Raw genomic sequence first — 133,850 nt, 5'->3', positions numbered from 1 at the left:
CTCCTTCATATGGTCGATGGATCCGCAAAATATAAGCTGCCCGGGCTGCGTAAGGGAGGTAGGGCGCGAAAGGGGATCTGCCGACTGAGTCATCAGATAATCCGGAGGCTTGGAATCCCCTATGACGTGTTTGAAGGGAGGAGGGAGCGGTGGAGGCGACGGCGGAGGATCTCGAACCCCTCCTCTGCCACCTCTTCTCCTCTGCTGCCCCTTGCCGCTCGAACCGTAGCCTCTTTTGAAATCTTCTGACTCCAACAAGTCGCCGGATCGGGCAGACTTTAGCGGATATTCCTCCCTAGAGCCGGGCCTCAGAGGAAGCGTGTCGGCCGAATGTTGGAGGGAAGAGCGACCTCCGGATTTGCAAAAGTCCTCTCGGGACGAGTAGGCGGATCTCAGTACCGGAGTACGCAGGTCGCTGTCGGTCGTGGAAGAGGAATCCAAGTGGCTGGTGCTGATGAGGTTAATGTGGGAAGTGGAGGTCGCCTGGTCACGTTTGGGTTCTGACAGACCCAAAAGTTGGAGTTTGTGGTGCTGTTGCCTCGGTTTCAAACATCGTCGCCTGCAAAGGAATAACAGAGAATGAGGAATACAATAGATGTGAGCTGAAAAAGAGGAGATGGGAGAAGTGGAGCAAGGAAGGAGCAAGGGAGAAACAAGCGGTACCTGCAGTAATAGATGAGGAGGCAGAGCAGGATGAGCACCAGCAGAGCCAAAGCTCCCAGAATAGAGAGCAGGAAGATTGTGTGATACCCAGCAATGTCCATGCCGCTCATTAGGGACAGCAGACCTAGGAGGGAACATGGTGCACAGTGAGATACAACATCAGGGAGCAGGTTTTTGGGGTGAACTGCAGTGGGTGTGAAGACACCTGTCTCAAAGATCAGCACCCCAAAACTTTGCTCAAGAGGATAGAAAGACGGCACTCCGGCTCTGATAAGCCTATGATTAAGGGAGTTGCTCCCCAAACGCATCGAGTGATGTTGATTTGTGACCTGTTGCAATAAAACACTTTTTTTTTTTAACCAGAGTGTCACCTTTCTATCCTCGAGCAGATCTGACTATGGTGGGAACGCTGGTGGCAGAGCACCCGGTATATTAAAATGGAGCTGCACTAAGGAGAACACGCAGGGGGTGAATCTAGAGCAGCCCAAACCCTTTTTCTACCCCAAAACTTTATCTTATCGTGCAGAGGATCGGAGCACCGTCCAACAGAGCGAAGTCTCACCTCGCCCTGAAGAGGGAATTGCCGCTGCCCAGTATCCGAGTTTGGGGGACACAAAGGACCAGTAAAGTTGCTGGCCGTCTCTTCTCACCAAACCCATCCCGCTCCGGATCCACAGACCTACAGAATGGAAACGTTATAAATCAGACCAGAAGTAGATGTTTCTTACTATATCCAGATTTCCGCATCTATTTCGCGTTCCTAATTCTGAGAACGTACCGGCTTTCGGCTCGTATCTCCAGGCAGGGACACTGCTCGACGTAGTCAACCCAGACTCGGGGGGGACAGGGAGAGACAACTGGACGGGACCGGAGACATGAACTTCAGATCCGTTGCCGCTGAACAGATGGATGCTGACAGCCGCCACCGGGAGAAGCTCCACCCAACTTGTGTTACCTGGAAAAAGGGGATTAAAGAGAATTGAAAGAGCAGATGTAGACATGTCCAATCTGTGATCAAGTTCTAGTAACCCTCAGCAACCAATCAGTAGGTAGCATTTAGCTAACATGCCCCTTTTGCCCACGCCTCCCCACATTAGCAATTGCCCTTTCCCAAAGCTGGTTCTGGGCCCCCATTCTGCCTGAGTGCACCCAACTTTATCTCATTTGGATCTGAGATTGGAATCAAAGCAGGTTCTTCTGGCTCAATATCTCAGCCGCTTCCTTCACATCACTGAGAACTCTCAGCAGAGCGACACAGACATCTGGCCTGTTGATTTCAGGCTTTATTAGTTTCTGCTGATTCAAATCTGATGCTTCATCCGGCACTGTACGAGTCCCCCGGGGGCCACACCCTGCCATGCGCTGGGAGAGCATTTGAGGCCACGTAACTATCTGCAGCCACGTGAATATGGCGTCATCCGGAGAGAACTTCCCTCCGCTCGTCCCTCGGCAGCTTCACTGGGAGAAGGTGGGAATGATCCGTGCGGCCGCTCTCTCTCGGCTAAATGATAGAGCCAGTCCGTTTTCTATAGTCGTCCCTCCTGTCAGTGCAGACGTTAGGGTTTTGTCTTGATTCACCACTGGAGGCAGGACAGAAAGATCAATGACTCAAGGCCCCTCACTATATCTGCTGGCTCCACCCAGAGCTTTCAAATGTAGCGTCCAGGGAAGTTACCAGCAAGGTAAGGGAGATGAGCACTTCTTTTCCGCATGTCTGAAGGGGACAGCAGAGGAACATCAGCTCAGAAATACAGAACATGGAAACATTCCCTCAAAAGGACCAAAAAAAATGACTGTTCTGATTGCAAACCTACTAAGACCACCGATCCACAAGAGCCACCAGTCTTATCCCCCCAACAGTCAGAGGAGGAACCTTTAATTCCAAATAGTCCCGCTACGGGAGATTATACCAGGGACTCTATTACACCTACAATGGGTACCCCATATACGTCAGGCACCCCATATACATCACAGGCACCGCCAGTAGCCGCGCAGGGTGTAGCACCCAAGCCAAGGAATCGGAACCCAGGGCCACAACCACAACAATCTGGAGAATTTCTCCAATGGATTATGAATTTAGTGCAGCCACCACAACCAACCACGGCTAGCGGCCACACAAAAAAAACGCAAAACACCAGCCATTCTCTCAGACTCTTCTGAATCAGAGGAGGGGGTTCATTTCAGAGTCAGAGGAGGAAACACCCTGAACTGACGTCTGATAGATCTGACCATTCAGAGGCCACAACAGACAGTGATTCTAATGTCTAAGAAGCTACTAAGGCAAATGTTACAGACTATAGAGATTAGGGGTGAGACATTTCCCCTTTCCAAAGCAGACTAACTATTAGGGGGCCATAGACCAACTTTTCCAGTATTCAGGTCAGTTAAACAGGCAGTTGAGGCCGAGTGGAACCAAACAAACAGGCTCATTGAACTCACCCAGAGACTTTTTTAAGACCTTTCCAGTACCACAAGAATACAAAAAGAAATGGGATAGGTCCCCCAAGGTTGATTGGGCAGTAGCTCGTCTCTCCAAACACACAGCGATACCAGCGGAAGAGGCCGCTTTTACGGACCCACTAGATAACCACGTGGAGTCAACAGGAGAGCATACGTTTGATAACCAGAGCATATTCTCAGGCAAAAGAGGATGAAGCCAACAAACCAGACCTTTTTGTCCCTTTCGCTCCAACTCCAGGGCATCCCACAATGAACAAGGTAACAAACGTGTCAGACCTGCCTGGAACCAACAGAACCGGAACACAAAGAAACTGGCAACAGCCAAGCCCGGCTCTGTCTGACTCCAGGCGGAAGGGACAGGCAGTGGGGGGAAGACTACACAGATATTTGGGTCAATGGGAGACACCTGGGTTCTCACCAAAATTCAACAAGGCTACAAGATTCCCTTTTCCTCCCACTCACAAGTTCATACTTACTACGGCAGCACCACAGAGAATACAATCACAACTTACTCGGCACAGAGGTGATAGTAGAGGTCCTATTTCACCACAGGTTCAAGGGCTTTTACTGAAACCTCTTCCTAGTAAGGAAGGAAGAAAGAAGGAACTTTCAGGCCTGTTCTCAATCTAAAACCATTGAACCACATGGTGTCCAACAAAAGGTTCAAAGTGCTAAGAGTACGGCAACCTCCAATATACCATAGAATAGAAATACACTGGCACTCAAGGCTGGTCAATGCAGGGTTACCCCTTGCTGGTTTATTTGCTACGAACGTGCAACGTTTCGGGGCGAACCCCTTTATCAAGCATGATAAAGAGGTTCACCTGAAACTTTGCACGTTCACACCAAATAAACCAGCAAGGGGTAACCCTGCATTTAAGTTGCCTTGAGTGCCAGTGTATTTCTATTCTAAGGTAAAACAAAGCGACACAACAGTAATCCTTATTGCGCCAAACTGGCCCAACAGAGTGTGGTACTCAGATCTTGTACAATTGTCAGCAGTAAGACCATGACGACTACCAATGCACCCAGACTTACTAACACAGGGGCCTATCAATCACCCCAATATCGCTATGCTCCTTTCAATAATCTGGCTGTTGAGACCCGGTGGTGGACACAGCATGGGTTCTCACTGAATGCAATCAACATACTCCTCAGGCACAAAGACCGTCTACCACAAGGGTCTACCACCGAGTATGGAGACTCTTCATAGGTTGGTGCAATCAACGCCATATCCATTGGATCCTACACAAGCCCTGATAGAATTTCTCACAGACGGGTTCCAGAAGGGACTAGGCTTCTGGACACTTAAAACACAGGTGTCTGCACTCGCACACAAACACTGGGCAGAGGACAACGAGGGAATTCTGCTGCGTGTTTGGATAAATAAACTTGTCCAGGGAAGAGGAAAGGCTTGTGATGTCCTGCAGGTTAGCCAGGGGCTGAGTCACTAGAAGCAGGAGACTCCCCAGCAGAGATTCGTTAGAGGGAAGGAAATGTCCTGTGCTGCTTTCTGTAGGGGCAGTGGAGGCAGAGGACTGCTCCCCAGCAGCTGTACAGGCCACACAAATGGGCTCGTCCTGTCCCTTAGACAGTTCAGCCTTACAAGAGGCACATGTGAAGTAAGTGACCGAGGCCGGGGGTTTGGTCTTCCCATCCCTGGGGGACATTTTTCCCGTTATTCTGTAACCCTTTAGGTTGCACACAATGGGCTCCACCCCCATACCCGCTGCAGTTGTGAGGAGTGAGCCTGCTGCCCTGTTATCTACTTCCCAGTTGGAGAACAAGCCGTTAATCCTGTTGGGTGCAGATGCCGCAGGAGAACATGGTCCTAAAGAGTCCAGGAGATGAGCGCAGAAAATGGCCAATCAGGCGGTGGAAGAGGAGGGCTGACGTCACTGCTGCACGCGACCAAAGAGATGCGCAACTCTGAGAAACCGAGTCCCTCACACATACCCTAGGACGTAGGCTCCTCCTGTATCGGGGCTCAGCTGGGTAAGTGGCCAGGGCTAGTAGATACCTAGGGCCTCAGCTTCAAAGTCAGGTAGTGACAGAGACCAGACTCAGTACCTCGGTGTCTGCTCCCGCCTCTCGCACTTACCGCAGTGCACCCCCTTTATACCTGCTCTGAAAGACTCCACCCACCTGTCCTTGAGCCCTCTATAAAGTACCTCTGCATGGCCCCTCTGTGTTCCGCCCTATCACCAGGGGGGGGGGAATCCTACAGGCCCGGGTGGTCCACTTGTCAGCAAGTCGTATGACCTGTACAGAGGTGGGGGGGGGGCTAACTCCTAGAGCTCAGGTCTGTCCTAGACTCCTGTCTCAGCCACTGACTGAAGCAATCCTTGTGTTGGGTCTCCCTAGAGACCAACTTCCTACCTCTAATTCGAGGACACTGAAAATACCGAGCAAGGGTTAAGCACAGGGGATTTATGGAAGGGGAGGAGGAGCCTTTTTAATTGTCAGTGTCCTGCCTCCTGGTTGGAGGAGCTTAACCCAGTGGTCCCTGTGTCCCCCCAAAGGACGTTCGATTAAGTAGCAATACCAATACGTTTGTAGCCTAAGGGTCGGGGCACACAGGCAGATTTGGGGAGATTAGTTTCCCTGAACAGCCTTCCTGCTGGCTAAATGTAAGTCGCCCGAAGTTGCCTGACAAGGAAACTTCGGAAAACGAATGGCTGAGTGCCATCCCGCCGGCCATTTACATTCTACAGTCTGCGGGGAGGCAGTTCAGGGAGATTAGTCGCCTGGAAGAAGAGGAGATTTGTACTGAGCGACTAATCTCCCTGAATCTGCCTGTGAGCCCTGACCCTTACAGAGCATTTGTTTTTGTTAGATGGGGTCAGTGACCCCCAAGCTCAGACTGACAAATCTGTGAGTTGTGGCAAATGCTAGAGGGGCTGCCAAGATGCCACAGACAGTCACTATTTAGTGGGCTGGTGGGGGCTGTCTGGGCCTCTGTTTACTGGAAATGCCAGGGCCTATTTTGAATCCCAGCCCAGAACCAGTGAGCCCCATTTGAAAGCTGGAAAGTCGGAAGGCAAACAATTAAAATTTTATTAAAAATAAATAATGAAGGCCAGTTGCTTAGAATTAGCCAGTTTATAACATACTAAAAGTTAACTTGGAGAAGAACCACCCCTTTAATATTATTAAGACGGGAAATCGCCCTGGTTTGTGTTGTCTCAGCCGGGTCACTTACCTCCATTGGTGCTCTCCAGCTCTGTCCCAATGAATGCTGGGAATCCTCTCATGTGGTGCAGGTTGCTGGCGGTTGTGAGGGAAGAGGTCAGCTGGTTGTAGGTGGAGGATCGGGGCAGGCGGGCGGATTTTCTCTGGAACTGGACCGAGGGCTGACTGCGCACACCTGAGGGCACAAACATGGCTCGGGGGGTCAGTTACTGGCGCCAAACAGAAAGGGCCCAGGGCTAAACAACAAGTACCAGGGCTTACGGGCAACATCCACTGACCATTCATCATCTTCATCATCATCATCACATTCCCACTCTGTTTAACTCAACTGCCACTTAAAGGGGTTAATCGCCTTCCAAACGCTTTTTTCAGATTGTTCCCCAGAAAGAAAGACTTTTTTTAAGTTACTTCCCATTGTTTATTTCCTACTGTGTTTCCAAAATCCAATGACCCTGTGACCCTTTCTCTGGTGAGTCTGGCGGCTCAGTAATTCTACTTCTAGTGATGTTGTCCCATTAGGATCTACATCCATAAAAGTATTGTTGGCTTTCTGTTCCATGGAAAATACGACTTAAATATTATACGGATTTGAGAGAATTGATATAACAAACAACTATTTCTATGTAATGTAACAGAATAAATATCTGAATGAGAAGAATGAAACAGGAGGGTGATACAGACAAGCTGACAGTGTCTTGAGATCTACTGGTCACCAACTAAAGGTCAACTGGTGGATCCCCATTTACCTTTTGGGCCCCCCTGCTCTAAACTGTTACAATTAGTTGCTACAATTAGTTGATCCATTTCTCATCTCTGGAGTATCAGTAACTATTGTATCAAGTCTAACAACTGCCTGTAATGTAACTCGCAGGGACAAAGATAAGAAATGTATCAACTAAATGTATCAATTTAGATCAGTTAAAGAGTCGCCGACCCCAGAGCTGCTTTAGGGCAGAGGCACACGGTCAAATTCGGGGAGATAAATCTCGACAATCGGCCACAAATCTCCTCTTCTTCGGAGTGACTAATCTCCCCAAACTGCTTTCCCGTCGGCTAGAATGAAAATCACCGGCGGGATGGCACTCACAAAGAAACTTCGGGCGACTTCGAAAAAGGAAGCGCTCCAAGTGCCATCCCCCGGTGATTTACATTCTAGTCGGCGGGAAGGCAGTTTGGGAGATTAGTTGCCCCAAAGAAGAGATTTGTCGCCGTGCGACTAATCTCCCTGAATCTGCCCGTGTGTCTCTGCCCTTAGAAAGATAAAAATGACACTTTACATTTCAATATTAGAAAAACTGTCACACATAGAAAATAAAAAGTAATTGGAAAAGGTTGTTTTTTCTGGTGAACTGTCTAAAACCAACTAGTTGTTTGAAGGTGAACCACCCCCTTTAACTTGTCAACAACACGTGACTGCACAGAGGCTCCGGCATGGGGTGTGTGGCCACTTACCTGGGGAGCCCAGTATTGGGGTGTGTGGCCACTTACCTGGGGAGCTCAGTATTGGGGTGTGTGGCCACTTACCTGGGGAGCCCAGTATTGGGGTATGTGGCCACTTACCTGGGGAGCCCAGTATTGGGGTGTGTGGCCACTTACCTGGGGAGCCCAGTATTGGGGTGTGTGGCCACTTACCTGGGGAGCCCGGTATAGGGGTGTGTGGCCACTTACCTGGGGAGCCCAGTATTGGGGTGTGTGGCCACCTACCTGGGGAGCCCAGTATAGGGGTGTGTGGCCACCTACCTGGGGAGCCCAGTATAGGGGTGTGTGGCCACTTACCTGGGGAGCCCAGTATTGGGGTGTGTGGCCACTTACCTGGGGAGCCCAGTATAGGGGTTTGGCCACATACATGGGGAGCCCAGTATAGGGGTTTGGCCACATACATGGGGAGCCCAGTATAGGGGTTTGGCCACATACATGGGGAGCATAGTATGGGGGTGTGTGGTCACTTACCTGGGGAGCCCAGCAAGATCTGCACAATATCTTCATATAAAATGAGAGTGGCGGGTCGCTCAGGTAACAGGTAGAGACTGACCGAGGCATAAACTGCAACACAATTAGAGTTAAAACTGAATAGAGGGGTTGGTTTTATTAGAGAGAAGAGCCAGGGAAGGTTGGGAGGGAATAAAAAACAATTCGGGTGCAGAGTCAGCAGGAGAAGTTCTGGGATAATTAGAACTGAAGGAAACAGAAGGGAAGATGTGGGGAGGATTAATCCCATTATGAACAGAAAGTCAGGAGGAAACCAGACACATCCGCTGGGAAATCAGAGACAAAATAAAGGGAACGGAAAAGGGCAGGGAAACAACTGCAGAAAATGTACAGGGAGATAACGGGGTCTTATCCTCCATAAACAGGGGCAGCCCCGCTCACTTATTGGAAATAATAATGATAATATAGTGAATAAAGTATAATAAGGATATTAGAAGTCACTGAGGAGTTCCTTGATCATATAAAAACACCAGGCCCAATATACAGATCATGGAACTCCGAGGTGACTTCTAATATCCTCATATTTTACAAAAGGGGAACTTTATTTATTATAATACACAAGTGTCTGAGTCATGTGACAGAGATGACATCACTAAGCTCCAATGATAATCAATGACATCACTACTGACCGATTATAACTGATGACATCACTAGTCACGGTTTATAAGGGTATCATTTACAGGATATGCATGACTTTTGTGTATTATAAAGATAATAATGATAATAATAAAGATAATAATGACAGGACGGTTATTTTCAGGGAATGTACATTACAAGCTGCTATATCTGTACATTAATAGTCTCAGCAGGAGGCTATACAGTCATGCTGGGATTTGCAGTTCAACAATCACTAGAAGAACATGGGATAGACCTGACAGTTTACACAGAGGAGTCGGGTGCTGCCGTTTTCTATGGAGTCCCATTGCAGCCAATTACAATGAGGGGGTCACCGTTTGCAGCCAATTACAATGAGGGGGCGGTTCTATGAAGGTTAAAGCCCACATGCCCAGGGGGTGTCGGAGCTTACGTGGGAGTCTGTCCACGCGCCAGGGAACAGAGTTGGTGATGAAGCCTCTCTTGGTGGCCGTAACAAGGACCCAGGTTCCCAGTCTGTAGCTGATGCCCAATACGGCCGTTCCATCTGGGTCGCTGACCCCCGAAGCCAGAGCGCTCTGATTGCCGAATATTTCCACGGCTGCTGAGGCCAAAGGCGACAGGTCCGTGCTCTCATAGACTTGCACTTTAATTTGGACTTCTGCAAAACAGAAAGAGGCAAGAAATATGAAATAATTCAGAACAAAAAGGCCAATTGAAAAGTTGCTAAGAATAGGCCATTCTAGAACACCCATTATTTCATCCTATTATGTGCATTTAAATTGTTTAAGATACAGGTATAGGATCCATTATCCAGAATGCTCAAGACCTGGTGGTTTCCAGATATGGGATCTTTAAAGGGGTGGTTCAACTTTAAAGGAGATAAGTTTTATAAGATAAGTGAGTTTTATCAGAAAGGTCTATATAAATACACCAGTAAACCCTCAAAGTAATGCTGCTCTGAGTCCTCTGTCAAAAGAAACAGCACATTTCTTTCCTTCTATTGTGTACTCATGGGCTTCTGTATCAGACTTCCTGTTTTCAGCTTAAACCTCCAGGGCTTGGGCTTGAGCATGCTCAGTTTGCTCCTCTCTCCCTCCCTGCTGTAATCTGAGCCCAGAGCTATGAGTGAGCAGGGAGAGACTCAGGCAGGAAGTGATGTCACACCAAGCTAATATGGCAGCTGCTATCCTAAACAAACAGAGAGAGTTTCTAGAGCTGTTTACTCAGGTATGGTAAAGCTTTATACAGAATAAATATAGTGTTATATCTTGTACTATTGTGGCTAATCTATCTAAACTGCTTTTTGTAGCTTTCTTTCTCCTTTAACTAAATTTTTAGTTTGTTATAGAATGGCTAATCCTAAGCAACGTTTCAGATGGTCTACACTTTTTTTCTTTTATTTTTTTTAAAAGTTTTTTAATTATTTGCCTTCTTCTTCTGACTCTTTCCAGCTTTCAAATGGGGGTCACTGACCCCATCTAAAAAACAAATGCTCTGTAAGGCTACAAATGTATTGTTATTGCTACTTTTTATTCCTCCTCTTTCTATTCAGGCCTCTCCTATTCATATTCCCGTCTCTTATTCAAATCAATGCATGGTCGCTAGGGGAATTTGGAGCCTAGCAACCCTCCCGTAACTCCTCAAACTACTCCATCTACCCTCTAGTAACTCCTCCTACTACTCCATCTACCCTCCAGTAACGCCTCCTACTACTCCATCTACCCTCCAGTAACTCCTCCTACTACTCCATCTACCCTCCAGTAACTCCTCCTACTACTCCATCTACCCTCCAGTAACGCCTCCTACTACTCCATCTACCCTCCAGTAACTCCTCCTACTACTCCATCTACCCTCCAGTAACTCCTCCTACTACTCCATCTACCCTCCAGTAACTCCTCCTACTACTCCATCTACCCTCCAGTAACTCCTCCTACTGCTCTATCCATCCCTCTGTAACTCTTCCTACTGCTCCATCTACCCTCCATGAATGGGTCCATGGGTTACTATGGGAGAAAGGGCTGAAGGTAAGTTAGAGGACTTGGGCCTCTGGGCTGGGCATTCATTGGGCAGCGTGGAATGGCAGAGAGTTCCTGTTGCCATGGTAACAGTCTCATTCATTTCTTCCAAAATCACAGGATTGACATTGCAGGAGAGACGGGAGAATGATGGAGGAATAAGAGAAATAAACAGGAAGGATGAGAATAAAAGAACACGAGAGAAATACAGAGAGAGGGGGGGGGATTGAGGAGACAGAGAGAGAATAAGAAGAGAGGCAGAGACAATGGGTGAGAGAGAGATAGTTAGGGGAGGAGGATTCAGGAGACAGAGAGAGAATAAGAATAGAGACAGAGAATGAGAGATATAGGGGTGGGGGATTCAGGAGACAGAATAAGAAGAGAGAGAGAACAAATGAGAGAGAGTAAAGGGTGGGGGATTCAGGAGACAGAGAGAGAATAAGAAGAGAGAGAGAATGAATGAGAGAGAGAGAGGGTAAAGGGTGGGGGATTCAGGAGACAGAGAGAGAATAAGAAGAGGGAGGTGACACATGGGTGGGAAGTGGGAGAAGCAGCGGAGGAGGAGGAGGAGGAGGAGGGAAGATCGGCAGAACAAAGGGAGAGCTGGGGATGGGGAAGAAGTAGAACAATTGGGTTGGACCGGGCCCGGCATTACAGGCAGGAGACATACAGACCCCAGGAAAACGCTCTAATGAGCAAGGCCCTATCTCCAGTCGGTCTAATTGCTGCACCTTCTATTGTACATCGCTGCGGAACATGTTGGTGCTTTATGTAAGACATAGAATGATACGGATTAGGTGCATTAGGTGCAGGACAAGGCAACGAGACAGACAGGTGCAACTGCCGCGTCTGCTCCTCATTTCCTTCCCAGCGACAGCCAATCAGAGCAGGAGACGGGCGAGGGTGCTGCCATGCGGTGTCTCAAGGTGACAGTTGGGTCTGTGAGATGACAGACGCATGGGAGGCAGTTAGAAACTTTGCTCTGATCAGAGAGGCAATTGTATCAGCAGTTCTGGGAAGCGGATCCACGGCCGCACTACTATTTCTGTCAGGCTGCTTTGTTCTTTGCTTCCCCTTATCCCGACTCATTCTCATTTCCAAGTCTGACCCCCCCAAGCTCTGACAAACACAGTCCCTTCCCCCTCACCCCCGAAACAACCAGCCCCATCCCCACGTCTCCTACTCTGGGAGTCTCAGCCGCACCCGGCACCCTCTCTAGTCTTGGCCTCACATTTCCTTTATCAACTGCCTCCGACTGCACCCCACAAAGCTGCATGGCCCCCCCACAATTCACCAACAGCCCAAGGCTGACGGAGGCTGCTGGGAGTTGCAGTACAAACGGCTTTAGTGTAATCAGTATAATGGAGAGCATGTGCAGACCCCCAAGTGACAGCTGTAAGGAGAATGTAACCACAAACACAGCCCCTTCCAACGCCCTCCCTGCAGAGACAGCTGAGATGAGAGACAGCTGACATGAGAGACAGCTGAGATGAGAGACAGCTGATTCTGGGATATGGGGGGATAATTCGGGGCTCCTGTCTGAGCTATTTCTCAGCATGGACACAGCCCATCAGTGTAAGGAAACTGTATATTATATATCTCGCATATATATATATATATATATATATATATATATAAAATACAGAATCACATATATATATATATATATAAACATATAATAGACAAAAGCCATGATTATCTTGTAAATTATATCCTTATAAACGGTGACTAGTGATGTCATCAGTTATTAACGGTGAGTAGTGATGTCATTTTTGTCACATGACAATTGTGTATTATAATAAATAAAGTTCCAATTGTTGAAAAATATGAGGATATTAGAAGTTACCTCGGGGTTCCGTGACCTGTGACTTATAATATCCTTATAATTTACAATAGGGGGTACTTTATTCACTATATATATATATATATATATAATACAATCACACAGATACATATATATATATAAAATACAGAATGACACAGATCTGGGGTGACACAGATGAAGCCACAGAAAGAGACTTTTCCCTCGGGCTCAGGTTGCCGCCCAGACAAACAAGTAGCCGCTCTCTATTGTCTCGCAGTAAAGCTGCCCATAGACGCAGAGATTTGATTGTATGAATCTCCGTTTCGTATGATTTTCGGACCATGTGTGGAGAGTCCCGACATTTTTCATCCAGCGGAGATGGGTCATTGGTCGATGGAGACTGTCACCAGATTTGATTATCGTAGGATTACTGTCAGGGGCAGAACATCGGCTCATCTGTTCTTTTACTTCTTTATTTGGTCTGACTGGTCAGTGGAGATGGGGACGTCCGATGTAGATCTATATGTCTATGGGCAGCTTTATGGGCAGAGTCTGTAGAAAAACCCAATGTACCCAGGAATGTGAGAAAACTTCTAGTATTTATTAAAGCAGAGAGATCTGAAATATGCTCAGAGACACACGCTCAGATTCGGGGAAATTAATCGCCCAGTGACAAATCTCCTCTTCTTCGGGCGACTAATCTCCCCAAAATGCCTCCCGCCAGCTACAATGTAAATCGCCGGCAGGATGGCACTTGGAGTGATTTGTTTTCCAAAGTCGCCCGAAGTTTCCTCGTGAGTTCGGACTTTGGAAAACAAATCGCTCCCAAGCGCCATCCCGCCGGCGATTTACATTGTAGCTGGCGGGAGGCAGTTCGGGGAGATTAGTCGCCCGAAGAAGAGGAGATTTATCACCGGGCGACTAACCTCCCTGAATTTGAGTGTGAGCCCTGACCCTAAAGTCACACAGCTGTAAGGAGAATGTTTAGCTGATGTATATTAAATACACAGTAAGGGACAGAGCTGGGAGGAGAATATTAGGGTGAATAATAAATATTTATATAGTGAATAAAGTAGCCCCTCTTGTAAAATATAAGGATATTATAAGTCACTGAGGAGTTTCATGACCATATAAAAGTACGAGGCCGAAGGCCGAGTGTTTTTATACAGGTCATGGAACTCCAAGGTAACTTCTAATATCCTCATATTTTGCAACTGGGGGTACTTTATTTATTATAATACACAAGTTTCAGTGAGTCATGTGACAGAAATGACATCACTACTCACTGTTTATAACTGATGACGTCACTACTCACCGTTTATAAGGATATAATTTACAAGATATTCAAGGCTTTTGTGTATTATATATATATGTAATAAACAGACAGTAAGGGGCAGATCTGGGAGGAGAATATGAGGGTGAATAATAAATATAAATAAATATGTAATAAACAGACAGTGTGTGACAAGTGGATGTGATGACTAATGAATTAATAATTAATGAATGAGAAGAGAACGAGCTGCTCACGATTAACCCTGTGATGTCCGAGCAGCGTGAAGTGATGGGAGTGAAAAGGAAGAGATGAGAGAGGGGCCCCCCAGTAACATGTGACGTGATATAACCCCCATGACGTCATCAGTACAATGGAGCCCCCCCCAGTTCTCATGTCAATTGCACCAATGAGAGAAGAGCGGCCCCTCCCCCCCCCCCGCCAAAAGAAGAGAAAGGAGTGAGGACCCCAATGTCCCCCCATTGTCTGTCACTTACCCTGAGGCACCGACACCTCCAGCAGAGATTTGCCCAGGGATTTCCCCCCGCAGCTCAGCAGCAGCAACAGCACAAGGAGCAGCGACAATGAGCCCGGGGGCCCCCCAGCCGACATCCCCGAGTCCAGAGCTCTCCCCATGCCTCCTGTCAGCCCTCCATCCCCCGCACACTCACTGCTCGCTGCACCGCCCCGCCCTCTCTGCCTCTCCCGGACACGCCTCCCCTATTCTCCTTCAATCACCCGCAGCGCCACCCGCTGGACAAAGACTAGAATGCACGTCACGTGACGGCTGCGCTCTCCAGTCACCTACACAGCAGCGCCACCTGCCGGCCAGTCCTGGAATAGCGCGACTAGAGAAAGAGAAAACGCTGCAATAAATACGCCGCGCATTTGTCGCATCTGCAGCATGAAAAGGCCATTCAGTCCTCCCTGTTTTATTTCTATACCATTGTAACTCTCAGCTCCCAGTGACAGCGAGACTAATAATGTCTGGGGCTCCCAATTACCTTCCTACAGAGTCTAACAGAACAGACACATCAAGCAGCATGGCAGCTCTCACACACACACATTATATCATATTATAAATACACATCTTTATTATTATTATTATACCAAATATAAATACATATATATATTATTATTGTACCAAATATAAATACATATATATATATTATTCTTTGTAACACACACACACTCTAAATCAAATGATCCAAGTGACATCATTAAGCAGCTATTAGAACTGATGAGCAAGTATATATATATATATATATTATGGATGCACCAAAAACAGGATTTGGCTTTTTTCAGCAATATTCGAATTCGGCCGAATCCTTCTGCCGGCTGAACCCAATCTGAATTTGCATATGCAAATTAGGGACGGGAAGGGAAATTGCGTGACTTTATGTCACAAAACAAGTAAGTAAAGAATGTTTTCCCCTTCCCACCCCTAATTTGCATATGTGGATTCAGTTCGGCCCAATCTTCACAAAGGATTGTGTGTGTGTGTGTGTGCGTGTAAAGTAAGTATATATATATGTGTGTGTGTATGAAGTATACATACTTATATACTTATATACTTATATATATATATATATATATATATATATATATATATGTAGTTCAAAGTACTTCCACTTACTTAAGGGACACCCCACATCTCCTTAAATGCTTAGACAATATAGTACTACCAGATGATGGCCCTATATTTTTAGCGAGTATGGATGTGGTCAGCCTGTATACCATAATTCCACACACTGAGGGTATCGATTGTGTGAGACGCTCTTTGCGTGAATTTGAAGCATATAATGGCCCTCCCATAGCTTTTGTCCTGGAATTATTGCAATTAACTTTACATCTTAATTATTTTCGATTTGAACAGGATTATTTTTTACAGATTGCAGGGACAGCAATGGGAGCGGCCATGGCACCAGCATATGCAAATTTATACATGCATCAGTTTGAGACTACTAACATTATTCACGATTATGGTGAGAAACTATTGTTCTTTAAGCGCTTTATCGATGATATGCTGATAATATGGCGGGGGTCCCTTGCTGAATTTAATGATATGGTAGAGTGTTTGAATGGTCTACCATCCCCAGTCAAATTTACTTTTAATATACACGAGGAGTATGTTAATTTTCTGGATGTGCAGATTTTTCGTAAAGGGACAAGGTTAGGGTACACCCTATACCGTAAAAAAACGGACAAAAATGTTTTACTTCACTATAATAGTGACCACCCCTGGGCCACTAAGTGTTCCCTACCAATTTCACAGTTTTGTAGGGTATTGAGGAATAATACCGAGGAGGGACGTAGATCTAGTCAGATCAATGATATTTGGGAGCGCTTTAGACAGAAAGGATATCCCGTTAAGGTACTTAAGCGAGCTTTAAAAACTGCTAAGGATAGGACGAGTAATTCAGTTACAACTACTAGGGAGCCTCCAAATTTAATATTTAGTACCACATACAATGGAACCTCTAGAGAGATCTGTAAAAGTATCAAAAAGAATTGGAATATTATTAAATCTGATCACTGCTTGTCTGCAAAAATTCCAAATCCACCAATGGTTGGATACAAGAGAGGAACTAACTTAAAGGATTTGTTAGTTAAAACTGACCCATTGAATTGCTACCAAGGAGCTAGTAATAGTTGGCTCCCAGACAGAAAACATGGATGTTTTAGGTGTCCCACCTGCACATCATGTCGGTTTATGAATCCAGGTAGTAGTTTCACACACCCACATACAGGTGAACGATTTGCTATTAGACATCATATCACTTGTTTAACAACTCATGTCATTTATTTGATCACCTGTCCATGTGGTCTGTCATATGTAGGGAAAACTGATCTAACGCTCAGGTTGAGAATGGATGGACACAGGTCTGCAATAAGTGTGGCGTTTAGAGATGGTAAGACCAATAAGCCTGTATCGAAACATTATTTAGAAATGGGCCACAGACTCCCTACATTTAAATATATTGCGATTGATCATGTCCCCCCCTTAAGCAGAGGAGGAGACAGATCAAAGGTATTACTACAGAGGGAGGTCTTTTGGATTAAAAAAATTAAATACTCTTTCACCACATGGATTGAATGAATATTGTTCCCTCTCCTGTTTCCTTAGCCAGAGATAACTTCTGTAGTTGCAACATTTTAACAACATTGTAATAAAACGATATAGTGTGTGTTTTCTGGATACTTTTGTTGCATAGATGTTTAAAAAGTATACACAGATATAATTAACCTATTGAAGGAAGGAGTTCCTGTGATGTCATGCACCAAAATGAGGCTGTTCACTGATTGGTTAATTTTTTTTGCTTTTAACTATTAAAGTGATTTTAAATAAGATTCTGGGTCTTGATAAAGGTCCAAGCAGGGGACCGAAACGTTGACCTGTTCTTTTTAAAGATGATTTAATAAAGATGAAGATATTTTAAATTCCCAGTGTGCATTCCTGATTCTACGGATTACTATATATATATATATGTGTGTGTGTGTGTGTATAAAGTAAGTATATATGTATGTATATATATATATATATATATATATATATATATATACATATATGTGTGTGTGTGTGTAAAGTAAATATATATATATATGTGTGTGTGTATAAAGCAAGGGGAAGTAGGCAGACACAAGAGTCTCTCAGCTGTATGAGATGAATCAGAGATCCCCTTATAATTGTATCACATTCTGTTTCCTGGAAGGAGGGGAATAGGGGGACATTCTTCATACAAACACCTAAGCCCCACATATTTTTTTCTTATAATAAACTGTGGGTGCCATTAGTCCATACCACTGATGGACACACACTAGGGCTTCCACGGAGAGATCTTTTTACAATTAATTGCCAACGAGTGGAGATCAATCGGCTGATATTCAGCGCAATGGAGGTTTCCCTGGTTTGGCTTTTCCAGTTTGCATTTGGCACATGAAAGGGTTAAACAAGTCAGCTCCCAATTGCTTGTTGTGTTCACTTGTCCAACCAGCCCTTCAGCCAATCAACCAGCGACCCATAAATCTCTCACCCCATAAATCTCTCAGCCCATAACTGTCTCACCCCATAACTGTCTCAGCCCGACGTGGGAAGTGTCAGTCAATATTGGCTGTGAGACTCCAGGATCCGTCACGTTGGACTGGGAGATTTACTAACAGCTACTGTAGAACTGAGCCCAAGAGCTTGTGAATTTCCCAGTTACAGTTCTAGTCCCGTTGGCCCAAACTGTACCGTGCCAGTCCCTTGGCTTGTCTGACCCCCCGCTTGTGTATATTTTAGGGATGCACCAAATCCACTATTTTGGATTCAGCCGAACCTCTAAATCCTTCACTAAAGATTTGGTTGAATTCTGAACCAAATCCTAATAAGGGATGGGAAGGGGAAAACAGTTTTTACTTCCTTGTTTTGTGACAAAAAGTCATGAGATTTCCCTCCCCGCCCCTAATTTGCATATGCAAATTCCAATTCAGCAGAAGGATTCAACCGAAACCAAATCCTGCTGAAAAAGGCTGAATCTTGGCCGAATCCTGGATTTGGTGCATCCCTAATACCTTTGGTGTCCTACTCCTGACTGGGCCATTCACTCGCCTGTTTCTCAGCCCCCCACTAAACCCTGAAAGTCGCCAGGGGCCCCTTGTGACCTGACAAAAGCACTACAGCATATGTCAGCGCTATATAAAGGATATTAATAATACCTTATAATAGGAAGGCGTAAGTCACAACATATAGAACCAATTAGACCAAGTAAATCTCCCTGTGGCCAAATAACGAGTATTTACTCTAATCCATTCCCCCCACAAATACACAGCAGGAATATACATTGAGGGCACCGGCAGGGAAAGGGTGAGTGCCAGTCTCATGCCCCTCTACACCCCCCAAACAATCCATTTCCCCCACAGCCCCACCATGTGCTTCAGACCCTTTTCCTAAGCAGGACCCAATCCCGCATCAGATGCACAAACATTAGTAATATATCAATTTAATAGAATAACCTGGCTCAACCAATCAGCAACGAGCTCTGGCCGCAGGCTAATTGCAGAAAGGTGAACGACCAGAAAATTCAGATAAAATAGAAATTAACTAAATATACAATTTATTAACTTGTAACTGTCCATAACAAAAATAAACATATCTTCCTAAATAAGCAACAATGGCAAAAAAAAAAAAAAAGGGGGGGGTTATACATATGTGACCCCTCCCTCATGCCAGTCCCCCCATATAACATATAGGGCCAATCTTATAGCCACCCGGGCTGTGCAGATATGGCACCTCTGTGCTGGGTGCTGCTCCGGCCATAAGGTGCTGCTCATATCTGGGATATATACAGGTTAAAGGAACAGTTCAGTGGGTAAATAAATAGGATGTGCAAAATAAAAAATGTATCTAATATAGTTAGTTAGTCGAAAATGTATTGTATAAAGGCTGGAGTGAGTGGATGTCTAACATAATAGCCAGAACACTACTTCCTGCTTTTCAGCTCTATAACTCTGAGTTAGTCAGTGACTATAAGGGGGGCCACATGGGACATAACTGTTCAGTGAGTTTGTAATTGATCCTCAGCATTCAGCTCAGATTCAAAAGCAACAGTTATGTCCCATGTGCCCCACCCTCAACTCACTGATTGGTTACTGCCTGGTAACCAATCAGTGGAAAGCAAGAGAGCTGAAAAGCAGGAAGTAGTGTTCTGGCTATTATGTTACACATCCAGTCACTCCAGCCTTTATACATTACATTTTTGCCTAACTAACTATATTAGATACATTTGTTATCTATTTACCCAGTTTTTATTTTTACACTGAACTGTTCCTTTAAAGCACAGAGAACGGAACCAGAAACAGGATAAAAAACGGGTTGGATCATGGGGGGGGAAGAGGAGGGGGGGACAGGGATATGAAAGAGACCACGTACCTGAGTGGGGGAAGCCAATAATGTGCAGGGGGAAAGCAAATGCAATGTCGAAGGGATTAGCCAGACAACAGGACACCGGGGCTGTTAATAGAAGACAGTGGTGTTAGTACAACATGATGATGATGATCCATAAACAGAAACTCCACAAACGCACTAAAGCAGCCAATTCTCTTGCAACAAAGGAAACCCAAACGTGCCGTTATCCTTCTAATAGGCAACTGTCAGCCGGAGGCATCCCTGCAAAGTGCCCCACACATTCCCTGCCAGGCTTCATACCCCCCCAGGCTAAAGCGGGGAGACGGAACAGAATCTTCCTTGTTCTGAAGCTCCAGACATGACATTCCAGCTAATTAAAGTCCGAGTCGGAACAATTCTTGGAACTGGATCCCGATTCATCGCCTTCATCTTTGCGCTGCAGGGGGCAACATAAGGGTTAATAAGGAGAGAGAGAGTTAAACCAGCTCAGTCCCCACAATTGTATTCATATCCACAATTAATGTGAACTGTGTATTAAATTAAAATCATTGGGTACACATAGATATAAATGTAAATATAAAAACGAATGTATTCCCTATAAGGACTGCTTGTAGCATTATATTCATTTGTATCAATTCATGTATCTATTTAATCAGTTTATCTTGTAACTTTTTTATTTATAAAACCATTTATGTAACCATTGCTTTGTGTCTGAGTGTGAGCTCACAGGGACCAGACCCAAGCCCTTCCCTCACCTTGTCTCATTGGGAAGTGATGGATTCTGGGACTCCCTCCTCGTGCCGGAGAATCTGTGCAGCACCCACTATGGAAAGCGGAGGGACTTCAAGTCCCAGAATCCATCGCTTCCCAACGGGACAAGGTTGGGACATCTGTGGAATCAGGTAAGTCTGTAAAAATATATATTTATGTTTGAACATTCACGGGGAGGCCCATTTATCAAAATACGAATTAATCTCGTTTTCTGAAAATTACTCTGACCAAATTTGCGCAGGTTTTTTTCCCTTATTTATCAATAGATTTTCCTGAAAATTTCCTGTCCAGGAAAAACCCCGAAAAAATTGTGTAAAAACTAATTGTTTTAATTTTTCGGTTTTTCCACCCAACAACTCAGTTCTTTTCAGATTTTTGCCCGAAAACCGATAAATCCAAGGGCAGATCAGGATATCTTCGGGACTTCTCCCATTGACTTATATGCAAACTCGGTAGTTCTGTGATGCCGGATTTTCCCAAAAGATTTGAGGTTTTTTTTTTTTTCACTAAAAAAAAATAAATCGAATTTTATAGCGAAAGAAAACACGAATTGTTCAGGTTTTGGAATTCGGACTTTAATAAATAACCCCTATAGCGTTCATGCACCTCTTTCTACATCCAACAGAAAGAGAGATCTTTCTACATTGTCAGAAAGAGAGTTATATTTCCCCTTTAATATCTGGCACCCCTGAGTAATGTTCTGCATCTGCACATCGTTTCTGACTACATGCCGAGAAATATTGACCGCATATAAACAGGACCTATATCATCGGTAATCCAATAAATAGAACTTCTATATTTTATAATAAAGGGCGTCATTACCTTACATCCAAGTAATATGTACTGTCAATCATCTTACATCCCAATTAGTGACGTCTATATCTCTTACATCCCAATAAAAGTTGATTGTCTTATCTTATCTACATCTTCTCAATTATCAATATGACTGTCTAATCATCTTACATCCCAAAATAGTGACTTCTATCACTACATCCCAAAAAATACGTGATGTCAATCATCTACATCCCCATAATAGTGACTGTCTATATATATTACATCCCAATAAATATGACTGTCTATATCTCATCTTTATCTCCATCCCCATAAATATGACTGTCTATATCATCTTAATCCCCATAATAGTATATCCTAGTCATCTTACATCCCCCAATAAATAGTGACTGCATATTCTCTTACATCCCGCCAATAAATAGTGACTGTCTATATCATCTTACATCCCCCAATAACAATACATTTGACTGTCTATATCATCTTACATCCCCCCAATAAATAGTGACTTGTCTATATCATTCTTACAATCCCCCAATAAATAGTGACTGTCTATATCATCTTACATCCCCAATAAATAGTGACTGTCTATATCATCTTTTACATCCCCCCAATAAATAGTGAGCTGTCATATATCATCTTTTACTCCCGTTTGGCCCAATAGAATATGTGTTAGAGTGTCGTAATATCATCTGTTGATAGGTAGAACATGCCCCCCAATAGAGTAAGTGAGCTGTCGGTGAGTAACACTCTAACAATCCCACCCAGATAATATTAGGTGACCCTGTCTTATGTCCTACGGATCTAATACATCCCACCAGAGTGAGAATACCCTGTATGGCAACTGATTCTATATCAGTCTTATATACATCCCCAGATGAGAATAGTAGAGCGTAGTGCTATATCATCTGTACATCTCACTCTCAATAATAGTGACTGTCCTATATGCATCCTTAACCAATGAACCGCGCGCATATAAATAGTGGGTCTAGCTGCTCTATCGCTCTTTTATCACTCCCCACCACATAGAAAAAGAGCGTGAGCTGTCAATATAGTTCACTCTCTCACATCCCCCAATAGATGTGACTGTCAGAAATACTCTCATCATATACATCCCGAAGCCAGGTATTTCACCAAGTTACTGCCACCTGTCAGTATTCATCTCTTAACATCTCTCCCCTCCATAAGCCAGAAGGTAGGGTAGAGCAGTGTCTTTACTTATCTGTGACCATCCAACACCACAGAGAATAAATAGTGAGGGTTCTATATCATATCCTGTCACCATCCCCCGATGGGTAATAGCGTGAGCGTGTCGTATGTGGCATTATCATGCGCCGCCCGAATAACATTGACTTGATACATAATATGCGAGTCGTGGTCAACATACCCCCAAATATAATAATGTGACTCGTTAATCTTTATAATCATCTTAACGAGTCGCGCCCGAAATTATTATAACGCTCGTGTAGTGGTCTATATCATAACTGCCTTCGCCAGTACCTTGCACACATCCCCCACATGAATAGTGAGTTTCAAATCTATAAGTCAACTCTGTGATTATCACTCCCTATACTAACTCAGGTCGAGACTGACTTGAGTGAGTCATCTCTATCATTTTCCCACAAAATTGAGATTGTTGGACTAGTTCTTTAAATTCTCAAGCAGATACTAATCATCTTGAGCAGTATGCGCAACGCCCAATAAATAGTGGGGATGTCATATCTGTTCTATGTCATTCCTTAACATCTCCCAAGTGGACAATAGTGAACATAGTTCTTATATTCATCTTACATCCCAATTCAGCGGTGCGAGAATTGTGTCTCTTTATCATCTCTAGCTACATACCCCCAGTATTAACAATATGTGAGTGCTTCTATATCACTAGCGTGTACATCCCAAACCTTATATAAAAGTGACCTGTCGTTTATAATCATCTTTATCATCCCTCACATATACTCCTGGATCTGTCTAATTTTAATAATATTGCGACTCAGTACATCCTCACATAATTAAAAATATGTGACTCGAGTTCATTAATATGCTTTCTCTTTACTAGTCCACTGCCTCACGATAAATAGTGGTGAACAATTTGCTCCTTAGTGAGTAGCGATCTTGACGAGTCCCAATTAAATTAGAAAGTTGGCCATAGAGGTCTGAGATATAACGAGTGCCTATACATAAATCCCCCAATAAAATAAAGAGAGACTGATCGAGTAATATCATCTTCATCTATATCGCCCCACCCATATGAACTATTGTGACCCTGCTCACCCTAATATATCAATCCTTAACATGCCTCCCAATGAAGAGTAGATTGAGTGACTCTATATCCTCTTCATCCCACCAAGAGTAATATGTATCAATAGTACTATAATTACATATACATTACATCCACACACTTATTAAATATAGCGACGTTACAATAATCATTCACATCTCATCACTCTAAACACCAACGCCCAAGTACATATATATGGTGCTTTTTTATTGTACTACTATTCTTATGCTTGTACACTATACAGCCTCTCCACTAACATATTAGTGTGGATCAATTTGGGGGTGACTAGATATACATATTATCTATACAATCTCCCTCCATAACTGAGGTCGAGCGAATGTCTATGATCATTTCACTCTATATCAGTCCCACAGCAGATATAAATAGTGCCCAAGAGCTGTTTCTCCTTATGTGCACTCCTCTATCAGTTCCGCCTTCCCATCTAAAACTCTAGTGTAGCGTAGATTCGTCTCATCATTCTTATCACCATTTCTCCTCCAAGATTAAATTATGTACTGTGCCTATATCAATTCGTTTCACATCCCCCCTGAGCTAAATAAGTATATCTTGTCTTATATCATGCGTGCCTACGACCCCCATATAAATAGTGAAGTGTCGTGGGAGTGGTGTACAATTCATATCATACGCGCCCAGAGTGAGCAATTAATGTTGTGGCAGTTGGTGCGTTGCATCTTCTGTTACTTTTAATACATAGGGAACAAACAGTATACAAATTCCTCCCCGAGGAAAAATTGAATATGACTGTCCCAGATCATCTTACATCCCCTCTGCAAATTACAAATAAGTAGAACATAGTCAAAATACAGATATTTACTCTATCCGCTCCGCGAGAAGAAAGAAGTAAGCGTGAAGTGTCGAAATAGTCAATCTATTACACTCAACCCGCCACAAACATAAAGTGAGCGAACATGTCTATATCACTTTATGATCCTCCCATGTCCCAAGACTTCTATAAAATGAGTGCAACTTCGTAACTCTCTCTTAGCATTCTCACTCTAATGATGACATATGATTGGATCTGCGGTCAGTCTCACTCTTACATCCCCACAGTAAATGTGACTCAGCAGTTTGACTGTTATATTCATATCTTATAGATCTCGTCCAGCGCCCAATATAAAACTTAGTGTCTCTCTATGTGTTCTATATCATTATCTTACTTTATGATTTGTGCTGCTTCCAGTTTGCTCCTGCGTCTACAATCACGTAACGCCAGTGAATTGAATATGAGATAGTCATATATCAACTCATCATTCTCACCATCTCTCACAGTATCAGCAAATAGTGGAGAACCCGTCGTATTATGCATATACTTCTAGTTCGTTACTATTCCACCGCACGCGCGAGAATAAACTAACTGGTGAGTCAGGACTAGTTCGGGCACTATATCATCCTATATCATAATCGCGGCGCCCATTAATATTAGCTGAGACATGTTCTAGTAATATACAACTTCGTGTCACATCCGACCCTAAGAGTAGAAGCAATGACAAGGACACTCCGAGCCCACTGGTATGCATCTCTTGAACAATAAATCAAAAGCTCACCTCTGCTCTTATGGTGAGCAATATACCCCTGCTAATAGAGCGATATTAGAGGCTGCCATGTGCAACGCTATGTTGTACGATATGTTCAATTAGTGTAATCAGTCATATTACATCCCAGCAAAATAGATAATTCCAATAAGAGGTGGCCAACTTCGTTAATATCATCTTATTTCTAGATCCCAATAAAGAGGACTGTCCTATATTACATCTTACATACAGTTCCTTACGCCAGCATCACCCCTACTGAGCATGAGCTGTACGGAGTTCTTAGTATCTATGCGATACGATGCACCCACATAAAGAGATCACATGGAGGCGATAGTCCTAGGGACTCAGCGAGTGCGTGATATTATCCCCGCAATAAATAGTGCGGCACTTGGTCTGGCTACCAAATACCTACATCCTTAACACCAATTCCGCCCAAAATACCACTGTAAGGTGTACGTGTGTTCGGAGAAATAATCATTTTTTTAATCTTATATCCTCATCCCGCCTGCAGATCAAAATCCACCAATTAGAACTATTCCAATGTTGCGGGCGCCAAACTGAGAGAGACGGCTCGGTATTCTGAGAGGTAGTGTGTGTTCACTTTAAGTGTTTGGCGCCAACCCTACTATGTAAATTCCGGTCCCCTCTGAGACCCCACATTTTTGTGATTCGCCACAGCCGAAACACAATGTTAAGAAAAATTAGTGTCACGATTAACTTACAATCGAATACATGTGTGATCCATTACCTAGACACCGCATTAATGCGATGCGAGAATAAGTCTGGGTCCTATCCCACATACCATCTTACTCCCCCAACTAAAGTAGTCGTAACTGCGATCTATATCATCTTTATCATCTCTCTCCTGCTTTCCTCCTATCATATAATTCCCTGTCTCCTTCGTAATTTCTGCACCTCTTACACCTCCCTCTTATCCTGCAATATTTACTACGTGATCTTCCTTTTTTACTTGATCCTTTCCTCTAATACATCCATATCTTAATAGTGACTATTGATGCAAATCATTTCATTCCTTCTCTTTCATCTAACACTGCTATACACTTCAAGTTCTCGTCTCACACACATCTCTCTCCATAGATCCACCCACCACACAAAACTTACCCGCGTCACTGTGCACCGTGCTCTTATCCTACCGTATTCCATACCGTTTCATCTCGCATTTATCTCATATCCTGTTGTATCTTCCCTCTCATATTCTATTACTTATTAATCCCTCCTCCCCCCTCATCTATTCAGTTCATATACTTATAAGACCTGCTCCTATTAATCACTCTTAACAATATCTCTTCCCTCAGCCTCCTAGTTTTTACTATAGCAGCATATCTGTGTCAGCCTGTCTTATTGTCTCATAGATGTATTCTAGCTCCCTCCCTCTCCCGTGAAATAGTGGAACAGTGGATCATTTCATATTATTCGATTCTTATTTCTAGTCTCCCATAATTAACTGGTACCATATGTTACTTGTTCACTATATCATTTCTTTACGTCCCCAAATATGTATATTGACAGCTGATTCCCCACCTATATATCCCTCATAAAGTATTTCACTACTCCCTCCCAACTATAGATAGTGTATCTTCGAGCCCCTTGGATCATCTTACCCCCCCATATATGATTCTGTGTGTGCCTTCTTCACCTTGCAGCTGCTCTATTCTTACTCTATCTTGCTGTTCTTCTTCTATACATACCCCCCTCCCTATTATTCAATAAGTATGTCCACGCTGTCTATAATACTATATGTCCTCCTCCACTCACTTTTTTCCCCACATTACTAACTATGCTCGACCTAGTTATAACTATTCATCGTGTTTATCAATTTCTCCACCGCAATATCTAAATATGCGCTGCTCCTGCTATCATTCCCTATCTACTTCACTTCCATGTGTCTCCTGTCTCCAATAATTAGTTTCCAACTTGTTCATCACATCTCATTCTCTCTATCATTTCCACCCCACATATAACATTAGTGACGCTGCTCTATTAGTATAACCTATTCTATTACTAATCAACAATGTCTTACCCTCTAAACATATGAAATAGGCTCTGCAGTGTCTTATATTATCACATACATGAACAAAATAAACACCTACAACTCCAACCAATAACAAAATAATGACTTTGTCATATATTCAACTTTACTCTAACATACATATCGTACCTCTCTGTTATTAATACGATAACTTTCATAGAATACACAATATACTATATTAGTGACTTAAGCTATCTCCTCGCGCCTTACGAATCTAACTGAGATACAATAACTGGCGTGTGACTGTCTATAATCTACTTACTGCGGCCGCCAAAATGAATGAAATTACATCAGGTGTCAAGATTGATGCGTATTAGCTTACATAATACATATTAACATCCCCCCAATACAATATGTTGAGTCCTATCACTACTTGTCATCTTTATCATCACCCCACAATAAAGATGTATTAGTGACTGATTCGTATAACCTCATCGTTACATTCCCGCTGCCCTATTTTATTAGAGATAAGTCGAACTGTCTATATCCATTACCCATACAACATTACCTCCGCTATTATCCAATGAGGACTGTCACCCTAACCTCACTTGCGAGATACTTTACCTCACTCGCGCCCATAAAGTGTGACTGTCTATATTATATCATCTTACATCCCCCAATGAATAGTGATGTAGTACCTTATATAATTTTATCTGCCTTCGCTCTGTGATACATCTCACCGCAAGTGAGAGAATAGTGAGCGTAGTGCAAAAAAGTTATATGCTATTCTTCACCTCACCCACGAGAGAGTTGAGCAACATGAGTGATGTCGGAAGGTATATCAAATCGAATTAACATTACCCCACATGAATATGTTGAAATGAGTGTAGATGTCTATATTTGTATTTCTAATAGTGGGCATCACATAGCATTTCCAGCCACTGTTATAATAATATAAGCGCTAGGAAACATGATCCTCAATTCTCACTACTATTCCCACACAAAAACAATGAGTGCGCTCTATTAGTGCATTCAATTACATTCTACGCTCCACAATAGCTAAGAGAATCCTGTGAGCGGTGCTAATACGGTTCATTGCAGTCTGTTAACTCCGTCTCCTCTGAGAAAAATAGATGTGGTGGTGTCTATATCATGCGTTATGGATAGAATCTGCGACTTCTCTCGTATATAAATATAGTGACTCTCGTTCTATACAGCTTAACCTCATCCCTCACTGCTAATTTACATAGTACAGTAGTTGTCGGCACTATGTCATTCTATACAGTCCCGAACACACTCAATAAATCGTTGACACATGATACAAAGAAACTCACTCCCCTCATTGGACTTTGGACTTCCATGCGTATTAAGATGCACAGTCAACAAGTACACTCGCAAATGGGCGCAAAGGTTTTCACTAATGATACATTCTGACCAAATAATACATGCCATTTATCTAATCCCCCCATATCTTAGTCGAAGTGAGGTGACTGTCTATATCATCTTACATCCCCCAATACATATGATAGCAACATGTACGTCGACAGTATTTTATCTCATCTGCTTCTATACCTCAGATCCCCCTGAAGTGACATATAGTGAGTGTGTATGATACAAATTCTTATCATTTCCCACCCTGAGAAGTACACTACAGAATAGAGATGAACGAACATAGTCAGTGGATGGAGTACTCGTCCTAACACATTTAACACTATTGTACCTACCGACCATGTAGACATATGTAAGAGAGAGAAGCTCTAATTATCAATCTTACTATTCAAGCAGCCCATAAGAGGGACATAAAGCTGTGACTAGTGCGTGAGTGAGTGCGAGTCGTGGAGCGAGTGCCGATCGCGCAGATAAATCAGGAATGCAACTTGTACTATTATTTATTTATACCATTCTTACAAGTCACTACCGAAGCTAGAGTGAAAATAGTGAGGTGAGAGTACATATTTTTTATACATTATTTTCACCAACATATCCCTCCCTCATAAGATTCTGCAATTAGTAGGTAGGAGCTGTCCTAGCAGTGAACAAATCTTATCATCCTCCCTTGTCGCCCACACTTGATAGAAGTGGTGACGCTCGTGTGCACCTATTAGTTCTAATACATGCTTTTATCACAGCCGACATCTTTCTATACTCATTTTAATTAAGTCAGACTAATCTCGAGATTGCTTCAATAGTAGTGCAATACATAGTATCACTAACCACTCACAAAAAAAAAAATTTTCCAATTATGTTGACAATGTTGCCCCTATTATCTATATTCACTGTCCATCCCCTCTCCCAATAAATTATAACTAGTGCAGTGCTCTTTTGATAATCGGAGTACTCCACTCACCCATTGTGTCTCCTGCTCCACTCATCTAGTAGTGGTAATGATACGATGCATAATAGTCAATAACTTTTACATCTCCATATAATAAATAAGTGAGATGATACCATTTAATTTCTATTCATACTTACTAATAACCACCCCCACTAATATAAATAGTTGAGCTGTCTATTAGTACAGTACTCTAACTCACCCGCTCTCAAAAAATCACATATAAATATGATATTTTTCTGATTTATATTTGTAAATCAGTTGTTGCGTGATACTATTGGGGTCCTCTCCCAAAAGTATATGAGTGTGTAACATGTCTAATAAGTACTCCTATAACAAGTCCCACCCTAATGAGCATAATATATATATACTGCTGAGGTGAAATAATCATCTTTGTACATCGAGGTCTCCAATATAGCTATATGTGTACATCTATACTGTTATTTGAGTCACTTACCTAGACACTTCCTCCGCCCAATAAATAGTGGACTGTCTAGCTACTCCCTGGCTTACACATCATACCGCCCAATAAAGTTGTGACAACCTGCTCTCGATCATGTCTTCTCTCACATACCCTCAATATTACATATGAGTGTATCACCTTGTTTTATACTTAGTGAGTACATAAGGGGGCCCAGTCTGCCCCCCCGAATAAATAGGTCTGAGTTAGTGGGTGCGAAGATTTAGGTATGCATCTGTAGCGAGTGCCGCCGCTCAATTTAATGTTGTGAGTGTCTATATCATTCTTACATCCCCCATACAACTCATGTGACTGGTCAGTATCACTCTCCCTTCTGGTACATAACCACACCCATAAATAAGAATAGTCGAGAGCGTGTCTATATCATCTTACCTCCCCAATAAATAGTGACTGGTCGTGTAACACCTCACTATTTATCTGTACATTCTCTCCCATAAGATATCTTATAACATCATGTTGTATCATTGATACGTATAAGGTATGGCAGTCTTCCACTCTCAGCTCCGCCAGGTACAGTAAATTTAGGGGTGAGGAATTTTGGGCAGTTCTTATACTTCATCTTACATCCCCCCACATTAAATAGTGACTGGTCTATGATCATCTTACATCCCCCGAATTAAATAGTACTGTCTAATGATTTCGAAGTCTGTGATCTTATATCTCCCTCCTCTACCCTGGGTACCCTGAGTGAAAACAATAGTGAGCATGTCTATCATCAAGTGTGACACCCCAATTACTTATCTCCCCCCAATAAATAGTGACTGTATATATCTGTAACCTTCCCTATTGATTCATCTTACATTCCCTCTATTAATGAAGTGAGGTGCATCTTAAGTCTATGCCATCCAGTTTCGATATGACGATTCAACTCCTCAGAGATGGAGAATAAGTGGACTTTTGAGCTATATCCATCTTTACGATCCTCTCCCAATAGCTTAAATAGTATTTTGTTCTACTCCATGCGAGGCTACCACTGCGTGCCCCCAATATAGCAAGAGTAGTGGATCGTCTTGCTTACCCCTAAATACATTGCTTTTTTCACATCCCCCAATAATATAGATGGATCTGAGTGAATGCTCCTTGTTATATCATTGCATTGAGCTATACGGCCCCCACCCAGTACAGAAAGGTGTCAGTTAAGTGAGGCGTGTCAGATATATTCTTGGTCTTACAGTCCCGTGCGCCGAATGTTTAATAATTAGGTGCTGACCTTGTCTATGGTATCACTCCTTGTGAACACATATTAGGCAGCGCCTGCCTGCATTACCCTCCAAATAATAGGTGTGACTGCTTCTATATTATCAATCCTTGTAACATCCTCCTCGTTACCCAAAGACATTAATAAACTGGGGCCCAGTCTGAAATGTCTCATTCTAGTGAGGTATGCGAGATACTGTTGTGACATCCCCCAATAAAATAGTGAGTAGTCTATTATCATCTTACACCCCCCAATAGAATGTGACTGTCTATATCATCTTGAGTAATTGCATCCTATCTGACCCCCCTAGATAAATAGTGGGACGTCTATATCAGCTTACATCCCCCAATAAATAGTGACTGTCTATATCATCTTACATCCCCCCAATAAATAGTGACTGTCTATATCATCTTACATCCCCAATAAATAGTGACTGTCTATATCATCTTACATCCCCCCAATAAATAGTGACTGTCTATATCATCTTACATCCCCCAATAAATAGTGACTGTCTATATCATCTTACATCCCCCAATAAATAGTGACTGTCTATATCATCTTACATCCCCCAATAAATAGTGACTGTCTATATCATCTTACATCCCCCAATAAATAGTGACTGTCTATATCATCTTACATCCCCCAATAAATAGTGACTGTCTATATCATCTTACATCCCCCAATAAATAGTGACTGTCTATATCATCTTACATCCCCCCAATAAATAGTGACTGTCTATATCATCTTACATCCCCCAATAAATAGTGACTGTCTATATCATCTTACATCCCCCAATAAATAGTGACTGTCTATATCATCTTACATCCCCCAATAAATAGTGACTGTCTATATCATCTTACATCCCCCAATAAATAGTGACTGTCTATATCATCTTACATCCCCCCAATAAATAGTGACTGTCTATATCATCTTACATCCCCCAATAAATAGTGACTGTCTATATCATCTTACATCCCCCAATAAATAGTGACTGTCTATATCATCTTACATCCCCCAATAAATAGTGACTGTCTATATCATCTTACATCCCCCCAATAAATAGTGACTGTCTATATCATCTTACATCCCCCAATAAATAGTGACTGTCTATATCATCTTACATCCCCCAATAAATAGTGACTGTCTATATCATCTTACATCCCCCAATAAATAGTGACTGTCTATATCATCTTACATCCCCCAATAAATAGTGACTGTCTATATCATCTTACATCCCCCAATAAATAGTGACTGTCTATATCATCTTACATCCCCCCAATAAATAGTGACTGTCTATATCATCTTACATCCCCCAATAAATAGTGACTGTCTATATCATCTTACATCCCCCAATAAATAGTGACTGTCTATATCATCTTACATCCCCCAATAAATAGTGACTGTCTATATCATCTTACATCCCCCAATAAATAGTGACTGTCTATATCATCTTACATCCCCCAATAATAGTGACTGTCTATATCATCTTACATCCCCCCAATAAATAGTGATGTCTATATCAATCTTACATCCCCCAATAAATAGTGACTGTCTATATCATCTTACATCCCCATAATAGTGATGTCTATATCATCTTACATCCCCCCAATAAATAGTGACTGTCTATATTCATCTTACATCCCCCAATAAATAGTGATGTCTATATCATCTTACATCCCCCAATAAATAGTGAGGTCATTTCTATATCATCTTACATCCCCCCAATAAATAGTGACTGTCTATATCATCTTACATCCCCCAATAAATAGTGACTGTCTATATCATCTTACATCCCCCAATAAATAGTGACTGTCTATATCATCTTACATCCCCCAATAAATAGTGAGTGTCTATATCATCTTACATCCCCCAATAAATAGTGAGTGTCTATATCATCTTACATCCCCCAATAAATAGTGAGTGTCTATATCATCTTACATCCCCCAATAAATAGTGACTGTCTATATCATCTTACATCCCCCAATAAATAGTGACTGTCTATATCATCTTACATCCCCCAATAAATAGTGAGTGTCTATATCATCTTACATCCCCCCAATAAATAGTGACTGTCTATATCATCTTACATCCCCCAATAAATAGTGACTGTCTATGTCATCTTACATCCCCCCAATAAATAGTGACTGTCTATGTCATCTTACATCCCCCCAATAAATAGTGAGTGTCTATATCATCTTACATCCCCCAATAAATAGTGTGTCTATATCATCTTACATCCCCCAATAAATAGTGAGTGTCTATGTCATCTTACATCCCCCCAATAAATAGTGACTGTCTATATCATCTTACATCCCCCCAATAAATAGTGACTGTCTATATCATCTTACATCCCCCCAATAAATAGTGAGTGTCTATATCATCTTACATCCCCCAATACATAGTGACTGTCTATATCATCTTACATCCCCCCAATAAATAGTGAGTGTCTATATCATCTTACATCCCCCAATAAATAGTGAGTGTCTATGTCATCTTACATCCCCCAATAAATAGTGAGTGTCTATATCATCTTACATCCCCAATAATAGTGACTGTCTATACATCTTACATCCCCCAATAAATAGTGACTGTCTATATCATCTTACATCCCCCAATGAATAGTGAGTGTCTATATCATCTTACATCCCCCCAATAAATAGTGACTGTCTATATCATCTTACATCCCCCAATAAATAGTGTGTCTATATCATCTTACATCCCCCAATAAATAGTGTGTCTATATCATCTTACATCCCCCAATAAATAATGAGTGTCTATATCATCTTACATCCCCCCAATAAATAGTGACTGTCTATATCATCTTACATCCCCCCAATAAATAGTGAGTGTCTATATCATCTTACATCCCCAATACATAGTGACTGTCTATATCATCTTACATCCCCCAATAAATAGTGAGTGTCTATTCATCTTACATCCCCAATAAATAGTGAGTGTCTATATCATCTTACATCCCCCCCAATAAATAGTGAGTGTCTATATAATCTTACATCCCCCCCAATAAATAGTGAGTGTCTATATAATCTTACATCCCCCAATAAATAGTGAGTGTCTTACACAAACCAGTGCCCAGTGCCCATTGACCTCTACGTTACTACCTGCTCTTACTGTGCAGTATCTCTTGTGCCTGGGGAGGGAAACAATACAGACAGCACTTAATGATGCAGATTTCAATCACCAGATCATTAATAATTCACGGGCCAGGCCCAAAGCTGAGTCCATACAGGAAAACATTGCTAATTACTGGGGAAAAAACACAAATGATGGCCTTTAGACAGAGAACAACTCAAAGCAATTTACACCATTGATTTCTGTAGTGGGAATATCCTCATTGTCACATTAACCCATTACCATCCCTTTTTTAGTGAAGACAACCGAGATTCATATTCCCCCAAACTAACCATTGTTTGCCCTTCCTTCCCATTGGCTTCTGTTTTTTTCTCTCTCTCAACCAATCAGACTGCAGGACTTCTTAATTCTTTGGTAGGAAGATCCTTCAGATCAGATGATCTACAGCTAAAACATGTTTCTTTGTATTTTACATTTATTCAAGTGCTAGTGCCTTACATAGATATCTAAAGGCTTGGTGCAGACATTGGAGTAGACTCATAGACATGTGTCACCTCCTCCCCATAGTCTTGGTCCTTTCTCAATTACTCTTGGTTCCCGTTTGGGCAATGGGAGAATGACCTATGCAGCGTGAGAACTACTAATTAATGCAGAACATAGGGATATTGTAGGAGGACCACATATTGAGTATAGTACATATAGGTTCTAATGCCACCTGTGTATGAGCCCATTCAATACATATATTTAGGACCAAGTCATAATAGATGGGTAAACACTTAATTCCTCTAGCAAGATCAGGCAATGGGAGAAACCCAATGCACAGGGAAAGAAAAGAGGCTTTCCTAGATGGGCTTAGTGCCTGGACGGATATAGCAAAGTGGGAGAGTTCTTGTAGATGTAAACAGGCTATTTGGTCGAGAAAGGTGGCGATCATCGAAGGAGAGGTATCAGGTTGGGAGTATTTTGAGCTCAGAGAAGTAAGAGAGGGTTAAGCGGAGAAGTGACCATTTTGATTTGATCCTGGGAACAAGGTAGGACCTGTGAAAACGGAATAATGCAACACTATAAAGGTCTGGCAGCCACAATAATGATGGACTTGAATATGGATCATCTTTAGAGAAGAGGACCAGTTAAGTCTTGGTAGCAGCTGCTTTGAGTTTCAGTAGAACTAAACATACCAAGAGTCACTGGATGTCCATCATCAGCTGGCGACACCGGGCCCCAGACATAACCATGCGGATACTGACCCCCACAGTCCTGAGGTTGCTGCCACATTAACTGGCATCTTCACCTAAAACACTGGGCAGTTGGAGTTGATACGTTTACTGTAGAAAAAAAAAAACAAAAATGGACCAACAGGATTGATAAATAACTCACAGCCATGGCGGCCATATATCTCACTGAATGATATGGTATTTATTACTGTACTGTGTACTTGACAGTGTCGTGTGCTAGTAATAAAAAAAAAATACACCTCTTTATTTGCATCTGGAAGGTGACGGTGCTCCCAGAATCCTCCAGGTTACTGAAGCTGAGCTGCAGGTCTGTGTGGATCTACAGAAAGAAGGAACATTTTCCCAGATTAGGAACAATTGGCTTATCCCCTCTGCACTTTATCCTATTTAGAAGCTCGTTGCTAAGTAATCACAGGCCACGTTTTATGCGTCAGAAAATCTCACGAAACAAGAACACAAGTGGCATTGCAGAAAGGCAACGTGATGGAACATGTAAGCCAGAGAGATAGAGATCTATAGATAAGACTTCTCTAGCAGATACACATGGTATAATATCATTTCCAGAGTGACCCCCCCCAACTGATGACACGTGACAAACCTCAAAAACACTGGTAGTCTAGTGTCAATAAAACAAACAACATGCCTGCCATACCAGAGAGCCATAGAATGAAGACTTCAGGATGTCCATCAGATTCTCCCAACCCTACCCAAGTACAAACCTCGGCTCACTGGGTTCCCCAATTCGCAAACCACAATTTCCGATTCATCTGTTGAGCACAGGATCATCTCCTCCCATCCTAGGACCTCTTAATAAAAGGACTCAGCATCTACAGCTTTGTATTAAAGAAATACTGATACCAGAAATGAAACCTTTAATAACATTGTGTTTGCATGTGATCTATAATTTGGCCATAAAAGTATCTGTAGATGCATTTACATTACACATCTGATCCCCCATGTTCCTCTGTGAGGGGGCTGCCATATTTAAAACTTCAGCAGTCTGTTAGCATTAGAAAATGTAATTGACAGGTTGAGAAGGGACCGTCAGGTTGGCAAAACAGTCAGGTTTAGGAACTTCAAGTAATATTTTGAAGAATAATTTTTTAGTGTCACTTTAAGTGATGTGGCTGACCAGCTCTTGGTTGATGGGTTCTGGAAGACCTGACAAACATAAAGTGACTTTAAACAGAATTGCAATCAAAACATTACCCCAATGGCTGTGTTCCAGGTTCAGACCGTTGTCCCAAGCCATTGGTTGGACTTATAGACTTTCATAGTGTAGCTGCCCAAGGAATCACTTCACTCTCCTGTGGAAGGATAACACAATGAAACAGGTCTGCCATCTGGTGGAGTACAGAGTTCAGAAGGAAGGAGTTATATTAAGTTTGGGGTTGGGCACTGCATGACAAAGGGTTTTACCCCTCAATCAAGCCCACTTGCCATGGATTGTAGTGATCAGCATACTTAGCATGATGGCCGGCTAACTTCTAGAAGGCCATGCTGAGCTGCCCAAGCATAATGCCCTGGGTACTAATAGCAACTCTAGACATGCATGCCTTCACTCTTCATACAATCAGCCAACATTGTCATAAATAAACTCGGGGTAACTGAGCCAAGGTCTGCCCCTGATGAACCAGACATTAAAACTCAAGAACATTGGGGGAGCCACAGTGGTGGGGGCAGTGAAAAATTTGCACTCCATTTGTGATGTTCCTCTGAGACGTCTGTCTTCTTGGAGCACCCACCACAACGCTGATCCTTAAACAAAAATAGAAAATCATCATACTTTTTGCATCGACTATTTCCTAAAGCCATTTTGTCACATTGAGTCTCCAAACCTTCTAACCTAGGTCGAGCACACCCGAACATATTGTACTTACCCTTTGTTGTAGTCCATGGAAAAGCTGAAGTAGTTACTGGGCGGTCCCGACAAGGTTTGGGGAGTCTTATTCAGATTTTGAACGTAGGTGGGTACCAGTGACACCATTGTAAGTAAGAACTAGAGTTGGCCTGCAAGCTGAGCATGGAAGACAATGGGTCTTCCAACATTAAAGGAGAAATAAAGCTTAACTAAAGAAATAGCAAGAAATGTTGTACATGATGTTTTGTGCTTGTGTATCAGCCCAATGCAACCACATCCCTTAAGCAGTAAAGATCTGTGTCTCCAAAAATGCCCCCTACCTTCTTGCTTTTCTCTAATTCTCTGCACTCTGTCCACTGCCTCCCATTAAATTCCTTCCTTTAGGTTTCTCTATGTCATCCTTTCCCATAATCCCCTAGAGCTATAACCACCACCAGGATCCTCAGAGCCTTCTGTAGTCACCACGTATGAATGGGTTCAAAAGACACACAATACACCCGTTCCCACCAATGCACAAAACAAGTTGAAAGGGTCCCACAAATTATCTGCTGGAAAATTATCCTTATGGGTGTATGTATTGAACATAGAGATGCTACACAAATATTGCCCAATACAGAAGGAAATCAGGATCCAATAAAGCTTTTAGACTGAAAGGAGACACAAGGTCCTACTTGAACCTCCCCTTTCCCAACAACAAAGCTGTGAGTCAAGGCCCGGGCTCCTCGCGTGTCACCAAAGGATAACGTTTATCATTAAAGCCCAGGGCTGTGGGTGAAAACTCAGGAAATGGAACGGCAATGGCACCAAACCACAAATCAGTCATTATTAGAATTATACTATATGTATATCTAGATGTAGATAAAGCATGTGGATCGCATTAAAAGCACAATAGTAACACAGCCGGAAAGCCAGATGCTTTGTTTTAAGAGCCTATAACTCCCAGAATCCCTGTTCAACATGTAAGAATAAAATCTGGCGAAAAGCAAAAAAAAAATAGTCCTACTTGTAAATTCTCAGTCAGTTTTGTATTCTGCTTGTTGCGTGATGCTTTCACCAAATTAGGGCTTGAAGTAGGAAGGGGAGCAAGAAAAAGGGGATATAAACCGCAAAATAAGATTTCCAATATACACATGGAACAGTTTCAAACATTATTAGTAAATGTCCTTGCTATTAAAAGCGGTATCTGTCCCCTGCTGCACTGCTGGTTCTGTCTCTAGACCCCCACAACCCCCACCCAGCCAATTTTGGCCTTACATTCAGCGAATAGTGTTATAACAAGGGATGCATTGAATCCACTATTTTGGATTCCGACAAACCACCGAATCCTTTGTGAGTCGACCGAATACCGAACCCTAATTTGCATACGAACATCAGTGAGAAGGGAGAAAGAGCCGTGTGCTGCTAAAAAAATGTTTACTTCCTTGTTTTGTGATGAAAAGTCACACGATTTTAAGGTTTTGGATTGGCCAGGCACAAGGATTCAGCTGAATCCTGCTGAAAACGGCCAATAGCGAGCTGAATCCTGGAATCAATGCATCCCTAGTTCTAAACATGGAACATTTGCAATAAATATATATTGGAAAGTTGCTTAAAATGACATTGACTTTCATTACGGCACAATGTTATTTTAAGTGAGCTACACTGGTCAGAGATCTTGAAAAGATGGTGCAAGTAGAGGCACCCCACTATTTATTGGGGCGCACATAAAAAACAGTTGCAGGGGACAACAAGGATATATTCCATCAAATTATTGTTCAGGAAGGGTTGAGTTGCTGGAAAGATTCAGTGAGACGAGTAGTGGTCCAAGCAGAAAGCCTTGAGGGACCCCAACAGAAAGTTCAGGTGGTGAGGAGATTCCACCCAGGAAAGAGACAAAGTAGCAACAGATAGACAAGAATAACCAGAAGCAGGAGAGTGCTATACTCTGTATGCCAAGGGAGAGTCGGTGAACCAGAGGAAGCCATTGAGTCACAAGCAGTCAAGAGGTTAAGGAGAATGAGGATGGAGAAATGTCCTTTAGATTGAGTATAATCTATGTAAATAGATGTTCTCCTGGATGATGTTACAGTATCCAGGCTGGTTGCATTTCTGTTGCATTACTGAACCACTCACAGACTTGTGTATGGGCCCAAAACAATCACCTTCAACTGAAATGTGATCAGGGTTCCAGGCCAGACAGTAAATCCTGTCCATGGAGGACCACATTGTGTGGCCGACGCAGCCCTCCATTAAGAGGTCAGCAACGTCTCCACCGTGAGATGATTGTCCAGGGTCCAATGTGAGTGTGACACGTGATAGGGTAAACTTTTCCAGTAATGGTAATGAGACAGCACCCTCTGGTGGTCTGGCATCACAACAAAGATCTGTAAGGCAACTTGTCCTAAAACACAGCATGCATTTGAATACCCCACTTTTTATGTACCTTTAAATGTATTCAGTTCCTACCTAACAGTGTGATATAAATGTGATTTTGTTCTTTAAAAGACCCAAGTTGTCCAAACTATTCATTTCTATATGGACAGCAATATCATCATCGTTTTCCTATAAGCCAGTGATCCCCAACCAGTGGCTCAGAAGAAACATGTTGCTTGGATGTTGCTTCAGATAGAGAACCGAGAGGTGGAGACAGATTGATAAAATAATAATAAAATATATGAATTGTTTTCATTTGTTTAATAATAGGAAAAAATTAACACAGAACTAATGGGTGGACTCAGTTTTAGGGTTGGGTTCACCTGCTGGCAAATGTGGGGTCTGTTGACAGACAAGTAATGGCAAGTCCCAACTGAGGTCCTTCTTTCTTGGAAAGCTTAAAGGGATACTGTCATGGGGAAACATGTTTCTTTTCAAAACGCATCAGTTAATAGTGCTGCTTCAGCACAATTCTGCACTGAAATCCAATTCTCAAAAGAGATTTTTTTATATTCAAATTTGAGATCTGACATGGGGCTAGACATATTGTCAGTGTCCCAGCTGCCCCAGTTATGTGACTTGTGCCTGCACTTTAGGAGAGAAATGCTTTCTGGCAGGCTGTTATTTCTTCTTCTTAATGTAACTGAATGTGTCTCAGTGGGACTTGGATTTTACTATTGAGTGTTGTTCTTAGATCTACCAGGCAGCTGTTATCTTGTGTTAGGGAGCTGCTATCTGGTTACCTTCCCATTGTTCTTTTGTTAGGCTGCTGGGGGAAAGGGAGGGGGTGATATCACTCTAACTTGCAGTACAGCAGTAAAGAGTGATTGAAGTTTATCAGAGCACAAGTCACATGACTGGGGGCAGCTGGGAAACTGACAATATGTCTAACCCCAGATTTCAAAATTAAATATAAAAAAGAATCTGTTTGCTCTTTTGAGAAACTGATTTCAGTGCAGAATTCTGCTGGAGCAGCACTATTAACTGATGCGTTTTGATAAAAAACATGTTTTCCCATGACAGTATCCCTTTAAGAATTGTGCCCCCCAATAGTTTAGTAAAATCTGGAGAGCCCCAAGTAACTGGAAAGTCTAGGCAGCGATTACAGATGTGTAGCCTGAGCATTCCAATTTACTGTGCCATTGTACAAACTACCTCTGCATTGGCCTAATACTTTCCTTCGGGAGGGGAGAGGGGGGTTGAACCCTAAACTGTAAATCTAAGATGCTGAAAAGTAAAACTAAAAAACTTTCATAGGGTAACAGATGTCTGTCCATTTAGTCGCTAGTTAAATCCTCCTGGTCATCAGAGGGAGGTCTTGTCCGACGGAAGAACCCAAGCTGAAATAAAGAAGATTAGAATAAAGTACATCAGAAAGACTTAGAACCTTTGCAAAGAGCACTAATGATAAAGCTTCTATAGCGGTTCTGTTGTACTCACCTTCCACATGACAAACACAAAAAGTGCCAGGAGAAGAAGCCCCCCGAGGGCCCCCACAATTATCCACCACAGTGGGATCTCCTTCTGGCCATCTGGACTCACCCACAGGACAGTGGTGTTAGCCTGGGAGAGAGAATAGGGGTGCAGAATGAATATTGGTTCACTTGAGTAGGAGTGGAAGAGTATGGGATGGTGAGAACAATCCAAGAAGAGAGAAGATAATGATGGAGGAGACCCTGGAGCTGATCAGTACAATAAACACAATACAATTATTATACATCAACAGGGGCCCACAATTAGGTATAAACTGGGGGAGACATACAGGGGTGTAATTAAAGAGACGGCAGTCCCCATAAGTTAAAAAGCGCAAACTTGGTCCCGGAGCTTACTGTAGCGTTCCCATATAACAGAACAGCCGGCTGGATCTTGTAAGGAACCGAGGTTACCCAGAAGGAACCTTGAGAAAGGAGGATGAACTGCTGCTGTTGCCTCTGTAGAAGGATATAAAAGGGATAAGAGCAAGTGGACTCCAGGCTGGCGGTTATCATAACCCCCCCCCATAGGTAGATACAGTTACAGTTACATTGCCTCACCTTTAAGAAGCTGGGCACCCAAAGAATGGAGTGAAGTTTCACTGTAGCTCTCCCCCCTCTCTCCAGATTCTGCACTGAACATTGCACCTCCCAACACGGAAAGCTGCTGCAGTTCTGTAATGACGGATGGAAGGACACCTTTACTTTTAGTATGTTATAGAATGGCCAATTCAAAGCAACTTTTCAATTGGTCTTCGTTATTTCTTTTTTACACTTTTTGAATGATTTGCCTTCTTCTTCGGACTCTTTCCAGCTTTCAAATGGGCGTCGCTGACACCATTTTTTTAAAAAAAAAAAAACAACAAAAGCTACAAGGCTATAATGCTACAAATGTATTGCGATTGCTACTTTTTATTCCTTGTCTTTCTATTCAGGCCTCTCCTATTCATATTCCAGTCTCTTATTCACATCAATGCATGGTTGCTAGGGTCATTTGCACCCTAGCAACCAGATGGCTGAAACTGCGTACTGGAGAGCTGATGAATAAAAAGGCTAAATAAGTCAAAAACCGCAAAAATTAAAAAATGAAAACCAATTGCAAATTGGTGCAGAATATCCCTCTCTACATCCTACTAACGGTTTAATCATTAAGGCAGCAGTTTTAAAGAAGAAAAAAAACAAAAAAAAAACAACTGCCTACTCTACTCCCCTTGGGTTTTGGGTCCATTGTAGGCCAGTGAAATGATAGGATATAGTTTGCCCTTAGCAGTCACAGGTATGGCCTTATATAATGCAGTAACTGAATGAACTACTACTCAACTACTCAACGGTTTGGTTAGAGCTTTTCATGACAATCTACTGATACCCCTTGTTGAATTTGTTACCAGCAGCACTGTATGATTGCGAGGAGGCTTTTCATCTTTCTTGGTGATGTTCACCCCATCTTCTTGCATCCCCTCATCAGCACCCCATCTCCTGAGATCCCTTCTTTCCAGCCTGTGGTCCCCGCTTCTGCTGCTGTAGTTGGCGGGTTCTTCAGTAGAGGTGAGAATGTCCAGCTGAGGGACACATTTTTATCATTTAAGGATTGGAGAAAGCAGGAGGCAAACAGTGGGGTAGGTAAGAGGCAAATAAGAAAGAAGGGGTTAGGATTTGAGTAATCAGCATCAGCTTGGGCCTCCCTAGAGGTTATACAGGTTTATGGTGAAAATAAGAAGGGGATTATGGAAATGTTCCTAGATTGCAGCCCACCAGTAGATTCTTATTTATATATTAAATTCTATGGACCTTTAAAGGGTTGAGTGCTGATTGGTTATCGCAGGTCATCCCGTCATCGACCTCCAAACGCAGAGGATACAGGAAGTAGTCACCGTGATACATTTCTGGGCTCTGTAGAAGCAGCTGGACATGGACTGAGCCTGGGCCTGAATTGTGCAGCTTGGGACAAAGAGCAGAAAATGTGACGATGAGACACATCATGGCCATTACATTTATTAGATGCAGTCGGAATGGAGCACGACCCTCTATGAACTAGGCATGCATCAGGATTAGGTTCGGTATACGGCCAAGGATTCTGCCTTTTTCAGCAAGATTCGGCCAAACCGAATCCTTAGGATCACGTGACTTTTCGTCACAAAACAATAAAGTAAAAAAATATTTAGCCGTGCGCTGCACTGTGTGTCTCTTCTTCCTTCCCCCTCCGTGATTTGCATATGGGTACACATTTCGTTTGGCCGAAACTTTCATGAAGGAGTCGGGGGGGGGTTCGGCTGAATATAAAATAGTGGATTCCGTGCATCCCTAGTATGAACAAAGCAAGATATCCTAATATTTTAAGTGAGTGTGGGTGAGATCACCATGTTGTTACCTACCACACATCATGTACTACTTACCACCTCAGCAGCTTGTCAACTTCCAACTAGGGATGCACCGAATCCACTGTTTTGGATTTGGCTGAACCCCCGAATCCTTTGCGAAAGATTCCGCCTAATGCCAAACTGAATCCAAATTTGCATACGCAAATTACGAGTTGTGATTAAAAGTCAAGCCATTTCCATCTCCGTCCCTAATTTGCATATGCAAATTAGTATTTGGTTCGGCCAGGCACAAGGATTCGGGCGAATCCGAATCCTGCTGAAAAAGCCCGAATCCTGGATTCTGTGCATCCCTACTTCCAATATATATGCAATTCACATTGTCTATCCACCTCCTTCCTTTCTATTCCTTATTCTACGCTTTACAATACCTAGATCCTCCCTTTCTGTAACTATATTCCATATTTCCATATAGCCACTGCCATGACCCCTGTCACTCTATGGCTTCAAGCCTTTCCCTTTCTAATGAACTCCATAAGTATCGCTCGTGAGAAATCCTGACTTATGTCTGATCACTAAAGCAGGGGTAGAGGAGATGCCATGTAGAGCAGTTACAATTACTAACAGTTGCAGGTCCTCAGGAGAGACAATGTGGGTCTTTCAAAACTCCCTGCTGAACCGCCAGTCAAATCAATGGTATCAGTATATGGTTTATTGTTGACCTTAGCAGCCAGTACCTCATAGACATGTGTCACCTCCTCCCCATAGTCTTGGGCCTTTCTCCATTCCTCTCTTGGTTCCCAGTTGGGCAATGGGAGAATGACCTCGGCAGGGTGAGAACTCCTGAGTGATAGAGAACAAGAGCAATACGGTGAGTGAACTCATACTGATACAGCCCTCACCTTATAAACTATCCACAAGGTGCCCTAGCAACCAGGCAGAAGCTTGAAGAAGATGACTAAGAGAGGCCTTAACTGAAAGTTAAAGGGATACTGTCATGGGAAAAAAAAAAAAATTCAAAATGAATCAGTTAATAGAGCTGCTCCAGCAGAATTCTGCACTGAAATCCCATTTCTCAAAAGAGCAAACAGATTTTTTTTATATTCAATTTTGAAATCTGACATGGGGCTAGACATTTTGTCAATTTCCCAGCTGCCCCAAGTCATGTAACTTGTGCTCTGATAAACTTCAATCTCTCTTTACTGCTGTACTGGAAGTTGGAGTGATATCACCCCCTCCCTTTTCCCCCCCAGCAGCCAAACAAAAGAACAATGGGAAGGTAACCAGATAGCAGCTCCCTAACACAAGATAACAGCTGCCTGGTAGATCTAAGAACAACACTCAATAGTAAAATCCATGTCCCACTGAGACACATTCAGTTACATTGAGAAGGAAAAACAGCAGCCTGCCAGAAAGCATTTCTCTCCTAAAGTGCAGGCACAAGTCACATGACCAGGGGCAGCTGGGAAATTGACAATATGTCTAGCCCCATGTCAGATTTCAAAATTGAATATAAAAAAAATCTGTTTGCTCTTTTGAGAAATGGATTTCAGTGCAGAATTCTGCTGGAGCAGCACTATTAACTGATGTGTTTTGAAAAAAAATGTTTTTCCCATGACAGTATCCCTTTAATGAATAATGAGTTGTTTTTGGCTGCCAGGGTCAGTGAACCTACTTTAATAGCTGGAAAGAATTAGAATAAGGCGAATAGCTCAAAAAGACCAAATGAAAAGTTACTAAGAATTGGCCATTTTATTACATACAAAAAAAATAAACAAAGGTGAACCACCCCTTTAACAAGAGACAAGAGTCTTTGGTCCCCAACCGTAACAAGATGGTCACTTACCCTCGAAGTTCTAAGGATGCCGTCACCTTCACTGCCATTGTCACCAAAAACAACGAGCTGGCTGAATTAACTGTGTTACGGCTGAGATGTAAAATTATACAATTATTAACATTATTATTAACATGTATTTATATAGCGCCAACATATTGCGTAGCACTGTACAATGTAATGTATATGCAGTTGGATGCCCGATACGAATTATTATTATATTGATGTTTCTGCACTAACAGACAGATCCTTATGGCTCCGTTTTAGTCCCCTGAATTCTTTTGAAAACAGATGGAAATCTTTATCCCCCTGTACTTCTGTCTATAGCCCTCTATGGTCCTGTCTAGTGTAAATGTATCTGTATTTTCACCTCTTTATTTGCATCTGGAAGGTGACGGTGCTCCCAGAATCCTCCAGGTTACTGAAGCTCAGCTGCAGGTCTGCATGGATCTACATTAATTACAAGGTGATAATGAATCAGTAACAATTGGTTTATCCCCCCCCCTCCAAACATGATCCTTTTCACTAATGAGAGTTAACGGCAAAGACGTTAAAGGGGAGATTCACCTTTAGGGTCAGAGCACATAGGCAGATCCAGGGAGATTATTCGCCCGGCAACAAACCTCCTCTTCTTTGGGGCGACTAATCTCCCCAAACTGCCTCCCCATCACAAGGAAACTTTGGGCGACTACGGAAAACGTCCGCCCGCCGGCAATTTACATTTTAGCCGACAGGAAGGGGAATGTAGGGGAAAGTTTGGGGAGATTAGTCACCCCGTAGAAGAAGAGATTTGTCTCCAGGCGACTAATCTCCCCGAATCTGCCCTGACCATTAAGTTAACTCTTAGTTTGTTATAGAATGGCTAATTCTAAGCAACTTTTCAATTGGCCTTCATTTTTTTTTAAATAGTTTTTGAATGGTTTGCCTTCTTCTTCTGACTCTTTACAGCTTTCATTTTGGGGACCCCATCTAAAAAAACAAATGCTCTGTAAAGCTATTGCTGCTTTTTATTACACATCGTTCTATTCAGGCAAATCCGAATCCTGGTGCATCCCTAGTCTTTACTTGCAGCTTACACCAGCACTAGGGAGCCTTTGAGGACCAAAGCAGTAATTCCAGGGTTCCCTCTGCATTAGGGATGCACCGAATCCGTTATTTTAGGAGCTGAATCCTTTGTGAAAGATTTGGCCGAATACCGAAACCTGAACCATAATTTGCACATGAAAAATAGGAAAAGAAGAAGGAAAGAGAACCGCTCATGTAAAAAGTTTTTGACTTCCTTGTTAGTATGCCGAAAAGTCATGTGATTTTTTGAATTCAGATTCAGTTTGGTCAGGCACTTGGATTCGGACCAATCAGAATCTTGTTGAAAAAAGGCTTATTCCCGAACCGAATCCTGGATTCAGAGCATCTCCGCTTTGCATACTAATCCTATAAGCCATTGATCCCCAACCAGTAGCTCGTGAGTAACATGTTGCTCTCCAACCCCTTGGATGTTGCTCTCAGTGGCCTCAAAGCAGGTGCTTATTTTTGAATTCCAGGCTTGGAAGAAAGTTTTAATTGCATAAAAACTAAGTATAGTACCTAGTAGAGTCTCCTGTAGGCTGCCAGTACACATAGGGGCTAACAAATGGCCAATCACAGTCCTTATTTGGCACCCCAAGGGACTTTTTCATGTTTGTGTTGCTCCCCAACTCTTTTTACATTTGAATGTGGCTCACGGGTAAGAAAGGTTGGGGACCCCTGCTATAAGCCATCCAACTTCATTCTGCCGCTGTCACAACTGGCAACGTATTCATGTGGGTGAAACAAGTGTGACGAATCAGATGTACAAAAATGGTACAGTATGTGTGTGCAATGATGCAGAAAAGTTTGGTAAAAATCTTGCATTGTAAATAAAAAAAATAAAATAAAAATGGAGGTGAATGGCACAGATATTTTGCACTTGGCACAAAGCGTCAGTTTAAAAAAGACAAACCATCCCCCACACATACTCCAGCTGCTCCTGATACAAACCTCCGCTCCATTTTTCATTGGGTTCCCCAGCTCACACACCACAATTTCCGATTCGTTGCCTTTTTTGGGGGAACACAGAATCTTCTCCTGGAAAAACCACAAATCCAGAATGTAATCGCAGTAACCAGTTTTGATGAATCACATTGCGCCCCAATTCTCTGCACCTTCTTGCTCCCATTCTCCACTGACCTCATAATGAGCAGCTATTCATTCATAATATCACAAAGGTGATGCATTTACAGGTATAAGCCAATCAATAGGCTGATATTTAATAACAGGTGCTGTGGCTAGTTGGAGTTTGTAAGTCAGTAGAGAAAGTCCCTTACTATAATGCTTGGAAATGGCTCCAGGCAGCAATAGATATAAATCATTTTTATCACGAGCCTTATGTGGGGTATAGTTACCCTTTATCATGCCTTTTCCTCCATGGCATGATAAAGGGTAACTATACCCCACATAAGGCTCGTGATAAAAATGATGGCATCTTACTATATGTCCAGTTTATCCACCCCATACCCTAATACATATGTCCACAAACCTCTGCCTCCCCCAAAACTTGCATGTAATGTGCCCCGTTTGGCAGCCAGACGTAGAGCTCCGCCTCATAGGCTCCTTCTCCCGAATTGGCGGCATTGAACTGGACATGTACCAGGTTATCTATCCCGATGAGCAGAGGATCTGCAGACCTAGGAAGAGAAATCACAGCCAATAAGGGAGGGGACAGCCTACAGTGTCCAATGATTTCCCCCAAAACATTGGCAAAGCAAAGGTGGCGGCATCCATAGAACTTCGAGGGTAAGTGGCCCTCCTGTTATGGTTGGGGACCAAAGACTGTGTCACCAGTTGATCTTAGAGGTGGTTCACCTTTAAGTTAATGTTTTTGTATGTCATAGAATTGGTCTTTTTGAGCTAATCACCTTCTATTCTGACTCACTCCGGCTTTTAAAGGGGGTTCGCTGACCTCATGAAATAAAACACGTAGAGTGATGGCTTACCAGTTGGCAGTTAGATGCAGGTTCGGAATACAGACATTGTCATCACCGCAGTCCAGCAGTATATTAGTCTGAAGCAAGAGGGAAAGTTTTAGAAACACAGTGGACAGATATTTGAAGGGACAATGTAATAACAGGTTTCTAGTAACCCATAGCAACAGCCAGTAACATTTATTGGTCTGTGTTTTGGTGCAAATGTTGGGTTGGTTGCGTTTATGTGTTGCCAGACCTGGAGCAAATGTTGTGCTTTTAATAACATTACCCCCTATGTATTTACATGGAGAGGTTTTTAGATCACTGCTGAGTATCTCACCTGCTCCTGTAGGAAAGTGGTCCCATGCAGGGTGGGCTGGACTGTGTCCATGGACTGTGCTCTCACCAGGCTGAAGTTTACACTCATGGCTATAGGACTCAGTTTATCCTTGAACTCAGATTCTCCCTGCAGTACAGTACAAATTGGTTTAATCCTGCCTATTTCTTTTATGGAAATAACAGTTATCAGTAATCATTATAGAGAAGATGAGCTGCATATTGCTTAGATGAAGAGCTAAAATCTAAATCTAAGCCTTGCTAGATATTGTAGAGAATGGGACGTACTCGCAAGTAGGCTGTGAGGTTCTGGCAGAGCTGAGCTGAGTTGCTTTGAAGTTCCATATCTATGGTTTTACTTGGCTGCGAGGAATCTAGGAAGAAAGTTCTTCGGGCAAATCTGCTCTTCAGACGATCCAGTTGGAGCTCAGCTGAGAGACCTTGGAGGAGTAACAAAGAATGTGCAGCTTGAATGTTGAATGCGAAGGATGAGAGGGAGTAGGAGGGGGATTTAGCAAAGATGTATTGTAAGTAACCCTGAGGAGAATGCATAATAACTTGGAGAAGTTGAGAAAAGAACTCCTTGGTCAAGAAAAGATGAAGAAAATGCAGGGTCTGGGAGGTAAAAAGAAAAACTAAAAGAGGGAGTCAGCATTTCTGTGACACAATGGCCTCCCCATGCTCCTGGCTCAGTGTAGTCCTGCATTGGGTGGGTACCAGCAGAATAGTTGGCCGGGTTTTGGCCAGAAACTTCTGATTACCTGATTGTGCAGATAGTCTGTAGGTAGCCCATCTGGGTACCTGGCTATGTTGCAGGACTAGTCCCTTTTTCCCTCCCTACCCTCTCCTGAGTTTGTAGTAGCAGAATAGGGCCCAGCGCAGGCCTCTAGCTCTGTGCCCTTATTTGACGCACTAGAAGGAATGCATAGCCTAAAACAGTGGTTACCAGAGTGGTTACCTAAGTTAAGCTTGGGGCAGTGATAGGGAGGCTCAGTCTGAAGGCCACTTGGGTGATATTTGGGAAGAATGACCATCTGCTTTTCTAGCTACACCTGAAAGCCCAGCATGGAGGTCAGGTAGGGTGAGATTTCACCCTATTTCTGCATAATTTGTCAGAGTGACTCATATGCCGATAATATTCTATATCTGAGCAAAGAGGGACCTGGCCGAAGGGTGGACATTCAAGAGGTGCCCCAAGCCAAAGGGTGGACATTCAAGTTGGGCTTGAACTGAAAAAGAAACCACTACCCTAAGAGGTTATTTACTATTTCACAGGAAACTTTTAGGTGTAGGGCTGACGTATTCTTACTGATTTTCTTCGGAAGGCTACGGCCTGACGCTTGAGCACAGACGCGGATTGTGAAACTATAGAAGAAAAAAAAAGGCTTATTAATTAATGGACTAATAACATGGACTAATAAGAAATGCAACCATACATGAATATCCAGCTAGAAATTGCTCCAATATCCTTAGATGTTATGTTGTTTCCACTTACACACATCATATGTCCATGTGTATGATTGACATTGCCAGACCTGCACATGGACAACTCGGATACTTACATAACAATGCACCACAACACCACCAGCAAATGCCTAGCGGCACACCCGACCCCCCTTAGGCTACCGACCCCCCTTCTCACCAACTGACAGCAGGGCCACTCTGGGGAAAGTTGCAGAGTTTTTCATCTGGGTTCAGAGCTTCAGGGTTGAAGAACAATGAGGCCTGGAGAACAACAACAGGCTGGGTCCTGGGAGTGGAGAGTTAAGGGTGGATATCAAGGAGGGATAAGAAAAGATGAGATAAAAGTAAGACATTAATGATTGTAAAAGAGGGGGAACCTTTTTTGCCAAGGTCAGTAAATGAGGTTGAAGAGTATGAAGTTTATGGATTATACTCATCTTCTGATTATTAACACTGAAAGCCTATTTAGATGCCCCAAATCCAAAGTCTTGTCCTCCTAATACTGCCTTACATTACTACATCTGCTCTAAACAGCTGCCAATAACTTGATACTGGAACTTGGGCTACCAGGAATCCTAAACATGGATGTTAGTAACTGAGACAGAGGCTCACCTGAATATAAAGACTTTGTCTGCATGAAATGCGCCGACCAGCAGATCTACAAGAGATAAATTGACCTGTGAGAAAGGGACAGAAGGAATCACAAGGGATCTTCTCAGTAAATGTTATGTTGTACCTGGGTACCCATTGTTGTCAATATCCATCCCTCCTCTCAGTGCAAAACCAAATTGGGCTGGGGGAGGTAGAGGGCTCTCCAATATCTGTGAAGGTTGGGGGGACAGACCAGCTGGGGACCCTCGATAAATAAACACACAGCCTCCTCCAGATTCTCCTCCGAATGGAGCACCCACAGCCACATCTGGGATGGAAGGAAACACAAACAGTGTCATTAAGAAATGAGTCTGATCCAGGTAGAACCTGTGGACAGATTATGTGTGAGAGCTACCAGACTGCTTACCCCACAGGGATAAAAGAGAATATCTTCCATAGACCATATTTACTATCATGTAATCCCCCCCCCCACGAGTCTCAGGTTCTTCCGTTTGCTTATTCTTCAGGTTATACTTGAGCCTATGACTAAGGGCCCCATATTGGTGTGAAACGCATCAGGCTTTATTAACACTATTGTTAAATTGTTAATAAAATAATGGACAGAAATGATTGACTGAGGTCCTGTTTGTGCCCCTTTGATGGAAGGCAATCCACCGACCCCCGCCTGAGTTTTGGCAGTTCTATATAGCTCTACAGAGTACAATAAGTTACAACAGTGAGCTGAAAGAGAACTTCTAGAGTCCAAATTACACCTAATTATAGCAGACACCTAAATATGCTCTATGGATTTTTTAGGTGACAACTGACAGTTTAGATCCTTTAAACCTATACTGCCCAGAGCCCCACTGACAATTTGCATCAGCATCAAACAAGGGCTCTTTCCTAAAGTGTAATCCTCACCATTGAACCCATCCTGATCAATGTCCCCCAGAGGAGCAATGGAAGATCCAAAACGGCCATAGACTTGGGACCCAGTAAGGACGGGGTGGTTAAAGCTGAATTTTCGGTTTTCCCTCTGTAGATACACGTAGACCTGTCCAAACTCCTGAAGCTTCCCGCGAGTCCGCCGTTCCATGAAGAGAGGGGCTCCCACCAAAACATCATCCCTCCTGCAAACACAGTCAGTGACCCCGGCAACCAGACAGCGTTACATAGCAATACAGGAAGGCAAAGCAGCAAAACCTCAAAATATAAAACATAAATCGCTAACCGTTTCAGAATGTCGCTGTCTACAATGTATTAATGGTTATTGTGATGGCCAATAGGGATGGGCGAATTTGACCCGTTTCGTTAAAAATTTGCCGCCAGCGAAAAGTCGCAGATGCCCATTAAAGTCTATGGGCACCAAAATATTTCTGACATGCGGCGAGATTCTTTTTATGCGCATCTTTTTTTTTTTGACGCACAACGCCATACATCAGTTAATAGTGTTGCTCCAGCAGAATTCTGCACTGAATCCATTTTTCAAAAGAGCAAACAGATTTTTTTATATTTAATTTCGAAATCTGACATGGGGCTAGACATTTTGTCAATTTCCCAGCTGCCCCTGGTCATGTGACTTGTGCTCTGATAAACTTCAATCACTCTTTACTGCTGTACTGCAAGTTGCACCAATATCACCCCCTCCCTTCCCTCCCCCCAGCAACCAAAAAACAGAACAATGGGAAGGTAACCAGATAGCAGCTCCCTAACACAAGATAACAGCTGCCTGGTAGATCTAAGAACAACACTCAATAGTAAAATCCAGGTCCCACTGAGACACATTCAGTTACATTGAGTAGGAGAAACAATAGCCTGGCAGAAAGCAGTTCCATCCTAAAGTGCTGGCTCTTTCTGAAATCACATGACCAGGCAAAATGAGCCAGATTAATAAAATAAACCAAACTTACCCATCGTTGTTGACATCAGTAACGGCAACAGAGTGACCAAAGTAGGAGGCGACCTAGAGAGCAGAGAATGCAGTTCTGTTAGAGTGCAGTTCTGTTAGAGTGCAAGACTTGAGTCTCTTGTGTTTCTATAGGAAGAGACCAAGTCATTTCCCTGCCCCGTGTGTTCCTCTGTGCACAGACCCCCCTACATTATGAGTATTTACCTGTTTTCCTAGGAAGCTGATAAAAGTTTTCCACGGATTAGAAACAGTATAAATGTCAACCTGTAATAGATTTTGGCCTCTGGTTAAATATATTTATTCCATAACCTGTCGAGTATAATATACACATCAGGATTATTCTGCAGAGTCATTTACTTATTTATAGAAGTTTCCAATGCCCCAACCACCATCTACTCTCTCACTGGTTCAAGAGCCTACCCATGAGGAATAAGTCTGGACTATAACAACTGTAGGGTAGAGGGCCAAGTGTAACTCCTTAAGGGGTAGAGGGCCAAGTGTAACTTCTTAAGGGGTAGAGGACCAAGTGTAACGCTTAAGAGGTTGAGGGCCAAATGTAACTCCTTAAGGGGTAGAGGGCCAAGTTTAACCCTTAAGAGGTTGAGGGCCAAGTGTAACCTTTAAGGGGTAGAAGGCCAAGTGTAACTCCTTAAGGAGTAGAGGGCCAAGTTTAACCCTTAAGAGGTTAAGGGCCAAGTGTAATCTTTAAGGGGTAGAGGGTCAAGTGTAACTCTTAAGGGGTAGAGGGCCAAGTGTAACTCCTTAAATGGAAACTGTCATGGGAAAACATGTTTTTTCAAAACGCATCAGTTAATAGTGCTGCTCCAGCAGAATTCTGGACTGAAATCCGTTTCTCAAAAGAGCAAACAGATTTTTTTATATTCAATTTTGAAATCTGACATGGGGCTAGACATTTTGTCAATTTCCCAGCTGCCCCTGGTCATGTGACTTGTGCCTGTACTTTAGGAGAGAAATGCTTTCTGGCAGGCTGCTGTTTTTCCTTCTCAATGTAACTGAATGTGTCTCAGTGGGACATGGGATTTTACTATTGAGTGTTGTTCTTAGATCTACCAGGCAGCTGTTATCTTGTGTTAGGGAGCTGTTATCTGGTTACCTTCCCATTGTTCTGTTGTTAAGCTGCTGGGGGGGAAAAGGGAGGGGGAGATATCACTCCAACTTGCAGTACAGCAGTAAAGAGTGATTGAAGTTTATCAGAGCACAAGTCACATGACTTGGGGCAGCTGGGAAATTGACAATATGTCTAGCCCCATGTCAGATTTCAAAATTAAATATAAAAAAATCTGTTTGCTCTTTTGAGAAATGGATTTCAGTGCAGAATTCTGGAGCAGCACTATTAACTGATTCATTTTGGAATTTTTTTTTTTTCCCATGACAGTATCCCTTTAAGGAACTTAGTAACTTAGGATAACGGCGCAATTTATATACTCACAAGTCCCCTATCTTGGTATTTTGGGCTGCCGACAACAATCTCTGCAAAAGGTGAAAGACATGAGAAATAGTAATCGCCATGAAACAATAATTGCTTCGCGAGCCAATTTGGGGCAATTTAGTGGTAAATTGGACATACCGATAGTGATTTCAATTGCTGGCAATGGAGAGACATTTTCGGGAGATATGCTGCCCGAAATCTGCCCTTATACTACAGCCATGCTTATTACACTAGAAACACTCCCAATCTCTTGGCACTACTGTAATTCAGGGTCCCATGCGCCCCCTTACCTGGGGTATTATCACCTGTAAACTCTCCATAGGCCACGGAGAAACCTACACAGCAAAAAAGAGAACATTGTTAATAAATGCCACTGGGGATGCACCAAACCCAGGATTCGGCCAAGATTCTGCCTTTTCCAGCAGGATTCAGTCCAATTCCTGCCGGGCTGAATTAAATCTGAAACCAAAAAATCACGTGACTTTTCATCACACAAACAAGGAAATCAAGAATTTCTTTTCTCTTTCCTGAAACTTTCACAAAGGATTCGGCACATCCCTAATTGCCACAAGCAGGACAAGCTCAGAAGAACTTTCCTCTCTGTGTTGGATCAAGCATTCAGACAAAGTTCTGAAACTCAAGTGTCCCTAGGAATCTACCGAATTTCATACAAACGCCCCATGGTTAGATACTCATGGCTGTGTTGAGCTCTTTTGATAGAAACAGATAGAAAAGCAGAAACACGAATCTAATAAAAAAATAGTAATGGCCCCATGGATACCTTTGTATGAGTCAAAGGAGGATCCAATATACGGGGAGATCTGCTGGCCAGGGTACGACTGAAGGAGAGATGATGAAGCGGGTCTTGCTAGAATATTGGGGAGTCCTGCTGTGACGTACAGGCCTAGAGATTTGTAAGGAAGAGAAAGAGAAGAAGCAAAATGATTACAATATTTTCACAAGGTGAGGGTTGTGCTGGGGTAAATATAAATGGAATAGCGTGACCCCTATAGTAGAACTCATTAAAAACAGTGATGAATGTGTGAGTTTGACTATTTTGGACGCATTACTTCCACATGAACATTTTAAGGAGGCATTAACACACGTCCCCTCTATTCTTTACAACAGAAAAAAAAGGATTGTATAGAAAGAAATAGAGACATTTAGATGGACAGACAGAAATACTATTGAAACATTGAAGATAAAACATTGAAGGGGGAATATCTATTTATCTAGATAGGGTACAGAGGATAAAAGTACTGTCCACTCACCTTGAAAATAACCCCAGGGTGCTCCAGCTAACAAAGTACCGTCCTGCATGGGGAGAAAATATATTGAAAAAGCCCCGATTAAAGCCCCTGGATAACTGGTGAATAGCTGCTTCCATACATCAGATAATCTGCTTTACCTGTAGAATGAAGCCCCCAGCTTCTGTGCCATCACAGGCCAAAATTTGCCCAATAAGTTTAGGCTTAATGAAAACAATAATTTCTCAGCCACTGAGCCAGATTTCTACAAATCTACAACCAGCGGCTCATGAGTAACATGTTCCTCACCAAACCCTTGGATGTTGCTCCCAGTGGCGTCAAATCAGGAGCTTCTTTTTGAATCTCAGCCGGAGGCAAGTTTTAGTTGTATAAAAACCAGGGGCACTGCCAAACAGAGTCTCAATGTAGACTGACTGTCCACATAACCAACCACAGCCCTTATTTGGCACCCCAGGAACTATTTTTCCCAACTCATTTGAATGTGGCTCACGGGTAAAAAAAGGTCCGGACCCCTGATCTGGAGCAACCAAAAAGAATTCAGCCCAAATCTTTTCCTACCTTAAGGTGGCCATACACTGAGAGATCCGCTCGTTTGGCAATGTCGCCAAACGAGCGGATCTCCCTCCGATATGCCCACCTTGAGGTGGGCAATATCGGGCTGATCCGATCGTGGGCCCTAGGGCCCAACGATCAGATCCTAACCATGCCTAAACGGGCGGTCGGATCGCGGGACCACATCAACGAATAGATGCGGCCGCGATCCGACGGGATTTTTTGTCCCAACCGATCGAGATCTGCCCGACTTTCGGCCAGATCTCGATCGGTGAAGCCCGTCGGGGGGCCCCATACACGGGCCAATAAGCTGCCGACACGGTCTGTCTGCAGCTTTTAACGACCCGTGTATGGCCACCTTTACACGTTGGCTTTCCAGTAATATCTAGAGAAGAAAATCATTGTTTTTCCTGCCACTGATATTCAGGCCTGATCTTATCATCTGGCCAACAATGGAAACATACTGTGGCTCTATAGACATTTATGTGTAGAGGAACTCACCGCACCATGGGGTCCTAGTCTGACAACAATTTTGAACCTGCCCAGTAGATCTCTCGCCACTTTTCAAGCAAATATCAGTTGGGCAGGCTATCGGAAAGCCCCCTATGTGGGTCAATTCACAATCCCTCCTAGCTGTGGGTATTTGAGAGAATCCTTCTAGAGAGGTTCTCCAACCCTTGTGTACTGGAATAGCAACTGATACACTTACCTTATTTATGTCAGTGCTGAAGCCCAGCTCACAAAATCTTCTGTCTGCCTCTGCAGAAAAAAAAGACAATGGGATTGGGTCAGTTCTTTAGCATGTGCGCATTCTTGTTATCAGGAGCCAAAATAAGCCCTGGTATTCCAAGTACAGAGAGGCCCAAGCAACCCCCTCCAGCCCACTAAAGAGTGTCTGTCTATGGCAACTTACAGCAGACCCTCTGGCATTTGCTAGTACCCACAGATTGCCAGTCCGAGCCTGCTTGTTATATAAATAAATTGAAAGGACTATACCCGATATGCTACAGGGCAGGGTCAGTGTTTGCACATGTGAAAGCAAACTCTACATTTATATCTATAATGCCCAGCAGTATATCTGGACCATAGCTAAGAATGCATACCATAATGACGCTCCATTTTGCTCTCCCTGCAGGGGGCAAATTCATAGATGTCCTCCAGGTTGTTAGTTATGTAACATGTCCCAGTGGGAGTCGTACCAGACTCACTGCCCAGTTTCATGACATTCCACTGCTGAAAGGGTGCACAGGCCTGAGGGATATAAAGCAAAAACGGTTAACTGGACAGGGGAGCAGATTTATATGGTGCAATGTGCCCTTATGGGCAAAAAATGTTATTTCAGGGGGCATGGATCTTGGATGGGGCTTGCAAAGGAACTGGTGCTGGAGAGTCTGTGGAAACCCTTTTGAGGCTTCTCAAATCCAAAGTCTACTCAGAGTGTTGCAGTGCAGTGATATTCTGGACCGAGGCCTGGCTAAATAATTGGTTTAATTGGGTAAAGGTCATCAGAATAAAAATGCTGCCCCATAGGGTCCTCTCTGCATGGACTGTTGATATGAATGGGTTTACGTAAAGTAGAAGAACCAAGAAGTGCCTGTTGCATTACTTAAGAGATACTAAGATAATGTTCTGCATTTAAACAGGCATAGTGGCCAATGTACTCACAATGGCAAAGTCTGCACCAGATATAGACCTTTAACCCATTGAAGAAGGGCATCAAAGCTATTCAGCGCTATTGGGAAACCCAGTTATGAAAAGGATCAAGCAGAATTTTTTTTTAGACTGGAGACTTAAGGGGAAAGATGATCGTTTATATGGAAACTGTAAAAGAAACATTCTGAAAGTTCCTTCAATAAAAGAATCTCGCCCGGGGGCATGTAGTTATGACAGGACGTGGGCAGGAGATTATAAAAAAAAAAAAGGAGAAATTTCAGCTCCAGTTACGGGAAGTTAATAAAATGTATTGCCTACTGTGAAACCATAGACAGTTTCATTGCTTTCTGTTTCCTCTGGAGCTAATGTAGTAGAACATACGAGTTGGGATGAACTATACATCGGAATAAAACCTATGTTAAAGGCTTGCCTTCTTCCTCCAGCCCAAACCACACCTCTAAGGAAACCTAACATTTTTCTGTTTGCCTCAGTGGGCTTGGCACATACTTGGGGTGCAAGATCACTGCATTCTGATGAATTTTGCGACCATTGGGTTCTTAATCAGAGGAGGTGTGGCCTTACAGACTCTTATCCCTTCACACCCCTCTTAAAAACCAAAAGAGGTCTTCAAGTGGTGCGAGATGGCACCCACCAGTTCCCTACTCTGTTTTTTTATGACCCAGAATGGCAGACAGGGCAGTATTGGGGGTCCCAAGTGGTTTGGTTCAAGAGGGTGAGACTGGCCGATGGAGAGGCCTTGAGTTTTTTTTCTACAAGTACATTATCAGCTTCAACAGGTAGAGGCTAACTGGTGTTCACAAACAACTGGAACAAAGTTTATGTCTAGACCAATAGGTCAGTAGTTCTTTAATGGTCTGCAACACAAAGTGGCCAACCTTGCATGAGAGATGACCCTGTGGATAATTAAAACTTGTGGGAAACCTTAAGTGTAGGGCTTTTGCATCATCTATTGTGGGTGAAGGTTCTTGGTGTGGCACTAATGCAGAGAAGCTGAAGGCTGCATACATTTGGGTATGGGAAGTATGAAAAAGTGGTCAGTCAAAACATTACCACAATGGCTGTGTTCCAGGTTCTGACTGTTGCCCCAAACCATTGGTTGGACTTGAAGATCTTCATGGTGTATCCAGCAAACGGAATACTTCGATCACCTTTAGCAAGATATCATCAAATAATGAACAGAGAGGGGTTGCAAAGTATCGGGTACAAGTCATGGCTTCAAGGTTTTTAATAACAGAGAAGCCCAGAAGAAGGAAACAGATATTATATCATAGGGAAAGACAGAGGCAAAGTATAGGTAGACTGGAAGACAACAGGGTTTACAGGGAATATGTTGGTAATTTCCCAATGCAACAACTTCCCACCCACAATCCAGATATAAGTGATGCACCTTATTCCCACAAAACCCTATTTACTCCCATTGGGGCATAATGTTACCTGTACTGTCAAATTTTATGTTGACACAGCTACTGCCCTTAGGCTTCCATGGACATAGGAAGACACCGCCACCCATTGTGACGTTTCTCTGGGATGTCTGCATTCTTGGAGCACCCACCACGATGCTCATCCTTCAGCAAAGGGAGAAAGTTATCATTAACAAAAATAAATATCTCAAATCCACAGGGATTACAGTAGCAATATGCTTAAAAGAGGCAGTATACCCCCTTGTGTCAAGAGCTCAGTGGAAGGGGCTTGTGCTGAACATTCTTTTTGTCCATTATTTTAAGAAATATCAATGCTTTTTCCTAGTTGCACTAAAGTGGCTGAACTTGAAACTTCTTTCACTTTCCACATCTTGTCCAACTTTCTGGTTCTGCCAAGTTACTGTATGAGGAGAAGGTTACCAGTCCACAGAGAAGCCGTGCAAGAGCATAGTGGCCCAAGCGTTTCTGCTGAGATGGGATTTGGCATAAGTGCAGTCAGCAGTTAAAGGAACCTCCAAATAGATATCACTATGTAATGGCATTGACATATCCATTTTAAGTGATGATGGATGAAGATCCCTGTCACAATGTTACTGGACTTACCCTTGGTCAGCAGTATTGTAAAAGTCCATGGAAAATCCAAAGTGGCTTCCAGGAGGTCCAGAGAGGGTTTGAGGCTTCTTATCCAGATTCAGATTTTGGATGAAGGCCGGTAGAAGGAGAAGCAGCCATGGCACCATTGTCTGATGCTCAAGCTATGGACAGATCTGAATGCAAAAGATTATCAGCCCTTTTCTCTTTCATGAAACCCTGACACTTTCTGTCAACATTCAACTTCTAGTTCTTCCCATTTCCCACCACACTGCCTCAAACACAGAAGATACTGGGTACCCCTATACCAACTTTCCCTATTTCTTTCCAGGCCAGTCATCCACACCTTTTCATCTGTTCTTAGCCTCATTTCTCCTTATGTACACATCCACCGCCTCCCACTTCCCCAGGTATAGCTTACAAGTTATTGCTTACTTAGTCATCAACTTTATCGGAACTCTACAATCACCCATTGTCATAATTCCCATAACTATACCCATTGTTCTACAGAATGGAGTCAACAGCATGGAGAGCAGGAATGAATAGCACATTTAATCACTTTCTGGATCTTTATATGGTAAAATAATAATGAAACAATGTCCCTGTGTATCATTACACATACATTCCACTTCACTCCAAAGCCGGCCACCTCTCTGGTTTCTCTTGGTCGATATAACCTGCTTTCATCCTCCTCCACTGTCCCAAAATAATGTTCAGTAATCAAGAGTCTATTAATTACCTGATGGTACAAAGAAGTTACAACCAAAGTAGATGGGCACCAGTGGATCTGCTGCTGTGTTTCTCTCTGGGTACATTCACCACCGCAGATCTGTCTCTGTCCTGGTCTCCTTGTGTGTGATGACAAAGTACATTTCTTTTTATCATGTAAGTACAGTGCAGTAGGAGGCAACAGGAAATAGAAACCAAGATGTTTGTTCCCAGGAAGTACTAGAGATGAAGGGCAGAAAAAGCCAAATAAAGCTCAGAATTAATGAAAATGTAAGGCAGGAGGGGGAGGTCACACATATAATCTGAAGAACTTCCCCTTAGGTTAAACTGGCTGCAGAAATATGTAGAAGACTCTGTGGTAGTGACCAGGTCTGACCCACAATTTGGGAATTAATCAAAAAGTCCACTGTTCATTAGCAGTCACCTGATCACTTTGTGGATTACGTGCTGGATCAGAAACACGTTCTTCAAGTTTCTACAGCACCTTCACTCAAATGAGAGACCAAAGACTTGTGATCTGAGCTTCATTAAGCCCATTATAATGGAGAAAACGGTCATACACAATGTCCTTGCACCTTCTTGTACTTACCTATATTATATACAATTTGCCAGCTGCAACTCTTTCGACACACAAGGCAAGTGAACCGTTACTATGAGGAGATACAGTAAGTACAGAGAGTCTTCTCTCCACCCAGATGCCAGCCACTCTCTTGCAGGTGTAAAGTATGCTTCTTTGCACACTGTTTTAGTAAATGAGCCCTTACAAGGAGGTCCAGCCTTGCATTTCTTTAAAGAACCCTGCCCCACGTGGGCACTTTGATTGCAGTTTGAAAGATGACACTGGTACAAAGGATCCAGACGTCATCAAATGACCCTTTGAGCTTTCTTATCACTCTTCTCTAAAGCTGGCCATAGACGCAAAGATCAGATTTTCAGACCGCGTGTGGAGAGTCCCGACATTTTTCGTCCGGCCGAGATCGGTCGTTTGGTCGATCGGACAGGTTAAAAGATTTCTGTCGGCTGCCGATAATATCTCTGCGTGTATTGCCGATCGTACCATTCAGAGGGAGACTGTCACCAGCTTTGGTCGGACATAACTTTCGTACGATTGCTGTCAGGGGCAGAACATCGGCTGATCTGTTCTTTTCTACTTTATTTTATCTGAATGGTTAGTGGCAGTTTGGGAGATGGAAAAGTCCGATCGCACGATGATTCGTACGATCGGATCTTTGCGTCTCTGGCCAGCTTAAGGCACCTTGGAGCAAATTATCTCCATGGACCTCTTACGGTGTGCATCTGACCAGTAGCAATTATATATATAAGGGATACTCTGCAATCGCTAAATAAAAATTGCATATATTGCAGCTCCTTGTTGAAGAATCGTCAACTATAGCTTTTAAATGTGATAAAAAGTTGAAGTGCATCTTACACACCTCAAATACTTTAAAGGAAAAGGGAACCTTCGAGGGACAAATGTTAAGGAGCGATTATAATCGCTAACCTGACAGTTGGAGCCGGTGCTCCTGAAAACTGTATTTCTGTAGCACTATGTAGCAATCTTCTTCCACTTCTTCATTCTTCTCTGCGGCTTAAGGCTGGAAATAAAAAAATTCGAATTACGCTGGAGTACTTATTGCTGGCCTAGATTTTATACCTGACTCCAGCAAGAAATGGGATTGCTGCTTCAATTGCATTTTCAGTAACGCAAGCTCTAAAAAAGCCTGTTGTATCTCACTCATTTTGCGATTAGGAGTCAGCCTTTCTTCCTGGGTTTTAAGATCATTCATCTGCTTTGGAGTGATAGTGTTGTGTGGTTAATGCGCAGATATAAATAGAAGGGAACTTTTGTCTGACACAAACAGCTTGAAATATTTGCACTTTGTGTTTTTAGGAACTGTTCGTACGAGAGGATTATCATTTCAAAACAACACAAGTTTCCATAGTTTCAAACTCAAGAATCAAGCAAATAAATGTGAATGGTATGGCCACCATTGTATAGTCATCCATTGTAATGTTTCATTCCAACATAATGGAATGCTCAGCCAAGAAACAAACAAATATCCATGGTACACATATCAGTCGAGACCACACAGCATACAGATACCAAAAATCAGCCAAAACTAATTTCATCAGTACATATATGATCAAGCTTTACTCTACCATACTGAACCATTACTCTATTTCATCTCCAAAATCTTCTCATACATTTCCTTGAACCAAAGTGTGTGCACCCACAGCTAAACCAAAATATAAACCATAAACAGGGGCATAACTACAGAGGAAGCAGACCCTGCGTCTGCTGGGGGGCCCAGGAGGTATTGGGGGCCCAATGAAACCCTAACTATTGAGCAATCTCAATATATATTGGTAAAACAGGACAACCTCTGGATATGTAGGGGACCATAAAATTAATCTGCTGTGGGGTCCAGTAACATCTAGTTACTCCACTGACCATAAAAGATCCCGTGCGGAATAAATTGGCGTCAAATCCTGCTAAAATATTTGAAAAGTGGTGCATCAATATGTTGACCTATTGCTGAAGCCATTGAAGTACATTTTCTAAGGCCAAGGGTAAAGGTGTTCGAAGCCTTAGGGCTAGTCCACACGGGGAGATAGCGACGCGTTTGCGGTCGCGGCGACAAAGCGCCGCGACAGTCGCCGCAGGCGACAGTTTTGTATGGGCGCCTATGTAAAAACGCCTGTGCTAACCACACGAGGCGATGCGCTTTTCAACAGTCGCCTGAAAAAGCCTGGCGAGGCATTTTCAGGCGACTGTTGAAAAGCGCATCGCCTCGTGTGGTTAGCACAGGCGTTTTTACATAGGCGCCCATACAAAACTGTCGCCTGCGCCGGTCGCGGCGCTTTGTCGCCGCGACCGCAAACGCGTCGCTATCTCCCCGTGTGGAATAGCCCTTAAAGGTACACAATTCATTTTCAAAAACAGGTTCTTCTTAAATATTAAGAGAGAACTTTTGACAGAAGGTCATATTTCTGTTGCAGGGCTTTCCTTTGCTTTAATAAAGCTGGCTGCCCAACTATGGTGTCAACAAATCTATAGATAAACATTTTTCCCTTTTACCTTTACTTACCTTCTAAACCTTACTAGTAAAGCTGACAATACATGTAATGTTCTACTCATTTGGCAAGGTCACCAAAGTAGCAGATCTTTCACCGATATGCCGAGCTTGAGGTGGGCAATATCTGAACATTTGGCCCTTGGGCCAACAAACGGATCATAAAGGCTGGTATGCTGCCCGTCAGGTCAAGGACTGCATCAACACACAGGTTCGGTCCACAAATCAAAGGGAAAATCAAACCAGCCAGCCCAAGCAAGGCCACCTTATGTCTTATAATAAAATGGCAGAACAATAAGAGGCCCATTTATCAAAGGTCGAATTTTGAATTCATGTAAAAAATGTTTAATTCGAATATACTCACGATTCACTGGGAGGATATTTAAGAAAATTTTGAATGTTTAATATTCGATCAAATGGTTCCGACCTGAAAATTCGTACGAACCGAGTTTTTCTCGGATGTCAGGAAGGCTATTAACATCTCCAATCTCTGCCATTGACTTCAACATGAATTTGGAAGGTTTTAGGTGGAGAATATTCGAATTCGGACTGTTTCCATGGTCGAAGTGTGACAAATCTCACATTTGATTTTACATTCGGACAGGGGGATTATAATTCAAATGTGTGGATTTTGAAAGTCGAAAATTCGAATTTACTATTCGACCCTTGATAAATCTGCCCCTAAATATCTGTAAATATTTAGACCTCTAAAGTTGGTCAAAGTAACAAAGGTTTCTTCATGGCTCCATTGCAAACACAGAGATAGAAAGTGATGTTCATTAGTGATGTGCGGACCAGCCCGACACCCATGGGTTGGCGGGTTTGTGGTGGCTTCAACACACCATTGTCAGATAGCGGGAGGGTTTGGGTTGAGCTCTTCCTTCCACTCTACCCGTCCATCTTGTGCCGGCTTCCATCTCCAGTTACGTGCCTTTTATAGACTCGCGTCTCTATAAAGTGGCGTGCCGGGTTAGGATCAGGTGGAGAAACCGCAGGTAAGGATTTTAACTCGACATTACTATCACATCACTAATGTTCATGTCTAAAGGCCAATGGCACACAGGGTGTTTTGCCTATACACTTGCGTGGCTGTTCTTCAAGAGTAAGCACACAGGCTAGCTGGACCTACACCACAAAACAGTGGCATTGGGATAGACGTTGTCTTTTCTTGACAAAGCTACATCACAAAATGACACTGGCTTTTAGACAAACCAATTGTTCTTTTATTAGTCTCTTACAATATTATGTTTTACTCTGCAATCCTCAAAGGTTTTATTACTCTTTGTACATTTGTATCATACATAGAAACTTCAAAAAAAAAAGATAAAATATACATGCCACAGCAGCAGAAAGTAGCAGAAAACTCTACATGTTTGCCCTTCAGAAGTAGATTATTGTACAACTACAGCAAGAAACAAAAAAAATATTTTATACAGAGTGCAGATGCCTTATTAAACAATTTAATAAGGGGTGGCTTCTTCCACCAGTACGTCCTCAGCTTTAAATTCTGTTGACATCATTCTACTGCAACAATATGGGGGGGGCAGATACACGGCTCGGTTACTGCTGATAATGTTGGAGTCGCTTAACAAACACTGTTGCAATGATTTGGGAGTAAATAAAAGACTTTCACCTTCTGGTTGATCTCCAAAAATTAGAACATGGGAGTAAAACCTTCACACTTAAGGGTAAGCCTAATTACCAAGGGTGTACTTAGAAAGTAAAAGAGGAGCACAGCTAATCTTAAATAATGTAAGAAATGGGAATGATCCACAAAATGAGCCCTACATTGTCCCCAACTGGAAAGTGGAGTGCCTATGGAAAGGGCCAGAGGTCCTCTTCATTTGTGGATGTTACCAGCTGTGTCAAGGCATACACAGACCATAAATTAAGTGGACTTGTAACAATTAGGAGATATGTGAATTTCATGTCCCGTGGCTTGGTGGGTGTTGCAGGTCTTGGCCTGAGAAAATGGGGTGAAGCAGAGGGTGGAGATGCAAAGCGGTGGCAGCGGCGGCAGTTGCAGGGCGAGGAGCAAGCAAAGTTGGATAAAGGGCAGCATGGGGAACATGGTGAAGAGTGAGGGGTCCAGCAGGATGAAGAGCGGAGGCAGGGATGATGTGAATGGGATGACTAGCAAGAAAGGCAGCTGGATGGGCAGGAATGAGGGAATGAGTTAGATGGGAAAGGGAAATTGGAGCAAGGTGTGGCTGAGGGATATGGTGCACTTGGGCTAAGGGTTGATGGTGTGGTGGAATGCCGATAGCTGCAGCAGCTGCAGCATGCTGTAAAATGGCATGCTGAACAGTGGTAATGGAGGTGGCGGATGCTGAAGGGTGTGCCTGCTGTATGTGAATAGGCTGCAGGGCTGGGGTAGCAGGCTGGAGAGTTGGTGTAACAGCACCAACAGGGAAGTTCTTAACTTGTTTCGCCAAAAGCTGTTGTTGAATATGCTGCTGAGCTGCCTGCTGTAGCTTGCTGTACTTCTCCATCTCCTCAGGGGTAAAAGTGATTGGCTGACTCTCCAGTGGGGCCAATGACCCATCGTCCTCTTCTTCATCCTCTTCTTCATTATCATCTTCCCCTTCAGCATGCCCTGAACCTGGATCTACTGCTATGGGTGGAAAAGTGGGAGGGTGGAAGAACTCTGACTCAGGAGGTGGGGGCATCACCCTTCCGTGAAGAGGTGGAAATGGCAGATTTCCGTTGCCTAGAGGATGCTGTGCTGTGCCCTCTCCAAAACCTGGTGGTGGAGGGTTAAAACAAACTGTTGCTTCAGGGTTCAATTGCTCTGTGGTACTTTCAGGAGGGTCTGGTACTATAGGGTTCTCCACTTTCACAGACTTCCCCTCTTGCTCCTGCTCTTCTTCTACAGTCTCTGGCAAATCTCCTGTTTCATTCTCTCCCTTGCGAGGTGCCTCAACTTTTGGAGTAGCTGGCAGTTTTCCAATTAGGGGTAACGTCTGTGGTTTAGGGCCAATAGCAGGGGGAAGCTTGGGGCCAAAATATCCCTGAGGTGGGTCTTTTACTTTTGCCCCAGCCTTACTGCTACCAGAGCTGCCTTCGTTTTTCTCCATTCGCCGTGACTGGATTTTTTCCAGTAACTGCTTGGCAGTCAATGAGCCTCTCCCCACATCTTTTTCAGTGCTCCTGCGAGGAAATGTGGAACAACTGGCTCCTCTTGATTCAGTCGCTCGACTAACTTCTCTTCTGCTTCCTGATCGGCTGTAATGAGGGGAATGCGATCTATATATTTTGGATAGATTGAAGTCCCTCCTGCCACCCCTACGGCTGTCAACACTATCTCTCCCATGTGACCCTTTTCCAGAGTGGCTGCGGGCACTAGTGCTCCGATCTCTACTGTAGCTTCGGCTCCGCTTCCAGCCATGACTAGTTATACTACGGCTTCTCCTTTTGCTGCGACTTCGACTGCTACTACTTGACCTTCCTCTGCCTCTGCCCCGACTGCCCCTAGAACGGCTTTGACTTCTTGATCTACTCCTACTGTAATCAGATGAAGAGTATTTACGCCTAGTGGAATGTCTCTTAGAAGCTGCAGAGTCAGAGTCTGAGCCAGGTGAACGCTTGGATCGGTGTCTCGAGCCACTGCTGTAGTCACTGTAATCGCTGTCAGAGTAACTTGGGTTATGACTAGATCTGCTTCTGTCTGTGGACCCTCCAGAGCTGGAGGAGTAAGAGCGGCCTCTTTTTGCTGATTTTGATCGGCTCCTGGAACGGTCACTGGCTGAATCGTCTTCATCGCTGTATCGGGACATGGATTTTTTCCTGTTTGAGGAGTCATCATCTTCGCTGTCGTAATCACCGCTGCTTTGCCGACTCCTGGCCTTGCTGGGGGCATGCCGATGGGAGGAAGATGGAGCATGTGGTAGAGTAAGAAGGGGTGTTGGGTTATGTTCTGTTTTGGTCTTTTTATTCTCTGGTCCTTTAGAGGAAACCGCAGGCTCTGGTTTAGTGTTGCTAGCAGTTCTCCCAGCTATATTATCATCTAGTGTTTTCTTTGGAGCAATCTCTCTAGTGCAACTCATCCCTGCTGGAGATATTACCACCTCGGTCTCTTCCAACTTTACTGAGGTTTTGGAAGCACTTTTTGACTTTTTGTGCTTCTTTCTTTTCTTGGATTTCGGCTCGAGACCCTCCTCTGCTTCTCTATGTTTACGTTTTCGCTTGCTACTCTTCTTGTGTTTCTTTTTTTTCTTGTGCTTGTGTGACTTCCCAGTAACATCCTCTTTGCTTTCATCTTGAGTCTGTTCAGGTTTACTTTCCCCTGTAACGGAAGAGGTAGGTTTCAACGGGGTCCTGCATGTGTGCACCGCTGGGTTGACTTCCTTCTTGACTTCAGCTATACAACTGGGACCTTTAATTTGCTCACTAACAGACTGAGTGTCTTTGTTTGTCTCTGGATTATCCTTGGATTTCTCGGCACCCTTGCCCTTGCCATCTTTGTTCCGGGAAAGCTTGAAGTCAAAGTACAAAGGATTGCAACTATATGAGATGGGAGGATCAGCCTGGGTGAATATTAGGAGTTCAGAGGGCCACTGCAGGACAGTAGTTTCGTCCTTGCTCAGGACTGGAAAAAAAGGTCCAGTTGGATGTTTAGGCCTCTCTGGCTGTTCCTTCTTTGGTACCTCTGACTCCTTGGCAGGCTCTTCGTTGAGTGTAAGGTTAGCCTTTGCTTGATCAACTGCAGCGGCACTTTCTTTTTTTTCTGCTTTAGTCCCACTGATAGAAGCACTGGCCTCCTGCTGCAACGCTGCTGCTTTTCCCTCAGTAACTGAAGACATTTCAGCCTTATTCTCCGGGGATTTGACAGTTTTGGCCTTGTTTGGGGCAGCAGGTTTCTTTTCTTCTTTTTGCAGGACATTCTCAGTTTGAGTTTGTTCTGTGGCTCTCATGAAGAGCAAGAACTGGAAGTTAGGTTTTACTTTACAGTGTGCAGGTGGCATGTAGTGATAATACTCTGGTTCCCCAGCCTGCCCCCCTCTTTCCTCGTTTTTCATCTTCTTCAGTTTGGATAAAGTGCTTGCAAGGGATGCGCCACTATCAACTGGAGTTTCTTCTTCTTCTGCTTTGTCTTCAATTCCTTTGCTGTTTTCCTCCTCACTAACCTTTAGAGGCCCCAAAAAATCAAGTGGTGCTTTCTCCTCCTCTGTTTCCTCCTCTGCTAGTCCTACCTCCTCCCCAACATCTTTGAAGACTGCAGCCGAAGATTCTAACTTTACTGGCGTTTTTTTAGCAAAAGAGAAAGAAAAGCCCACTTTCTGTTGAGAAGCTGTGCTAGCTGGGCTTTTGAATCCAAAGCTGATGGCTGGGGCAACAGGTTGGGTTACAGAAGAAGATTGAGACACCATGTCTTCCTGTGTAGATGTTGGACTGTCTTGAGCCACTACACTGAAACCAATCGCTGTATCATCATCTTCAACTCCTTCCTCATCCACAGAAATAGTGGTGGCTTTAAACATGGGACCACTACCTGGAGCACTGCTGCAAGGCAAAAAAAAAAAAAAGGAAGGGTTAAAAGTCAGGAAGATGGTAAATAGGTAAACTGTATTTATTTATTAATATATATATATATAATACATATAACACGTTCAACCCAACATCACAGCTATGGGGCTAAAATAAATAAAAAAATGTACATCATGTGACCATGAGGTACGGTCCTTTGGGGTGTGAGCTTACATAAAAGAGGCAATGAACAGCTATTTGGGACAGAAAATAGAACTTGCACTAGGGCTCACAGGTTAGTTATAAAACCCTACATTATTAAAGGTAGAAAGAACCACATTTATGCATTTTAAGTGTAAGGGTGCCGTGTGTTTCCAGGACTGAGGCTCCTGGCACCACATAAATAAAATACCACCATCGAGCTCTGCACCCACAGGAACAAATTAATTTCTCATGAATTCGTCTCTAACAGGAAAGGTACCAGATTAATAATTAAATTACCAACTGGTGGAGATCTCTGCAACACCCCACATGCCAATTACACAGCAGTCGGTATGTAAATTATGATAAGTAATACACTTTAAAGGACAAGGAAAGTTAAACTAGAAGAAGTAGGTAGAAATGTTGTACATTATGTTTTGGGCTTCTGTGCCAGCCAAAGATAACCACAGCCCTTTAGCAGTAAAGATCTGTGTCTCCAAAGATGCCCCAGTAGCTCCCCATCTTCTTTTCTGCTGATTCACTGCACATGCTCTGTGCTGCTGTCACTTACTGAGCTTAGGGAGCCACTCACAATATACAGTACACATAGAATAGAAATGTCACAATATAAGGCTGATTAGTAATTAATACACATAATTACTACATGGCAGCACAGAAACCAGTGCAATTAGCATCAGAATTGAATAATCAGCAAACCTGTAGCATCAGCTTATATTACAGCCAGGGAAGCTCATTTTCTGCTGGATAATTAGTGACGAGCCCTAAGCTTAGCTTTTCAACAGCCAATCAGAGCCCACTGAGCATGTGAGTGTCACAGACACTTTCCAAGATGGTGACCCCCTGTGACAAGTTTGAAGTCCTGGATCATTGCTGCTATTGACAAGCTCAAACTTTAGCCTCGTGCAATAAGTTCACTATGTAAAATATGCCATTTTCATGTCTATTTGTTTTTAGGGTTTAGTTCTCCTTTAACAATGTCCAACAATAAAACAGAACTAGACACACACACACAGAAGTAATTCACACGGATTAAAGAGATTATAACGTACCTTTCTGCTTGTTTACGCTGTTCTGCTAGTTCCAACAACCGACGCAAAGCCTTCTCCTGCTTGCGCTCATCCTTCCGTGAGCGAGACGATACATTCCGGGCGAATTCTCTCTGCTTCAAGTCCTTAAGCCTCTGGAGTAGAAATAAAGAAAACGATGAAAAAGTCTCAGGAGTAGCGATGCAGAGAGCAGGATGATTAGTCTGTGCCTATGCAACACTACTTTCCCAGTGCCTTGTCTTTGTTTCTAGCTGATCTCTTTGCCATGTTCATTGCATTCCCTGGTGGATCTCGGGTTTCCTGGTGTTCTCTCTAACCTTGCTTTTAGTCTGATGGCTAGACTTTCCCATGGCACTGCTTATGGTCTGTCTGAACTTCCAGCCTGATATCTGGGCCTATTTGTCGTCTATATTTTTAAAAAAAAACAGAAAGGAGAAGATTTCTGTGCTCTTGGCTGTTAAAGGCACACTGAACATTTCACTCTCGCTATAAAAAATAATCCTAAAATCACAATAGATTAGATGTTGCAGTGATTCAATTCTAATCGTTTTAACAGCTCCCCCCTACCAGTGATTAACCCTTTAGTTGCCCTTTAAATTCCCTGGTACAAATGTGAAGATTTGTGACTGAATTCACACGCAAGGATAAGTTCCCTGTATGCCAGAATAATCACAGAATATCCTTAAAACAACAAATCTAACAGAACTTTTGAGTTATGTATAAACAAGTCCCATCCTTTGCTGATGTTCATGCATATCAAAAAAAGGGAGTTGTATATACAAAATCGTGCACCCTATAAGCTCATTTGGATTTACCCATTTGGATTTCCTTAAAGGGATTCGGTTGTGATTTTTATGATGTAGTTTTTATTTCTAAATGACACTGTTTACACTGCAAATAATTCACTGTACAATATAAAATGTCATTCCTGAACCAGCAAGTGTATTTAGTTGTAATATTGGTGTGTAGGTGCATCTCAGCTCATTTTGCCTGGTCATGTGATTTCAGAAAGAGCCAGCACTTTAGGATGGAACTGCTTTCTGGCAGGCTGTTGTTTCTCCTACTCAATGTAACTGAATGTGTCTCAGTGGGACCTGGATTTTACTATTGAGTGTTGTTCTTAGATCTACCAGGCAGCTGTTATCTTGTGTTAGGGAGCTGCTATCTGGTTACCTTCCCATTGTTCTGTTGTTTGGCTGCTGGGGGGGGGGGGAAAGGGAAGGGGTGATATCACTCCAACGTGCAGTACAGCAGTAAAGAGTGACTGAGCACAAGTCACATGACTGGGGGCAGCTGGGAAACTGACAATATGTCTAGCCCCATGTCAGATTTCAAAATTAAATATAAAAAAATCTGTTTGCTCTTTTGAGATATGGATTTCAGTACAGAAGTGATGTGTTGATGTGTGAAGTGTTTTTCCAATGACAGTATCCCTTTAAACACATTGAAGAGGCCATAAAGAAGATTCTCACCTGTTTGTGTGCGTGGTCATAGGAGTTGATGTGATTGTCAAACTCCTGGTGTTTCTGGTACTGCTTGTCGCAGAGCTCACAGTAGAAGTTGGCCCGTAGCTCCTCCAGGGCTTTTGCTATAGCCTTCTCTTTATCCACAAAATCCTACGAAAATGACATCACGTTGTTTAACTACGCGTAGTACCAATTTGCAGAAACAAAAGCATAAATGCACAAAATTATAAAGCCGCATTTGTTTTTCCCTTTTATGTTTATCAGCTTATGGGTCAGGGGACACTCTCAGATTCGGGGAGATTAGTCGCCCGGCGACAAATCTCCTCTTGTTCAGGGCGACTAATCTCCCCGAACTGCCTCCCACCGCCTAGAATGTAAATCGCCGACGGGATGTCACTCGGATCGCTTCATTTTCCGAAGTCCCCCGAAGTTTCCTCGTGAGGCAGTTCAGGGAGATTAGCCGCCCCAAAGAAGAGGAGATTTGTCGCCGGGCGACTAATCTCCCCAAATCTGAGCGTGTGCCCTGACCCTAACAGTGCTAACAATACCAGGTGTAGTAAGTAAAAAATTGCCTGCAGGCTACAGTGAGTAAAGTGTGTGACAAAGGATCAGGAGAGAGGCTTGCATAAGAATGACTTGGTTGGGTAATTCTAGTTTATCAACCCAAAGATCTCTCCTCCTTAACATGTCGCTCACCCGCAGAGCACACACACACAAGGTATTAGTTGAGTAAGCAAACACTATGATCCTAAGAGGTGATTTTTAAATTCCAACTGCATTCCACATACATCTACTTGTATCAATGATGCATGACTGCAGTGTCACAGTGCGCTATAAACTCATGCTTCCCCCATTTAAAGGAGAAGGAAAGGCTAAAAGTAAGTAAGCTTTATCAGAAAGGTCTGTATAAATACACCAGTAACCCCTCAAAGTAATGCTGCTCTGTCAAAAGAAACACCAGATTTCTTTCCTACTATTGTGAACACATGGGCTTAAACCTCCAGGGCTAGGACTTGAGCATGCTCAGTTTGCTCCTCCTCCCCTCCCTGCTGTAATCTGAGCCCAGAGCTATGAGTGAGCAGGGAGAGACTCAGGCAGGAAGTGATGTCACACCAAGCTAATATGGCAGCTGCTATCCTAAACAAACAGAAAGCTTCTAGAGCTGTTTACTCAGGTATGGTAAAGCATTCTACTGAATAAATATAATGTTATAGCTTGAACTATTGTGGCTAATCTATTGGCAATAAACTGTTTCGTTAGCTTTCCTTGTCCTTTAAGGGCACCCTTTAGCACCTGCATCAGTTTACAATATAAAGTACCTTATATTTCTGTCTTAGTTCTTCTGTGTCTTCTTTCTCCACTTCCAAAACTCTGCGACGTTCTGTGGCATCCTCTGCATAGTCCAGCTTTTGAAGGAAACAAAAAAGTCAAGTGCCCTCCTCTGGCTACACCATACATTACAAGAGAACAACTTTATTAGCGGTCCATCACATGGATGTAAATTTGTCACATATCAGAAGTACTTGAATGGGCTGTAAATTTCTCTCTCTCAACAAGAATAAATGGCCCAGCTATCTCAGAGCTCACTGCTGGCTCAGCTATCTCAGAACTCATTGCCTGGCTATCTCAGAGCTCATTGCCTGGCTATCTCAGAGCTCACTGCTGGCTATCTCAGAGCTCATTGCCTGGCTATCTCAGAGCTCATTGCCTGGCTATCTCAGAGCTCACTGCTGGCTCCGCTATCTCAGAGCTCATTGCTTGGTTATCTCAGAGCTCACTGTTGGCCTGGCTATGTCAGAGCTCACTGCTGGCCCAGCTATCTCAGAGCTCATTGCTTGGTTATCTCAGAGCTCACTGCTGGCCCGGCTATCTCAGAGATCATTGCCTGGCTATCTCAGAGATCACTGCTGGCCCAGCTATCTCAGAGCTCATTGCTTGGTTATCTCAGAGCTCACTGCTGGCCGAGCTATTTCAGAGATCATTGCCTGGCTATCTCAGAGCTCACTGTTGGCCCCGCTATCTCAGAGGTCATTGCTTGGTTATCTCAGAGCTCACTGCTGGCCCGGCTATCTCAGAGCTCATTGTCTGGCTATCTCAGAACTCACTGTTGGCACAGCTATCTCAGGCTATCTCAGAGCTCACTGCTGGCCCGGCTATCTCAGAGCTCATTGCTTGGTTATCTCAGAACTCACTGTTGGCACAGCTATCTCAGAGCTCACTGCTGGCCCGGCTATCTCAGAGCTCACTGCTGGCCCGGCTATCTCAGAGCTCATTGCCTGGCTATCTCAAAACTCATCACCCAACTATCTCAGAGCTGATTACTGCCAGGAAGCTACTTGCATCCACAACTGCAGATACCTAAATGCAGCCCTGTGCAAATTGCAGGCTCTGCTTTACACCAAGCTTTGCTTTTCTAAGGAAGTGCTCCATGTTTTTGCATGCCATGGGCGAGTTATCGGCAACTACAAATTTTTGGGGGCTCGACTGCTATAAAACAATTATGTCTATGGAGATCCGGGGCATGTAGGAAGTTATACGAATCTCTAGGAGGGCCACACAGTCCTCCAGTTGAAAAGCGCTGGTCCGAGGACTGGCAGTTTCTCTTTTAGCCTATTTGGTCAGTAGTGTGAGTAAAAAGCTCCTGTTTTATTAATTCAATTCATTAATCTTTATTGATTAACTTAATTCATTATTAAATTAATTCATTTATCTGATTCCTTGAGGCCATTTTTTGTTATAGGCCTTCGGTACACAGTGTTTTGCCAACTTCGGAAAAACGAAGCGGCCCAAGTGCCATGCCGCATGCGATTCACATTCTAGTCGGCAGGAAGGCTTTGTGGGGAGATTAGTTGCCCGAAGAAGAGGCGAATTGTCACTGGGCGACTAATCTCCCTGAGTAACAACGTGTGCCACCACCCTTACGGTAAGGGCACACAATGAGATTTAATTACGCCCGGCAACTAATCGCCTCTTCTTCTGGGCGACAATCTCCCCAATCTGCTTTCCCGCCGGCTATAATGAGAAATCACCAGCGGGATGGCACTTGCAGCGCTTCGTTTTCCAAAGTCGAGTGACGTTTGGGTGACCACGAAGTCGCCAGGCAACAAAATCTCCCCGAATCTCCTCGTCTGGCCTTACCCTTAGGGTGAAGACACACAGAGAGACTAGTAGCAGCTACTTTTTGTGGCTACAAAATGCCCTGCCAAAGACAGTACTGAGAATCGCCACATGTAGTGTCTTAGCAAAGCCAATTATCACTATTGACTATTTTGTAGCCATGACAAATAGCTAATACTAGTCTCTCTGTGTGTTTTCACCCTTAGGCAAGGGCAAACGCAGGCAGAGAATTCACTGCCCTGTTGCACCTCTTGCCTTTTGAACTGTGGGCGGATTTCGTTGCGAAATGCAAAATGTGGCATTTTGGTGCCGAAATCCACTGCATCTGCCTGCACCGAAGCGGAAATAATACTTCTGGGTGCAGGCAAACCAGGAACAGAAGCGCAGCAGATTCTCCGCCTCTGGAGATCTGCCATTGTCTGGCCCTAGACTTAAAGGACCAGTAACATCAAAAAAAAATTTGTAAATATTCGTTAGAATGCATAAAAAAAAAACCCACATAGACCAATTAAACTTTCAAGTCTTTATTGAGAAATAACTTATAACTGATACTCTGCTTGCGCTCCTCTTCAGAAAGCGATGGGGCAATCCATTGTGCGGCGCTCAATTTCTCCTCCCTGCCTTCCTTATAGGAGAGAGCCAGGGAGGAGAAGTCAAGCGCCGCAAGACGGATCGTCGCAGTGTCGCCTTTTCTGAAGAGGAGCGCAAGCGGAGTTTCGGTAAGATATTTCTTAATAAAGAATTTGCCCTTTGAAAGTTTAATTTGTCTTAGTAGTTTTTTTCTATGTATTCTAACAATTTTTTACATTTTTTTTTGATGTTACTGGTCCTTTAAGCAATTATTATCATAAGAGAGCATTCGTCTTACCTCCATCTCCATGCGTCCCATTCCCATGACATCATATTTGACAACAATTGGGATAGGGTCGGTCCGGCCTAGAAAAGATGAACAGAATCGGGCATTATTTACTGGTCAGATTACCCAAAACAGTTACACAATGGGTTTGGGTGGTTAGAGAATCTTGCCTTGGAGTGCAGAGACCAGAAAGCTACAGTGGATCAAACTCGAGTCTTTCTCACGGCTTACGTCTTTCACGGACCACCCGTCCCACCCACCCACGATTCAGAGGTTGCCATTTCCCAATATCACAGGTCTCCATTCATCATTCATGAACTATAATTTAGTTTAGGCCCTTGAAGCCTGATTATTGAATGAAATGGACAGCACTAGAAGTGGTAAAACACATGTTGTGTGCTGTATGTACCACAAGAACATATAAAACCCAAACACTGCAAATGATTTATGGAGGTAAGTGCGCCCCCCTACAACTGGAGTGCTGAGTAGTTAAATCAAGTCGAAATCGGCAGGATTTAGTGCTGATAGTTACTGCTCCCGGGGGCTAAGCTGATGTGGTCAATGTATGGTCCGTAAGCTGTGAAAAAGGCAAGATGCAAAAAAAGGAGAAAATAAATTGACTTGACTAAATCAAACTAGCAGCAGATTGAATTTTTTTTGTATAGTTTTCTTGCTTCGATGAGTATCCAAAATCCACTCAGAACCAGCCAAAAGCAGGAGATGGGATGGGGAGTATAAATTGGCACAGAGCAGGGAAGCAATTCACTATGGCGATTCTTTGCATTGGAGCAGATACCTTTTTGTAAATGACACCTGTGCTGGCACTGAGTGGATGTAACCAGGGTTTACTTACCTGTGTCAGTTGGTTACCTTAAGTAAAAAGACAGAGGGTTAGAACACGTGGAGCTTTCTCCAGCTGCCTACAGACACGCCTGGATATTATACCATTGGGCTCACACACAAATGCTACAATATTATAAATGGGTATATGCTGCTTTCTTTCACATTTGCAGAGACGGAGAGCCAAGTTCCACCAATACAGAAAATTGAGGTTTGTAAGTGAAAACATGAAAGAATACGTTGTGGCATTTAAGGAGACGGAAAGGCTCTGACAAAAGAAATATTTCTTTCCTTCTATTGTGTACTCATGGGCTTCTGTATCAGACTTCCTGTTTTCATCTTAAACCTCCAGGGCTAGGGCTTGAGCATGCTCAGTTTGCTCCTCTTCCCTCCCTGCTGTAATCTAAGCCCAGAGCTATGAATGAGCAGGGAGAGACTCAGACAGGAAGTGATGTCACATCAAGCTAATATGGCAGCTGCTATCCTAGACAAACAGAGAGCTTCTGGAGCTGTTTACATATGGTACAGCATTTAGCAGAATAAATATAGTGTTATAGCTTGCACTTTTGTGGCTAATATATTGGCAATAAAGCTTCAGTAACTTTCCTTTTCCTTTAAGATGGCCATACATGGCAGATTTAAGCTGCTGATATCTGTCCTTTGGCAGTTTATCTGCCTGTGTATGGGCATTCTGATGGCCTCCCCGATCAATATCTGGCCAATACCTCTCTGCTTGTGGTGGACAAATAAGGGAAAGATCTGCTCGTTTGCTAACCACGCCAAACGTCTTATAGTGTATGGCCACATTAAGAGACTGTAGAGATCAGTTCCAGAAACTGTGTTTCCCTGTTCAAATCCCATATCTATTAAACTGATCTCCAAGGTCCAAGCAGTAGAGATTCAATTCATTAGTTCAATGGTTTAAATAAAGTCGGAATTATCCAAAAACAATTCCAGAAATGTCTTACCCAAAAATAGCGTTTTTTATTTTTACATGTAAACTGCAAATGTGAAGGCAAGTAATATCATATGCTGTCTTCTGTTATTAGCCAAGATATATCAAAGAACCACCCAGGGCTTTTGTGTATTTAATTTGGAGTCTGAGATGATTGGGGTCGTATCCATTAATTACTCACATGGACAAGAACACGAGTCTCTAGCAGATTATGTGTCGGAGCCCAATGGCATAATAAAATAAGCAGAAGAGAAGAAAAGGACCGAATGGGTAAACTGGCTCTAAAGATGGTTGGGGCACTAGCCTTTTTACATGGAAGTAGCAGGTTTTGCTCTCATCTGGACAAGGATACCCCAAATCTAGGTTTTTGGTGAGAGTAGTGGTTAGAAGGCGTTTTGCCTGGGAGAAAGGGTTTATTAAAGGAAATGTCAGGCCACTAATGATTAGGGATACACCGAATCCAGGATTCGGTTCGGGATTCAGCCAGGATTCGACCTTTTTCAGCAGGTTTTGGTTTGGATTCGGCCGAATCCTTCTGCCCGGCTGAACCAAATCCGAATCCTAATTTGCATATGCAAATTAGGGGCAGGGAGGAAAATCACATGACTTATTGTCACAAAACAAGGAAGTAAAAAATGTTTTTCCCCTTCCCACCCCAAATTTACATATGCAATTTAACACATGCTCTATGCCTACAGCTGGACGTTAACCCTTTTGGTCTATAGTTGTACAGGTGGGAATCCATTATCCGAAGACCTGTTATTCAGAAAACATATGCAAATTAGGATTCGGATTCAGTTCGTTATTCGGCCGAATCTTTTGCGAAGGATTCGGGGGTTCGGTGCATCCCTACTAATGATTAGCGATGACAGAATTCTTTACACTACAATTGCAATAGGATTGTGGGCTTAGCAATCAGACATGCGTGATCTCACACCTTCATTAATCCACAATTAGTTAACTAGTCTCAGTTGCGAGCCTGCTTTCCTAAACCTTCTGTCCTTTTCCACTGAACTGGAAGCAGCTTGTGGCCTCCGCTTAATAACCGGTTACTGCAACAATTCTAGTATTTACTGCTTAATGGCAGAGGCCAACGGGGAGTTTTGTCGCCCCGCCGAAAATGCGTCTCCGTTGGAAATCACCTGGGGTAAAACCGATGCAACACTTTGTTCTTCCTTAGTTGCCTCTGCGGGAAACATTCGGGCGACTTCCAATGGAGACGCATGTTTGGGAGATTTGACGCACAGAAATAATTGCGGGCGACAAATCTCCACGTCGTCACTGCCGATAAAAATCCCATTTTGGCTAGGTTAGGATCTCATTGATTTCATGTCGTGTTTATCATCTGAAGGGAGGAAGAGGACAGGTCAGGAGTGGGGAGGGCAGGCTGCGTTTGTTTATGAAAACACCAAATAAAAAAGAAAAAAAAACAAAGGCCCCCTTGACATGTTTCATTGAATGGACGAGGATCAGACACGTGTGCATGGAGAGAGATAGAGGAAGGACGTTCCAAGCAATATATGAACAATACGACAGGACAGACGAGAGGAGGAAGCCTAACATTGTGCACTGATGACAGAACAGAGTCAGTCTGAACAGAAAGTTTCAATTACCGCGGCTAAGTTTACCATCACCACAACAAGTCCACGCGTATTATGCTGTAAAAAAGAAACACGGTTGGTTAGGTAGCAGATCACGTGGTGGAGGGGCTGTTCTGAGCCTAAGCCCCAATCAGGAGGGGGAAGGGAAATTTAGGCAAGTACAGAGGCGGAGTCATGTAAACGTTATTTCTATTCGTAAGGTCAATTGACAATTCTTTTTTAACCAGTGCAGGGCAACACTGCATTATATTTTTATTACTTTAAAACCATTTCATTTTTTTGATGTTACTGTTCCTTTAAACAAACGGGCGTCATTGATTGATCCTGGTTAGAATCCCCAGCTAGAACACAAAGCATTAGCATTGTCATAGAAGTATGGGATCTATTATCCAGAATGCTTTGGGCCTAATTTGAATCACCCTGGCACACGCTCAGATTGGGGGGAGATTAGTCGCCCGGCGACAAATCTCTTCTTTGGGGCAACTAATCTCCCCGAACTGCCTCCTGCCGGCTAGAATGTAAATCGCCGACAGGATAGCACTCAGATCGCTTCGTTTTCCCAAGTTGCCTCACGAGGACACTTCGGGCGACTTCGGAAAACAAAGCGATTCGAGTGCTATAGTGCTAGAACGTAAATCGCTGGCAGGAGGCAGTTCGTGGAGATTGGTTGCCCCGAAGAAGAGGAGATTTGATCTCCCCGAATCTGAGCGTGTGTCTCTGCCCCTTAAATCTACTGAAAAAGCATTTAAACATTAAATAAACCCAATAGGAGTGGTTTACATCCGATAAGGATCAATGATAGACAAAGTACAGTTTTATTATTACAGAGAGAAGGGAAATAAGTATAAAAAAAATGATTTGTCTACGGGAGATGGCCTTCCACTTAACCAGACCTTTCTGGATAACGGATCCCATCCCCGTATTTGTGTTTTTCTCAGTTCTACAATTAAATGGCATCTAACTATTGTAGAATACTACGCTGTTAGAGTGTTCCATAGAGTTGTAAACACTGTATCGTGGGCAGATCCTATCCACTGTTAGGGGTGTATTTATCAAAGAGTGAAGGTAGAGATCTCCACAGTCCTCTAGAGTAAAAAAATTCCGACACTCTCCATTCATTTCTATGGGATGTTGAAAGGCGTATTTATCAGGATGAACTTTTACTTTCACCCATTGATAAATACTTTTTTTTAAAAACCCATAAAAATGAATGGAGAGTGGCGAGGACTGTGGCGATCTCTAACTTCACTCTTTGATAAATATACCGCCCACGAGCGGCCGATCACACACTAGTGGTCGTGTATGTTACAGCAACAGTCTAATTATTATTAGGGATATTCATTGATAATTAATAGCACAAACAGAATGGTAGGAGGTGAAGAGGAGATGTGCTGATGGATTAGGTACTGGCCAACAAGGTGCGTCAACAGATGACCATTTCAATGGTTGGTATCATCCAAGCAGCATACTAGAGATGTGGGGTTTGAGAAAAATTAGACCCGCCCCGAGCCCACCCGCACCGTCCTTCTCCCCTCTATTTATAAACCCATGCCGACCCACCCCGCCAACCACATCAGAAAGGGGGAAGAGCGTACAGGCAGAAGAGCATAAGCTAAACCCACCAGCAAGTGGTGTGCCAAGATAGGCCCGTAACTGCCCAAACCACAGGTATCAGGCCGCTAGTGATGAGCGGGTCGGGATTTCCCCGACCCGCACCCGACCCTAAACCGCCCTTCCTTAGCCTACGTCCGCCTGCATCCAACTTCTGCGTTGCTTTTATAGACCTGCGCTGACCCGCCCCGCCAATGACGTCACAAAAGGGGCGGGGTGGGCAGGCGCAGCATCTATAAAAGACGAACCCGGAAGTCATAAGGCGGCATCTGACGGCCACCCGCGAGGAAGAGTGCGAGGTTGGCCCGAACCCACCTGACCCACGGGTAAACACTGTCCCAGCATGAAGCCTTTGGCACGGCTTCCGACCTCCCTCCTGGATGCAAAACCCCCCTCCAGTCCCCCTGCCCAAGCCATAATCCCCCTCCAGCCCCACCACAACCTCCTTCCACTTGTACCTGCACCGGAGGCCAGAGGGGGTTGCGGCTCGGACAGGGGGGCCGGAGGGGGATTTGCATCCGACGCTGAGAACTAGCCCCCTATTTTTTTTTTTAAAAAAACTTAGACCCCCAGATGGCTGGAACCTTGAATATTTTTAAACAGTCTAGAGCCGCAGTCTGCTAAACCCAGCTCAGAGATTTCACATAAGGGTTATTTATTGAATAAATCAAAAGTATTGTAAACTACCTTGATAAATCAAATTTACTACATTCGGAGAATTACAGAAAAACTTTTCAATTTAAAAAAAAAAAAAACAAAAGCTTGACAAAAATACATTTGCCTTCTTAAAAAAATGTTATTTACAGTAACGCTGGTGATCGACTGTTATCAAGCAATGCTAAAGTGCAAAACATATATCACAGGTGTCTCCACCTTGGACAGGTGAATTTGAATGTTATCAGGATAAAAATGATCTTGGAATTCATTCAAATCCCTGAAGCTGATCCTCTGACACGTTAAAGTCGTATGAGTTCTGGGAGACACAACAGGATTACTAATGGCTCCATTATGGAATCGGATCTACCTGGCAAGTTAACGAAAGTCAATGACAGCAGCAAACGCTCAGGTATCGAGGGACGGTGTCAGATGATTGGCCGAAGGAGCCTTGAGCCATCTTTACCTTGTACCTGCTTACAACTGATGCATAAAGATATAAGGTAGCAGAGCAGCGAAATATCTCAGAATATCACATGGCAAGGGATTCATTACCCATATACCATAAATATACCATAAATATTCTATTCTAGATGAGGCGGCACAAGATAAAGAGTCTGAGAGGAAACACTGGAAAGAGAACCAAACGTGCCCCTATTACAAAATCATCAGCCCCTTTGTAAATAATAATTATATAGGGTTATAAATAAATCCGTGTCTTCCTCGGCTTCAGTAAAAAGCGATGACACATGTATAAAGCTCACGGCTGAAAGGCATTATGGGTAATACTGGGGCGAACAAACTGGATGTCAAATCTCATTGGTTCTTGTCACGCTCTCTAAAACCCGTTATCCAGAAAGCTCCCATAGACTCAAATAATCCACATTTTTAAAAAATATTTCCTTTTTCTGTGTAATAATAAAACAGTCGCTTGTACTTGATCCCAACTAAGATCTAATTAATCCTTATTGGAGGCAAAACCAGCCTATTGGGTTTATTTCATGTTTATATGATTTTCTAGTAGACTTAAGGTATGAAGATCCAAATTACAGAAAGATCTGTTATCCAGAAAACCCCAGGACCCAGGTGTTCTGGATAATAGGTCCCATACCTGTACTTGATCCCAACTAAGATATAATTAATCCTTATTGGAGACAAGACCAGCCTATTGGCTTTATTTAATGTTTACATGATTTTCTAGTACAGGTATGGGACCTGTTAACCAGAATGTTCGGGACCTGGGGTTTTCCGGATACCGGATCGTTTCTGTAATTTGGGTCTTCATGCCTTAAGTCTACTAGAAATTAATTTAAACATTTAATAAACCCAATAGGCTGGTTTTGCATCCAATGAGGATTAATTATATCTTAGTTGGGATCAAGTACAAGCGACTGTTTTATTATTACACAGAAAAAGGAAATCATTTTTAAAAATTTGGGTTATTTGGATAAAATGGAGTCTATGGAAGACAGCCATTCCGTAATTCGGAGCTTTCTGGATAACGGGTTTCCAGATAAGGGATCTTTTACCTGTACAGGTATTGGATCTGTTATCCGGGCACCCGTTATCCAGAAAGCTCAGAATACCGGAAAATCCGTCTCCCATAGACTCCATTTTACCAAATAATCCAAATTTATAAAAATGATTACCTTTTTCTCTGTAATAATAAAACAGTCGCTTGTACTTGATCCCAACTAAGATATAATTAATCCTCATTGGAGGCAAAACCAGCCTATTGGCTTTATTTCATGTTTATATGATTTTCTAGAAGTCTTAAGGTAAGAAGAGCCAAATTATGGAAAGATCTGTTACCTGGAAAACCCTAGGTCCCAAGCATTCTGGATAACAGGTCCCATACCTGTACCATGTACGTGATCCCAACTACATAATTGGTTGCAAAACAATCCTACTGAAAGGCATGAAGATAAAAATTACTGAAAGATCCGTTATCTGGAAAAAGGCAGGCCCAGAGCATTCTGGATAATAGGTCCCATGCCTGTACCCAGTGAGGTGCAACTAAAAATTAACCATCTAGTGCTTCTGTATTACATGAATGAAAGAACAAGGGACCCCCCTCTTACATTCTTGATTGGCCAAGATTTATTAAAAAGGTGGTTCACCTATAAGATGGCTAATTCTATGCAACTTTTTAATTGGTCTTCATCCTTTATAGTTTATTTTAATCATTTCCTTACCAGCTTTCAAATGGGGGTCACTGACCCCATCTAAGCACAAAAGCTCTGTAAGGCTACAAATGTATTGTTATTGCTACTTTTTGTTACTCATCTTTCTATTCAGGCTTCTCCTATTCATATTCCGGTCTCTTATTCAAATCAATGCATGGTTGCTAGGGGAATTTGGTCCCTAGCAACTTGCAAACTGGAGAGCTGCTGAATAAAAAGCTAAATAAGTCAAAAACCACAAATAATAAAAAATGAAAATCAATTGCAAATTGTCTCAGGATATCCCTCTCTACATCATACTTAAGTTTAAATAGCTCTTCTTGTGGCCTACTAGCAATTAATGATATAGTGTGTGAACGCTCTTACTGGCCACACAGGGGGCAACACTAGCCCAGAGCAGAAAGTCCAAGTCAGCAGAAAGGTTTTACAGTGTTTTGGGGATTGCACATGGGGTGAATGAAGGGAAAGGTGTTGGCGTATGGATATTACAGTAACATCCCAGACATATCAGAAGTGACAGAGAATGTATTAAATGCAGCCCTTACCCTGCAGGGTTTTCCCAAGTCCTTGGCCAAGTTTCCAGCCGTGCTTCTGTAGTAGTCTGTGTCCAATGTTATCCTATTGGATGAGGAGTAAAGGAGGGAGAAAAAAAACAAAAACAAAAATATTCCGGTAATAAAATCTTCCCCCCGCCCCTCTTCCTTGCCATCAATTATACACCAGTTTGAATTTTGTGATAGTTGACATTCATGCAGAAAAAGGAGAGAGAGAAAAACAAAAAGTTTGCTATAATAATAATATTAATAATAATACTAATAATAAAGAAAAGAGACTACTAGTGGACAGTGAGATACAACTGTGCTCCCTGGAACACAGGAGATAGAACTTGGATTTGTTTATTTTTGATAGAAAGCGTGCAACTATTGTTTTACCAACTAGTAGTAAATCCATGTGCAGAGACGTGTGTTTACGGTAAACTCAAAGCTATCCGTCACCTAAAGCATAAATGAGGTGCCGTCCCACTGAGGACCAAAGAGAGCGACTGGCAGGGATTTGGCAAGAGAATTCAGGTGGATCTATAGGGTCTGTACCCGCCAGTTGCACTTGTTACTAACTGTCAGCTCAATGTATTAAACATAGGATTATTTCCCACAACTGCCATTTCATTCTCTTTAGTTCTGCGTGGGCTGGCACGATTCAATTCAAAGGTCATTTGCTTTTGCTTTTTTTTGTTTTTTTAATAGGACCAATTGCTGCAGAAGAAGAAGCAAGGCCAAGGCAGATACTTGATTGGCTTCTGACAGCCTTTCTTGATTTATGTTGCTTTTCGACTTACACACAACTAAAAGCATGCAACGAAATGTTGTTATTATTAGATATTTTTCTTTTTAAAGAAACCATTGGTGTTAGTGTTCCAGAACAAAAGTAATCATGAAAGAGAGGGGAGAGGAAGAGCGCGGTCTTGTAGGATGGGGCTATGGGACTGAGTGATGATTTACTGCATAGCCTCGAATGCAAAGGGATAACACAGGCCAGGACGGAGTTAACAGCCACGGCATGTTTAAATGCAAGGACAAAGCAAAACAGAAACAGAGGCGCAGGGGGAAATGAGGGGTCACAGCAGAATGTCTTCTCTCCATGTAACATGGAATAACAGCAATTGTATGTGTTTCCAATATTTTAATATTTGTTTTCTTTATATACAATCCCAGTCCCTGGTAGCGATTTACCTTGTAACCACCCATACACCCATACACCCATACAGCCATACAAGCAGCTCACAGGGACAATGACGTTAATCTCCCGCGGGATTAGAAGAATCTGATGAAGATACGCCCCTTTATTTATAGGGCAGCTTGTGGTGACACTTATACGGGCAGTGTTTAAATGAGGAACTCCTCCACAGGGAGAGGTGAGGGGAGGAGAGGGGCGAGGAGTGGGAGGAGAAGGAATGGGGGGAGGAGTGAGGGGAGGAGTGAGGGGAGGAGAGGGGGGAGGGGAGGGGCGAGGAGTGGGAGGAGAAGGAATGGGGGGAGGAGTGAGGGGAGCAGAGGGGGGAGGAGAGGGGCGAGGAGTGGGAGGAGAAGGAGTGGGGGGAGGAGAGGGTGAGGAGTGGGAGGAGAAGGAATGGAGGGAGGAGTGAGGGGAGGAGAGGGGCGAGGAGTGGGAGGAGAAGTGGGGGAGGAGTGAGGGGAGGAGAGGGGCGAGGAGTGGGAGGAGGAGTGGGAGGAGAAGGAGTGGGAGGAGGAGGAGTGGGGGGAGGAGAGGGGCGAGGAGTGGGAGTGTGAGGAAGAGTAGGGGGAGGAGAGGGGGAAGGAGGAGGTGGAGGAGTGAGGGGGGGAGGAGTGGGAGTGTGAGAAATATTGGGGGGGAGAGAGAGGGAAGGAGTCAGGCGAGAAGGAGTGGGGAGAGGAAGAGGAGTTGGGGGAAGAGTGGGAGTGTGATGAAGAGTAAGGGGAGGAGGAGAGAGGAAAGGAGTGGGAGGAGGAGGAGTGGGGGGAGGAGTGGGAATGGGAAGAAGAGTAGGGGGAGGAGGAGAGGGGGAAGGAGTGGGAGGAGGGGGTGGAGGAGTGGAAGTGTGAGGAAGAGTAGGGGGAGGAGTGGTAGTGTGAGGAAGAGTTGAGGGAGAGGGGGAAGGAGTGGGGGGAGGAGTGGGAGTGTGAGGAAGAGTAGGGGGAGGAGGAGTGGGAGAAGTGGGGGGGGAGGAGTGGGAGTGTGAAAGATTGGGGGGAGAGGGGGAAGGAGTGGGACGAGAAGGAGTGGGAGGAAGAGGAGTTAGGGGAAGAGTGGGAGTGTGAGAAAGAGTAGGAGAGTGGGAAGGAGTGGGAGGAGGAGGTGGAGGAGTGTGGGGAGGAGTGGGAGTGTGAGAAAGGTTGGGGGGAGAGGGGGAAGGAGTGGGAGTGGGGCAAGAAGGAGTGGGAGGAAGCGGAGCTGGGGAAAGAGTGGGAGTGTGAGGAAGAGTAGGGGGAGGAGGAGAGGGGGAAGGAGTGGGAGGAGGAGGTGGAGGAGCTATGGGGTGGAACAGCACAGGGAACATGACTTGTTCTGCAATACAATATATACAATGGGTCACTGCAAATTACAGGGATGTTAAAGGAATTGTTCCGTTTAAAAACTGGGTAAATAAATAGTCTGTGCAAAATAAAAATGTATCTAAAATAGTTAGTTAGGCAAAAATGTAATGTATAAAGGCTGGAGTGACTGGATGTGTAACATAATAGCCAGAACACTACTTCCTGCTTTTCAGCTCTCTTGCTTTCCACTGATTGGTTACCAGATAGTAACCAATCAGTGAAGCATAGTGGAGGGACAGGCAATATTTGATTGACAGCTGAGATTTTGTGTTTACAACAGCTATGAATGTTTTAATAAAAAAAAGAATTTGGATTTTATATTTAATTTGAGAAGGACTTTTATTACACAGCTTTTTATATCTGGGTGACAGGTGCACTTTAAGACCTTTTCCTGATTTTCATTATTACCATATCAGACCTTTTTTGGCTGATTTTCTCCTCCCTACTGTGCTTCGCTACTACAGCGGAAGATAGACGGCTACAATTTTTTAACTGGGTCTAAATTGCACTGAATTGTGGAGGCAAATGACAGTCAGATGACGGGAGAGGAGGCACTCTGCTGGATAAAGTAAGGGAACGGTTACTATGAGAGTTCTACACAAAAGAGGTTAAAAGACAGACAAAATGGGGGAAGCATTGCTAGTTTCCAAAAGAGAATACAAGTGGAGTGGAAATACGAACCTGGCTTTAAAAACAGGGCTGTCAAAGGAACAATTAAATGTAACACAGTAAGAAACACAGATTTGTCTTTTTGATGTTTGCATTGTCATCAATCCACTGCTTACAAGTGACGGCTTTTTATTGAGAGGCGACAGCAGGGAGATGGTAAAGGAAAACAAAAGAAATAAAAGAGAGATACACGAGGGCTGGATGATGCACAACAGGACTGGGTATAAAAGATGAAGAAGGAAGAATTGAAAAAGAAAGAAAAAGTGTTATAGTGGGAGAGAGCAGTGGAAGCACTGGTCAGGGGTCAGCTTCACTTACACAACCAGTCAAGAGCCCGGTTCTACATATATTCCCTAATCATCATCATCATCCCGCCCTCCCTTTACTCCAATGACTCAGACACTTCTGTGTATAATGGTGAAAGAAGGATGGGAAAAGCTGCGGGACATGGTGAAGGTGACCGGCGGGGTCGGCGACTCCAGGTTCCAAACACTGGAAGACGACATTAAATAATGAAGCGTATGCTGGAATATCAGAATATGGTTAATGGTCATAGGTAGGCTTTGGCGAATTTGATACGTTTGGTTAAAATTTTCCTGCCGGCGAAATGACGCCAACGCCCGTTAAAGTCTATGGGCGTCATTTCCACGGCAAAACAAGGCGAAACAATTCACCTATTCCTAGTCACAGGGGCTTTAAAGGTACAGGGGTACCAAGCAAAATAAAAAGAGGGGATTACGGAGGGATGGAGACAATAAATGCTTCAAGCACAGACATAGGCGAGAGGGGGGGGGAGAGTACTTTACATTTTTCGAAATTACCCATACATGCCAGATATTGGTCCTCAATTCAGACAAGTACAGAATAGCGTCTTTTATGTAAATGAGCTTAGTACAGGTATGGGATCCGTTATCCAAAAAGCTCTGAATTACGGAAAGAAAAATGTAAATGATTTTGTGTAATAATAAAACAGTCACTTGTACTTGATCCCAACTAAGATATAATTAATCCTTATTGGAAGCAAAACCAGCCTATTGGGTTTATTTCATGTTTATATGATTTTCTAGTAGACTTAAGGTATGAAGATCCAAATTACATAAAAATCCATAATCCGGAAAACCCGAGGTCCCAAGCATTCTGGATAACAGATCCCATACCTGTACCTTGTACTTGATACAAACTATATAATTGTTTGCAAAACAATCCTACTGAAATTATTTTTGAGTAGACAAAGTATAAGTTCCTGATCCAGAAAACCCCAGGTCCCCAGCATTCTGGATAACAGGTCCTGTACCTGTATTAAAAGCATACTTTGTTAGATCAAATATATGGAAGCATTGCAGGTAGGCTGCAAAACTGAGTATACGTCTAAAGGGATATGGGTAATATAGAATATTGGTAGAGGTATGGGATCCTTTACCCAGAATGCTCGAGATGGGAGGTTTCCGGATAAGGGGTCTTTCTGTAATTTGGATCTTCATGTTTTAAGACTACTAAAAACTCAGGTAAACTTTAATTCAACCCAATAGGCTGGTTTTGCTTCCAATAAGGATTAATTATATCTTAGTTGGGATCAAGTACAAGCGACTGTTTTATTATTACACAGAAAAAGGAAATCATCTCTAAAAATTGTGATTCTTTAAATAAAAATTGAGTCTATGGGAGATTGCTTTTCTGTGATTTGGAGCTTTCTGGATAATTGGTTTCCACATAACGGATCCCATACCTGTACAGAATATATATCAGGAATTCTTGGGGGTTTCCGGATAACAGATCTTTCTGTAATTTGGATCTTCATACCTTAAGTCTACTAGAAAATCATATAAATATTAAATAAACCCAATAGGCTGGTTTTGTTTTCAATAAGGATTAATTATATCTTAGTTGGGATCAATTGGGGCGCCACTGGGAAATACAGGTATGGGACCTGGGGTTTTTCCGGATAACGGATCTTTCTGTAATTTGGATCTTCATACCTTAAATCTACTAGAAAATCATATAAACATGAAATAAACCCAATAGGCTAGTTTTGCCTCTAATAAGGATTAATTATATCTTAGATGGAATCAAGTACAGGTAAGGGACCTGCTATCCAGAATGCTCTAGACCTGGGGTTTCTGGATAATGGATCTTTCCATAATTTGGATCTTCATACCTTAGGTCTACTAGAAAATCATGTAAACATTAAATAAAGCTAATAGGCTGGTTTTGCCTCCAATAAGGATTAATTATATCTTAGTTGGGATCAGGTACAGGTATGGGACCTGTTATCCAGAATGCTTGGAACGTGGCATTTTCCAGATAACCGATCTTTACATAATTTGGATCTTTATACCTTAAGAGAAAATCATGTAAACATGAAATAAAGCCAATAGGCTGGTTTTGCTTCCAATAAGGATTAATTATATCTTAGTTGGGATCAAGTACAAGTGACTGTTTTATTATTACCGAGAGAAAAAAGGAAATCATTTTTAAAATTTTGGATTATTTGATTATAATGGAGTTGATGGGAGACACCCTTTTAGTAATTCGGAGCTTTCTGGATGACGGGTTTCCAGATCCCACACCAGTAGCAGTAAATGAAGAAGCAGAAAGAAACCTAAATGGCCTGGGGAAGAGGAGATTTGGCAGATGGAGTGTGGGATGAAAGGAGAAATGCAGACCCTACGGCTGTCCCTTGCCCGCAGCTCTTGATTGGCTGTTAAGTTCTGCTGAGGGTGATCTGTAACAAGAGCCGGAAGCTCACTGTGGGATTCTCATGCAAATCTCAGGACACAGAGAGAGATTCCCAGCTGCTGAAAACCCAAATCCTGCAGCTTACTACTACTACTACTACTACTACTACAAGTTGTCACCAGCCGGAGCAGAGAGGAAGCAGCACAACTAGTCCGAGCAGCACCAGTACGAATCTCTCCAACGACTTGCCCCGCCCCTGACTCACAACATTGCCACAAATGAGTGCGGGGTACGGCAGTCTGAGAGTCCACAGATCCCGCCAGCTACAAAAATTCTCATCCCTTCCCGTTTAATATTCATTATTTTGTTTTCTGAAGGCCCCAGGCAAAGGGAGGCTCCTTTCCACTGCCGTCCAATAAAAAGAAATAAAATCAATGTAATGAGCTACTATGCCATTGGGTTATCCCAAAGCTACTCCAGGTTTGCAATGTGATTGTTTCACTGTTAAAAGGGACAATAAAGTTAAAATATGTTGCTCTTATTGTAAAGCATCTGACGGATGAGCCATACATGAATATTTATTCTCAGTGAGCACCGGATGAAGCATCTCCTTGTCACACGTCTGATACCAACTTACCTAACCCTGAAACTGTAACAGCCAAATATCTGAACTTAAACTTCCCCTATAAAGTACAAGAAATATTTCTGTTCCTTTTTCTCACATTCAGTCTCTGCTCTGTTAAAGGGACCGTATAACCCTCCATTCAGTGGTGGAACTACCGGGGGTGCAGAGGGTGCAAGCGGGCCAGGGCCCACGTCCCCTCCGGGTCCCCCGGCAGCTTGCGCGCCGCTGAAAGGCGTCCCACACCAGGGCCTGCCCCCCTCTAGTTACGTTACTGCCCCCGTTCAACATGAATAAAGTTGAAGGTGAATTGAAGCTACTCCATGTTTGGTCCTTGCTAGGCAGGTAATAAAGATTACTAGCACAACTCCCCCCCACCTCTTTCCTTTACTGTGAATGTTTTGGTTTGTAGATTTGCAGAAACCCATTATGATGGGACATTATCTGTGCTCTGTAATTTAATTAGCTACCTGGTAAGGGTTATATACACCAATTTTTCACCATTTTTTAAAACAATAGGCAATAAGTGAGTTCAGCACAAGCCTGAACAAGAGGGTAAACTGCCCCTTAAAGGAAAAGGAAAGGCTAAAATTGAGTTTTATCAGAAAGGTCTATATAAATACACCAGTAAAACCCCCAAAGTAATGCTGCTCTGAGTCCTCTGTCAAAAGAAACACCACAATTCTTTCCTTCTATTGTGTACTCATGGGCTTCTGTATCAGACTAACTGTTTTCAGCTTAAACCTCCAGGGCTAGGGCTTGAGCATGCTCAGTTTGCTCCTCTCTCCCTCTCTGCTGTAATCTGAGCCCAGAGCTATGAGTGAGCAGGGAGAGACTCAGGCAGGAAGTGATGTCACATCAACATTGAATATGTTTACATTTAATTTTTGGGTATCAATCGACTATATATTTTTTCATTAGGTTTTAGCCCCATAAAGAAGGGGAGCGGCAGGGGAGGCCTGTGATGTGGAGGCATCTAATTTGCTCATTAGAGATCGATATCTGTTTCTAAAAAAAACCCTCTATTGCTAGCCTACTGATAGCCCCTTTTCCAACCATGCTCATGAAATAGTTATTAGTTTGCAGGCTTCCCAGCAATATATGAATGCTTTTATATATATATTAAAGATGCACCGAATCCATGATTCGGCCACGATTCAGTCAAATCCTTCTGCCCAGCCGAACCAAATCCTAATTTGCATAAGAAAATTAGGTGCGGGGAGGGAAATCACATGACTTTTTGTCACAAAACAAGGTAGTAAAACATTTTCCCCCATCCCTAATTTGCATATGCAAATTAGGATTCGGATTCGGTATGGGATTTGGCCAGGATTCAGTCTTTTTCAGCAGGATAGGGCTGAATCCTTCTGCCTGGCAGAACCGAATCCGAATTTGCATATGCAAATTAGGTGCGGGGAGGGAAATCACGTGACTTTTTGTCACAAAACAAGGAAGTCAAAAATGGTTTCCCCGTCGTGAATTTGCATATGCAAATTAGGATTCGGATTTGGGATTTGGCCAGGATTCAGCCTTTTTCAGCAGGATTCGGGCCAAATCCTTCTGCCTGGCAGAACTGAATCCGAATTTGCATATGCAAATTAGGTGCAGGGAGGGAAATCACGTGACTTTTTGTTACAAAACAAGGAAGTAAAAAATGTTTTCCCCATTCCTAATTTGCACATGCAAATTAGGATTTGGATTCGCTATGGGATTTGGCCAGGATTCAGCCTTTTTCAGCAGGATTCGGCTGAATCCTTCTGCCTGGCAGAACCGAATCCGAATTTGCATATGCAAATTAGGTGTGGGGAGGGAAATAACGTGACTTTTTGTCACAAAACAAGGAAGTAAAAAATGTTTTCCCCATCCCTAATTTGCATATGCAAATTAGGATTTAGTTCTGTATTCGCCCGAATCTTTCGCAAAGGATTTGGGGGTTCGGCTGAATCCAAAATAGCGGATTCGTGGCATCCCTAATATATATAGACATCCACTGTGCTTTCCTATAAGAACAACTGTATTTCAGTGTTACTGTCCCTTCATTTTTGTTTGGATTCACCAATACGTAACAGGCAGAGGGACAAGTGGCTCCCCAGGGTGGAACGCTTATAATTAATGACCCCCTTTCTAACAGTTTATTTAACGATTTTAAAAAAAAAAACAAAGCCATAGCTGGGATCTGCAGACTCATGGAGGAGGGTGGCCATAGCCTAAGACCCTGCTCTTCCGCAGGTATTGCTGCAGAGGCCTCTACCACCCCTGATGTCTGCAGTTATCCCCCGCGGCACCTTTGTCTCACTGTCACATTCCTGGGGCACTGGCACTTGGAATGGCACTAGCATTTCCCTGTTATACGTAGGACTGCTATACACATTCACAGGTAACAGCTACATATCTGTACAGGTGTGTGCAGTGCAAGACTGCAATATAGAATGCAATGGCTCCACTGCTGAAAATTCTTGCACACAAAAGCCATTGATGTTGCCTCAAACATGGGCCTTTTATAAAGCCTATTTGGGTGAGAAGCAGGATTTCTAGAACGCTATAAAACAACTGATTTTGGCCAATAAAGTTTAAGCTCTTCCCAAAAGAGCCATGGAATATATATATATATATATATATATATATATATATATATATATATATATATATATATATATATATATATTTATTTATCTAAAATGAAGCCCACCTCAATTTTTGCAGATGCATCTGGAGCCTGTTACTATAATGAATGTATCTCCACTGGATTGGCCAGTCTCGTAACTGATGACTTAAATGAGAACTAAAGCCTAACTAAAGAAGTAGGTAGAAATGTTGTACATTATGTTTCGGGCTTCTGTACCAGCCCAAGGCAACCACAGCCCTTTAGCAGTAAAGATCTGTGTCTCAAAGATGCCCCAGTAGCTCCCCATCTTCTTTTCTGCTGATTCACTGCACATGCTCTGTGCTGCTGTCACTTACTGAGCTTAGGGAGCCACTCACAATATACAGTACACATAGAATAGAAATGTCACAATATAAGGCTGATTAGTAATTAATACACATAATTACTACATGGCAGCACAGAAACCAGTGCAATTAGCATCAGAATAGAATAATCAGCAAACCTGTAGCATCAGCTTATATTACAGCCAGGGAAGCTCATTTTCTGCTGGATAATTAGTGACGAGCCCTAAGCTTAGCTTCTCAACAGCCAATCAGAGCCCACTGAGCATGTGAGTGTCACAGACACTTTCCAAGATGGTGACCCCCTGTGACAAGTTTGAAGTCCTGGATCATTGCTGCTATTGACAAGCTCAAACTTTAGCCTCCTGCAATAGGTCCAGTATATAAAATATGCCATTTTTAGCCATATTCATTTTTAGGGTTTAGTTCTCCTTTAAAACTGAAGCCAACGATATTTGGCTATTATAAAGCAGCTGCGGGCAGTGGTGTTGTTCCTCTGCAGCATTACCTTGAGCAAATATTAGCTAGCAACATGCCAGCACATAGCAGGGGGGAATATACTATATATATATACCACACAGAAATATACTCAGTGCTCACTGGACCAGTACAAAAAGGAATAGGGAAGGGGGGAAACAGGACAGTCGTAGAATATTAATCCCCTTCCCTGCCAGAGACACCGGCAATACATTGTATTACAGGCTCCTCTAAGTAGAGTAAGGGTTTGAATATTAAAAAAAGAGGAAAATGTATGTATAAATAAATATATATATATATATATATATATATAAAAGATATAAAACAAGGAATTAAAAAATAAAAAAGGCAGAGCGTGCAATACAAACCAGGTCATGAGCAGCTTAGCTAATATTGGGATCAACTGCTGTGGAAGAGAAAGGCCAGATAGGGCCAAAGTTGTGTAAAGTTCTGTATACCATCTATACACAGACACACACACACACAAACACAGACCTACTCTTTCCCCAGTGTTGCACATTGATCTTTAGTTGGTTCATACAGAGTTCTGGCAATTCCAATGGGATCTGCACTTGCTCCCAAATTTAAATGCACATGCATCAACTATTTTGTTTCTTAAAGGGGAACTATTTCGAAAATGAACATTTAATATAAGCTTCCTCATACTGAAATAAGAAACTTTCTAAATACAATCCATTAAATATTCTGCATTGTTTCTGAAATAATCAAGTTTTATGTTCATTATCCCTCTCTCAGCATCTGTTTCAGTTGGGTGTCAGATATTAATTGACAGTTAGATCCAATATATCTTATTAGGGATGCACCAAATCCACTTTTTTGGATTCGGCCGAACCCCTGAACCCTCTGCGAAAGATTCGGCCGAATACCGAACCGAATCCGAACCTTAATATGCATATGCAAATTAGGGGTGGGAAGGGGAAAACATTTTTTACTTCCTTGTTTTGTGACAAAAAGTCACGTGATTTCCCTCCCCACCCCTAATTTACATATGCAAATGCAGATTCGGTTCGGCCAGGCAGAAGGATTCGGCCGAATCCGAATCCTGCTGAAAAAGGCCGAATCCCGAACCGAATCCTGGATTTGGTGCATCCCTATATCTTATAGGGGGGCTCCCTTTCCTAGCAGATGTATTAGAGCTCACTCAAATAACTGATTCCAGTACAAACAAAATGTAACAAAATAACTGCCTTTTGCACAAATTCTGCATGTAGAGAGACATGATGTCTGGTGAGTTTAATAGAGTGACCTCTAATACATCTTCTAGGCAAAAGGAGCCCCCCTATAAGATATAGTGGATCATTCATCTGACACCCAACTGTTGCATGAAGAGAGAATGAATAGAAACTGATGCTGAGAGAGGGATAGTGAAGATAAACTTGATTATTTCAGAAACAAGGCAGAATTTTTAATGGATTATATTTAGAAAGTTTCTTATTCCAGTATGAGGAAGCATTTCGCAATAGTTCCCCTTTAAAAAAAATAAATACAATTCTTTATATGAAACTGTAGGAATATCCACAATTTCCAATGAACCTCTCATGAGAGATGTGGTGTGTTCCACAGCTAAAGTTCAATGTGCAGAAGTAAGAAAGGTGGATCTCCAAACAGACAGAACCACCTAAAGGCTAAAAGGACTCCATGACGGCTACTAAATCATCATCATTTATTTATATAGCGCTGTCAAGATACGCAGTGCTTTACTAAATATCTAATCCCCTCCACCAAACTTGCGGATACCTCATGAGTATTTCCAAGATACACTTGGCCTTAACCAGTTTGCACACCATACAAAAAAACACCACTGACTGATCTGGGGTGGGGGTCCTACGGGTGGGGGTCCTACGGCTTCTAAAACCTAACCAGTTCGGGGGCAAATGAAAGAGTAATACAGAAATATAAAGAACTGTCCCAAAATGCATCGTCTTACCGATTCAATGGGCTTGTCCAGGGACGCTTGTTCAATCTCCAGGTGTCCATCTTCATACTGGTCAAAATGGTTACCCTGAAAGGGAAGCACATCAACAGTAAGACGGGTGAAAATTCGACTTATTGAGAATAAAGAGAAGTACAACCCCAAAGTGCCTCTATGTCCCCTCAAATATATATATATATATATAGTTCGTCGTGAAGCCGGCACTCTCGACACATAGTTTCAAATGCCTTGGTGCAGTATCAAATATTTAAATCTCTAATGCACAAGTAAGATCCGCACTCACAGGAATTATAGAAATAATGAAAAATTTATTGCAAGGGTCTAACGTTTCGGCCTCCTCCGAGGCCTTATTCAAAAACTTTGAAAAAGGCCTCGGAGGAGGCCGAAACGTTAGACTCTTGCAATAAATTTTTCATTATTTCTATGAAGGTGGCCATAGACTCAAAGATCCGCTCGTTTGGTGACATCGCCAAACGAGGGGATCTTTCCCCGATATGCCACTAAACGGCATGGCTATATCGGGGGTAATTCTAATCGGATCGAATTATGATGCGCCAAGGGGCTCCGACGGGTCGGTCGGTTAAAAATCCAACCTTCCCGATCCATATCGTGGCCAGATATCGATCGGGAAGACCCGTCGGAAGCCCCCATACACGGGCAGATAAGCTGTCAAATTGGTCCAAACAACCGATATCGGCAGCTTTATCTGCCAGTGTATGGCCACCTTAAGTCCTGTGAGTGCGGATCTTACTTGTGCATAAGATATATATATATATATATATAATACACAAAAGCCATGAATATCTTGTAAATTATATCCTTATAAACAGTGAGTTCTGATGTCATCAGTTATAAACGGTGAGTTCTGATGTCATTTCTGTCACATGACTCACTTAAATTTGTGTATTATAATAAATAAAGTTCCCCAGTTGTAAAATATGAGGATATTAGAAGTTACCTCGGAGTTCCATGACCTGTATAAAAACACTCGGCCTTCGGTCTGGTGTTTTTATATGGTCATGAAACTCCTCCGTAACTTATAATATCCTTATAATTTACAAGAGGGGGTACTTTATTCACTATATAACTTTTCAAATGGTCTTCATTATTAATTATTTGCCTTTTTTCTGACTCTTTCCAGCTTTCAAATGGGGGGGGGTCAGTGACTCCATCTAAAAAGTAAATGCTTAGCAAGGCTATAAATGTATAGTTATTGCTACTCTTTATTAATCGTCTTTCTAATCAGGCCTCTCCTATTTACGTATATTCCAGTCTCCTACTGAAATCAATGCATGGTTGATAGGGTCATTTGTAGGGATATCCCGAAACCACTATTTTGGATTCGGCTGAACCCCCATCCTTCGCAAAAGATTCGGCCGAATACCGAAACGAATTTGCATATGCAACTAAGGGGTGGGAAGGGGAAAACATTTTTTAATTCCTTGCTTTGTGACAATTTGCCTCAACACTCCTAATTTGCATATGCAAATTAGGATTCGCCCTGAATCTTTAGCAAAGGATTCAGGGGTTCAGCCCACTCTTTCCAACGGGGTTCGGCATATGCATACTGTATTAGGGGTGGGAAGGGGAAAACACTTTTTACTTCCTTGTTTTGTGATAAAAAGTCATTTCCCTCCTAGCCTCTAATTTGCATATGCAAATTAGGATTCACATTCGGTTCGGCCCTGGGCAGAAGGATTGGGCCGGATCCTTCTGAAAAGGCCGAATCCTGAACTGAATCCTGGATTCGGTGCATTCCTAGTAATTTGGACCCTAGCAACCAGATGGCTGAAATTGCAAACTGGAGAGCTGCTGAATAAAAAGCTAAATAACTCAAAAACCACAAATAATAAAAAATTATTATTTTTTTATTAACAAAAGGCACATAGTCTCAGAATATCCCTCTCTACATCATACTGACAGTTAATTTAAAGGTGAACAGCCCCTTTAAGCTCTACTGAACAGGCCCCTCTTAACCTCCTGTATCAATCATTTCATGTGTCTGTATGTTCAACGTATACGTCCATTTACTGTACAGAGACGCAGAATACAAAGCCCTAAATTATTGGTGTTAATACTAAACTCTAGGCTCATGCACATAAAGGGTAACAAGGTGTTTTTGTCTGGAAATCAAAAGCCTCCATTGGACTAATGTCAAGGGAACATGGAGAAAGCTTTCACGACATCCAATAATAGCACTTCACTCCCCAAACTGTAATCTTCTCAATTTAGACACAGTGACACATTTCTTCTTCAGATACTCTGCTATAAATATATATATATATAACCAAGGGTTACAGCTGTGAGAAGTTCAATTGAGAAGCACTCGTTCCATTGGAATTTCTAAAGTGTGAGACCATAAGGAATGTAATGAGAGGGCTGTAGCAATGTGATAAGAAGTGAGATTTCGGCATATCTACTGTATATATATTTATTTATTGAGGTCAGAACATCAGAACTTTGCTGTTTCCACTGTAAGACCTGTGACTTGCGGATTCCTTGATCTCTTGATGAACTGTACCCAGAAGTATTTATCATGTATACACGTTCCGGAAAATTTATATATATATATATAATACACAAAAGCCATGAATATCTTGTAAATGATATCCTTATAAACGGTGAGTTCTGATGTCATCAGTTATAAACGGTGAGTTCTGATGTCATTTCTGTCACATGACTCACTGAAACTTGTGTATTATAATAAATAAAGTACCCCCAGTTGCAAAATATGAGGATATTAGAAGTTACCTCGGAGTTCCATGACCTTCGGCCTCGTGTTTTTATATGGTCATGAAACTCCTCGGTAACTTATAATATCCTTATATTTTACAAGAGGGGGTACTTTATTCACTATATATTTTTTTTCTTTTTTAATGGGTCCCCCAACAAAATAACCAAAATCACTATATCCATTTCTTTTGTTTCTTTAAACCTCACACAAAATCAATGTAGAAAACGCCTAAATCTACCCCCACAGCATGTTATTGAAAGGGGTTGTTCACCTTTAAATAAATTTTTAGTATGATGTAGTGATATTCTGAGACAATTTGCAATTGGTTTTTATTATTGGCTTTCGCGTTATTTAGTTTTTTATTCAGCAGATCTCCAGTTTGTCATTTCAGCAGTCTTAGCACCCTAGCAGCCATGCATAGATTTGAATAAGAGACAGTAATATGAATAGGAGAGGCCTGAATAGAAAGATGGGCCCACCAGAGCTGCAACATCAGGGGCCCGCACCCCCACTTCCTAGAGTCCTGCAGCGGGTCGGGTACCTGCGGGTTACCCCGCAAAAAAAGTGGATGGAACGAGGGGAGAATTTTCAGGTGCGGGTATAGATGTGGGTCTGCGGGTCTCAACTAAATTTCTTATCTTATGTAATATGGTCTTACAAAGAGTGTTTATGTCCCGCCCACTTTTGATGACGTCACTTCCGGTTTGCAGCAACATCACTTCCTGTTTGATGGTGGTGGGCGGGTTGCAGATAAGGCAGTTGAGGGTCCAGGTTGGGTAGCGGATCAAAGTGGGTAAATATGCGAGTTGTGGTTCGGGTCGTGGGCTGCGGGTTCGGGATCTTAGAAATTAGTCCCACGCAGGACTCTACCACCTCCAGCTCTTTACACCCATCCCCCCCTGCAACCCCCCTCCAGCCCTTTACCCCACAGTCCAACCCTGGGACCAAGGCTCATAGCGTGTCCCCATCAATTATGAAACATTTGCTCAAACATAAGACCTGGCAGAGCTTTTGAAGAAGCTTTTGCATTCGGTAATGAAACTTAAAGGTGTTTGGGGATTGGCCTTTGACTCTGTATTGCTAATCCATTAAATCTATATTTACTAGCTTTGCACTTTATCATGATGTGCTTGTGTGAACCTGGATACACAACGACAATGTGCCAAACTTACTGAATTACACCCACTTATTACTGTTTGCTTTTTTAAAATGTGCCAATTATGGTTGATATCACGTCTCATTATTAAAGGAACAGTTCAGTATAAAAATAAAAACTGGGTAAATAGACAGGCTGTGCAAAATAAAAAAATGTATCTTATATAGTTAGTTAGCCAAATATGTAATGTATAAAGGCTGGAGTGACTGGATGTGTAACAGAATAGCCAGAACACTACTTCCTGCTTTTAATCTCTCTAAGTTAGTCAGTGACTATAAGGGGGGCCACATGGGACATAACTGTTCAGTGACTTTGCAAATGATCCTCAGCATTCAGCTCAGATTCAAAAGCAACAGTCATGGCCCATGTGCCCCCCCTCAACTCACTGATTGGTTACTGCCTGGTAACCAATCAGTGGAAAGCAAGAGAGCTGAAAAGCAGGAAGTAGTGTTCTGGCTATTATGTTAGACATCCACTCACTCCAGCCTTTATACATTACATTTTTGCCTAACTAACTATATTAGATTCTTCTTTTTTTTTTTTGCACAGCCTATTTATTTACCCAGTTTTTATTTTTATACTGAACAATTCATTTAAGCTTCACCCTTCCCTATGGTTTCTTTTCGTTTCTCCTAATGGGGTTGTACTACTGCAGTGACTAAAGCAAACTGTCCGTTATGGGCACTCATTTGTTCTTGCGCTGAAAGATAAAAGTATGACTAAATTCAGACTTCTGTTTAACAGACGTAAGAAAAGTGGCGTAACTACCAGGGGTGCAGGAGGTGTGATGGCACCTGGGCCCGCACCCTCTTGGGGCCCACCAGAGCCACGATAATGGATATCGTGGGTGGTTGGGCAGGGGGAGATTTTACAGCGCACGCGATTCATAGGGGGGAGGGCCCGACAGGGGGGCCCAGGTGCTCATCCTATACCAGGGCCTGCCGGTGAGTAGTTACGCCACTGTGTAAGAAAAAACCCTGTATGCAAACACATGGAAAAACAAATGTATGGAATAGTGCTGTAGATTTAATACAAATTAAATAGAAAATAGAGAGAGAGAGTATTTATTCCAGAGTCAGAAGTCTTGTACATTCATATGTGAGCAGATAATAAGAGTATGAAGAGAGCTGGGATGATTTATGAGCTTGCTGTTGCTGCAGTGCAGGGATCCACTGGGATCTGCAATATCTATTTGTGGACAGAGATGCACCCAGGACACACAAGGCAATTTCATGACTGCTGGGGGATCACACATGTCTGCTTTAAACACCCCATAACTAAGTATGATAACAACGCACAGCTATACTGTAGCAATTAAAAGATATAGCAACAGCCCGTTACCAGTTAAGATTCAATATGCATATTTAAATGGGAACACACCAATCAGGGGAGTGTTTTGGACAGCCAATCAGAAAGCTTAGTTTGTCCAAGGGAAACAAAGTACATACTGTATGGGTTTTACCTGACTGGTGTGTTCCCATTTAAATATCACTGGTTGCACAGAATATCCCTAGCCTAAGATTAACTAAATGTATCAATTTGGATCAGTTTACAAAGCTGCTTCCGAAGGTAAAAAATGACACTTTAAAATTCAATATTAAAAAAGGTCACACTTAGAAAATAGAAAGTCATTGGAAAAAGTCGTTATTTCTGGTGTTTGAAGGTTAACCACCCATTTAATCACTTAGAATTCCTTCTCCTCCATTAACCAATCACTTAGAATTCCTTCTCCTCCTCTAACCCACTCTGCCCCCCCCATGAATTTACTTTGGCTGTTGGCTCATGAGCATGCTCAGTTCTTCCCAGCTCAGATTACTAAACACATCCTCATTAAACAGCCAATGATTAGATAGCATTGCTGGTTCCCATAGAAACTCTAGCGGTCTGATCCTATTATTTTTCTCCTAACCACCTCTCCTGAGCTCAGCTTAAAGGACCAGTAACATGAAAAAAAAATGTGTTTGTACAGAATGAAAAAAAACCCACCCTTTTCTGAAGAGGAGTGCAAGCGGAGTATTGGTAAGTTATTTCTTAATAAAGACTTTGTGAATTTAAAGTTAAATGTATCTTGGTGTTTTTTTTCGTTATGTACAAACAAACTTTTTTTAATAATGTTTATGTTACTGGTCCTTTAACCATTACAGTTCTCAACCCCAGCAGAACTTTTATCAAAGTATTGTGTCTGTGTAAAGCTGCATTGTGCATTGCATGAACTTTACAGCATACATGTCTTAATATCACGGATGATGTGTCAGAGGGAAAATGGCCGTCGGGTGAAAGCTGCTATTTGTTTTCGGAAAATGTGATGGCGCTGGCAAACAGAGTGGGTATATGCGGTACAAATGATGTGGCTTGGTGGGAAAAATATGTCCAATTTATATAAATGGTAGGAAAATGTAGGCTTTACATGTCCTTTAACAAGGAAGAGAATTGCAGAAGTGTACAAAGCATTGTGGGAATAGAAGGCTTGGGTGGAGGAGACTGCTTGCGTGAATTTATGATTCCCCATCCAAAATACAGACACCCCCTAAATGCATATTCAATAAAGCAGTGTCCTCCTTCTGTCAGAGTTTTCATCTACCTACAGCTTTGGCCCCAGATTAACAAACGTCCCTCTACATCTCCTCCTTTTCCTCCAAAACACAGGGGGGAGAGCAGCCAATCATAGACGTCCTTTGTACATGCACTCGTATTACTCTTGTTTTCAGTAACTATTTACTGGCCCTTAAATCCGACAGCAGCAGAACATCCGCCGCCTGCTTTATAATTGGCCCCAAGTGTGTTACAATCTACAAACGTGACGCAAGGATAAACATAATTCCTCCCGGAAACATCGTGTTTGGTCAAGTGCCTGGCGCTTTAGACAGATAATCCTTCACCATACTGACCATTAGTCTCATGTCCTAAGAAAAACAACTATAGTTTATATAAACCAGCTGCTGTGTAGCCATGGGGGCAGCCATTCAAGCACAGGATACACAGTAGATAACAGATAAGTACTACTATAGCTTATATAAACAAGCTGCTGTGTAGCCATGGGGGCAGACATTCAAGCACAGGATACACAGTAGATAACAGATAAGTACTACTATAGTTTATATAAACAAGCTGCTGTGTAGCCATGGGGGCAGCCATTCAAACACCGGATACACAGTAGATAACAGATAAGTACTACTATAGTTTATATAAACAAGCTGCTGTGTAGCCATGGGGGCAGCCATTCAAACACCGGATACACAGTAGATAACAGATAAGTACTACTATAGTTTATATAAACAAGCTGCTGTGTAGCCATGGGGGCAGCCATTCAAACACCGGATACACAGTAGATAACAGATAAGTACTACTATAGTTTATATAAACAAGCTGCTGTGTAACTGGGACTTTAATAAAAATGAGTTTTACAAGTGCAGAGCAACAGTACATTATATTTACATTACTTTAGGATACTTTCATGTGTTGGTGTTACTGTTCCTTTAACAAAGAGAGAGGCATGATGTGCAAAGTAAATGCAAACTCCTAACGTGGCCAGGCATTCTATCCCAGGCATTCTATCCCAGGCATTCTATCCCAGGCATTCTATCCCAGGCATTCTATCCCAGGCATTCTATCCCAGGCCTCCGTTATAGGGAGCAATAGAGGGTGATTCAATTGCCAATTTGGCAAAAAAAAAAACAACAATATTTAGCAGATGCATCCTCATGTATGAGCCACGAATAAGCTAAGAGCATTGCTTGACGTTGTTTAAATCTGGAATTCAGACACATACAGAGCAGGTGTAAAGAGCAGAGCCAGATGGAGCTGTAAGGAGAGGAGCTATTCCATCACTAAAGTATATCAGTTAGGCACATTTTTATTAAAGTCCCAGTTTCAATACAGAATCTTATCTAAGATCCAGCACAGAGATCAGTACATTACATACAATCTGAACAACAGGCAAACTAATTGCTCCATTCCTGCGGATACAAAGTAGAGCCCAGGCACACGGCAATTACTGGGGAATGGGACAAGAGCTGACGGCTCACTGCACCCTCTTCAAATAGCAACAAGGGAACGGCTCCTAAATGAAACACATGGGACACTCCAGGAAACAAGTGAAAGTCGGGTGGCCCGGTATTACGTGACAACCCACTTTGTGCAAAAAAAAACCAAGATTTTAGAAAATTCCAATATAGTTTTAAGGCACCGACTGTTTTACATTTAAACCAGTGGTTTTGTTTATAGGGCCAGTAGTAGTGACAATAGATGCAGCTGGTAAGACTCACTTTCTAAGCAAGGGCAGGTTTAAAGGGAAATTGTCATGGGAAAACATTTTTTTTTTTTTTTTCAAAATGCATCAGTAAATAGAACTGCTCCTGCAGAGTTCTGAACTGAAATCCATTTCTCAAAAGAGCCAACAGATTTTTTAATATTTCATTTTGAAATCTGACATGGGGCTGGACATATTGTCAGTTTCCCAGCTGCCCCCAGTCATGTGACTTGTGCACTGATAAACTTCAGTCACTCTTTACTGCTGTACTGCAAGTTAGAGTGATATCATCCCCCCCCCAGTCTAACAACAGAACAATGGGAAGGTAACCAGATAGCAGCTCCCTAACACAAGATAACAGCTGCCTGGTAGATCTAAGAACAACACTCAATAGTAAAATCCAGGTCCCACTGAGACACATTCAGTTACATTGAGTAAGAGAAACAACAGCCTGCCAGAAAGCAGTTCCATCCTAAAGTGCTGGCTCTTTCTGAAAGCACATGACCAGGCACAATGACCTGAGATGCACCTACACACCAATATTACAACTAAAAAAAAAAATAGATACTTCTTGGTTCAGGAATGAAATTTTACATTTTAGATTGAATTGATTGCAGTGTCAGCAGTGTAATGTAGAAATAAAAATGACACCTTAAAAGAAGCAATTGGGCACAATTGTAATGAGGCAAGAAATAAAACACCTCCCATAGTGACCTGCGGAGATACAGGCCACATGACTGGGGGCAGCTGGGAAATTGACAAAATGTCTAGCCCCATGTCAGATTTCAAAATTGAATATAAAAAAATCTGTTTGCTCTTTTGAGAAATGGATTTCAGTGCAGAATTCTGCTGGAGCAGCACTATTAACTGATTCATTTGGAAAACGATTTTTTTTCCCCATGACAGTATCCCTTTAATGTGACTAATGGCCGTGGTAAAGATGCTAATTGTAACATGTATGGCCATGTTCAAGATGCCAATACAGAAGCGGATGTTGGCTGCGAATAGAGCCCTTCCATGTTGTAGATCTTGAGCCTGTGTATGGAACTAACAAGCTCTGCCTTACTGGGTCAGTATCTGCTTCCACTATACAGAATACAGAGAGGAAAATACATTCTGCCGGGGAGATCCTAAAAAGCCAATTTTGATTTGACAGCTTCAGCCAACCATGCAAGAGGCCAAATATTGTAAATATCCAATGCCTGTCTCCTTATCAAAAAAAAAAGTATGTTACAGGAGAAGGAACGTCGTATCCCACTTGGGGGTGTCAAATGTTAGGCAACCCCAAGTGAATGTATTTACAATCCTATCAGCAGAAAACTGCACTGGTCCACGGTTATTCCAGTAAGCACCAAGAATTGATCCTTTTCTGGCTTTTTCTTTCTTCAATTTCCCGGGGCAGACGCACGCGCAGTAGAACGAAACAGACGCTTTTTTGTTAAAGTTCAGCTTTTCTCTAATGCGCTGCCACGAGAAGTAGAATGAAGAGGATCGCTCCGTGGTGCTCACTGGTATAAGCCCTGGCCAGTGCAGTTTTCTGCCAATAGGAGTGTCAAGTAAGTAAATACATTCACTTGGGGGAGCCTAACATTTGGCACCCTCAAGTAGGATTTAATTTCCTTCTCCTTTAAAGGAAAAGCAAACCCTAAAGTTAAAAAAACTGTCCTACACAGACCCCCCTCCCTCCTTTCCCATAGCCGCTACCCTGGGCAAATGCCCCAAAAGGTGACCATAGACACACAGATCCTATCGTATGAATCGAGGATTCGTACGATATCCGGATCGTGTGTGGCGTGTGCCGACATCTTTGGTCCGGCGGAGATCGGTCGTTTGGTCAGGTTTGATTTTGACCCCACCGATCCCGTCGGAGCCCATGGCACATCGTAATCGGATCAGATTACCCCCTATATAGCCATGCTCGTTAATGGCATATCGGGGAAAGATCCACTCGTTTGCCGATGTTGCCAAACAAGTGGATCTTTGCATCTATGGCCAACTTAAAGGGGAAGGAAACCTAGTCGGCGCAAACCCCCCACCCCCCCCTCCCGTTTGTTGCCCACCCTCCCTCCTCCCCCCTGGCCTACCCGTCCCGCTGGGCAAATGCCCCTAACTTGTTACTTACCCTTCTGCGCAGGTCCAGTCCAGGGAGTTCACCAACGACATCTTCTTTCACGCGATCTTCTTCCTGCTTTGAACGGCGCATGCGCAGTAGGATCATTTCGCCGGTACGATCTACTGCGCATGCGCGTGACTTTTGGCGCATGCGCAGTAGATACGTACCGGCAAAATGATCCTACTGCGCATGCGCCAAAACGCCGTTTACAGCAGGAAGAAGATCGCGTGGAAGAAGATGTCGTCTGTGAACTCCCTGGACTGGACCTGCGCAGAAGGGTAAGTAACAAGTTAGGGGCATTTGCCCAGTGGGACGGGTAGGCCAGGGGGGAGGAGGGAGGGTGGGCAACAAACGGGAGGGGGGGTGGGGGGTTTGCGCCGACTAGGTTTCCTTCCCCTTTAAGTCCTTACTTACCCATCAGTGCAGATTCTGTCCAGCGGAGTTCACGGACGCCATCTTCAGTAATCTTCGGATCTTCTCCCAGGGTTTCGGCGCATGTGCAGTTACCACGAAACAGAAAATTGCTCCAACTGTGCATGCGCCGATACGACACTTACTTGCTGAAGAGAAGAAGATGGCGTCCGTGAACTCAGCTGGACAGAATCTGCACCGAGGGGTAAGTAAAGAGTTAGGGGCATTTACCAGGGGTAACAGCATTGGGGAGAGGAGGATCTATGTAGGGTAGGGGGGTAAGGTTTTTTTAAACTTTAGGGTTTAGTTCTCCTTTAAGGAAGAAAGATAGAAATGACACCATTTTTCTCATTTTAAGTCAGATCCAAATCCTACTTGGGACTTTACGGGAGACTTGGGACTTTACGGGAGACTTGGGACTTTACGGGAGACTTGGGACTTTACGGGAGACTTGGGACATGACAACATTAGTGCAAATGTGACCGGTAAGTAAGCGCCATGTGTTCCGTGTCCAATAGAGATTTCCATGATACGGATTGTCACTCGCAGAACCAGATACAAGTCGTGTCCGACACACTAAGACGTTCATGAGCCCAAGACCTACAGTCACACTTATCTGCTACTGGTGAAATGAAGCGCAAGGTAGATTGTCAGCTCCTGGGGCACAGACTGGAGGGGAGGATCAGGAATATGGTGGTGAAAGAACTGAAGGAATATCCAATGAGAGAGCAGACAGACAGGCAGCAGTGTTTACAGTATAAATAGACAACAATTGTTACACTGCCTCCTCCTACGGGAGCCCTGAGGGCCCAAAGCAATAAGCACGTCTGTCCTACAGGGGACGCTGATGACTGTGATTGGTACAAAGACTATAAAGAAGTGCCGGGTTCATCTGAGGTAACAGAGAGAAGTGACGACTGTCACAGCCAATAAATCCTCTTGTGACTGAGGTGACAGGACTGGATATGAATAAGCAGCAGCAGTAGGCTCCGCCCCCCGCCCCTCACACTTATTCGCGCTGCTCCCTCCGGTACCTGGAAGTCCCGGTCCTCGTTAAATCTGGAGAATCTATCAGCGGCCATCTTACTGCGTCTGTGGGGCTGAGCAGCGCGTTCGTGAAGCCCCCGCCCACCGTCCGTGGACGCGCACGCAACAACCAACACTGACAGACGTGAGCACGCAAAACAGCTGGGATGCGCAAACTACGGCGTGGGCGTAGCAGCGTATCAGACTCCACCCATATCCCTTCAGGCCGCGCCCAGTCGGAGCCGAGGCAGCAAAGCGATTTCTCCCGAGTGGGCGGGGTCGTTCCAATGTGGGCGTGGCGCTATACCCTTTAGACTGTAAGCTCTTTGGGGCAGAGACCTTTCACCAGCTGTTTACTGAAAAATATACTTATCTTTATTCCTTATTTAAAACATTGTGATCAAGCAGGGCCGCCATTAGAACTCGCGGGGTCCTACAACAACACTAGGCCCCGCCCTCCCCAGCCCCAAGCCCCACCCAGATCCCGCCCACTCCACAGTTAAAAGACCACACAGAGATCAGCGCTAAAAATGGTAACCCCCCCTCACGAGTTATAAAAAGCCATTGGTGGTCAGGGCCCCCCTATAAGTTAAATTGGGGCCCCAGAGAATATTATTTAAAAAAAAAAACATTGGTGGCAGTGGCCTGTGGACTATTAAAATAATACATTGGCGGCCAGGGCTTTAAAAAACAAAAATAACACACATTGGTGATCAGTAGAATTGAACTCACGGCATCTGGACTTCAAACTCGTCTCTTTTAGTGACTTCGGCTTTTTCCGTGGCTTTTCTTGACTTCAAGTTCAGTTCTTTTTTCGTGACTTTGGGACTTTCCACGGCTTCAAGACTTCAAGTTCGTCTCCTTTCGTGACTTCGGGTCTTTTTGCGGCTTCAGGACTTCAAATGTGGCTCTTTTCATGACTTCGGCTCTTTCCGCGGCTTTTCTTGACTTCAAGTTCTTTTTGTGACCAGGTCTTTCTGTGGCTTTTCTTGACTTCAAGTTCGGCTCTTTTCATCAGTGCTGTAACTAGAGGGGGGCGGGCCCTGGTGCGTAACGCACAGCCGGGCCCGCCCCCTCCATACACGCCGGATTTCAGTGGCGAGCGGGCTGCGGGGGGCCTTGAAGGGGTGTGGGCCTTGGTCCGCTCGCACCCCCTGCTCCCCCCGTAGTTCCGCCACTGTTTTTCGTGACTTCAGGTCTGTTTGCGGCTTCAGGACTTCAAATGTGGCTCTTTTCATGACTTCGGGTCTTTCCGCGGCATTTCTTGACTTCAAGTTCGGCTCTTTTTATGACTTCAGGTCTTTTTGCGGCTTCAGGACTTCAAATTCGTCTCTTTTCGCGACTTCAAGTCTTTCCACGCCTTCAGGGCTTCAAGTTCAGCTCTTTCTGGGATTTCGGGTCTTTTTGCGGCTTCGGCAGTTCAGGACTTCGACTTTTCAGCAGTTCAGGACTTTCGAAGAGGCGACACGTTTTCGGCTTTGCCAAGGGGGCCCGGCTATTTCAAAAACTGCAGCACAGCCAGCCCCCCCTTTAGTCCCGGCTCGGTAGACTTGTGCCCTGGAATCAACCATCGTGTTTGAGATACCGGCCAGGTGGCAACCCTACTCACGGGTGCTGTGCCACCCACACCAGAAGGGAGCACCCAGCGGCTGTGTTGGGGCGCAGGTTACATGACTCTCTATTATCAGTCAGATGCATCTGTGCACCAGAGGAGCTTACATTCACTCTCCATCACTGATTCACAGAGGGACCCTGCGTGTGCTGTAGGGGTGGGACAAGCTCTAGGCAAAGCAGTTGACTACATCACTATATCCGGGTGAATGTTAGAGAACTAATGAGCCTGCATGAGAGAAACATACTGACCATTGTGAAGGATACAAGAAGGGCTGCCAGAGGTGGGGACACAAGGGTCCGAACTAGAAGAAAGTGTCAGAAGAGGTTCATGTCTGGCCCTAGCCATATGCCTCTTGTGGCTAGCCCTAGTTCTAACCTGCCTCACCTTTTACTGGATACAGGCCCTTGTGTTTACTAACAGGAGCCAGGGCTGATGGGGAATAGTCATTTGCCACTGCAGAAAAGGGAATTTAAAGTAAACACTGAAAGGAACAGTAAAACCAAAAAATTAAAGTGTTTTAAACCAATGAAAATATAATATAGTGTGGCCCTGTATTGGTACAACTGGTGTGTTTGCTTCAGAAACGCTACTATAGTTTATATAAACAAGCTGCTGTGTAGCCATGGGGGCAGCCATTCAAGCACAGGACACACAGTAGATAACAGATAAGTACTACTATAGTTTATAGAAACAAACTGCTGTGTAGCCATGGGGGCAGCCATTCAAGCACAGGATACACAGTAGATAACAGATAAGTACTATTATAGTTTATATAAACAATCTGCTGTGTAGTCATGGGGGCAGACATTCAAGCACAGGATACACAGTAGATAACAGATAAGTACTACTATAGTTTATATAAACAAGCTGCTGTGTAGCCATGGGGGCAGCCATTCAAGCACAGGATACACAGTAGATAACAGATAAGTACTACTATAGTTTATATAAACAAGCTGATGTGTAGCCATGGGGGCAGCCATTCAAGCACAGGATACACAGTAGATAACAGATAAGTACTACTATAGTTTATATAAACAAGCTGCCCATAACCAGCTCAGCAACGTGAATCTTATTGGGACATTCTGATTCTTTGTAAATGAAGGTTATTTTTTGTTTCACCACCAGAGGGCGAAAAAGAACTACAGAGTAGGCTAACTGAGCACGTGCCAGAAAAAGGTAACCGAAAACCTTTTTCTGTAGAAATGTTTGATAATTTGATAATGTCGCCTGCACTGAAAACATTGATTCGACAATCATTTTTTTACTGAAATTCGAAGCACCCAAAAGCCTCCTGTGTGTCATTTCCCATAAGGACTCAAAGAAGCTCCTAATTTCTATGCTTTACCTTCAAGGGTAGAAAGGATAAAGAAGAAGGGCGCCCTCTTCTATTTCTATTCCTGTCTCTGATTCTAATCAATGACTGGTTGCTAGGGGAATTCGGATCCTAGCAACCAGACGGCCGAAACTGCAAACTGGAGAGCTGCTGAATAAAAAGCTAAATCACTCAAAAAAACACGAGTAATAAAAAATGAAAACCAACTGCAAATTGTCTCGGAATATCCCTCGCAAAATCATACTTACAGTTTGTTTAAAGGTGAACAACCCCTTTATGAAAGGTGTGCGTTTTTCCTAAAGATCGTCACTACAGAATATCTTTTAACATTAAATCCATGTATTCAGTGAATATTTTTATCGAAACTAATGAAAAATGTCTTGGCGATATATGAAAAAAGTATCTCCCACGTGCCCATGTTTAAAGGTTAAGTAAACCTTAAAAAGAAGCTAATATGAAATGAACGAGGGGGCTATTCTAAGTACATTCATCATTTATATTCCAAGATATTAAGGGATACATGTACTGTTAATATGAATGAATTTTGTTCCAACAGCCCCACCTGCTGGTCATTTTCCCACCAGTCTGACCACTAAGTAGTCAAGGAAGTTGTCAGGAGAAAGAAAGAGGCTGCTCTGATGTTCTTCAGCTTAGGAAAGATTTGAGAAAGGTTTCTAATTTTATTCCTAAGCAGAAGAACATCAGAGCAGCCTCTTTCTTTCTCCTGACAACTTCCTTGACTACTTGCTGGTCAGACTGGTCAGAAACTGACCAGCAGGTGGCGCTGTAACAAAATTCATTCATATTAACAGCACATGTATCCCTTAATATCTTGCAATCTAAAAAATATAAATGATGAATGTACATTGCATAAGTGCTTAGAAAAGCCCCCTCATTAATTTTATATTCACTTATTTTTAAGTTTTATTTATCCTTTGAACATTTAGGGTCTTATTTTCCAAAACTCAAATTAATCTCAGTTTTTTATGAAAATAAAGTCGACCAAACTCCCTTCCACGATTTGAACTCATTGATCAATAATTTTTCTCGTGAACATCAGAGCGACAAAATGTTGTGACAAAATCGAGTGTCAATTCGTATTGTACGACTGACGCTCTTAAAACTCATTTTTATCTAATTCCTGCTGCAAAAATGTGACTTTTTGGTATTATTGGACAAAAACCCTGACTTTTTCATATGATCCACCGCAGATCATGATGTCTTGAAACAACTTCAGGGACATCTGCCATTAAGTTCTACATGACCTCGACTGGTTTGAAATGGTGTACAGGCATGGGACCTGTTATCCAGAATGCTTGGGATCTGGGGTTTTCCGGATAATGGATCGTTCCGTAATTTGGATCTTCATACCTTAAGTCTACTAGAAAATCATGTAAACATTAAATAAAGCCAATAGGCTGGTTTTGCTTCCAATAAGGATTAATTACATCTTAGTTGGGATCAAGTACAGGTATGGGACCTGTTATCCAGCACACCCGGGACCTGGGGTTTTCCAGATAACAGATCTTTCCATAATTTGGATCTTCATCAATTAAGTCTACTAGAAAATCATGTAAACATTAAATAAACCCAATAGGCTGGTTTTGCCTCCAATAAGGATTAATTATATCTTAGTTGGGATCAAGTACAAGCGACTGTTTTAATATTACACAGAAAAAGGAAATCATTTTTAAAAAATGCTGCTCCTGGTACTTTAAGAGCGAATTTCCGTGGGAGGGGGGGGGCAGCAGCAACTGCTGCTGCCTCAGGCGGCGGAGGGGCCCGGATCGCCCCTGCTCCAACTTGCAGTACTGCAGTAAAGAGTGATTGAAGTTTATCAGAGCACAAGTCACATGACTTGGGGCAGCTGGGAAATTGACAAAATGTCTAGCCCCATGTCAGATTTCAAAATTGAATATAAAAAAACCTGTTTACTCTTTTGAGAAATGGATTTCAGTGCAGAATTCTGCTGGAGCAGCTCAATTAACTGATTCATTTTGAAAAAAAAACATTTTTCTTTTCTAGTATATCTAGTATATCTCATGCCCCGTGTATTCAACTGCCGTTTAGACAGGCTGTACTTCTTGTCTAACTGTCATCATCCCAAAGGGAAAGTCTCTCCCAGCACCGAGGGAATTGGGGGTGTTGTATAAACAGGATGTTTATGAAAAATCCCTGTTACTGAACTTTTATCTTGTATCTGTGGAGCTCTCCAAGTCCGAGTCACGATAGTCTGAGGCTTCCGAATTATGTAGCAAAGAAGAATGTAACGATGAGAAATGTCACAAAATGCATTTGTCTCTTTGGCAGTGGAATGTAAACCCTGTGCTGTGATACAGTAATAGTTTATAGAAGCAGAAAGGAAATGAATGAACACAATATTATATATATAAATATATATATATATGGTCAAATGTACTGGAGGCACTCAGAGATAATCACACATTCCCCCACATTGATGAGTTTCGGTTGGTTTCAGCCAAGAAAAAAGGGCCCTGGCGCGTTGCTCAACCGAACCAAAATCTGGAGCCAGTTCTATCACAGATTCATTACCAAGGGGGAAAACTGAAGGTATTCTGGAGTTGATATTACTGTTTAGAAGGTGCTGTTTGACATGACTTGATCATGTACATTATCCAAGCTATTATAATTAATGGGACATTCCCAAATTGTGGCTCTACCAGAATGGGGTGGTTTGGGTGGATCCTAATATTATTATATTGTGCTTATTCAAGTGCAACTACTTCAGTCCTATTATTGCATACAAACCTCAATATAACTCCTCCTATTGCTCCATGTAATCCTCCCTATAACTCCTCCTATTGCTCCATATAACCCTCCCTATAACTCCTCCTATTGCTCCATATAACCCTCCCTATAACTCCTCCTATTGCTCCATATAACCCTCCCTATAACTCCTCCTATTGCTCCATATAACCCTCCCTATAACTCCTCCTATTGCTCCATATAACCCTCCCTATAACTCCTCCTATTGCTCCATATAACCCCCTATAACTCCTCCTATTGCTCCATATAACCCTCCCTATAACTCCTCCTATTGCTCCATATAACCCTCCCTATAACTCCTCCTATTGCTCCATGTAACCCTCCCTATAACTCCTCCTATTGCTCCATATAACCCTCCCTATAACTCCTCCTATTGCTCCATATAACCCTCCCTATAACTCCTCCTATTTCTCCATATAACCCTCCCTAAAACTTCTCCTATTGCTCCATGTAACCCTCCCTATAACTCCTCCTATTGCTCCATATAACCCTCCCTATAACTCCTCCTATTGCTCCATAGACCCCTCCCTATAACTCCTCCTATTGCTCCATATAACCCTCCCTATAACTCCTCCTATTGCTCCATGTAACCCTCCCTATAACTCCTCCTATTGCTCCATATAACCCTCCCTATAACTCCTCCTATTGCTCCCATATAGCCTCCCTATAACTCCTCCTATTGCTCCATATAACCCTCCCTATAACTCCTCCTATTGCTCCATATAACCCCCTATAACTCCTCCTATTGCTCCATATAACCCTCCCTATAACTCCTCCTATTGCTCCATATAACCCTCCCTATAACTCCTCCTATTGCTCCATGTAACCCTCCCTATAACTCCTCCTATTGCTCCATATAACCCTCCCTATAACTCCTCCTATTGCTCCATATAACCCTCCCTATAACTCCTCCTATTTCTCCATATAACCCTCCCTAAAACTTCTCCTATTGCTCCATGTAACCCTCCCTATAACTCCTCCTATTGCTCCATATAACCCTCCCTATAACTCCTCCTATTGCTCCATATAACCCTCCCTATAACTCCTCCTATTTCTCCATATAACCCTCCCTATAACTCCTCCTATTGCTCCATAGACCCCTCCCTATAACTCCTCCTATTGCTCCATATAACCCTCCCTATAACTCCTCCTATTGCTCCATGTAACCCTCCCTATAACTCCTCCTATTGCTCCATATAACCCTCCCTATAACTCCTCCTATTGCTCCATATAAGCCTCCCTATAACTCCTCCTATTGCTCCATATAACCCTCCCTATAACTCCTCCTATTGCTCCATATAACCCCCTATAACTCCTCCTATTGCTCCATATAACCCTCCCTATAACTCCTCCTATTGCTCCATATAACCCTCCCTATAACTCCTCCTATTGCTCCATGTAACCCTCCCTATAACTCCTCCTATTGCTCCATATAACCCTCCCTATAACTCCTCCTATTGCTCCATATAACTCCTCCTATTTCTCCATATAACCCTCCCTAAAACTTCTCCTATTGCTCCATGTAACCCTCCCTATAACTCCTCCTATTGCTCCATATAACCCTCCCTATAACTCCTCCTATTGCTCCATAGACCCCTCCCTATAACTCCTCCTATTGCTCCATATAACCCTCCCTATAACTCCTCCTATTGCTCCATGTAACCCTCCCTATAACTCCTCCTATTGCTCCATATAACCCTCCCTATAACTCCTCCTATTGCTCCATATAACCCTCCCTATAACTCCTCCTATTTCTCCATATAACCCTCCCTAAAACTCCTCCTATTGCTCCATGTAACCCTCCCTATAACTCCTCCTATTGCTCCATATAACCCTCCCTATAACTCCTCCTATTGCTCCATATAACCCTCCCTATAACTCCATATAACCCTCCCTATAACTCCTCCTATTGCTCCATATAACCCTCCCTATAACTCCTCCTATTGCTCCATATAACCCTCCCTATAACTCCTCCTATTTCTCCATATAACCCTCCCTAAAACTTCTCCTATTGCTCCATGTAACCCTCCCTATAACTCCTCCTATTGCTCCATATAACCCTCCCTATAACTCCTCCTATTGCTCCATATAACCCTCCCTATAACTCCTCCTATTTCTCCATATAAACCTCCCTATAACTCCTCCTATTGCTCCATAGACCCCTCCCTATAACTCCTCCTATTGCTCCATATAACCCTCCCTATAACTCCTCCTATTGCTCCATATAACCCTCCCTATAACTCCTCCTATTGCTCCATATAAGCCTCCCTATAACTCCTCCTATTGCTCCATATAACCCTCCCTATAACTCCTCCTATTGCTCCATATAACCCCCTATAACTCCTCCTATTGCTCCATATAACCCTCCCTATAACTCCTCCTATTGCTCCATATAACCCTCCCTATAACTCCTCCTATTGCTCCATGTAACCCTCCCTATAACTCCTCCTATTGCTCCATATAACCCTCCCTATAACTCCTCCTATTGCTCCATATAACTCCTCCTATTTCTCCATATAACCCTCCCTAAAACTTCTCCTATTGCTCCATGTAACCCTCCCTATAACTCCTCCTATTGCTCCATATAACCCTCCCTATAACTCCTCCTATTGCTCCATAGACCCCTCCCTATAACTCCTCCTATTGCTCCATATAACCCTCCCTATAACTCCTCCTATTGCTCCATGTAACCCTCCCTATAACTCCTCCTATTGCTCCATATAACCCTCCCTATAACTCCTCCTATTGCTCCATATAACCCTCCCTATAACTCCTCCTATTTCTCCATATAACCCTCCCTAAAACTCCTCCTATTGCTCCATGTAACCCTCCCTATAACTCCTCCTATTGCTCCATATAACCCTCCCTATAACTCCTCCCATTGCTCCATATAACCCTCCCTATAACTCCTCCTATTGCTCCATATAACCCTCCCTATAACTCCTCCTATTGCTCCATATACCCCTCCCTATAACTCCTCCTATTGCTCCATATAACCCTCCCTATAACTCCTCCTATTGCTCCATATACCCCTCCATATAACTCCTTCTATTGCTCCATATAACCCTCCCTATAGTTTATAATGGTCCAGAACATCCCAGAATTCCTGCCACCACTTCATGAGTACAAATAGCAGGAGTGGAGCATTAGTGGAGTCAGGGATAGGACTCATCATGCCGTTCCATAGAATGTACTTGTAATAACTATAGGTTCCCAGTTGTTCCTAATGTTTTTGTATAAACACAAGTCATAATGAATTCCCCTCCATAACATCCTTCCCTATGAGCCCAACTATAATGGGCTGTATTTTATCAGGCTGCCAGGGGCTAATCCCAAATCCTCGTGGGGAGGTAGAGGAGGGGGAAGGATTTTCTCCCTGAAAGAAGAGAAGCTGGCAACCCCTTTTTTCATTGTAATTTTTTGGCAGTGTGAGAATGGGGGGCCCTATTCTGTATTATGAATCAGTAATTGCAAGTTAATGAGGTCTTTTTTCTAGGGCTGGAGCCATCATGCAGATCTCTGTCACCCATAGATGGGACACTTAGTCACATAAAGGCAACTGATTGTTCCCTCCACCTTGTGTCTGTGGGACATCTGTCACTGTGCTACAATGGAGGGGACCGGGGGGGATTAGCTCTGAGTTGCACAAATGCATTATGGGGCAGCCAAATCTCATAGACACAAGGCATTCTGGGAGTGGATTACAGACATGGAAAAACTAAAGTAAAATTATCATTTATTTATGTATTTATATGATGTATCTGTCCTATGGGACCTACTAATGCTGGTGGAACCCTAGAGCTGCTGCATGTGGGACCTGCCTGTAGCCCATGTGGTAATATAGACACTAGACTTGCCTCTAGACTTGCCACATCAGAGGCCACACACACACCCTGCGGCCCACCCGGCCTTTCCCTCTGCCACCCACACGGGCCCCAAACCACAGCACCCTTCTGCCTTCTCCCCCCTTATCTATTATGTGGCCAAAATCAGGACAAGGAGAGGTCAGGGAGTAGCACCCCAGGAGTCAGGTGTCCCTTGAGGTGGGCGATATCGGGTGATCCAATTGTGGATATCTCTGTGTGTAGGACGGAGCACCACTTGGAGTCAGACGTTTAAATTCAATATTTATTTCATCCATTAAAATCAGTGTCCAAAATATATAAGCAAAGTATTGCCTGTAATGTTTGCAACCATTACTCTTTTGAGAAAGTAGCCGGAGGGCTATGGAACGCGTTAAGCGTAACGGTTGCGAGCATTACAGGCAATACTTTGCTTATATATTTTGTACACTGATTTTAATGGATGGAATAAATATTGAATTTTAACGTCTGACTACAAGTGGTGCTCCTCCGTTTGGTTTGGATGCTGACCGGAGCAGCTTCACACGTGTAGCACATTTGGAGCCGAATAACAGGGTGTTCCCTTGTGGTTTTTGGTTGGTGATTCGATCGTGGGCCGTAGACAGAGTTGCCACCCGGCCGGTATTTTACCAGCCTAGCCGATAAAACACCTGCCAAGGCTGGGGCCCGTATTACAAATTTACCGGCAATGTAGTTGCCGGTAATTTGTAATACCCTTAAAAAAAGCCCTTGGCCTTCCAGTGGAACTTACATTTTCTTTGTCTTCTTGCCAGCGCGATGTGGCCCCACCCTTTTTGTGGCACGACACAGTGGACCTGCCCCTTTTCCATCATGGTCCGTCCCTTTTTGCATCACGGCCCACCCCTTTAGTTCCCGTCCCCACCACTGGCCGGTAAAATTTTCTTGAAAAGGTAGCAACCCTAGCCGTAGAGCCCAATGATCAGATCATAACCACGGGTGAAAAGGCGGTCAGATCACGGTTCCTCGAACAGATGCGGTCCGCGATCCGATGGGATTTTTTTTGTCCTCTCCGACATCTGGTCGACTTTCGGACAGATATCGATCAGGGAAGCCTGTTGGAGGGCCCCATACACAGGCCAATAAGCTGCCGATTTGGTCTCTTGGCAGCTTTTATCGGCCAATGTATGGCCACGTTAAGATCTACCAGGCAGCTGTTATCTTGTGTTAGGGAGCTGCTATCTGGTTACCTTCCCATTGTTCTGTTGTTAGGCTGCTGGGGGGAAGGGAAGGGGTGATATCACTCCAACTTGCAGTACAGTAGTAAAGAGTGACTGAAGTTTATCAGAGCATACGTCACGTGACTGGGGGCAGCTGGGAAACTGACAAGATATCTATTCCCATGTCAGATTTCAAAATTAAATATAAAAAAATCTGTTTGCTCTTTTGAGAAACTGATTGCAGTGCAGAATTCTGCTGGAGCAGCATTATTAAAAAAAAAATCTTCCCAATGACAGTAACCCTTTCAATGATCACTTTGTTTGTGAATAGGCAGAAGTTCCGACTGCTGGTTGGCTGAACAAAGCAAGTATATATATATACACACACATACAATCCTGCATATACATACAAATAAAGAATTGTGTTCCTTCGCCAACACTCGCTTTTTCTATTTCCAAGATCTTTCTCCCCTTTCTGTCTCTCCCTGGCCCCTAATCCCTCTCTCTCTCAGTGGGAAGGATTAGCACAGCCATTCTCTGCACTTGCTTAGCATGCTGAATTGCACAGCTTTCAATGAGCAGGCCTGGCAGGGGTCTTGTCCGACATGCAGACAGCCCCAGTCCCCCACTGGGAAGGTCAAGCTACACCCATAGCCAAATTCACCGTATTGATGGGAAGTGTCACGGCCAGTATACTGTGCACCATTCAATCAAAAAACCAGTCCATCGCTATAATAAGCTCACATTTATCATGGGGATATGAGAAATCCATGTGTTAGGCCTGTCTAAGGGCCGATTTATAAACGTAGGTGCTAAACTGCACAAGGGCAGTTGCCAATAGCAACCAGTTAGGTCTTCACATATATTTAACAGACAGGCACTGTAAATTTGTTTAATTTACCCCATATACTACCTTTCCCCATATTACAATTTTGAAATGATGAATCTAAAGTATTGCGGGAGGGGTTATTAACCCCTTGTGGTTATGGTTGGAAGCAGCTGACTGGGTGTGTATCAAGGGAGCATGATGGATATGGGAAAGGCTAGCACTCCTGTCTGTGTTGGTTGGAGAAGGTGAAAATCTATCAGGGTCCTCTGACCCAGGCTTTTAACCCCGTCACGGCAATGAGAAGCGGTGAATTTGGGACAGCGTGAAGCTAATAACACACAGTTGGGGACAATTCATCAGTCACAAGACAGGACTGAGACAGGTGGCTGGAGGGGTGTGTGACTGACACTCCAGTGTCTCCAGATCTTCTGTGACTCCAGACGTGAGTTCCAATCACATAGAAATACAAGTACAACATTTTACAGAGAATGTTGGTAAAGGGAAAGATGTTTTACTGAGTCTCCTATGTGACCTCTCACAGGTAAAGTCACTGTATAATTAATGCTTCCAACACAAAGCTAAGGTTTTCAGACTTCCCTTAGATATAGTGGTTCTAAAGGGACCCCAAATCATTGTTTTATCTTTAACTCACTAACCTCCCTCCTATTGCTCCATATAACCCTCCTATAACTCCTCCTATTGCTTCATATAACCCTCCCTATAACTCCTCCTATTGCTCCATATACCCCTCCCTATAACTCCTCCTATTGCTCCATATAAACTCCCTATAACTCCTCCTATTGCTCCATATAACCCTCCCTATAACTCCTCCTATTGCTTCATATAACCCTCCCTATAACTCCTCCTATTGCTCCATATACCCCTCCCTATAACTCCTCCTATTGCTCCATATACCCCTCCCTATAACTCCTCCTATTGCTCCATATAACCCTCCCTATAACTCCTCCTATTGCTCCATATAACCCTCCCTATAACTCCTCCTATTGCTCCATATAACCCTCCCTATAACTTCTCCTATTGCTCCATGTAACCCTCCCTATAACTCCTCCTATTACGCCCTATAACTCCTCCTATTGCTCCAGTTATCAATCCATACAATCCATTCCTATTACGCATAAGTATGTGAAACACAAAGAAATGAGAGGAAGTGAGGAAATTAACCCCTTTGACACTTGGACAGATAACACTTGATGGCTCATAGCAGCTGACTTGCTGTTGGTCTGACAAACATGATGGATGTGGCAAAAGGTTGGTCTGTGTGTCCCCTCCTGTCTTCATGGGTCAGGGAAGGTCAAACTCTATCAAGGTTCTATGACCCTATTTTCTAACATCACCACAAAGATGAAGACGTGGTAGAATCCGGAACAGCATGAATTTAATAACACACAGTGGAAGGCAATTTATTAGCACAACACAAAGGGAAACACTAGATAAGGGACTGTGACACGGGTGCTTTAATTCACTTTCACCCATGTTGTGATTTGATTACATCGTAGGATTCATTAATGATCGTCGATCACTAAAATGTGGGCAAAACTGCCCCAACAATGTACTAATGTCTCTCTCTCTCTCTCTATATATATATATGTGTGTGTGTGTATACACACACACTCAATATAAACTTGTGCTTATTTACGCAGGCCGTTGTGGAAACCCTGGAGGTAGCTCCTAATTCACAGGTGTGGGGTGCTCCAGGGTTCCCCAACACAAATAGTCACAACACACACAGGCACAACACAATTAGGCACAACACAAATAGACACAACACAATTAGACACACCATTGCTTGTTTCAGAAGTGTAGGAAGGAAGCTGAGTTGTTGTGAGTTCTACATGTTGACACAATTTAATGATTAGGGTTTTTCTCGCAGTTGACTTTGGGGCTGTGAGTAAATGGACCGTATGTCATTGGTGAGGCTGCACACTTGGGCACACACTTGGGCACACACTTGGGCACACACGGACAAGCAACTTTATCAAATGGGTGTTAGTTTTGTGACCGGACTCACAAGTAAGTGCGTAGCGGTGGACACAAATGTTACAGCACTGTTCCAATGGAAGTCTGTAAAAGAATGTTGCACCATGGGCAAAAAAACACAACAAAATGTACTAGGAATGAGCCCCGGTGTCCCCTCTTTTATTGCGGTGCTGCATCATTTTCCCTATGAATCCTAGTTGTATCCACTTTAATCACTCTCCCCTTATGCCTTTATGTTACAGACTAATCCTGATCCGTGTCACCCATATCATAATGTGGGTGCACTCCTAAGGCTAAGTAAAAATATATTAAAAGTGCTACTGACTTGGCCAATTTTTTTCCTTTTCACAATCACTACGTTGCTCCCAAACAGTGGTGTAACTGGATGTTATTGGGCTAGGGTTGCCACCAGGTTGGTATTTTAACGGCCTAGCCAGAAAAACACCTCCCAGGGCCAATATTAGGAAGTTAAATTTGTAATACCCCAAAGTTCAGCCCCTGGCCCACCCCCGATCCGCCCCACCCCCACAAGTCTCTCATCCAGTAAAAATGTACTTGTCTCTTACTCTTTATCCTTCCCAAAGACTCTCTCTGGTGTCTGGTGTAGTGATGTGCGGTGGTGTTTTTCCAGCCCCGCACCCGCCCAATCCAACCACCCACGCCGGCTTCCGGGTTCCTTTTATAGTCCCGCCCCACCGATGGCATCACAAAAGGGGCGGGATGAGCAGGCGTGCGGCTATAAAACCGAAACCCGTAAGTCGAAGGCCGGCAGTGTAAGGTGGCAGTCGGGGAGAGCAGGAAGGAGAGCTCAACCTGGACCCCACAAATGGCGTGCAAGTTCGGCCCGAACCCGCTGGACCCCCGGGTATTAGGCCAACCCACACATCACTAGTATGGTGATGTCATCACCCCGCCCCTCACCTTCATCATCCCACCCCTTTACGTCATTGTCCCACTTCCTGGTGTGTCACCGGCCCCCACTGGCCGGTAAGAATGATTTAAAAAGATGGCAACCCTACATTGGGCCCAATAGCAAATCCAATGATATATTGAAATTGATCATTAGTGATGCCCCTCCTCCTGCAACTGCCGGGTCTGCTTACGTCCCTGCTCCAGTAACAAAAAGATTTTCATATGTAAAGTATAAACAAATTGTTTGTGAGATTAGAAAGCTCAGGTTGAAAATGTGGGTTCCTATCCAGGATTCCTTCTGCTTTGGGCGAGAGCTCTGGGTGGGAATGGGATGGCTTTCTACATCTTTCTACAACTGCAGCCTCTAAAGTTGGCCATAGATGTTGAGATTTTTAAAAGATCAGATCCTCATCGTGAGACCACGATTTTCTCGGAACGATCATACGAATTGACCATCAACTAAAAAGACCAATTTGCCAGGAAAACAAAGGGGAGCTGCCTGCTTGGCCCTGCAAACATAGATACATTGCACTGGGACCGACAAAGATTTTTTGACCTGGCCGATCAATTTCCTGACAGATGTCGGCCAAAAAATCATAAGATGTACGATTGTTCGAATCCCACTAACCACAAGATAATTTCGAAGTATTGGTCGGACTTCCCTAAAATCGGTCGTTTGGCAAGAAGAATCGTCGCGTCTATGGGGAGCTTTACCCCTATTGACTAGTAGTTAATCCCTACAATTACTCTTTGTATTGATCTCCACCTGAGTGTGTGTGATTCAACAGGTTGGGTATATTGGTGTTTGTAACTTTGCTGCAGCCTTTATCCGCCACTTGAGGGGCCACTGTCCAGCCATCGGAGTGTCCTTGCAATGGGTCCTTGTACTGGTCGGTAAATAAGATCCTCTGTTTGTATTTGAAATGTTTGTAATTCCAAACTCAGCAGGCAGGGCCTCCCCTGAGAGAGAGGGAGAGGAGGTGAGGGCAGACAGGGGGGGAAGGGAGGATGAAGAAGGGGAGGAAGGATAGAGGGGGGAATTGAAGTGGAAGAGAGAAAAACACAGAGGGAGACGTGCTAGTGAGTGGGGCTACTAGGGAACATAGATATATTTATATAGAGAGATTGTATAGCAAGTTGTATTCTTAATTAAGAATATATCAAGCTCTGAAGCTTGTAGGGCCTTGCCTATAGAACTTACAATCTAATTAGTGTCTGAATCAGTATAGGAATGTAATCAGGATCAGCCACAAAGCCATTTCTTCTCTGTGCATTCTTCCCATTCTATGTGTCCCCAGACCCCCCACTGTGCCCCATCCAAATTCTCTATTTCTATACAAATTCACTGTAACTCTGACCCGAACTGGACTTCATGCTGATCCCCCTGATACTGCTCCAACATCAAGCCCACGTTTCAGGCCCCCAACCAGCTCAGTGTTGTAATTTTGAGCAATTTACACCCTTTGTCCCTGCCCCAGTTTTCAGTGTGTCTGCTATTAGTAGTAACCCTGAGGCATCAAAGTTACCTGTGTGCAACCTACATGGACATCAGTCTTAAGCTGGCCATACATATGAGGGTCGTCAAACAAGCAGATCTCTCCCCGATTTTGTGCTGATCCGATTGGGCCCTAGGGGCGAAAACAGGCGGCCAGCAGAAGTTTTAAATCCGGCCAGATATCGATTGGGGAAGCCTGACGGAGGGCCACATACACTGGGCAATAATCTGCCAATCCAGCAGAGCTAAGGTCTCTATCACAGTTGCACACTCTAGAGACAATTTAATCAAATCTTGTATGTTTTTGAATAGTGGGAGGAGACTGTACTGCCTGGCACTATTGCATTAATTCACTGTAATAAATGTTGTTCTTTTATCACTGTTTCAATTACTTATATCTACCGCAGTGATACCCTAGTTTGTTGAACAGGGTCTACATTAAGACACTCATAAAATACGCCGTACACTGCTGGTACCTACATGGCTTTGTTAGATGCTTCCTGCTATCCCCACTGCTATCCCCACTGCTATCTCTACTGCTATCTCTACTGCTATCTCTACTGCTATCTCTACTGCTATCTCTACTGCTATCCCTACTGCTATCTCTACTGCTATCCCTACTGTTATCTCTACTGCTATCCCTACTGCTATCCCTACTGCTATCTCTACTGCTATCCCCACTGCTATCTCTACTGCTATCTCTACTGCTATCTCTACTGCTATCTCTACTGCTATCCCTACTGCTATTCCTACTGCTATCCCTACTGCTATCTCTACTGCTATCCCTACTGTTATCTCTACTGCTATCTCTACTGCTATCCCCACTGCTATCTCTACTGCTATCCCTACTGCTATTCCTACTGCTATCCCCACTGCTATCTCTACTGCTATCCCTACTGCTATCCCTACTGCTATCTCTACTGCTATCTCTACTGCTATTCCTACTGCTATTCCTACTGCTATCCCCACTGCTATCTCTACTGCTATCCCTACTGCTATCCCTACTGCTATCTCTACTGCTATCTCTACTGCTATCCCTACTGCTATCTCTACTGCTATCCCTACTGCTATCTCTACTGCTATCCCTACTGCTATCCCTACTGCTATCTCTACTGCTATCCCTACTGCTATCTCTACTGCTATCTCTACTGTTATCTCTACTGCTATTCCTACTGCTATTCCTACTGCTATCTCTACTGCTATCTCTACTGCTATTCCTACTGCTATTCCTACTGCTATCCCCACTGCTATCTCTACTGCTATCCCTACTGCTATCCCTACTGCTATCTCTACTGCTATCCCTACTGCTATCTCTACTGCTATCTCTACTGCTATCCCTACTGCTATCTCTACTGCTATCCCTACTGCTATCTCTACTGCTATCCCTACTGCTATCCCTACTGCTATCCCTACTGCTATCTCTACTGCTATCTCTACTGCTATTCCTACTGCTATTCCCACTGCTATCCCCACTGCTATCTCTACTGCTATCCCTACTGCTATCTCTACTGCTATCTCTACTGCTATCCCCACTGCTATCCCTACTGCTATCTCTACTGCTATCTCTACTGCTATCTCTACTGCTATTCCTACTGCTATCACCACTGCTATCTCTACTGCTATCCCTACTGCTATCCCTACTGCTATCCCTACTGCTATCCCCACTGCTATCCCTACTGCTATCTCTACTGCTATCCCTACTGCTATCTCTACTGCTATCTCCATTGCTATCCCTACTGCCATTCCTACTGCTATCCCTACTTATACCAACCTTTCCAACTTGTAATGCTGCAGCTTACCCATTATCTATCTTTCAGCACTTTAGTCTTTTCTAAACGCTACCCCAAGACTGTTCCCTCAGCTCTTTTCTCATGCAAATCCCTTCATTGGCATCCGATCTCCAATTAAATTCCGACTTCCAAGACTAATATTCATGGACCTCCACAATGAAATCCTACTCTCTATGTTCTCATTGCTTTGCTTCTGACCTTCTGGCTTTAGCCTGCTTCTGGAATTCCTTGCCATGACCTCTCCCCTTTCCTCCAAACCTTCAAATGGTCCTTTTAGATACACCTGTTTAAACACAAAGAATCCGACTTTATGTACCCCCTGGATTATCAGAAGTCAACATGCCATAAAAAATAACCACAACAACCCTTTGCATCTATTGTCCCAACCATTTACATTGTAGACTCGTTCAAGGCTCTCTGACCCCCCTGTTATATTTTCAAACCCTTGTTACATTCATTTAATTCTCTGTAATTGTATAGCACTTCTTCATTTTTGTTGGACGCTGTGGTCAATAAGTAGAGGATATAACGCTCCAGGAATGTACTGAACTATGGCACAGTGTCCAATAACTATTGGAGGGTGACTGTAAGGGCAGTGATATCGTATAACTGTAACCTTGTTATGAGCACGACAATAGTTGGAGTTCAACAGTGAAGTGAACCCTAAACATTTGAAAGCCCCTGGCCCAGACAGTTCTATGTTTCATTTTGACTGTTCTTCCTTCTAACTGCCCACTGGCACAGCACTATTAGCTTCAAAAAAACTTCTTCACCAAGTTTCAAGGTTAACTACCCCCTTGCAACATTTAACATTTTTTAATCACTGCCTCCTTTATCCGATGAAATTAAAGAGATATCCATCATTCTTAGTTGAAAATAGAGAGGCCTGCTCTTATGGAGACCAGATGGATCCACTTAGCGTTCAGGAGTAGCTCTGGGCCATGCAAAGCAGCAGTTGTAGTTATAAAGAAAGAGGGAAGATTTAGTAATGTGCCCCAAGCTTAGTTTCTGGGAAGGGATGGAGTATAAAGCCAGGACAAACTCCACTGACCACCAATGAACTCAAAATAATTAACTGACTGACTTTATTAGCACATTTATTCATTATTTTAACTATTTATATGAACTACTTGTTATGCAGTAAAGGTGGCCATAGATGTAACAAATACAATCAAGGAAAGATCTTCTCTTTTAATAGAGACATTTAGAGCTGAATCGTCAGATAAATGTAAAAACAAATTGGTGTAATATTGGTCGTCTCCTGTCATACACACACCAAATATCATACAACATTTTGTTTTGTACAATATTATCTGTGTGTCTATGGTCACCTGGGAAGGGAGTGTGACTGTGGGATAGCAGGTATAGTAGGGAGAGATGGTGCCTATAGTAACAGTGGATAATAGTCTCTGGGAAGGGAGTGTGACTGTGGGATAGCAGGTATAGTAGGGAGAGATGGTGTCTATAGTAACAGTGGATAATAGTCTCTGGGAAGGGAGTGTGACTGTGGGATAGCAGGTATAGTAGGGAGAGATGGTGTCTATAGTAACAGTGGATAATAGTCTCTGGGAAGGGAGTGTGACTGTGGGATAGCAGGTATAGTAGGGAGAGATGGTGTCTATAGTAACAGTGGATAATAGTCTCTGGGAAGGGAGTGTGACTGTGGGAATAACAGGTATAGTAGGGAGAGATGGTGCCTATAGTAACAGTGGGATAATAGTCTCTGGGAAGGGAGTGTGACTGTGGGATAGCAGGTATAGTAGGGAGAGATGGTGCCTATAGTAACAGTGGGATAATAGTCTCTGGGAAGGGAGTGTGACTGTGGGATAGCAGGTATAGTAGGGAGAGATGGTGTCTATAGTAACAGTGGATAATAGTCTCTGGGAAGGGAGTGTGACTGTGGGATAGCAGGTATAGTAGGGAGAGATGGTGTCTATAGTAATAGTGGATAATAGTCCTCTGGGAAGGGAGTGTGACTGTGGGATAGCAAGGTATAGTAGGGAGAGATGGTGCCTATAGTAACAGTGGATAATAGTCTCTGAGAAGGGAGTGTGACTGTGGGATAGCAGGTATAGTAGGGAGAGATGGTGTCTATAGTAACAGTGGGATAATAGTCTCTGGGAAGGGAGTGGTGACTGTGGGATAGGCAGGTATATGTAGGGAGAGATGGTGGCCTATAGTAACAGTGGGATAATAGTCTCTGGGAAGGGAGTGTGACTGTGGGATAGCAGGTATAGTAGGGAGAGATGGTGTCTATAGTAACAGTGGATAATAGTCTCTGGGAAGGGAGTGTGACTGTGGATAGCAGGTATAGTAGGGAGAGATGGTGTCTATAGTAACAGTGGGATAATAGTCTCTGGGAAAGGGAGTGTGACTGTGGGATAGCAGGTATAGTAGGGAGAGATGGTGCCTATAGTAACAGTGGGATAATAGTCTCTGGGAAGGGAGTGTGACTGTGGGATAGCAGGTATAGAGGGAGAGATGGTGTCTATAGTAAACAGTGGATAATAGTCTCTGGGAAGGGAGTGTGACTGTGGGATAGCAGGTATAGTAGGGAGAGATGGTGTCTATAGTAACAGTGGATAATAGTCTCTGGGAAGGGAGTGTTGACTGTGGATAGCAGGTATAGTAGGGAGAGATGGTGTCTATAGTAACAGTGGATAATAGTCCTGGGAAGGAGTGTGACTGTGGATAGCAGGTTATAGTAGGGAGAGATGGTGCTATCTAACAGTGGATAATAGTCTCTGGGGAAGGGAGTGTGACTGTGGGATAGCAGGTTATAGCAGGTATGTGGTAACATATATAGTCTCTGGGAAGGGAGTGTGACTGTGGATAGCAGGTATAGTAGGGAGAGATGGTGCCTATAGTAACAGTGGGATAATAGTCTCTGGGAAGGGAGTGTGACTGTGGGATAGCAGGTATTAGTAGGGAGAGATGGTGTCCTATAGTAACAGTGGATAATAGTCTCTGGGAAGGGAGTGTGACTGTGGGATAGCAGGTATAGTAGGGAGAGATGGTGTCTATAGTAACAGTGGATAATAGTCTCTGGGAAGGAGTGTGACTGTGGGATAGCAGGTATAGTAGGGAGAGATGGTGTCTATAGTAATAGTGGGATAATAGTCTCTGGGAAGGGAGTGTGACTGTGGGATAGCAGGTATAGTAGGGAGAGATGGTGCCTATAGTAACAGTGGGATAATAGTCTCTGGGAAGGGAGTGTGACTGTGGGATAGCAGGTATAGTAGGGAGAGATGGTGGTCTATAGTAACAGTGGATAATAGTCTCTGGGAAGGGAGTGTGACTGTGGGATAGCAGGTATAGTAGGGAGAGATGGTGTCTATAGTAACAGTGGATAATAGTCTCTGGGAAGGGAGTGTGACCTGTGGGATAGCAGGTATAGTAGGGAGAGATGGTGTCCTATAGTAACAGTGGATAATAGTCTCTGGGAAGGGAGTGTGACTGTGGGATAGCAGGTATAGTAGGGAGAGATGGTGTCTATAGTAACAGTGGATAATAGTCTCTGGGAAGGGAGTGTGACTGTGGGATAACAGGATATAGTAGGGAGAGATGGTGCCTATAGTAACAGTGGATAATAGTCTCTGGGAAGGGAGTGTGACTGTGGGATAGCAGGTATAGTAGGGAGAGATGGTGTCTATAGTAACAGTGGATAATAGTCTCTGGGAAGGGAGTGTGACTGTGGGATAGCAGGTATAGTAGGGAGAATATAGTAACAGTGGACTCTGGGAAGCTGTGGATAGCAGGTATAGTAGGAGAGATGGTGTCTATAGTAACAGTGGATAATAGTCTCTGGGAAGGGAGTGTGACTGTGGGATAGCAGGTATAGTAGGGATGTCTATAGTAACAATAATAGTCTCTGGAAGGGAGTGTGACTGTGGGATAGCAGGTATAGTAGGGGAGATGGTGTCTATAGTAAGGGTGTCCGAGAGATGGGATAGTAACAGTGGGATGTAATCAGGTCTCTTTGATAATAGTCTCTGGGAAGGGAGTGTGACTGTGGGATAGCAGGTATAGTAGGGAGAGATGGTGTCTATAGTAACAATAATAGTCTCTGGGAAGGAGTGTGACTGTGGGATAGCAGTAGTAGGGAGAGATGGTGTCTATAGTAATAGTGGATAATAGTCTCTGGGAAGGGAGTGTGACTGTGGGATAAGCAGGTATAGTAGGGAGAGATGGTGCCTATAGTAACAGTGGATAATAGTCTCTGGGAAGGGAGTGTGACTGTGGGATAGCAGGTATAGTAGGAGAGATGGTGTCTATAGTAACAGTGGGATAATAGTCTCTGGGAAGGGAGTGTGACTGTGGGATAACAGGTATAGTAGGGAGAGATGGTGCCTATAGTAACAGTGGGATAATAGTCTCTGGGAAGGGAGTGTGACTGTGGGATAGCAGGTATAGTAGGGAGAGATGGTGTCTATAGTAACAGTGGGATAATAGTCTCTGGGAAGGGAGTGTGACTGTGGGATAGCAGGTATAGTAGGGAGAGATGGTGCCTATAGTAACAGTGGATAATAGTCTCTGGGAAGGCAGTTTGACTGTCGGATAGTAGGATGAGATGGTGCCTATAGTAGTAGTGACACAGGAGTTTCACAGTACAGCCCCTGGCAAATTCTGCTTCAACAGAAAACATCTCGTTTTGTTTTGCTTTTCTTCGTAGGGAATGTAGATTTGAGATATATAGATATATATATAGATATGCAGGTGGATTGTAAACGCACTTTCTCCCATGAGATGTGAGACAGGTGAAACCACCTTTATACTCTTTCCGCTGCTTTACTTTAGAGCTAATAATTCAAAGGTTCAAGACCATCAATTTCAGTGTTTGATTTCTGAAGCCGAGGCACCTCTCCCGCCCCTCCTGTATAAGTCCCCCAGCCCTATGGTTTCAATTACCTTGTGAAGTCACAGGGGCCTCTTTGCAGAAAGTGCCCTGATTCTTACCTCAGCCTGGGACACCAGCTAGAGTTACACGGAGAAGAGAGAGGAAGGGGAGAGGGACAGCAGAGGGCGAGGCTTTAGAAAAGCTAAAAGAAAAAGAAGATTTTAAAGAAAACAAGAAATAGTGGGAAGGATCTGGAGACACCGCTCTTATTGGAGTTCTCCCTTATACAAGAACAAAACATAGATACCTTATAGAAATAGGGATATACACAGAGTATTTACATTATTTGCCCATTTGTAGACCCGTAAATACACAAGTATATCAACTCTGCCTGAAACCAGGAGTAACTTAATAGTATCTTGCCTTATGTTATACCGATCGGCTGAGAAAATGGTTTATATTGTTTGTTACAGTGGGTCACAGGGTTGGAATATACTTTGCTTTTGTGTAACTTCAATAGCATTTCTTTTTATTGCTTTATTTTTTAATTGAGTCACTATGAGCATCTCCAACATGAATTACAGACTCTCAGTAGGAGGAGTTATAGGGAGGGGGTCTATGGAGCAATAGGAGGAGCTATAGGGAGGGATTATATGGAGCAATAGGAGGAGTTAAAGGGAGGGGTCTATGGAGCACTAGGAGGAGTTATAGGGAGGGGTTTATGGAGCAATAGGAGGAGTTAAAGGGAGGGTTATATGGAGCAATAGGAGGAGTTATAGGGAGGGTTATATGGAGCAATAGGAGGAGTTATAGGGAGGGTTATATGGAGCAATAGGAGGAGTTATAGGGAGGGTTATATGGAGCAATAGGAGGAGTTATAGGGAGGGTTATATGGAGCAATAGGAGGAGTTATAGGGAGGGTTATATGAGCAATAGGGGGAGTTATAGGGAGGGTTGTATGGAGCAATAGGAGGAGTTATAGGGAGGGTTATATGGATCAATATGAGGAGTTATAGGGAGGGTTATATGGAGCAATAGGAGGAGTTATAGGGAGGGTTATATGGAGCAATAGGAGGAGTTATAGGGAGGGTTATATGGAGCAATAGGAGGAGTTATAGGGAGGGGTAAATGGAACAATAGGAGGAGTTATAGGGAGGGTTATATGGAGCAATAGGAGGAGTTTTAGGGAGGGTTATATGGAGCAATAGGAGGAGTTATAGGGAGGGGTATATGGAGCAATAGGAGGAGTTATAGGGAGGGGTCTATGGAGCAATAAGAGGAGTTATAGGGAGGGGTCTATGGAGCAATAGGAGGAGTTATAGGGAGGGTTATATGGAGCAATAGGGGGAGTTATAGGGAGGGTTATATGGAGCAATAGGAGGAGTTATAGGGAGGGTTATATGGAGCAATAGGAGGAGTTATAGGGAGGGTTATATGGAGCAATAGGAGGAGTTATATGGAGAGTTACATGGAGCAATAGGAAGAGTTATAGGGAGGGTTATATGGAGCAATAGGAGGAGTTATAGGGAGGAGTATATGGAGCAATAGGAGGAGTTATAGGGAGAGTTATATGGAGCAATAGGAGGAGTTATAGGGAGGTTTATATGGAGCAATAGGAGGAGTTATAGGGAGGGTAATATGGAGCAATAGGAGGAGTTATAGGGAGGGTTATATGGAACAATAGGAGGAGTTATAGGGAGGGTTATATGGAGCAATAGGAGGAGTTATAGGGAGGGGTTATATGGAGCAATAGGAGGAGTTATAGGGAGGGTTATATGGAGCAATAGGAGGAGTTATAGGGAGGGGTTATATGGAGCAATAGGAGGAGTTATAGGGAGGGGTATATGGAGCAATAGGGGGAGTTATAGGGAGGGTTATATGGAGCAATAAGAGGAGTTAAAGGGAGAGTCATTTGAAGCAATATTTGCAGTTATAGTTAATGTTATATAGGAAAAAGGTAAAGTTATAATGATGAATTATAAGCAGCAGTTGGAAGAGTTATAGAAGGATATATTGAACTAGTAGATCAATATGTTGGCTTCTTCAAAGCCAACATAATTAGTTATAAGGTGGAGATCTTAGCATTTTACAGAGAGTTATATATATAGTATATATAGTGATAAAATTATCTTAAAACTGATCTTTTTCCCCCTATCAGTGCTCCAGGCATTGATCATCAACAACAACAACATCCTAAGAGGAGGAGGAGGAGGATATGAAGAACCCTTATTCATAGCCTGAGGCCGTACAAATGAGAAACACTGGCAGTCAATATATAAACACCAGGCACATCTCACCCCATTCATCATCCCGTGCAGCCTGATGGATAAATGAGAGAGAGCGACTCACAAAAAAAGAAGAATTTGTTTGCCAAAAATGTACACTCTCTGGAAAGCATTTTACTCACATTTTAAGCATTTCTCATGTACCTACAATTCTGAAAATCCTAAGGAAATTGGTGAGACCATCCTTCTGGCTCTTCACTATAAGCAGTCTTATAGAAGACTCCATGATGCAACCTCTCAATATTGACATCTGTTTTTATTTATACAAAGGTATGGGACCTGTTATCCAGAATGCTCGAGACCTGGGGTTTTCCAGATAATGGGTCTTTCTGTAATTTGGATCTTCATACCTTAAGTCTACTAGAAAATTCATTAAAACATTAAATAAACCCAATAGGCTGGTTTTGCTTCCAGTAAGGATAAATTATATCTTAGTTGGGACCAAGTAGGGCGCCACTGGTCAATACAGCTATGGGACCTGTTATCCAGAATGCTCAGGACCTGGGGTTTTCTGGATACCGAGTCTTTCTGTAATTTGGATCTTCGTACCTTAAGTCTACTAGAAAATCATATAAACATTAAATAAACCCAATAGGCTGGTTTTGCTTCCAGTAAGGATAAATTATATCTTAGTTGGGACCAAGTAGGGCGCCACTGGTCAATACAGCTATGGGACCTGTTATCCAGAATGCTCAGGACCTGGGGTTTTCTGGATACCGAGTCTTTCTGTAATTTGGATCTTCGTACCTTAAGTCTACTAGAAAATCACGTAAACATTAAATAAACCGAATAGGCTGGTTTTGCCTCTTTCTGTAATTTGGATCTTCGTACCTTAAGTCTACTAGAAAATCAAGTAAACATTTAGGGGCCCATTTACTTAGTTCGAGTGAAGGAATAGAGGAAAAATAGTTTGAATTTCGAGTGGCTTTTTTGGCTACTTCGACCATCGAATGGGCTACTTCGACCACGACCTTCGACTTCAAATCGAATGATTTGAACTAAAAAATCGTTCGACTATTCGACCATTCGATAGTCGAAGTACTGTCTCTTTAAAAAATTCTTCAACCCCCTAGTTTGCCACCTAAAAGCTACCGAGGCCAATGTTAGCCTATGGGGAAGGTCCCCATAGGCTTCCCAACAATTTTCTGATCAAAGGAATATCCTTAGATCGATGGATTAAAACCCTTTGAATCGTTCGATTAGAACGATTATTCCTTCGATCGTTCGGTCGTAGGAATAGCGGTAAATCCTTCGACTTCGATATTCGAAGTCGAAG

The 133,850-nt window shown here is 43.1% G+C and overlaps 3 protein-coding genes across 3 annotated transcripts in view; all 3 read right to left on the bottom strand.

Annotated features, from left to right (window-relative positions):
- The window catches only part of fam171a2.L (family with sequence similarity 171 member A2 L homeolog), a 15,917-nt gene extending 1,267 nt beyond the window's left edge, over positions 1-14,650 (bottom strand). The window contains 8 exon segments of the mRNA NM_001127876.1: positions 1-559; positions 664-787; positions 1,226-1,342; positions 1,442-1,618; positions 6,326-6,490; positions 8,266-8,358; positions 9,332-9,559; positions 14,488-14,650. The exon segment at positions 1-559 is cut by the window's left edge and continues 1,267 nt beyond it. Coding sequence (NP_001121348.1) covers positions 1-559; positions 664-787; positions 1,226-1,342; positions 1,442-1,618; positions 6,326-6,490; positions 8,266-8,358; positions 9,332-9,559; positions 14,488-14,626 — 1,602 coding nt within the window. The 5' untranslated portion in view covers positions 14,627-14,650.
- Positions 14,651-40,107: 25,457 nt separating this feature from the next.
- itga2b.2.L (integrin, alpha 2b (platelet glycoprotein IIb of IIb/IIIa complex, antigen CD41), gene 2 L homeolog) lies at positions 40,108-60,563 on the bottom strand. The gene is given in 31 exon segments (NM_001094754.1): positions 40,108-41,207; positions 41,308-41,430; positions 41,697-41,798; positions 41,901-42,014; positions 42,725-42,898; positions 43,128-43,277; positions 44,392-44,497; positions 45,501-45,581; positions 45,859-45,938; positions 47,505-47,591; positions 48,043-48,190; positions 48,500-48,567; positions 48,810-48,935; positions 49,094-49,245; positions 50,115-50,170; positions 50,448-50,555; positions 50,882-50,927; positions 51,006-51,188; positions 51,782-51,990; positions 52,771-52,823; positions 52,974-53,033; positions 54,220-54,260; positions 54,510-54,554; positions 55,001-55,123; positions 55,491-55,533; positions 56,749-56,798; positions 57,143-57,290; positions 58,764-58,861; positions 59,148-59,278; positions 59,738-59,901; positions 60,465-60,563. Coding segments are annotated over 30 exon segments (3,105 nt in total). The 5' UTR covers positions 59,875-59,901; positions 60,465-60,563; the 3' UTR covers positions 40,108-41,144.
- Positions 60,564-64,728: 4,165 nt separating this feature from the next.
- Positions 64,729-107,797, bottom strand: gpatch8.L (G-patch domain containing 8 L homeolog). The gene is made up of 8 exons (XM_018234806.2): positions 107,661-107,797; positions 95,958-96,032; positions 84,091-84,163; positions 75,714-75,781; positions 73,048-73,134; positions 71,735-71,878; positions 70,266-70,396; positions 64,729-69,030 (listed from the first exon to the last, which is right to left on the bottom strand). The coding sequence occupies exons 1-8, from the start codon at positions 107,706-107,708 to the stop codon at positions 65,454-65,456; spliced, it is 4,203 nt and encodes a 1,400-aa protein (XP_018090295.2). The 5' UTR covers positions 107,709-107,797; the 3' UTR covers positions 64,729-65,453.
- Between the last annotated feature and the right edge of the window lie 26,053 nt (positions 107,798-133,850).

Source organism: Xenopus laevis, chromosome 9_10L, assembly GCF_017654675.1.
Source record: "Xenopus laevis strain J_2021 chromosome 9_10L, Xenopus_laevis_v10.1, whole genome shotgun sequence".
NCBI classification, from domain to species: Eukaryota; Metazoa; Chordata; class Amphibia; order Anura; family Pipidae; genus Xenopus; species Xenopus laevis.
This window is presented reverse-complemented; position numbering and strand designations above follow the sequence as displayed.

Excerpts from the sequence above, each read along its gene's own strand:
- gpatch8.L (XM_018234806.2), bottom strand. The coding sequence starts at position 107,708 with ATGGCCGCTGATAGATTCTCCAGATTTAACGAGGACCGGGACTTCCAG. Across the intron at positions 73,135-75,713 it reads TGGGACGCATGGAGATGGAG|CTGGACTATGCAGAGGATGC; the intron begins GTAAGACGAATG and ends TTCCTTCAAAAG. Across the intron at positions 70,397-71,734 it reads ATGACCACGCACACAAACAG|AGGCTTAAGGACTTGAAGCA; the intron begins GTGAGAATCTTC and ends TTTCTACTCCAG.